We start from the raw sequence: 144,179 nt of genomic DNA, 5'->3' as shown, positions 1-144,179 counted from the left end.
CCCTTTTCTTCTTAGTGCATTCCTCGGTGTACCACGTGGCCTGTCTAACTGGGGTTATTTGTTGGATCTTTGCTCCTATATGCTTATTTTTTAGTTTGACTCTAAGGCACTGCACTACCTGATCGATATTTTCCTCAAACCATTCCAAGTTTTGCCCTCTAGTATTTCCCAGATATAACTCCTGTTGTAAGGTTGCCAGTATTACAATATATTCTTTAGTTAGTCTCCCTGTGACCCGCCTAGGGTCCACTACTTCTTGGGAGATTACTATATCTCGTGCACTTGGAGGCTCACTTGCGACCTCGATCTGCAGATAATTATGGGAGCTTCCTTCCCTTTGACATACGTGGAACCCTTTAATTGATACAAAGTTCCAGGCATTTTAAAAGCATAGTCAATAGGGAAAACCTGTGAACCTATTTTAAAGGTTTTCTTTATTATTATTCTTTATTTCAAGATATTGGGAATAACATTTTAGTGGCTAATGAACTAAAATCCACCTGCTACTGTAAATACCACCCAGTTTTCCTCCTTTAAATTCTCGGAAATTTGACCTGCCAACATTTAATGAAGGGTGAGGTATTTAATGTACTATGGGATGACCCCCATGCACACCGACCAACGCAGGAGTGTGAAGGCTCAGTGTCCTAAATTTCTCCTTTGATAAAGAAGGTAATTGTGTCCTATGTCAGATGGTAACTGTGCAGGTCTTCCTGTGGATAAGGCTGACTGCATCTTCGTCAGGGGTGTAGACTCTCCCACTCTCCACAACTGACAGTAAGAAGATAGCTCTGCAGGCTTTCTAGGCTCAGTCTGGAGGAGGCTAGCAATCACCAAGAGGTTCCACTCCACATCCAGCATGTGCTTTCGGTGTGCAGGCCTTGCAAGTGTTGAGATGTCAAAGAATGAACCCTGCACTCTGTGAGGGTTCCAGTACTTATACTACCTTGAAGAAGGCAAGATGACAGAGCCAAACAAAGAAACACTTTTGAAAGTAAACAATCCAAGAGGAGCTTTCATTCTGTCACTGTAAAAGCAGGTGTGAGAGACCCGGATGTGATGTGTATTAGCTTCAGATGGCATCTGCTCTTTTTGCCAAGTGAGAGGAGCACAACATAAAAATTAAGATGAATGAGTGTTAGCTAGCCAGGGGAATCCAACACTGTGACAATTGAAATTGGCTAAAACTCTCCCCTATATGCCACGAGGTACAACGGCCTTGAGAATGGGGACAGAAAGGCTGTACATGCAGGCTAAGCTATTCAAGGTGGACATCAACAGTTAAACATACAGGACACCGCCATTTTGTTCCGTACACAAACATGCACACTCACAAATACACAAACCATACACCTATTAAATAATGAAGCACATATCCTCCACACATATAACATATATCCTTCATAGATATCTCAGAAAAGATGAAAGGATTCTAGCAATAGGGACTAGACTAAACTTTACCGGGGTCTAAATTGTCACTACCACCACTGCTAGTTGCCTCATGGCCTGAACAACAGGGGCAGTGAGTACCCTCATTGATAATGGTTTGCCTTAGGCAGGCAAGCGATAAGCTTTATGACATGTATGGTGTTGCACACAAAATTAAACGTAATTGAAAGACATGATCACAACATAATTTGGTGTAAGCATTAAATTAACAATGGAACTAATACAAATGTCTTTAAAATACCTTTCACTCAAAAAAGACAGCTTGTATTTCTATTCTCCATAATCACTGACAAAGCCTCAGCCCAATAATAGTGGAGAAGAAGAGAGGCTTAATCCAGCCAAGAGGACCGGTAGCTCTTTGCTGCTGTCCTTGGAAGAAAAAATTACAAAGCAAGACACAAAACACATTCTATTTTGAGTTGGAGCCACCTCAGTAACCCGGTCCTGAAATGGAGAATATGTAGGGCTACGCTCTTTCAAGACTTGTTCATCTTGGTATTGAAAGCAAGAAATAAAACACATCATCACCAGTTTAGAGGGAGGTTGCTTGTCCACAATATCTTCAAAACTTCGGGGGCAAATTTACAAGCCCCTTAGGCTAGATTTGTGCTGCCGTTGAGTCACTTTTGTGACGCAGCGGCGGTGCAAAGCCAGCGCCATGCTGCGGGCTATTTACAACGTGATGCATCTAGGGAGATGCGTCACGTTGTAAACCCTGCGCCACATGTGGGCGTTCCTGCACGGGGGGGGCGTTCTGGCGCAGGAACACCTCCGAAAAGTGGCTGAGTGAAATCTACAAGATTTCACTCAGTCACTTCTACGACCATGCTGCGTCAAAACCCTGCGCCTGCTTGAAGCAGGCATAAGGATTGACGCTGCATGTTAGCCATAGGCGCACCCCGAGCATATAGCACCCAGAAGCACACTCCTGGTTATCTGGTCATGTTAGACTGGGGGACAGTCACAAGTTCATGCCAACTGTGATGGAGTGCAGGCCAGATATAGGGACCAAGTGAGTCCAGCTGAAAGATTTACCTTCTCAAAGTCCACTAAAAAGAGTTCCATTTGCGGTGGTGGCGGCCATGAGGAGCAGGGAAAGCATCACAGATGGTCGTTGATGTGGCACAAAGAGCAGGGCGGGCCACAAGAGCTATCACTGCCGTAGTGCAAAGAGCTGGTCAGACATCACCGACGCCTATTCCTGGAGCTTTGCGTTGGCTGTCACTGTGGGCTGTCGTCGCTGTAGCGCAAAGTGCAGATCTCACATTTCCAATCGTTGCTGGTTGTCGAACAGGGCAGTCCTCAAGCAGCAGTAGGCCCTCTGGTGGTCAAGACAGTCCTCCAGTAGCAGGCTGGTCTTCTGGTAGCAGCAGGGTAGTCCTCTGGGGGCAAAGAAGTCCTTCTTCTGGAATGTCTACAGTCCCAGGAGTGTGGTTGAAGAGTGGCTCTGGACAGTTATTTTTACCTGGTGCCAGTCATTGAAGTGGAGGATTCTTTATATTACTCACCCATCTGTGTCAGGAAGTTCTTACCTTCCCCTGTCAAGGCTGCAAGCAGCCTGGAGTGAAAATGACTATTGTCAGGTTGTTGTGTGTGCTGTAGACAAATCCTTTAAACTGTAAGTGGGGCAGGACACAGCTCTTGTCCAGCCATCCTATCAGGAAGGTCCATCCTGTCCACACCTAAGCCCCTTTTGTGTCACTGTTTGGCAGGAATACAGAAACCCAATTAGCAGAGCCATTCACGGTTATGTGACCAGGACACTGGCAGAAGCCTCAAATGGTTAGGGCAAGAAAATGCCAACTTTTGAAAATGACATTGTAAAATTGTGACCTAAAATCTGACTTTATTGTCAAAGTGGATTTTAAATTGCATTTCATTTGAGTCTATCTGCTCCTAATACAAAGTTATAACATCTTAAATGTAATAAGATAACCCAATGTTAGTCAGTGGGAGAGACAGGCTTGCAGCAGTGAAAAATTACTTTTGGAGTTGTTCTCTGCTAGGACATGTAAAACCGAAGCATATGCATAATACTTTGTAAATGCAATGCTTTCTGCCTTATGAGCCTTTAGAGCCTGCCTTAGGGGTAAGTATTAAAAAGGAAGGTTTAAGCCTGGCAATAGGTGTATTTTGTATGCCAAAATGGCAGTTTAATGCTGCACTACGAGCTGCAGCAGAAGGCCAGAGACAGGATTTAAAAATACTATGGGGCATATTATCAAGAAACAGAGTTAAAATTATCAGTGCTTTAGCGGCAGAAAACTGCCGCTAAAGCGGCGATAATGGGATTGATAATATGCCCTTGAGAATTCCCATAGAAGCCCATGTTTTGGTGACAATATGGGCTTCTATTGGAATTCTCAAGTGCATATTATCAAGCCCATTATCGCCACTTTAGCGGCAGATTTCTGCCGCCAAAGCGGCGATAATTTTAACTCCATGCTTAATAATATGCCCCTATTTTAGTGGGTGGCACAATGAGTGCTGCAGCCCAGTAGAAGTATTACATTAACTGGCCCTGGGTGTATGTAGCACCATTTGCAAGGGACTTACACGTTAATTAAAAGTACTAATTAGGTGTATGCCAATTTTACCACATTTTAATGAGAGAGCACAAGCACTTTACCAATGGTTAGCAGGGAAAAAAGTCCTAATGACAACGAAAACTGTTTCAGCAACAGAACACAAATATCTGGAGGAGACCCCACAAAAAGAGCCAGCTCGAGCCCTGCCCTTCCCTTTGCAAATCCTTCCACCTCAATTTCACCCATAACCCAATCCAGTACCTCTCAATACCTCCCCTTCCCTACTATCATCCTTTTGCCACTGCAATCTTACCCCTCCAACCTCTTCAGTAATCTACTCCTCTTCTTAATTGTTTTCCATTACATTATAGCTGGATTCATTCTTTATCAATCCATGTGCATGCAGTGAATTAGCTTAATTGATCAATTTTAGGAAAATCCATGATTGATACATTTTAGACCTGTCAGCCATAGGGTGGATCTTCCCCGTAAATGTGTGCCTTCCTCCTCCATTATTGCTTATCTCGTTTTTTCTGGCCTTAGTACTCTACATGCTTCATCACTGCTGACGAGTGCTAAAGTGCATATGCTCACTCCTCAAAACATGGTAACATTGGCTTATTCCTAATTGGCATTTATTTTACTTACAAGTACCTCCTAAAGTGGTACAACATGTACCAGGACCTTTAAATGAAATGCTATTACTGGGCCTACAATACTGATTGTGACAACCACTTAAGTAGCCCTTTAAACAAGGCTCATCTCAGGCCTCCTATTGCAGCATGTGTGTGCAGTTTTTAAACAGCCAGTTCGACCTGGCAAAGTAAACCTCTTGTCAGGCCCACACTTTCCTTTTTAATACATATAAGTCACCCCTAGGGTAGGCTTAAACAATCCAAGGGCATGGTGTAATATATTTAAAATGAAGGACATGAAATGTTAATATTGACCTATTCTGGCAGTGAAAAACTCTTAAATTTGTTTTTCACTACTGCATGGCCTATCTCTTCCATAGGATAACATTGGTGTTACCTTATTGCATTTAATACTCTGTAATATTCAAATGGGAGCAGGTAACCAGTTCATGTTTGGTGTCTTTGGAATTGTAATTAAAAATCCGCTCCTAGGGTGAAGTCAGATTTTAAGCTACAATTTTGAAAATTATACTTTCAGAAAGCTGGCATTTTCCTGCCTTTAGTGCTTCTAGTCTGTCTCTCGATTATATGACTGGAAGTAGCTGACAGCTGGGCTTTGTGTATTCCACCTAGATGGCCACACACAATAGAGAGCTAGGTGTGCCTGGGTGGGCCATCACTGGCAGGATGGGAGGGTGGAGCTGGACCCAGCCCTACTTACACTTGACTACCCTGTGCCACTCCTCTGCACAAAGGACTGTATACCCCTGTAATTAGTTTGGAGCCAGGACAGGGAAGGCAGGGTGCCTGGGAACTTCAAATATAAACCTCTTGAAACTTCAATTCAAATGCAGAACTGGCTATAAATACTGGATATCACAAACCGACTCTTCAGTACACTTATGGTCCTGTTGATACTATGCCAGGAAGAAGGACTAGTGTGCTGCTAAATAGACTGCCACTCTGCTGGATTGTTGCTCTGAAGGACTGATGCCCTGCTTTGCTGACCTGCTGCCCTCTTGCCTGGGTGAGAAGGACTTGAGCTGCATCTATTGAAGCCAGGACCCCAAAGTGACTAATGAGCTTTGCCAGCCTTCATGTATCCAGTAGAACAGACGCATCTCCTCTGTTGAGAGGAGCAACCTCAAGCAGAACCAACACATTGCAGCTACTGCATGGATTAGAACAGTCACAAAGACTAGGATTACATTTCAGGTTCTTTGCTCACCGGTCCTAACTGGATTCCTGTAGCCGGCCCACCCTCCATCATGGTCGGCCTGAACTTGTGACTTTGTCCTGATCAGGCGTGACCAGATATCCACAGTTCGCACTTTGTGCTTTTTAAAGCTAGTTTTACTGCAATCTTTAAACTTGTAAATCTCTGGTTCAACTGTTTGGATTTGTGACATTCTGACAGTCTGGCCTTGTTTTATTTACTACACATTACACAACTTCTCTAATCTGGTGTGGGATCTTTTGTGGCGTATGTTCACTGTATTACTGTTTGAAGTGTTGCAAAAATACTTCACACATTGCTGAGGGATGAACACAGGTTTATTTAGGGTTTGCTTGTGATATCACCGTGAGAAGGATTGTGGTTGTTGCTTGAGAAGGGTCAACCCCCCTCAACCAGTCACCCAATTCTCACAGCAAACAGTAGGATTAAATGCCAAATAAAGGAAACAACTAGATGTGTTTGTGAAAGTGAAATACATTGACTGTAAACATGAAATCTTCTTGAGGGAATTTGGCTCCCATTGCCAGCTTCTTTTCTGAACTGGTTTACTACATTTCAGCTAACCTTCCTGCACTGTCCTAGGACGAGAATGCAAATGTAAAAGTTCTACCCACATGCGAAAAAGCATTGCCCAGCATCTTTGTTAACCATAAGCCCTTGAACAAGAGGGTGAGACAATTAATACAAAGTAGGGGATCATTATTATTGTGCAAGACTCTGTAAAACCTAGCACCTAAAGCATTGAGTAGGGTATGGAAAGGGAACAAGTGTATAACTTCGAGCGTTGGCATTAGGATAGCTCCAGTGGGAGCATGATCATTTTGAGAGAGTCTTGAGTCACATTTAGGCTTTAATGGCTAGGCCACTGAACAGATGGAGGCAACAGAGTGACTTAATTTGCCATCCTCTTTGCAGTCTGCCCAACAAACTAATCATTTACTGCTCCTTTTCAATTAAACTGCTCATAAAACCATAGGGGAACAGTTATGGTGAAAAGAAATAATGCGGCCCAGTCACCGTGCCATGGTGCCATGCCAGACAAGTATGCATTCTTTTTTTTGTTTACCAAAGTCAACTCCCAAAGAAGAGGTTTGTTTCTGGATTTATTCGCAGGATTTATGCTAAGTTTTACCTGGCAAGCGCTGTGCAAACAAAATCCTGCAAGGTGTGCAATGTGTGTGCACAACTCATAAAATAAGTTAACACACAGTTGGGCATTTGTGGATACTTCCAGATGATGAATGAGGAGCTAAGACTAAAAATCCAGTTTTGTAGAACCATGATATGCAACCAAGATAAGCTCTCACACTCCAGTCAGGGAAGCTGAGTCTTAATTATTTTCACTAGCCACTTTTATAGGAACTATGGTATCCACAACATTACTAGGGGTACGCTTGCAGTCTGAACAATTAATTGATATGTGTGCAGTAATTCTTGGTGCCTCACTTATTGCAAATAAAAGTTGTGTGATAAGCATTGCTAACAAGCATAAATATAACACCTGCTGAATCTTAAAAAGTCAAAAGTGAATAAGAAATAATGAGCCATGTGAATTTTGCTGTCAAAAACAACATTCACAAGTTATGGCCACTTTTCAAGGCAGTAATTGAAACTGGCATCTATTTATCATGAATGCTAAAGGGTGTTGGAATACATTGAGTACAATAAATATTGTGCCCTTGAACCCTTTGCTAGGCTGACTGTAAGTGGCCCTTAGATAGCAATTTTCATCACAGTGACAAGTTTATGAGTTTTCCTAAGGCGGGACCTGATAAAAGCAGGTCCATACCCACAAATTCCTAAGTGCACAAGTAGTCATAGAGCTTGTACAAGTAGTTTCCAACCATGAAAGGGGTCTGGGTTCTGAAACAAGTAGTTTCCAACTACGAAAGGGATCTGTCAGGGGCATGATTAATGTCAGAAGAGTAATGGGAGGAAATACCTGCAAATTGGTGTTGATATAGAGGAAAATGGGCTGGATGTATTAAGCCAGTTTGCAGGTGCAAACCCTGCAATCCACAAAATTAGAGGATTTGCGACCGCAGCTTGGCTTTTTGATATTTGCAACACAACTTTTTCGATTGGTAAAGGCTTAGAAATGGATACTAAATTGCAGTTTTAAAGGGGAATTTCTTTAAAATTGTGACTCAGTATCAGATGTATCAATGGTTTAAGACTGTAAACCTGGTCACAAACCATTATACATTTACAGACACCTCAAAACAGGTGGTAACTCATTTGGAGCCTAGCTGTAAGTCACTAGTATTTATAAGGGCATGTAGGTTTAAAGGCCCAGTAGCCTTATTGCACTTAAGTGTGCTCTGCTACCTGCTGTCATTTTAAAGGCAGTCCTGCCCTTTTTTTTGGGGGGGGGGGAGTTTTATATAGTGCAACCTCAAACCCAAGGTATCAGAGCTCTTTGCATGAGCACCAGCTGTTTTACAGACAGACACATTAATCCTTTTTTGTTAGCTACGGGAAGATTAAGTGATTTCTCAGAATCACAGAATGTTGAGTGTCCCTGCCGAGACTCAAACCCGGTTTCCCAGCTTTGAGGTTGATCGTTCTAAGCATTAGACCCCATCCTCTCTGCCTTTCCATTAAAACTATATGCAAATTCAACTTTGGAATTAAATGTACTTCCAAATACTCAAACTACCTTTGTAAGACCCCTAAGGTCTCCCCTAAGAGCCCCAGGGTTGGGTGCCTTGTAACTATAAGCAGGGACATTATTAAATACGTTTTATATGCCCTGGTGAAAGTAAAACTGCCAATTTCAATGTTCCCCATTCTATCACTATGGCTCGATAGGCTAACAAGGGAATACTTTAATAAAGTATAACTATTGAAAGAACGGAGCTAAAAATATGCTTCAAAGTATCAAAATGACAGTTAGAATAAATCCCACAACTTGCCACTGTTAGATTTATCATAACTATCACAGAACATAATTTACAGAACTTTCTTTTATGCAAGCCAAAATCCAGCCTTCCAGCAGCCCTGCTCTGATTAGTCAGCCTTTGCCAGGCTGAGACAAGCTGACTTTAATGAGGTGTGAAGTGGCCTGACTGGAGACAAAAGATTTCCTGTGGATGCAGTAGCCAAACTGGTCTTCAAAGAGGAAATGACAGTTTAGGAGAGCACAGGCTCACCCCCACATCCTGCACCCTCAGCCAGACAGGAGCCCCAGTTATTAGATAAGTGAACGGGATGGAATTGGAGTGTCAGGGAATCTTAGGCACACCTGTGGGTTGGGTTGGCCAGATCTAACTCTCCAGGAGAAAGTTTCTACATTTTGGATTTTGGAAGAATAGTGCCTCTGGGACAAGAATATGCCACACTTTGAAAGAAGTGGTCATACAGGAGGTCAGCACCCTACATTCCATTGGTCAGAAGTACCCCCCTGCTTGACATCCAGGAACACTTAGTAAATATTGGAGAGCTGCATGGCAACTCAGATCCCCTGCCTAAAACCAGAAGGAGAAGAAGGACTGCCTTCGGGGAACCCTGATCTGTACTCAACGGATTGCACTTGGTAGAGCTGCACCTGTGCACAATCTGGAACTACAGCCCTAAGGACTTAGCTTGGCTTCACAAGGAGTAAGTATTGGACTCCCTGGCAGCAACAGGTAAACAGAGCTCCCCTGCATCATCTCCACCAAGAATTCCCCAGCCTGGAGTGAGCCCAGTGGACTTTTAAGGAGTTGGCCAAGTACATTGTGGGAAACATAGTCCTGACATCCCAAGGACCATCTCAGAGCTTCTGGACCCTTGAATTTAATTTACGTTGGGGACACTTTGGAATCCCAAAAGGACCTTTTGGAAGGAGATTCACAAGTTTGGAGAAGATTGGAGAATTTTTGTCAAAAGCTCCATAAGGTGACGACCCGTCAATGAGTGTCAAGCCACTGACGTCTTATCGCGACCCGACCTGGATTTCAGGTTCATCCCACTGAAAGCTCTGGAGCTCCAGCCATCAATGAGTCTTCAAGGAGATGACCAGGGCCTTGCACTGAACCGAGACAGCGATGTTGATGCAGATCCGGCCTGACAAAGTTTCTTGCTCGACGACAAAGCAAAACAAAGGTAAAAATTTGACCGACCCCTCCCACTAAGTGGATCCAACCAGGGCTCCATCATGGTCATCCTCAAACTTTGACTTTGTATCGGTCAAGCTCGACCAGATGTCTTAAATTGCTGCTATTTATTAAGCACTGGAAAGTGTTTATTCTTTAAAAAAATCATATCTCATGTTCCCTACATTGGATATTTGTTGTTTTGGTGTCTATTTGTTCATAAAAATACAACCTATTTTTATAAATTGGTGTTGGACTTTTATTGTGTGTTGTAACTTACTTTTTTATTGTATCAGCGGCAACCGGCACAGGTAAGCGCAGTGGGGCAGAGAGCGGCGAGGGTGAAGTCAACAGAGGACCGAATAGGTATTATTTGTTTATTTAAATATACCTATTCCGTCGTCTGACAACTACCCCCTCCCACCCTGCCCTGCCCCCACTCTGCCTCACCGCACTTACCTGTGCCGGCCGCTGCTGTATTGTATTGTTGTTTTTAAATGTTTCACACACCTGTCTCCTAATTTAAGCCTGCCTGCTCGTTGCCAGCTACCAAGGGTTGAGCAAGGGAATAAATTATTGAGACCTCGACTCAACATTTTATTGTGTTTGTGGCATTATTATTAGGGGTAGGTCCCTACTTATCACTACTAATAATCCACTTTCCAACACTTACCTATTGATACCTAGTTTGATTCCCAAATTCAGAATCAATTCCCAAAAAGTCGGCGAACAATTTGTGACCATTTTTAATGACTCGATTCTTAATATATCTGGCACAATGTTATAGGGTGGAAAATAGATTTACCATAGATAAACAAAAAAAGCCAACGAGTACAAATTCATCTGCGACAGAAACTTTGACAAGCAGAGATCCACAGAGCTACATTCCGGTATGCAAATATATTTCTGCATGGAATTATTGCTGGGAATCTCTGACACTTGCAGGTTCTACAAATACTTTTGTGAAGTCCATAAAAGCAGGCAAAAGCCTGCGTGGGTAAACTGTCAGCATCATCCTGGTAAAGGGCTGATGCTTTTGAATTGTGCGATGTTGTACCTGCCGCCTTTCCTACTCATTCCTAAAACATGCTATATTCCACTTACATCACTATATACGTATCAGAAAGCTATCATTTCCAAATGTAGAATACAGTTCACATGCTACCATTTTATCACGTGACATAACTTGGGAAACAGTATATTTTCAAAATTGATTTTTTCATCCATCTGCCTGTTGCAGCCGAATTTAAACATATCTGGAAAAAGAACAATGCAATTTGCATTGGACCACAAACTTTAGGTATGTCTCCCTGCTGCTTCCACCGGCTCTGACTTACCCGTTCAATCTCATATTCATAAACGTGATAAATACGACATGACCTTCCCGTTTAGATGCCGAAACTGTTTTTAAGATGGATTGCTTCTTGAAACAAAAGTGCATGTTTATAGAAGTTAAAAATGGTTTTGATTCTATCGCTGTCTTAGTAATTCAGTAGGAAGGTACTCAGCCAGGAAGATTTAATAGCACTGTCCAGAGCACCAAACCTCATGCCTACAAATGCTGTCTCGGTTTAGCAATTCTCAACTCACCTTGACCTGAAATATATGGGAGTGATAACAGGGAAGTCAACGTAAAGCAGCTTCGCATTCTGCTTAAAAAGAGAGCATTTCAGATACTAGGTGCTGAATTAAAATGCGGCAAATCAGTCATAAACCATTCCAGCCTCAACTTGGTAAAGTATGTAAGATGCATTACAGTAAGCAGACGGCATACTGTAGCATTTGCATTCATTTCATCTTCAAAACGGTTGGGGCAAGTGACATGTATTTCCATACATTTTTTAGCTGAAGTTGCACAATTTGGGACTGACCATGTAGACATATGTCAGCTCAGAACATATCCTTTTACTTATTATCACGAAAAAACAAAACGAATGTTTAGGTAACTTAGGTAAATGAAAGGTTAAACAAGGCACGCTGGAGTTGAATAGGAATGTGAACAGTCATGACACCTGGCAAGAGAAGAAAGGAACGGAGAGAGAGATAGCGGAATGTGAGAGAGAGAAGGTACTAGTTTGAATTAGATTTTTGGGAGTAAAACATATTTCTGCAAGTAGGCAGGTGTGCAGGCATTTTTTGGCTCAATAATTCAACTAAACTGCTCAGAAAGATCGACACAGGTTCTTTGAGGAGGGAGACAGAGTACATTTTTGGGTTCATTGATTGCATTTCATTTTTGACAGAAAACAACATTTTCATCCAGATATATGCTAGCCATGGCCACGATACGTAACATGATTTAAAAGTAGGACATTTTTAAGCACATGTGTTGAAGTGGAATCGCAAGAGAAAATACATTTCAAGTGAGATAGGCACCCCCTACTTTCATAATAAAACTAAAAAGAACACATGTTCGAAAATAAACCTCTTAGCTGCTGAGGTTTGCTGGCTAAGTGCTGAGCTCTTTTTTTGATGAGTGGGGCAGTTCCTGCCTAGGTCTTTGTAACATTTTTTCCACAAAGCTATTCAGGCAAAATTTGCTTACTTTTACCCTTTTTTGTTGGAAAAATGGGGAATATGGCATCAACAAAAGGTTTGATGTGCTGAGATCACCATCTTCCTAGATTCTAGGAACAAACATCGTATTTTTTAACCTGCTTATGTTGGAAACAGGTGTGAAACTCATGGGCGAACCCAGAAACATATGCATTTCTGGTAACTAGACAAAATTCAGAATTCAGTAATGGGTCATTTGTGTAGATTGCTCATGGTTTAAGTAAAAACATAGTAAAAAAGGTAGGAAAAATAGCAAATGGTGACAAGCATTTCATTTGTGAGCTAATGTCTCGATTGCCGATTTACAACAGTACCATTAAGTCCAACAGACTCTTCTAGTTTCTAGGATATTTAGTGTTTATGGTGGTCGAATAAACATGCGGTGCCTGAAGCATGCAACTGACCAGCAGCTTTAAAGATTTTTCCTTGTATAATCAATTATGCAACAATTCATATGGTACACTTTAGTGAATGAAATAAGGGTGTGAAAGAAATCTATGCATTTTTTAAATGAACACAGGACCCTGAGCTTAGCAATAGTAGGTTTTTCTATATCTCTGAATTTAAGGTTATCCTTGCTATCATGCGATTCAGAGAGCAATTTGCAAATGTGATCTTTCTTGCACATTGGCTTACACTTGGAAGACAATACAGAAGACAAATTCAATTCATAATACCAAATGTTCTACTATTCTGATTTCCCTCACTTCTCCTGATAAAAATGCTACCACATTGGTGTGGTGCAGGCCTAGCGCCTGCAACACAAAAGTCCCCACAATGCAATATAAAGACATCATAATTTCCTGTCAAGCACGATGCAGAGGGAAAATTAATTATTCCATTTATTTTCCCTCTGCATCGTACCTTGAAATCCCCCCTCACGCTGCCCCACCGCTGATACCTGAACAGACCACGGCAGGAAATGATGTGTTTTGCAGAATGAAGTTCGATGCTTGCAGTCATCAATGGAAGCCTACCAAATGCAGACATTTTTTTTAAATAGACACCCAAGGAAGTCCAGAGTGGCTTGCCTTGTGTGGATCTCATAACATTTTCTTACCCACAATACCATTCAAAACTAAAAGTTTCATAAGAATACACATTTTCTCACACTTCTGCGATACAAAGTTTTGGACTATGTGGAGGTCCAGTAATTCCCTACTACCTAGCTTCCACACTTATCCCAAATAAAAATAATATTTCACTTGTGTGGGCTGTCCTAGAAGTGCAACAAGAAAGGCCCTAAAATGCAACATGGGCAGATCAACTTTTCCACTCAAAACTAACCCTGTTAATGCTGAATTCCATAAAAGGCTGGTACCTGTCTTGATCCCCTTTCTGAAGCATTTGTTCAATGAGATCTACGCAGCAGGAAATGCAACACCACCCTCATTGTATGAAGTCACCGTGGTAATGATTCTTAAGCCCGATAAAAAACCCAAACTGGGAAACTCCTACAGGCCTATATCCCTCCTCAACTGTGACCATAAAATCTTTCCCTGGAGTTTAGCTAAGAAGCTTTCACGGGTAATTCTAGACTTAATCCATTTAGACCAGAAATGTTTTGTTCCTGAGAGACAGCTGTACAAATAGATGCACCGATAATAGCCACAATTGGTTAATCTCCACATAACAATCGCTACGATTGAGGTGGCTAAAGCCTTTGACAGGGTCAATTGGAAGTAACTGTGGGCGGTATTGTGTCACTTTGGGACTAGCAGTAATATGATTAGTACCAGCAAAACGCTTTAAGGCCCCACAGTTAGGATTTTGAAAAATGGGGAACGCTCCACCCATTTTCTTATATCTAGGGGTATAAGGCAGCGGTGTCCTCCTTCCCTGATTCTTTTTTTTTAAAGTTTAAATGTAGAAATTTATTTATCAGAAAATCAATATAATACAAAGCAGGAAAAAACAGCAAAATCTCGAAAATATAATGCATATGGATAATAATAAAGGTCAAGAAAATATTTAATGGGGGGGAGAGGGATAGAAGGGGAGGAACGGGGGATGAGAGAAACAAGGGAAGGAGAAAACTAATATGACCATAACAATGTCATAATATTCAAAGGATAACAGTACATATTATCAATGTCTGCATGTAGAAAAGACAATGTTATTAAAGCAAATAAATAGTAAAAAAGCATAACAGGGAAATTATCGAAAATATAATCTAAAATAAGTGAAAGACAACAAATGCATCATGGAGGCTTCCGAACTTCATCAGCAGTTTGGACGAGGGAAGTCTTGGGTGAAACAATAGAAGTTAAGTCAGAGGATATAGGGAGCCGTAAAAGATCTCTTTTGATGGCGACAGAAACAGGAGTGACAAAATTGGTATCAAGTCTATGATGAAAGCAAACTGCATTCCACCAAGCCCAATTTTGTTGATTTGGGACCAAATTATTTGCCAAAAACATTTTACAGGAGCGCAGTTAAAAAGCATATGAAATAAATCAGCATTTGTACAAGGGCAGGACCAACAGGAAGGAGTAACACCCGCATTAAAGGAGGATAATTTTGCGGGAGTGTATAAAATACGCTGATACACAAAGAAAAGGGATTGAGAAGTATTAGCAGCTTTGGATGTTTTATGAATTTTGAGCCATAATTTATCCCAAAAAGGGATTGCCCAACAAACCAAAAACTCCCTTTCCCAAGCCAATTCAACCTTTGATTGGTTCCTGTCAGAGGAAGAAGACAAACCTTTATAGATAGATGAGGCAGAGGAAGAACCAGATAATAAGGGGTAAAGCAAGGAACATTTGGAGGACGGGGTGGAAGTCATTGGTAAGGAAAGAAGATATTGGCAGAGCGCAGGATATAAATGATCATCTTGAACTTTACAAGAAGAAGGTAAGGAAAATTGTGTTTGAAGTTCTGAAAAGGACAAAGGAGTATTATTTAATACTAATTGTGAAATCCAAAGCAAACCTTTGTTTCTCCAAACTCTCCAGTAAGGGGAACGATTATTAATACGTAAAAGATTATTATGCCAAATGGGCTGTTGATCCAGTGAAGAAAAAGAAAGAAAAGAGGAGGGTAGCAATGGAGCAAGGATTTTACAAGTGTGAGAGATGACTGGGGTCTGTAGTAGAGAAATATTTTTAGTAAAGGCAAGAGATTCATTAAAATTAAAGGGTGATAAAAAATGTATTTCAATAGTCAACCACACGGGTGGATGTATATGCTGATCCGGAGATAGCCAGCGAGAGGATTGTTTTAATGAAAACGCATGATGATATTGTTTGAAATCAGGAAACTTGAGACCGCCAGAAGATTTGTCCTTCTTTAAAGAGGATAAGGCTATTCGGGGTATTTTATTTTTCCAAAGAAATTTCATTAATAAAGTATCATTTTTTTTAAAATAAAGTCCAGGAATACGTACAGGGATCATAGAAATAATATACAAAATTATGGGAGAGAGCATCATCTTAATGGAATCAAGTCGACCACACCAAGACAGGAAAAGCGGGTGCCAGCGATCGGTGGAGTCAGATATGGTTTTAATTACATGGTCAAAATTAAGTTTAAGTGTTTCTGGAATGTTTGAAGAAAACCACAAGCCTAAATATTTTATCTTAGAAGTTTGCCAAGAAAAACAGGTAGAGATGAAATCCTGTTTAAGGCATAACACGTTCAGGGGAAGTACTTCGCACTTATCGGAATTAAGACGATAGCCAGATAATTGAGAAAAGGAATCAACTTGTTTCAGAAAGGCCGGAATGGATGTAGAAGGATTAGAGCAATATAGGAGAATGTCATCCGCATATACAGATAATTTAACATGGGAAGTACCAAGCTGAAAACCGGTAATTTGAGGATCCTGCCTAATTTTAGTTTAAAAAAGGTTCTAAAGCAATTATAAATAAAAGAGGAGAAAGAGGACATCCTTGACGTACTCCTCTCAGAAGGGGGAAATAATCCGAGACACTACCGTTAACAAAAATAGAAGCTTTAGGACCTGAATACAATAATGAAATAAGAGAAATTAATTTTGGGAGGAACCCTATCCACTTAAGTGCTTGGAACATAAAATCCCAACCAATCCTGTCAAATGCTTTCTCAGCGTCTAACGCAATGGCGGCTATGGGATAAGGGAGAGAGGAGGCTTTACTAAGAATATTAAAAAAGACTCTAGAATTATCAGAGGATAGACGACCTTTTACAAAGCCTGATTGTTCTGATCCGATTAAAAGAGGTAAGATGGGGTCAAAACGAAGAGCAAGAATTATCACAAAACATTTATAATCAAGATTAACTAAGGAGATGGGACGATAATTTTTACAGAAAGAGGGGTCTTTATTGTCTTTGGGAATTAAACAAATCATGGCCTCCTGAAAGGTGCCAGAAGAAGTGCCGTTAGTGATAAAAGAGTTGAAAAGTAATAGAAGGCGAGGAAGAAGTATATTAGCAAAGTGAGCATAAAATTCAATAGTAAAGCCATCAGGACCCGGGGCCTTCCCCCGTTTTAGTACTGAAATTGCATGTGTGATTTCTGACAGAGTGATAATCCCCTCTAAAGAGGAAAAGTCAATATTGTGAGATAAAGGGGGAGGAAGATTCCGAAAATAAGTGGAGAGATTGGCTAACGTCGGTTGTTGTTCAGGAGAGTATAAAGTTTGATAAAAAGAAACAAACTCCTTTAAAATATCGGAATCTTTGAATAAAGAAATGCCAGCATTGTTCTGAATGGACTCTATTTTAGTCCGGTCTCTTCGTATTTTCAAATAATTTGCCAGTAATTTCCCCATTTTATTTTGACCACCATAATAACGAGCACTACTCTTTAAAAGATAGGTAGATGCGGCTTCAGTAGAAGATTTATTAAACTTGAATTTTGCGTCAATAAGTTTTTTTAATGAAGAATCTGAATTTGAATGATAATAAATATATTCAAGTTTTTTAATTTCTGCTACCATTTGAGAAGTTCTGGCCTGAGAGGATTTCCTCTTGTAAGAGACAAAATTTATAATAAAACCTCTGGCAGCCGCTTTAAAGGAATCATAAACTATGACAGGAGAAGAAGTAGGGACAGAATTAAGAGAGAAGAATTCGGAAGCAAAAGAATTGAATTGACTTGTAAAGTTGGGGTCAGACAGTAAAATATTGTTAAAACGCCATCTGCGAGTATGTGGAGTAGAGGGCAACAAATCAAAATTAACGAAAACCGGGGCATGATCCGAAATTAAAATGGAACCAATTTCGGAATGGGAAACTTGTTGGGATAGGGACTTACTGAGAAAATGGTAATCTATGCGAGATTGCGAGTGGTGTGAGGGGGAATAAAAGCTATATTCTTGGGCGTCAGGATTACAAAGTCTCCAAATATCAACCAAGGCCTTGCGTCGTATAGTGGAAGTAAATTGAGAGTGCATTTTGGTGTTGGAAAATCTAACGGAAGAATGTCTTTCCAATATGGGGTCAAAAACTTGGTTGCAATCACCCCCAAAGATAATATAATCATCGTCCAACAAAAGGAGTTTCTCGGAAATATGGGGCCAAAAATTATTGTCAAGTGTGACTGGTGCATAGGTATTAAAAAGGACTAAGGGTATTTGATTAATGAGTAACTTAACTATTATCCAGCGACCTTCCAGATCACATTCTTGATGGATAATTGATAACTGATATTTTTTATGACATAAAATAGACACTCCATTTTTCTTGCCTAGGGCTTGAGAAGAAAAAAACATTACCAACCCAACCTCTCTTCAGTTTAGAAGCCTCAGCGTCAGATAAGTGTGTTTCTTGAATCAAAGCTATATCCGCATTTAATTTAGCCAAATGGGTTAATATACGTTGTCTTTTTATAGGATTATAAATTCCCTTAACGTTCCATGTAACAACTCTAAATTAAAACAGCAAAACTTGATTTGAACATTGGAATGCAGACATTAAAAAAGCTAAAAAAGTTGCTGGAGAATTGTTGAAAATAAGAACAAATATGCACTTGAAGAGCATTAAATCGAAGCATTAACATATGAATACTGAGAAAAGTAACTGTAATATCGAAAAAATAATAGACATTAGAACAACATAAGGGAGAATAAGAAATCCAGGATAGAAATAAGTAAGAGGTTAGAAAAAAGAGGCCATCATCAAAAATAAGCATAAAGAAAAACAAAGAAAAAGAGAAAGGAGAGATAAGAGGGAAGAGAGAATGTGGGAGAAGACAAAAAGAAGGAAAGAAAACAGAGAATAAGAAAACAAAACAGATCAAACAGTACGCGAAAAAGCATACAAATGTCAAAAATACATACCACAAAAGAACCATGAGGATGGGGATGGAGGAACCACATAAGGGAAATGGCGCACCAAACGAGAAACTCCAAGAGGGCGCGACAAAGGAGGCACATCCGCCGGGCAATAGACCACAAGGGCAAACACCAAAACGGGTCACCAAACTGCACCTGATAACAAGAAAAGGAAAAACATTAGGAGGGAAATTCAGAATATCACAACTACAGCAAAAACGAAAAATACATATAAACAAAAATTAAACAAAACATCATGAGACAATTAATTCAAGTTATGATCGGGGAGTGTTCATAGATTCCTCTCTGCAAGAGTTGAGGAATTGCTGAAGGATCGCAGGATCTTCATAGTTTGTTGTTTTGTTTTTATAAGTCACTTTAAAGAGACAAGGTTGAAACAGTCCATAACGCGCATTCAAGGAACGAAGAGCAGGTCTCATGTCCAAAATGTTTTTGTGGTGATCAGCAGTGACTTCAGCATAATCCTGAGCAAAAAAGAGATTAGAGCCATGCCATGTGATTTTCCCTTTTTGTTTGGCAGCTAGGATAACTTTGAGCAAGTCCGTATACTCTAGGAAGTACAAGATGACACCTCTAGGTTTCGTCGAAGTCGAAGAGAAGTTGGCAGAACGAGAAAGCTGACCTAAGCGATGTGCTCATTGAATATTCAAGGGAGGAGAACTCGGGAGACCGAGAAGCGTAGGAAAGAAGGATTGGAAGAAGGGTATAGGATCGGAACCTTCAAGGCCTTCCGCCAGACCATAAATACGTAGGTTGTTCCGTCTATTTCGGTTTTCCAAATTCTCAACCTGTTGTTTAAGAGATTGTATTTCTCTGTGTATTCCTGGCACCTAGTCAGAGATTATTTGCACAGCAGTCATTTTCCCCTCAAGATCCGCAACTTCTTGTTCAGTATGAGACCAGTTATCCTCCAGACGTTGAAGACGAGCATTCGTTTCGGCCATATAAGGTTTAAGTGAACGTATCTCATCAAGGAGGAGTTCCATGGATACGGACGAAGAGGTATTAGTTGGAGACAGAGGATTTGCCTTTACTCGCTTTCCTGATGTGGAAGGTATTTTGGAATTAGATTTAGTATTTGAGCGAGAAGAACTAGGAGAAGAATGTTTTACTCCAATAGAGTCAGTAACTGTGTCGTCCATATTATCCTGCAATACACTAAAAGGGTTGATGTCTTCTGACGGTACACAGTTATCATTAATATGATGAGAATTGCTGCGGTTAGAGCGAGCCATCATTACCACAGTCGTGAGTAAGGAGGATATTAGCAGGCAGGCACAAGATTCCAAAATGGCGTCTCAGAGGTGAGGAGAAAATAGAAATTCAGTCAGTGGGCACCAAGACAAAATCCTTGCTCAAAATTATAATCCTAGAGTTAACAATAAAGCTGGTGAAATTGCAACCCTAGGGCAAACAAAACAGTGAAGAAATAGAGGCTGCGAAGCTAAAATGGAGTCCATTAATGTCTATGCTGAGGAGATATACAAAAAAGTCTCCATAAAACCAAAAAATATTTAATGCCTCAAAACGGTGAAGGAATTGGAATATCTCAGGGAAATATTAAAGATGTATTCTTTATTTAAGCTCCATTTCATTTTAGAGCGAAGTGATAAACGAAAGTAATGCAAACAAGGGACTGCAGGCCCTCAAAATGGCGGCCGCTACTCAATAACGAGCCACGTTTGAAGAAAAAATGCCGAAAGTATGCAGATTAGCTCACCCCGTGCCTCCGCTTCACCAACAGCGTATGGAGGAGCATTTCCGACCCGTTCGTGTGCAGCGTCGTGTCCGGAGAAGCAGCATAAACGCCCGGAGAAGTCCCGTCACTTCACGGGCTCCCAGAGCATCGTAGGAAGGCAGCCATTCCTTACGGCGCCTAAACCACGCCCCCCTCACTGATTCTTTTTGACTTATATATTGAGCCCTGTATTCAACAGATACGTCAGGATCTTTGAAGCTGCAGGGTTATCAACTAACAGAAAATATAATCTTATACACCGCAAACTGAGGATTTTTGGAAACTGTCCGCTTATCTAGTTAACAAGGAAAAGACAGAAGTGATGCTGTGGGATACGAAGGGAAAGGGTTTGCCTCCACAACATCAGGATCATTTCTATGCGACAGTTGGTAACATTTTTTATTAATTGAGTTTTTAATGGCCAGATAATTTATCATCCCTTGGTTCAAGTTTTCAATTGCTAAACCCAACTTTTCCTCTGCTTCCTCCATATAACATTGCCACGGGTTGATTGACCCCCCCCATCCCCGTAGATTGGCTTCAGCATGCTCTTTAAGCTTCCGGATGGGGCTGTTAGTACTTGATAGTAATATTTCGCATGCATTCCCAAACATTCTTTACTTTGTTGCTTCAGTCCGAATTCCAAACGAATTAGGCTGTTGCAAGTGTATTTAGGCAATTTGAAAATGCGTTTTTAGGCCTGGCATTGTGTTTTGTCTAACATTGATTCCATTTTGCCCGGGAATGCCTGCTGTGCATAACCTGCAGTTGCCCTGATTTTGGCCTGTACTACTTTTCTGATAGGAGCTGTTGTTGGACTTTGCATTAGCTCATTTAGTTTGCATAGGGCATAAGTTGTTGACTGTGCTTTAGCCTTCATTTTGTGCAGATGTAGTGTTGCTTTACCCGTTTTACTTAGCCAGCACCCAAGGTAATTGTAGGATTTCGCAGTAGCGATGTTTTCTTTGCCCACATGCCGTTTCAATAGAGCTTTTTGGGGGAAATGTCCAAAAATAACTACTTAAATTTTTTGAGCATTTATTATAAGCTCATTTCTTTCATTGTAATTATTGAGGGCATCTAGGCCCCTTTTTTAGCCCGATTTTTGTGTGGTCCTTTACCACTAAATCGTCTGCATATTGTAATATTTGCAGTTTGTTGGTTCCAATTTTCGGACTTACAAGAGTGGCATTGTGGTGCTTCTTCCCCAGGTCAGTGGTGTATAAGTTAAACAATGTGGGGCAAGTACACATCCCTGTTTTAATCCACAATTTGTCAAGCACTTTTTCATTGTGGTGTTGTCTGCTAACTTCACTTTGATCCAGGTGTTACTGTACAATTAAATAATGGCATTGAGAAGACCTACTGGGATATGCCAGTTACGCAATTTGTCACAAAGCTTGTGTCGAGGCACCCCATCAAAGGCAGCTGAGTAGTCTACGAAGCCGGCAAAGACTGGTTTATTATTTTTGCCGTTTGCTTGCTGACTTAGATACGACATAGCCACAATGTTATCAGTTGTGGAGCAGCCTTTGCGAAATCCAGTCTGGTAGGGGGGGAGGATTTCGTTCTCTTTAATCCATCTATTTAATTCATTCAATAAGGTGCTAGCGTAGGTTTTTCCTTCAATGTCCAAGAGGGCAATTAGTCTATAATTTTTTGGGTCTGTGTTGTCTCCTCTCTTGAAAATTGGATGTAAAAATGAGCCTCGACATGAATCAGGCACCTTTGCTTTCAGTCGACATTCGATAAACATTGGATAACATTTTTCCCCAATATACTGGATTTTATCTAAAGATAGCTCCTGGAAGACCATTGGGCCCGGGTGCCTCGTCTTTTCTTATCTTTTTATTGCTTTTTTGACGGTGATAAAATCTTGTTCTTTTCCCAAGAATTCCACTGAGGCCTCCTCATCTGTATTTGCGCTAGCTAAGGGCCAAACCATCTAAGGCGCAGAGGATAGCTTTGAAGAAAGTAGGGTGAAAGTTAGAGCATGGACTATTGTCTCTCCCGGACTTTATTGTCTACTATTATGCCTTCCGATGCTGGCTGATGAGCTGGATAACTCCTACATGGGTTGCCTTTTTAGTGATATGCTGTAATTTATGGGGCTGCTCAATTTCCTGTTTACATTTTGAGACCCAAAGTTTTTCAAGCCGGTCGGGTTGAAAGGTCTTCTGGCTGCCCTAAGAGTTTGGGAATAAATCAGAAAGGTCTTGAGTATTCATTATTACGCTGACCCCTCACCAATCTGGGACTCCATTGGCACACCTGAGTGGTTAAAGGATAACTTGAGTCACCCCCTGCAAAGGGGCAATTATTACTTGAGGGAATTTCAGGGGAGGTGAGGTCTGATATCCTGGCAGGAGTTTTCTGACATAGCAAATGGTGAAGTGTCTAAATTAAAATATATACAGCTGAAATCCTGGCGGAGAATGCAAAATCCTGCAGGGCAGGAGACCCAGACCTGGTGGCCTTTTTTGCTCAGATGGGGACTTAGAAGCAACTTAAGAAGAAAGTGTCCCAGTGGTACTGGACAATTATCACCACACTGGATGGAAAGGCAGGACATCCCTATAGACATTAGGAAAAAGATCTATCATGGAATATCAATGAACAAATATGGCGAGCATCTGTGTCTTTGCTTTATTCTACTGTGAAGACCATTAAAAAAAAATACTTTGTTTGCTATTCACAGGGCCTACTGGTCACTGGCTAAGCTCGCCAAAAAAGGCCTTGGGCAGCAGGCATGCAAGAAGTGCGGTGAGGCGGAGGTGGGCGATAGGCACAAGTTTGTAAATTACCCTGCGCTAAGTTCCGATTAGTAGAAAGTAAGTAAGGTCCTAGCCATAATTTTTGGTGAGGAAATCAAAGTATGCCACCCCTTGATTATTTGGTTGGGTCAATGACATGAATGCTCAGATACAAAAGGAGCAAGCCTCATTGACATTATTCCTGATTCTACTGCTAAGGAGGGAAATTTGTAAAATGTGGGTTGGCACTGTCCCTCCAACAGTAGAGGAATGGATTAGGTAGGTGAATTACTACTGTGGTCTAACACTAGCTCACACAAAGGCTTCAGTCGATAGAAGATAGAGCCACTTTTTGGGCTGGCAAGTGAAAAGGTGAGTGTACAATGATTACACAAAAGCCTCCTGCTGAGAACAAGGTTGGAGGAGGGCCGAGAAACATTCTGCAAATGGCTAAACCAGGCATGGAAGCTAAGGTAGTATCCCCTCAGAATTGTTTGAGCCAGTGGAAAAATGAGGACAAAAAGAAAAACGAACAGCGGGGAAAAAGCAATCACTGCCACATTAAAGACATCAAATTCAAGACATTAGCAGAACTTTGCTGTTTGCATTTATCAAATGTTAGCAGGTAAATTAAATACAGATTTGAAACAATACTGTCCTTCATCTGTGTATACCTCCTCTATTTTGCATGAAAAGACTAACTATATACCTACTGATTATAATTTACTAACTGGTTATTGTGTGATATTAATTCAACCTTTTGCATACACCAATTACACGTGGGAAATTGCTATTTGCATGGCAGAATAACTTAAATAACTAAAATTTGAACGCATATTAATAGTAGTATATTTGGCAATTAGATATCGCATGATTTATGTTGCTTACGTGATGTTTGCATTCCTGATTGGATCCTAAAGGTAAATATTATCGCTTTAAATGTCGCGGTATGCTAGGATAATACTAATACATAAAGGGATTAGTGAGGATATAACATTAGAATCATCATTTCTTTGTATTAATTATTCTTTTCTGTTTGTTTCGCTTAAGTTGACATTCGGGCCTACCATAAAATGGCGTTGAAAATCGAGTTCAGAAGTGGCCACCGTCTCGTGAGTGCGATGCCTACTGCGCAGACTCGGATGGCTCCTTGAACCTCTTAACGACCTGAGCACCCAATGTCCTCGGTCAAGGATAGGATCTTGGTGGACTGCCAAACTTCAGTCAGTAAGAACTGGTTTTCATGAACAATTGGATCATACAAGCTAATCTAAAACATTGTAACATAAGGAAAAAACACACGATACAGAAGTGAACCAGCAAAATCCATGAGAACTCAATTAAATAAAATCGGACGGTTTCGATCAACCAATCACAGACTTTCTCTGCCTAAAAATGTTTCATGTTATCCCAAAATGTATTATAAAAGAGTAGTAGAATAGGGAGGGGTCTGGCATTCAGCGGTTACTATGACTGCACACCCTCTTTGACCCCACAGGCGACGATAGATGCTTGCATGATTTCTGGTCCTTTGGAGATCTTTGGGACTGTAACGTGCTGAGCAAAGAACTTTCGGACTTTAAGCTTTGGCCTGCTTTATTTGGACAATTTAACGGCTAATTCGGTTATGCAGAGCCAAATGAATTAGAGAAAATCCAGATAGCAAGAATAGGTAAATATTATGACCTGCGAATTGAATGGATTGATCTAGAAATTCTAAAACTTTTGATGAAACAAATGCTAATATTAATTGCAAACAAAATTTAGATAAACAAATATTTGATTAACAGAAATTACGAGTTTGTGGTTTTTCGTTGAAGAGAATAAAGGATTCTGAGTCTTAAGATGTGTTTTAGCTGGTTCTAAATCACCATCAACCAATCCAACTAATTGGTCTGTTGACCAAGCGGGTGGAGTGCCTTGATGTTTGGGATTAGGAATCTATCGGTGGCGAATGTTAATATATATTCTGTAAAATAACTTTTTCTTCCCTATAAGTTATAAGGTACCCACCGACATGTCCAGCGGATTCATCAACCTCCTGTGTGCAGATATGAATGCGTTAGTGTGAATGTTGGTGTTATGGGCCCCACCAATGAATGTTTGTGTGACTGAATAAGTGTGGTAATAGATCTGTGACGCAGGGAGGAATCGTAAACTTGCCCCCCCCCATTCCGCTGGATCATCTGCAACAAAAAAATCCACTTCTTGGAGAAATTATGTTATGGTATGTTAAAAAATGTATACAGCGCGCGAATACCGGACGGTGTCTTGGCGATACTGATTTCTTTTCACAAAAGGAGTACCAAGCAAGAGATGATCCTCATATTCATATGCTGTTGTATGTAAAAGATGCACCTACATTCGGAACAGGCACAGATGAGTCTGTACTTTCTTTCATATAACAGTATATTACATGAAGCATTCCAAAAGATGCCGAGGGAAAAAGCATAAAGCAGCAAGTAGTGTGTTTCCATCAAGATAGAAGTGGAAAGTTCCATCAGCAGAAATAGTTTATCATTTTCTTAACTCCCCATTGAACCGTAATGTTTTTCATACTCTGAAGCCAATTCCTGCTTCCCAGTTCTTTTTGAAAACAAGAAACATTTTAAAACTGTTAGAATAAACTTAAAAACAAGAGTACTTTGTACAAACATTTCAAAAGTACTCCCACAAAATCCTCCCAGGACTGGTGACATACTTTCTGACTGCCCCAGTATTTTTACCTGCACTCACCTTATGGGAATCGTACTTACTGACAAGGGCTTTCTTTGTGATGGGATACCTCAACCTCTTCAACTTCTCTAGGGCCAGTATGGCGTCCCTTCCATCACCAGGAAAATGACTCCAAAGGCCAGCTCCCTAACCCTCCTCAGAGATCCTCTGTACCTCTAGAGCTATTTCATATGCCTGAAACAACCTGTCCATATCACCCCCTCCTTACAGTCAGGCACCAAGTCTCTGGGTATATGAACCTTTTTTTTCTAACAGCTATTTGGCCTTCAAGCTCACCTCTAGACAGTCACTTCATGAGACAACAAGACTTTTTACTCATGCTCAGCTTTTGTCTCCTCTACAGCCACCAGGGCCAGCTGCAGCCTCTGGTCACTCTCAACCTTTCTGTCCTTCAGCACCTCAGAGGTCTGGGTTTGGGATGAGACACTACTTCCTGCATAAAATCCAGTAGTGATCCACTCTCCTCTCTGAATTGCCCAGTCATTTCTCAGAGCCAGTATCCTTATGAGCCCTGATTCTAAGGTCAACTACTATCAGAGTTCTCCTTTCTCAAGAGAGCTGAAGTAGTCCTCTTAAAGTTCTCTTCCTGTGGGGCAGATTACATTCTGCTGATGTCCTCCCAGGCTGTTAGAGCAAACTAGTACTCAAACTTGGATGTACAGGTGAATACATGAGTGTGTATATGGTCTTATGGATGTGGGAGTGAATGTGGCAGTCACTGACTGGTTATATGAGTGATGGGTACATAAATGTAGGATACCCAGCCACAACTGTAGGAATTTTTATTTTATCCTCGTTTTGAATCCCATTTTCAGGTAAGATTGTGGTTTGAGGGCTTCGTAGTCACTGAGGACTGTCCAGCAATGAGCCCTTTTAGCCAGTGTTTCCTTGTCTTCTAAAACAGATACCAGATTTGTTTACTTTGTCACAGTATTTTTCAAGTTCTGGTGGTCTGTGGAGGTTCCCCAAAGATCGGACAGTCCCAGTAATTTTAGGGAGTAAAAAAAGTACTCCCTGGCAGGTGATTTTCCATGGCAAGACCGCTCGAACCAAAGGTGCAAGTTTAGGGATCCTGCCTCAGCGCTTTGGATCTTGTGCCAGCTTTTTATATATGCGCCTCTCCTTTCCACTGATTGTTTTTGGGGCCCAAATTATAAACGTATTTGGGCGGGTGGGACATAGTTTGGAAGATGAAAAATTGCTCTGTAGTTGTTGGCTATTAGTTTGTTCAAGGCTGCAGCATCTCTCCCTTTTAACGATCTGCTCCCATACGCTAGCGCTGGTTGTAGTTTTGCACATATCACCTGTAATAAGGGGTGAAGTGTTAAGTCAGGCAGCATTTTTTTTCAGGGGTTTCATTGCTAGGTAGTTCATGGTGCCCTTTATGCGTAGGGACTCCGGTTGGGGTTTGAATGAGCCTGTGTGGTCCACCAGGATTCCTAGTTATTTGTAGCTGGTTATCTGTTCCAGGCATTGTCCGTATAAGTACCAGTTCATTTTCCCCTTTGGTGATGGTTTGCTACCATGATTTTTGTTTTCCTAAGATTTATTTTTAAGGTGTTGCATTGGGAGAAGCTGTTAGTGGTGTTCAAGAGATGTTGTATGCCGATAGGGTTCTGACTTTTCAACACTAGGTTGTCCGCGTATAACAGAGTAGACAACAAAATGTTACCCAATTTCGGGCGTGTGATGTACTCTTGTCCAGTTCCCCAAGGAGATCAGCTAGGAAGAGGTTAAAGAGTAAGGGGGCTAAGACGCACCCTTGCTTTTGCCCTTAAGAGGTGGGGATTCTCCTTGAGAGGTGCGTTCCTGCACCTAATTTAATCCTAATCCAGGTATCAGTGTGTAGCAATATCAGCTGGTCTAGAAGGGGTTTCGGTAGACCCCAGCTTTCCATTATTTGCCATAGTTTGGCGCGATCTACGTGGTCAAACGCTGCGGTGTAATCTATAAAGCATAGAAATAAGGGATACTTTGCCACTTTGGCTGCATCCATCAACAGGCCTAGCGCCATGATATTAGTAGTATTTCCTTGTCCAAGACATAACCCAGTTTGGTTTATTGGGATAATGGAGTTTTCTGATGCCCAAAATGTTAGGTCTTCCAAGATTGTTCCAGCATAATACTTTGCCTCGATATCGATTAGGGCAATTAATCGATAGTTGTTTGGAGCTGTCCTGTCACCCTGTTTGAAGATGGGGTGGAATATCAATCCTTTCCAGGACTCCAGGATTGTGAGTGCGCTTTTTATGTTCTTGAAAACTGGTACTAATGATTTACTCCAGTATTCCACATCGTGATTATACAGCATTGGAGGAATTCCGTTGGGGCCGTGGGCTCCTGCGAGTCTACCCCTAGCTATTTGTCTCTTGATCTGCATTGCAGTCGATTCATGACACTCTTCATTGTTGAACGGTGATGAATCGGGGCCTGCTACCATTTCTACTCCCGGATGTTTTTGTCTACTTCGACGGTAGTCGTTATGTATTGCTTGTCTGGGGTTTTGAGTCATTTTTCCCCTGTGGTTGGTGCTTCTTGTTTTTTTTTTACAATCCAGGCTTCTTTCTCTGCCTCATCTTCCTTTTGCTCATTCTTGTTGAAGTCTCTGTTATGTTGGAGTTTATCCCTGGGTGGTTTGGTCGTTGGATTCTGTTGATCGTTTGCCCATAGATCATTGTTCTTTAATCTTTTTTTGTCCCATTTGTTTCTTTTTATTAGTGCCGTCAGTTTCTTCAGATTCCTTTGCAGATCTGGGTTTTGAGGGGTCTTACGAAGCCGCCTTAACGTTTGGTTTATTATACGTTTGAGATTCTTTAAATCTGGGCTAGTTGCCACTCTAGTTGGCATGGCCACAGATTTTCCTGATTTCTTTCCTGTCTTAGTGGCATGTTTCTCCCTAAGGGTTGTTATAAAGTTCTCCCATGCTTTCCCAGGTTGGATTGGCATGTCTTTTCCTTGGCAGTGAAGTATTTTTACGGTGGCTGATATTTCCTTAATGCTGTTAGGTTTACACCTTATTTGTTTAAGATCTGCGGTCGCTTCTGTGCCAATTGTTTTGCATGCCTCTAGTAGACATTCTAGTAAATTCTGAATCAAGATTGTGAAAGGAAAGTAAAAGACGATCAAATGCCAAACTGAAGAGACAAAGGTGCTCTGAAAGGAGAAACTTGAAATTACTGAAAAGGAAAAACTAAAAAAGAACCAAGTAGGTGCTTAGATCCTTGGGTTAGACAAAACTAGTTGTGAAGTAGAAGAGGCTAAGTCAAAAGACACTGACCATTTTTCGAAATGGCAAACACAGTAAGTAGAAAATCTAAATGTGTGTTCCTTAGAAGATGGTGCAAAATGTGTTGTTGTTGTACAGGATTACTAATGCTTCTGTGGAGTGCGTTAGCTTTAATGGTTTCATTTAAGGTTACATTAGAAACAATAGAAGGACATAGCGAAACTAAGACTAATGTAGAAAAGATTCAAAAGATTTATCCGACTAAAATAGATAGAAACTATTTACAAAAAGATAGGTCCATAACTGATTTTTCTAACAATGTTTTTTCAAAATTATTATACGAATATGTGAAGACGATGGATGTGAGGGATTGCTACGTCTGCATGCAGTTGCCAGCATCTGTAGCTGAGGGAGTGACATACCATCACCTCCCAGTAACATATGGAAAAACATGTAGTGTATTCGCAAGTTTGTTTTACAAAATAGGGAAATTAGAATACTATTTTTCAGATGTAGATAACATATTTTCACATGTATCTGTAGTTAATAAACTGAATAAAGTAAAACCTGCTAAAGTATTAGGTGAATTCTTCTTAGAAACTAAAGAATTAACATTAGAGTCAATTTTTGGAAATAATTTAACTTGTAGTCTGCAAGGAGAAGAGAAGACTTTCTTAGATATGGTAGAAGAATGGAGATTAAAAATGCAAAAGAAGGTACCCGAGGGAAAAGAAGAAAAGACAGTCTGGGATGTTGAATGAGAAAAACATTTGAAAGGAGAAGCAATTCCAACAATGGCTTTAGATTAGCCTCAGAAAGGGAAGTTGTGTATTAGAAGGAATCAAACTGCATATGATAATTACTTTGTAGGCACACGTGATTGCCATGATACTTATAGAATCATGGGTGGATGGGGATTTAAAGGAGGAAATGATCCGGTTTTTCCTGGATTATATTTTATCGGCGGGAACAAAGCTTATTATCGATTGCCTGATCACTGGTATGGCACATGTTATCTAGGCCTGGTTTTCCCAAAGATATTTCATGTGGGAAGAGGAAAAGATGGTCCACATGAGATAGGTAGACAACTAACACGTTAGAGAAGAGAATGAAGTACTGGGTTTTTCAGAACCAACCCAGCGGTGCCAGGGGACACACCCGAAGACTTCGAGTTCTTCCTGTTTCGGACCACAGAAACACAGAGTCTTCTAGGTGAAGTCAAAGATCGTATTTATTGGCTGCAGACCAATCACAGGTATCCGAGAAGTACAACACGATGTACGTTCTCAGGAGACTGCTCCCGACCAAAAACCAGTCTTTTCTTATATACAAAATATTACGCTCTCGGCAACACCGCCCCTATTTTACAAGTGGTCGTTCACATATTTCCGCTTCAAAGAAAAAGCACAGTCATGATGATAATCCCACATTTCGGCTCGGTCAGCACATAATTATTTACCCAGCGAAGGCTCAGAACCCTCATCAGATATCTGCAGACCCCAATAAAACAGACACCTCCTACTCGTAAAACAAGCCATAAAGTAGGAAACAGAGTCAGGTGTGAAAGGGATTAGTCAGGAGTCGCGTGGGATACACGACTTTATGATGTGTTGGGCCCTGATGCTAATCCCATAAGGCCGCAGTAAAAGGAACCGGCCGGGCAGGACTGACCCCGGGCAGCGGAATCAGTTTGCACAGGTCACAAAGGAGTCACAGAAAGATTGCGTGTCCTTTAGGCCTAGGCATGGCCTCAGTGCGCAGCCTATGTGAGGGCAACCACAAAATGGTTACCCTTTTAAAATGGAACCCGAGGGTTCGACATGTAGTATCGTATACACGGTGAATTCATCGGTGAAACATGACGAAAATACTCACACATACCGCATTAGTCATTTGCGGTTCGCTGATACCAAAATCGGCAGGGTAGGACCATGCTACCAACATGGTTCCGAAATTTACAGTACCACAGACCCTCCTTTTGCCCTTACATAGGCAATAACTATTCTCATACTAATCTGAGTCCAGGTCTATATTCATAAAGTCATGAAGATGTTGCTGTAGCATCATCCTATTGCTTAGTTCGTCCCTTGATACAGGTCTCCTTACACATGATGTAACACAGAGGCTACACACTACAGGAGCACACTGTACACATAGACAGAACAGGAAAAGAATGGCTAAGATTGTCCCAGTGACTATTAGAATCTTCCATCCCCAAGCTGATATCAGTCCCCAGAACCACCCCATCATCGACCAGTCTCCTTTATCCACATGAATGGATTCGGAAATCTTATGCAGTTTGGAGATGGCTTGATAGACTGTCGGAGCGCTATCTGGTATGAAAATACAACAGCTTGATTGGATAACCTTGCATACCCCACCACGGTCTGCAAGTATGACATCTAGAACCATACGGTTCTGCAACGGCATGAGGCGATCCGCTTGGAGCTCAGCTGTCAAGTTACCAAGGGCACCAGCCGTTACATTAACAGTGGTTTCAACTACACGAGTCAGTTGTCTCAGGTTCCTACTATTGACCATTGGTCCCCAAAACGGCAGGAAACCCAGGAAAAAGTCTCCCGCTTCCTGACCAGCAGTATCCTCCTTACTAACAACGCCTCTCACAACTCTGGTCTTGTGATAGTCAGAGGCGGCAGTAAATGTCGGCGGTAGCAAATTTGCAACATAACACGTGCCCGAGAAATCAGGGGGCAACCATGTATATGCTCGATCACTACAAACAAAGTATGTACCCTTGGCAGCCAAAAATGCAGGGGAAAACTGTGATGGGAAAATGTACGTTTCAGCACAGTCACACTTCCCTAACTGAGCTCTTGGATTCTGACCATTACCTTGTAAACAGAACCGACCTATGTGGGGTACGACCCAAATCGGGGATGAACTTTTATGCTGTTTCTCGCCCAGACTAATGCTATACCCCGTCGCGTTCCAACCCACATAGGCTCGCAACTCATCCTTGGGAATAGATGAATATGCATCGATATCTCTGCTCATATCAGCAATTCCTCTCATCAAGGCTTTATTGTTCGTGCTAGGCCTAGTGGAACGCGGTGGTCGCGGGGAGTAGGTCTCAAGCACAAACAGAAACATAGTCTGGAATGCCCATGATGACCCGTTATAGCTAAACGGCAGCACTAGATATGGGATACCCTTATTAGTGGTATGCGGCATCAAACCACACACCCAGCAATTTGTCGTATTCATAACTAGTTGGTGCTGGTGCAGAAGTTGAATAAACGAGTTGTTTACGAACTCAGAACGTCTAGCTTGTTCGTGTTCAGGCAGAGGGTGGAAAGAGTGTGAGGAAACAGTAGGAGGAGGTATGGGCTGTATAGTGTGTGCAAATGGCACTTGAAAAGACAATAATACATAACCTACAGAAAACATCATCATGCTAAATAGGACAAACAGACATAATATTACAAAACGTTTGCTATTCATTACTTTACATAATCTGCTCTTAAAATTTATTTCCTCAGCGGGTCTCTTCAGCTCGAAAAACTCCATCCTCTAATCGTGCTGTTCGCGGCGGATGAGTATCTTCTGCTAAGGAGTACACCTGTCAGTCCAGGGAACGCCCTAGACCAACCAGACCGTTGACCTAACATCTCCGGCTTGTACCCCAAAGTCTTGGCACCGCGACCCTACAGTTGAACCCGGATGGTGGTTCGAAAAAGCAAAAAATAAGAAAGTTTTTCAGATGGAAGAGAGAGCTGCACTCAAAAAATATCAAAGAAAAATAATTTTTATTTGTCCATAGTTCTCGGCCTCAAATTCTAGCGACTTCTTGTAGGTACTGTTTGGTCTTGAAACAAGAGTTCAGGCTCTGTAGTGTCCAATTGAATTGACGGTGGCACAGTTTCTTGCAAGATGTCATCACTTTCCTTCTCAGAAAGCGTTCCTTTTACTCGTGCATCGCTAAACGGCAGGGAACGAGGCACAGTCTCAGTCTCTGAGTCAGCGATCCCTTTCTGGACCCACTGGTCATAAGGCGTAGGCAAAGGGACCCTTTTGCAGTGAACGCCGTGTATCCAGTTCTTTTTCCCTTTTACTCGGACAGCCGATCTCGTGGAAAGAAGGACGAGATGGGGGCCAGTCCAACGGGGCTCATCATTCTTTGTCCTTTTAAAGTTTTTGACCAGCACCCATGATCCAGGATTGATAGGATGTCCTGGAGCTTCAGAGACCTGGGGCAGAGTATCATGCACCTGTTGGTGTAAAACACACAATTTAGCCGTCAATTCATACAAATAATCAAGCAGTACTGGGTGTTCGATCTCACTGAATTTTGTCGGCCTGGGCACTCCCCATATATTGGCCGGGCGGCCAAACACGATTTCGTAGGGACTAAGTCCCACTTGTGAATGCACAGTCATTCTTGTTGATAGGAGTGCTAAGGGCAGAGCGTCAGGCCATTTAAGACCAGCTTGGATCTTGGCTAATTTTAGCTTCAATGTGCCATTATAACACTCTACTAGTCCAGCTGATTGGGGGTGATTTGCAGAGTGGAATTTCTGCTTTATACCTAGTCCCTCACATACATTCCTCATCACTCGTCCCACAAATTCACTCCCATTATCACTCCATACCATTCTTGGCATTCCAAACCTAGGGAAAAATTCTTTGACAAGGGCTTTAGCTGTGGATAAGGCCATATTGTCTTTTAGGGGATATGCTTCTATCCATCTTGAAAAAGTGCAAACAACAACCAGTACATATTTCAAATTGTTGCACCTTTCCATGTGGATGAAATCTAGCTGCAAAACCTCAAACGGATACGTTGGAGGCGCAAAATGACCAGCTGGAGTTGGGGTTCCCCTACCAGGATTGTATTTCAAACATACCATGCAATTTTTGACCACATTCTCTGCACACTTGGGAATTCCAGCATTCTGCCATACTGGAGCTAACAACTTACAAATCCCTTTCACACTGATATGCGCCATTCCATGTGCCATCGTGTCCACTGGAAGCACATATGCATCAGGTAACAACCATCGCCGGTGTTCTGACAGATCAATCCAACCACCATTTTCATCCAATTTACCCTTACTTTCTTTCCACATGCTCAATTCTTTCTTTGTGGCTTCAGCTTGAAGGGACTTCACACTCTCTATCGTGTCTTCACACATTCCAACATCACCCACCCATCTTGCAGGGCCTGCAACATACATTCGATTCGACACATCTTTAGCTGTTTCTTAGTTAAGTGCTGTGTCTTGGTCCTGTTTAATAACGTGTCCACTGCGTGTGGAACCATCACAATCAATGTGTTGTTCATTACTAACCCAGCAGACTGTCGAATAGAAACAGCTGCTGCCGCTGTGGCTCTCAAACAACTTGGCAATGCCTTGGCTACCGGATCCAAAGTCGACGAAAAATACGCGCATGGACGCTGTCTGTCTCCAAAAGACTGTGTCAGCACTGACAACGCACAACCTTCTTTCTCATGAACATACAATGTAAAAGGTTTACTGTAGTCGGGGTACCCAATACAGGAGCCGAACATAATGCCTTACGTAATTCCGAAAAACTTTTCTGACACTCTTCAGACCATGGGACGGGATTTGGTGCATCTTTGCATGTTAATGCTATCAAAGGTTTTGCCAACAAAGAAAAACTCGGGATCCACTGCCTACAGTATGAAGTAATACCCAAGAAAGCACGTACTTCTCTCTGTGTTCTTGGCACGCTTAACCTCTTCAGTGCCCATGACGAGCTGGTCTCGTCATGGGCCGTGGTTGCGCTGTGCCCATGACGAGACCAGCTCGTCATAAACCCCGCCCGCTAATGAAACGCCCGGCACAGGGCGGGGAAAGGGGCGGGCACTGAAGGGGTTAATTGTGCAATGGCCTGAATTCTTTTTGGGGTCAGTTTCCTTCCCTCCTTTGACAAGAGATGACCTAAGTAGGTCACTTCTTGTCGACAATATTGCAGTTTTGAGAGAGACACTTTGTGATGGAAGGCAGACAAATGACGCAACAATGACAATGTAGTTTCTTTACAAATCTCCTCAGTATCCGCGGCGATTAGTAAATCGTCAACATACTGAATAAGGGTAGCACCACTAGGTAAAACAATTGTATCAAGCTGTGCTTTTAAAGCCTGACTGTATATTGATGGACTTTCATAGTAGCCCTGCGGAGCGCGTTTAAAGCGGAAGCTGCGACCTCCTAAACTAAAACCAAAAATATCCCTGCTTTCCTTTGCAATCGGAATGCTAAAGAAAGCATTCTTTAAATCAATCACTGAGAACCAAGCAGCGGAAGCTGGGATCATAGTTAACAAGGCAGTTATGTCGGGAACAACTGGAAACTGTGGCACAACTATCTTATTTACCTCTCTAAGATCGATCACAAATCTGTAAACAGGTGGCTGAGAAGGGTCAGTACGTTTTAAAACAGGCAAAACAAGACTATTGCAAATGTTGCCTCTTGTCTCTTCGATTACATCCTTTTCAATCAAGTCATAGATGATCGCTAACAACGCTTTCTCACCTTCATTAGAGATCCTTTACTGGGGAATGCGTGGCAATTTAACATTGGCTTTCAAAGTGACCACATATGGCGGTATTTCCAAGCGACCCACATCGTTAGGACCAGTAGCCCAAAGGACATCCGGAAGAGACGACAAATCAGCTGGCAGTTTATTCTTCGACAAATACATTGGAGAAACCACTTCCCTACCCAGTGTAAGTTGTACTCCAGAGGGGGAACAATATAATGTCGCATGTAATCTCTTTAACAAATCCAATCCTAACAGATTTTCACCACAACCTGTCATTAGGATAAGGGGTGCTTTCAGCTCACAAGGTCCAACGGAAAGGGGCATAGGACTAGAGATCGGGTTCCCAACCGGGGCGCCAGAAAAACCTACTGAAACATTCATTTCGCCCGACAAAGGCGCGCCAGGGAGTTTTGAGTGCATAATTGAACTCTTTGCAGCACCAGTATCCAATAGAAAAGGCTCTGATACACCCGCTGTAGTCACCTTGACATACGGTCCACTCTGGTCCACTGGCACTGAAACAACTCCCTCTCTCTGTCTATGGCTGTCCTAGTAATCATCACCTTCCGCGTTTCCATCTTCTGCATAATAGTCGTTATTATAGTACTGAGCTGTCCCACCAGTTACATTGGCCTGCTGATCAAAACTGTTCATCGTATCTTGAGGCGGAAGAGGACGCGCGTTCTGGGGAACATTCCCACGCCCTCTACCTCTAGGAGCTTGCGGACCACCTCTACCTCTCGTGCCATAAGCATTATTCGTGCGCTGCAACAATATAGGACAACTATACTTAAAATGACCTTCTTGTTTGCAATACGAACACTAATTGGGACCCACAGGAACACGCGGTTGGGAATACCCGAACCTTTGCGAGTTACTCTGAAACTGTTGGGGTTGTTGATAGTTACTCTGACCTTGCTTATAGTTATCCTGATCTCCACGTGGCGGGTAAGCCTGCTGTAGAAGAACCTTCGTTTTTAATTCTTTTGTTTTCTTGTCTGCTCTATCCTTCTCATCTTTATCCCTATTTTCGTAATACTGTGCAGTAGCCAGTATTTGTGCTGATGAGGAAACAGCCCAAAAACTCTCTGAATCTTTTAATTTCTTACACAACTCGGGAAGTAAATTATGCACAAATTTATCAACAAATAACCGTTGACCACCTTCCGTACTCATGTCTTGACCACTGTGGTCGATAAATGCTTCTTCAAACCTGGTGAAGAAATCAGACACTGTTTCGTCTTTCTTTTGTTTGCATGCGGATAATTTATCCCAATTCACACGCATCGCTGGCATTAAAGTCTTCATGTAGGTAATAATTCTACCAGGGAGTTCTGCCACTAAGGGCTCAGGTTTCGCACCACCAACTTGTCTAGTGTCTGTAGCAATGATATTAGCCCATGTGCCACCTAGTTCTGCAGCATGATCTGCATTACGAATCAACCCCCATAAAGGCTGCGGAACGACATTCCCGAACAACATATCTATGTCAGCTAGGTTCATGACACACGATTCTGCAGTCTGTGATAACTCCTTATACTATCCTGCAGGGTTTTTACGGGGGTCAGGCAATGTCTGCTTCCAAGGAACATGTACCCAAACACGTTGGAAATGAGCTGGCATAGCAGCAATACCGTTAACGGCATCAGCCGCAACCGCGTCCTTCCATACCGGAGGGACTTCTCTCATAGGGTATTGTCTAACCTTTTTATCAGAGGAGTCACGTTCAAGCAGTGACTGAGAAGGACCCTCGATCCTAAAAGACAATAATGTCGCAACTGCTTTCTCAACATCGGGACCCACAATCGTACCCTTTCCAAATTCAAACCGTACATGACACAATTCCTGCGGGCTTAAGTCCAAACCATGATCTTCCAATTCCTCACAGAGGAATCCACACATTTTCTCGAAAACGTATCTCTGTTTTGGTGCTTCCCATTGATGAAAAACATTTACAACAGACTCTACATCATATCTTGAAGGAAAAACAATCCATTTATATGCCATGTGGTCTAATACTTCTTTCTCTTCAGAACCTGGCAGCTGACTACGCAACTGCGTAAGTTGTGAACCAGGGGTCGTACTAGATGACCCAAAGAGAGGCGATATAAAACTAGTGACCGCACTAGCTATTCGTTGTCGTGTAGAAGGAGAAGTTGAGGCGAGAACAGGGGGAAAGACAGAGGGAAGAAAAACGGGTGCAGATACAGGTACAGGGGTCGTATCAGGAAGAGCGCCGAGGGAGGCAGCTGATATACTAGGAAAAGTCGCAGGAAGCACAGAAGAGATAGGCAGCGGAACCGGCGGCCCTTAAGAGGACTGCGCCGTAGGCATAGGAGCCGGCTGAGGAGGAGCTGGCGGCTGCGGGAAAGCTTGCGGCAAATTAACTAGAGGCCGCACATTTAAAGGCTGCGGAGGCGCTGTAGCGCTCTACGCATACGGGGGTGGCGAACTCAGCAAATGTGACATTAGGGGATCTTTCTCCTTTTCTTCTGACGCATCCTGCTGAAGGGGCGGCAAAACTGGGTAACATTTATTAATCACTAGTTGACGTTGCCTGCGCAACTGCTCATTCATTTGTTCTTCCTCATTATCTTTAAACTGTAAGGCTGCTTGCATTATCGACATACCTTTCTCTCTTTTATTTTTCTTCGCTAATTTAATTTCTTTCTGTTTGGCTTCCTTTCGCCATAGGCGGAAAGAATCAAACATCGCCGGCCGGGCTTTCTTTTTAAATAATTTAACTTCTAAGTTATCTAGGATTTCTGTGTCGAAACTACCATTTTGGGGCCATTTTAAAACACCATCCTTCCTGGTGTATCGGATCCATACTTCATTATACGCAATGGGGCCCACACCATGTTTCACATAAAGCTCATACGTTGGAGTTCCAATTGGAGGAACCGGACACGAATCCTCTAATTGGGAGTCCCTATTACAACCCAAACAAAACAAATTTCCAAATATACTAGAACCAGGCATCGTCGCTCACTAGTCTAGTTTCAAACTTCAAAGGATTATCAAATACGATAGTCTCGTGAATACACGAGTCCTTTGGCTTTGGCACTTGCAAGTTCCCAATCAAAGCGATCCCGAAGGGATACCAAACCAAACTAAGGACTGGGAGATGCTCCACTTATACTTAACTGAGGTATCGATGACGTCACCAGAAGACTCGTTAAATCGTTTCGCTCTACCAAATCATCAAGGGTCCAAAACAGGGTGATAGTCAGGGCAGCAGTCCTTTGTAGCCGTTGGTACGCGGAGAACCTCGCAGTAAAGACTTTCGGACCACGTCGACATGCAGGGGTCGATGAAGTGGCGGCCTTTCTCCAGAATTTTCACACGAAGCTCCTCACGAACCTCTGGCTTGGACCGGTACCGCTGAAATCGCCCCGAGTTGGGCGCCAACTGAAGTACTGGGTTTTTCAGAACCAACCCAGCGGTGCCAGGGGACACACCCGAAGACTTCGAGTTCTTCCTGTTTCAGACCACAGAAACACAGAGTCTTCTAGGTGAAGTCAAAGATTGGATTTATTGGCTGCAGACCAATCACAGGTATCTGAGAAGTACAACACGATGTATGTTCTCAGGAGACTGCTCCCGACCAAAAAACAGTCTTTTCTTATATACAAAATATTACGCTCTCGGCAACACCGCCCCTATTTTACAAGTGGTCGTTCACATATTTCCGCTTCAAAGAAAGAGCACAGTCATGATGATAATCCCACATTTCGGCTCGGTCCGCACATAATTATTTACCCAGCGAGGCTCAGAACCCTCATCAGATATCAGCAGACCCCAATAAAACGGACACCTCCTACTCGTAAAACAAGCCATAAAGTAGGAAACAGAGTCAGGTGTGAAAGGGATTAGTCAGGAGTCGTGTGGGATACACGACTTTATGATGTGTTGGGCCCTGATGCTAATCCCATAAGGCCGCAGTAAAAGGAACCGGCCGGGCAGGACTGACCCCGGGCAGCGGAGTCAGTTTGCACAGGTCACAAAGGAGTCACAGAAAGATTGCGTGTCCTTTAGGCCTAGGCATGGCCTCAGTGCGCAGCCTATGTGAGGGCAACCACAAAATGGTTACCCTTTTAAAATGGAACCCGAGGGTTCGACATGTAGTATCGTATACACGGTGAATTCATCGGTGAAACATGACGAAAATACTCACACATACCGCATTAGTCATTTGCGGTTCGCTGATACCAAAATCGGCAGGGTAGGACCATGCTACCAACATGGTTCCGAAATTTACAGTACCACAAGAATCTTGGACAGAAATTGTAGGAGACATTTTTTGAGCGTTGATACCAGCAGTAGGAATATCTCTGAATGCACATAAAAGTAGAAAATTATCAACAGTAGTGGACCGCTTGTCAACAAGCACTGCTGGAGGATTTTTATTGGTAAATACTGAAATGGTTGCCATGCGAGCCATGGTAATGCAGAATCGACTTGTCCTTGTTAATTTTGGCAAAAGAGGGTGGAGTCTGTGGAATGCTGAAAGTTCAACATTGTTGTACTTACATTCCTGACGAAAGTCAAGATTTGAAGACTACAGTAAGAATATAACTGATTTGCATGAGGAGATTGTTCCACTGGAGGCTGAAAGTATTTAGGAAAAGATTGGGAAAAGGTTTTCTATTATTAAAGACTTTTTACTAAAACTAGGTAGTACCTTTATTGGTAAGATATTATTTCCAGTAACATGTGTGAATATTTTAGTATTAATTCTGAGATTAGGATGTCTATGTAGCAAAAGAAGAAAATTACAAAATAACATAAAAAGAGAAACTGTAAAGAAAAGAGAAAAAGAAAGGAAAGAAAGAGAATTTGATGAAATAGAATTAGAAGAATGGAAAGAGAATATGTATAGAAAAACAAGAGAAGAAGAGACAGGTGAAACAGTAATGTGATCTAACAAAATATTAAGAGAACTGAATTCATTTCTATTTACTAAATTTTTCAAAATTTAAAGTTAATGTGGTGATGTTAAAAATCACCAAAGGGGGGATTGATGGAGCAGGTAGAACAACATTTTGAATACCTCTTCTATTTTGCATGAAAAGTCTAACTATATAACCTACTGATTATAATTTACTAACTGGTTATTGTGTGATATTAATTCAACCTTTTGCATACACCAATTACACGTGGGAAATTGCTATTTGCATGGCAGAATAACTTAAATAACTAAAATGCGTAAGCATATTAATAGTAGTATATGTGGTAATTAGATATTGCATGATTTATGTTGCTTACGTGATGTTTGCATTCCTGATTGGATCCTGAAAGTAAATATTATCGCTTTAAATGTCACTATATGCTAGGAAAATACTAATACATAAAGGGACTAGTGAGGATATAACATTAGAATCATCATTTCTTTGTATTAATTATTCTTTTGTGTTTGTTTCGCTTAAGTTGACATTTGGGCCTACCATAAAATGGTGTTGAAAATCGAGTTCAGAAGTGGCCACCGTCTCATGAGTGCGATGCCTACTGCGCAGACTCGGATGGCTCCGTGAACCTCTTAACGACCTGAGCACCCAATGTCCTCGGTCAAGGATAGGATCTTGGTGGACTGCCAAACTTCAGTCAGTAAGAACTGGTTTAAATGAATAATTGGATCATACAAGCTAATCTAAAACATTGTAGCATAAGGAAAAACACACGATACAGAAGTGAACCAGCAAAATCCATGAGAACTCAATTAAATAAAATCAGACGGTTTCGATCAACCAATCACAGACTTTCTCTGCCTAAAAATGTTTCATGTTATCCCAAAATGTATTATAAAAGAGTAGTAGAATAGGGAGGGGTCTGGCATTCAGCGGTTACTATGACTGCACACCCTCTTTGACCCCACAGGCGGCGATAGATGCTTGCACAATTTCTGGTCCTTTGGAGATCTTTGGGACTGTAACGTGCTGAGCAAAGAACTTTCGGACTTTAAGCTTTGGCCTGCTTTATTTGGACAATTTAACGGCTAATTCGGTTATGCAGAGCCAAATGAATTAGAGAAAATCCAGATAGCAAGAATAGGTAAATATTATGACCTGCGATTTGAATGAATTGATCTAGAAATTCTAAAACTTTTGATGAAACAAATGCTAATATTAATTGCAAACAAAATTTAGATAAACAAATATTTGATTAACGGAAATTACGAGTTTGTGGTTTTTTGTCGAAGAGAATAAAGGATTCTGAGTCTTAAAATGTGTTTTAGCTGGTTCTAAATCACCATTAACCAATCCAACTAATTGGTCTGTTGACCAAGTGGGTGGAGTGCCTTGATGTTTGGGATTAGGAATCTTTCGATGGCGAATGTTAATGTATATTCTGTAAAATAACTTTTTCTTCCCTGTAGGTTATAAGGTACCCACCGACATGTCCAGCGGATTCATCAATCTCCTGTGTGCAGATATGAGTGCGTTAGTGTGAATGTTGGTGTTATGGGCCCCACCAATGAATGTTTGTGTGAATGAATAAGTGTGGTAATAGATCTGTGACGCAGGGAGGAATCGTAAACTTGCCCCCCCTTTCTGCTGGATCATCTGCAACAAAAAAATCCACTTCTTGGAGAAATTATGTTATGTTATGTTAAAAAATGTATACAGCGCGCGAATACCGGACGGTGTCCTGGCGATACTGATTTCTTTTCACAAAAGGAGTACCAAGCAAGAGATGATCCTCATATTCATATGCTGTTTTATGTAAAAGATGCACCTACATTCGGAACAGGCACAGATGAGTCTGTACTTTCTTTCATATAACAGTATATTACATGAAGCATTCCAAAAGATGCCGAGGGAAAAAGCATAAAGCAGCAAGTGGTGTGTTTCCATCCAGATAGAAGTGGAAAGTTCAGCAGAAATAGTTTATCATTTTCTTAACTCCCCATTGAACCGTAATGTTTTTCATACTCTGAAGCCAATTCCTGCTTCCCAGTTCTTTTTGAAAACAAGAAACATTTTAAAACTGTTAGAATAAACTTAAAAACAAGAGTACTTTGTACAAACATTTCAAAAGTGCTCCCACAAAATCCTCCCGGGACTGGTGACATACTTTCTGACTGCCCCAGTATTTTTACCTGCACTCACCTTATGGGAATCATACTTACTGACAAGGTCTTTCGTTGTGATGGGATACCTCAACCTCTTCAACTTCTCTAGGGCCAGTATGGCGTCCCTTCCATCACCAGGAAAATGACTCCAAAGGCCAGCTCCCTAACCCTCCTCAGAGATCCTCTGTACCTCTAGAGCTATTTCATATGCCTGAAACAACCTGTCCATATCACCCCCTCCTTACAGTCAGGCACCAAGTCTCTGGGTATGTGAACTTTTTTTTCTCTAACAGCTATTTGGCCTTCAAGCTCACCTCTAGAAAGTCACTTCATGAGACAACAAGACTTTTTACTCATGCTCAGCTTTTGTCTCCTCTACAGCCACCAGGGCCAGCTGCAGCCTCTGGTCACTCTCAACCTTTCTGTCCTTCAGCACCTCAGAGGTCTGGGTTTGGGATGAGACACTACTTCCTGCATAAAATCCAGTAGTGATCCACTCTCCTCTCTGAAACCTTTGCCCAGTCATTTCTCAGAGCCAGTATCCTTATGAGCCCTGATTCTAAGTAGGCCTGGGCGAAGTACTACGCTACGCTCGCGTAGTTTGCGAAGTTCGCGCTACTTCGCACTACGCGAACTGCACGTAGCACAGTGCGAACACGCGTAGCGTAGTGTTGCGTAGTGCTGCGGTCATTTTTTGCTTGCTCGCGGTCCTCAACGTCAAGTTGGCGACCGCGAGCAAGCAAAATGACATCCCGGCGAGACTTTTTCCTTGTTCGCGATCTCGAGCATGGAAAATAAACCTCCCGGCGAGATTCCCAACGCGCGGAAGTCAGGTTTCTCATTGCGAGGGGTCGCGTATGCTCACGACCGCTCGCGATGAGAAACTACCAGTTCGCGTTGAGAAAGCTGCCGCTCGAGTAAAAATCTACTCGAGCAGCAGAAAACTACAGCTCACACTGTGCAAGATGCCATTTTCAATGATTGCACAGTGCCGGTTGCTTGTCCGCACTGTGCAATCATTGAAAACAACATCTTGCACAGTGCAAACATGTTACTACGCAGTTCGCGAAGTGCTACGCGTAGCTCGCGTAGTGCGAACTTCACTTTGCGTAGCTTTGCGAAGTGCTACTTCGCGAACTACGCCCACCCTTAATTCTAAGGTCAACTACTATCAGGGTTCTCCTTTCTCAAGAGAGCTGAAGTAGTCCTCTTAAAGTTCTCTTCCTGTGGAGCAGATTACATTCTGCTGATGTCCTCCCAGGCTTTTAGAGCAAACTAGTACTCAAACTTGGATGTACAGGTGAATACATGAGTGTGTATATGGTCTTATGGATGTGGGAGTGAATGTGGCAGTCACTGACTGGTTATATGAGTGATGGGTACATAAATGCTTTTGTGGGAGTGTAACTGGGTCTGTAAGTGCCTACCTGACTGTATGAGCATGTGCAAACTACATACTACTAAGTTACATATCACAAGAAAGCCCCCACATCTAATTTCAAACACCTTCATTTATACTAAGTAAGTAAGTACGTTTATTATGCATGATTAATTAAAACCGTTGCATACACATAACAATAAAGATTTCATATACGTAATTCAATTGAATAAAACAATGTTAAAAAGCCATCATTATGCATTGTGATAAAATTCACATTTGGGCATTGCGCATTACAACAAGTCTAAAGCGCATGTGCATCAAGGAAAGCTGAGCTAGTGGACGCCTTGCCAAGTTAAGCAGCCTTCATTATATATCCTAATAAAATTCACGTTTTGGCGCTTACGATCTTCGTCAGATCTAAAGTGCCTGTGCGCCAATAAGGTGCAATAGCAAAAGCCCGCCCGACTCTTTTTATTTAAACAATGTCCACTTGCAATGCATGTTTGGGTCTCTTGGTTACTATATCAAAAAATGTTGTGAGCCAGCAGTTTAGCTGTGTTTCGGCTGGATTGAAGTACAGTTTTACAGCCTGCCTACAATTCCTGGTGCTCTTCTGCTTGAATATTGGTCGAAGTAGGGTGCTTCTTATGTATATTCATAGGTTAGGGCAGATGCAGACGATGTGCACAAGATCGTTGTTCCTTCTTTCGCATAGATAACTGGACTGCGGTCCTGGTCTCCTTTCCCTTGGCGGAAGGTGTGGGAGAATCAGTAGGATACCCAGCCACAACTTTAGGAATTTTTATTTTATCCTCGTTTTGAATCCCATTTTCAGGTAGGATTGTGGTTTGAGGGCTTCGTAGTCACTGAGGACTGTCCAGCAATGAGCCCTTTTAGCCAGTGTTTCCTTGTCTTCTAAAACAGATACCATATTTGTTTACTTGGTCACAGTATTTTTCAAGTTCTGGTGGTCTGTGGAGGTTCCCCAAAGATCGGACAGTCCCAGTAATTTTAGGGAGTTAAAAAAGTACTCCCTGGCAGGTGATTTTCCATGGCAAGACTGCTCGAACCAAAGGTGCAAGTTTAGGGATCCTGCCTCAGCGCTTTGGATCTTGTGCCAGCTTTTTATATATGTGCCTCTCCTTTCCACTGATTGTTTTTGGGGCCCAAATTATAAATGTATTTGGGCGGGTGGGACATAGTTTGGAAGATGAAATATTGCTCTGTAGTTGTTGGGTATTAGTCTGTCCAAGGCTGCAGCATCTCTCCCTTTTAACGATTTCCTCCCATACGCTAGCGCTGGTTGTAGTTTTGCACATATCACCTGTAATAAGGGGTGAAGTGTTAAGTCAGGCAGCATTTTTTTTCAGGGGTTTCATTGCTAGGTAGGTCATGGTGCCCTTTATGCGTAGGGACTCCGGTTGGGGTGTGAATGAGCCTGTGTGGTCCAGCAGGATTCCTAGTTATTTGTAGCTGGTTATCTGGTGCAGGCATTGCCCGTATAAGTACCAGTTCATTTTTCCCTTTTGCTACCATGATTTTTGTTTTCTTAAGATTTATTTTTAAGGTGTTGCATTGGGAGAAGCTGTTAGTGGTGTTCAAGAGATGTTGTATGCCGATAGGGTTCTGACTTTTCAACATTAGGTTGTCCGCGTATAACAGAGTAGACAACAAAATGTTACCCAATTTCGGGCGTGTGATGTACTCTTGTCCAGTTCCCCAAGGAGATCAGCTAGGAAGAGGTTAAAGAGTAGGGGTGCTAAGACGCACCCTTGCTTTTGCCCTTAAGAGGTGGTGATTCTCCTTGAGAGGTGCGTTCCTGCACCTAATTTGATCCTAATCCAGGTATCAGTGTGTAGCAATATCAGCTGGTCTAGAAGGGGTTTCGGTAGACCACAGCTTTCCATTATTTGCCATAGTTTGGCGTGATCTACGTGGTCAAACGCTGCGGTGTAATCTATAAAGCATAGAAATAAGGGATACTTTGCCACTTTGGCTGCATCCATCAACAGGCCTAGCGCCATGATATTAGTAGTATTTCCTTGTCCAAGACATAACCCAGTTTGGTTTATTGGGATAATGGAGTTTTCTGATGCCCAAAATGTTAGGTCTTCCAAGATTGTTCCAGCATAATACTTTGCCTCGATATCGATTAGGGCAATTAATCGATAGTTGTTTGGAGCTGTCCTGTCACCCTGTTTGAAGATGTGGTTGAATATCAATCCTTTCCAGGACTCCAGGATTGTGAGTGCGCTTTTTATGTTCTTGAAAACTGGTACTAATTATTTACTCCAGTAATTCACATCGTGATTATACAGCATTGGAGGAATTCCGTTGCGGCCAGGGGCTCCTGCGAGTCTACCCCTAGCTATTTGTCTCTTGATCTGCATTGCAGTTGATTCATGACACTCTTCATTGTTGAACGGTGATGAATCGGGGCCTGCTACCATTTCTACTCCTGGATGTTTATGTCTACTTCGGGGGTAGTCGTTATGTATTGCTTGTCTGGGGTTTTGAGTCATTTTTCCCCTGTGGTTGGTGCTTCTGTTTTTTTTTTTACAATCCAGGGTTCTTTCTCTGCCTCATCTTCCTTTTGCTCATTCTTGTTGAAGAGGCTGAAAAGGTATTCTGCCCAAACAGTCTCTGTTATGTTGGAGTTTATCCCTGGGTGGTTTGGTCGTTGGATTCTGTTGATCGTTTGCCCATAGATCATTGTTCTTTAATCTTTTTTTGTCCCATTTGTTTCTTTTTATTAGTGCCTTCAGTTTCTTCAGATTCCTTTGCAGATCTGGGTTTTGAGGGGTCTTACGAATCCGCCTTAACGTTTGGTTTATTATACGTTTGAGATTCTTTAAATCTTTAAATCTTTAAATCTGGGCTAGTTGCCACTCTAGTTGGCGTGGCCACAGATTTTCCTGATTTCTTTCCTGTCTTAGTGGCATGTTTCTCCCTAAGGGTTGTTATGAAGTTCTCCCATGCTTTACCAGGTTGGATTGGCATGTCTTTTCCTTGGCAGTGAAGTATTTTTACGGTGGCTGATATTTCCTCAATGGTGTTAGGTTTACACCTTATTTGTTTAAGATCTGCGGTCGCTTCTGTGCCAATTGTTCTGCATGCATCTAGTAGACAAACTCTGTTTGTTTTTAATATCATTTTCTGGGGTAGGTGATCACTATGTTCACTGTCGCCTTTTCTGTAGGAATCAATTTTGTTGAACATAGATAAAATTGTAAAGGTAAAGACTAGGGGGGAGGAGGCTTTTGTTAAATAAAATTTAGCAGCCAGCAGGTTGTCCTCCTTGAAGCGTCCACTCAGTTCTCTCATGTTTAGATGTTCGAGTTCTTGGAGCAGGTACTTCGAACATCTTGTTGGTTTCCCAACATTTGCTGGGCACTTATTCGGTATTCCCCACGCGGTGGTTAGGTCATGCACTAGATTATCCTCTGGCCCAGACCCGATAAGGTTTAAATTAAAGTCGCCTGCCAGTATGAAGTGGTCTGCATCCTGCTCTTCCATAACCCTTTTCAGCACTTTTACCAGCTCTTTTACAGCTTTTGATGTTTGTTTTGGGGTGCACATAGATGTTAATTATTATGTTTTATCATCACTGCCTGGATGGCACTTGGAGCTTCAATGTGTGCCTCTATTGATGAAATATCTCTGATTGTAGTTATTGAGGCAAATATCATCAGTTTCCCTGAGCGGTGACCAAAGTCAGATCCCTTTCTTGCTGGAACAAACTGTGACTTGTACCCTTGGAGCTCAAATGCCTTATCCTCCCATGTCCTGGAGTAATATCATTTCAAATGTTTTTAGGTAGTTTAATACCTCGAGGTCCTCTGTCTTGTTAACTAGGCCATTAATGTTCCAAATGCAAATACAGATTTTGCTCCGCTCTGCCTGGGCTGTTGGTAAGCAGGGCATCCCTTGTCAATTGGATCGCTCTATTGTTATTGTTCCCTGTACTTGCATTCAGCTCAGGTCTGTTGACGGTGAGGTTAAGTCTTTATTCCAGAGGCCTGTGTTCAAGTTAGTGGCTTTTGTGTGTATGGAATGCGTCACTGGGGTGCTGCTGCAGGCTCCTTTTACTATTGATGTGGTGGTTTTTGGTCCGTTAGTGGGGACATTTAGAAAGGGCGTTGGGTAGGGTGGTCTTTTAGTGTTTTCCCCCATTGTAAAAATTTGATTTCTTCTTTCATGATTTTATTAACTGTCTCATTAGTGTTCCATTTTGTATTAGTTTCTTCCTGACATTGCAGGTTGTTGATTGGTTGAAACTCAATGGAGGGCAAATCTACTGAACTTAGGTTTTCCAGACTCGTGGTGGAGAGTAGGAGCCTCGAATTCCACAGGAGGTGCCAAAGGATGTTTTTTTCAGCAAAATCCCAAGGAAGCTATCTTCCTATTCCTTCCCTTCCCTTTTTGTTCGCGACGTGCTTTTGGGGGTGAGCGATTATTGTTGGCTGCGCTCTCTTTATTTGTTGTTGTTGCTTTGCTGCCTCCTGGGGAGTGGTGTGAGCTAATCAGCGTGCTCCCCATTTCCTGGTGTCCAGGTATCATTGTGTATGTATGTATGTATGTATGAATGTTCTTATATAGCGCTCGACTTACCCTTGGGCATCTCGGCGCTTGCATTGGGAACCCGTCCTGGTTTTTCCCTGTGAGATAACCCGTACTGGGCATCCCCAAGGTGAAAGCCAGGCATCCCGCCGCAGGGGGGCCGTTGTGGAGATTAAGCAAGCTTGTTGCCCAGAGCTGCATAGTGTGAACTCATGCTTAGAGTGGGCACCGAAGCGAGAATTATCGAGTCCGTGGACAATTGGGCTCCGGAACCTGCCGCGTCGGCAATCGAACCCTGGTCCCGGGTCTGACCTCTGCTTCAGGGTATGCCTCCTCTAACCAGTGAGCTACACTTCTCCACTGTGTCTGTTCTGGGAGGTCCGTCAATCTGGTGATTGTGCGGTATGGCGTTTGTTTTTAAGTCTGATAGTAGGTCTCCTAGCATTGATGGCAACATGAGTAGTTTGTCAATTATTGGGGTGCAGGTGCAGTCAGGATGTGGAGTTTGAGTTCCATGTGCAGCTTCTTGCCCTCGCTTTATTAGACCGTTAAGTTCTGCTAGTTTCCTGTCTATCCCTGAAGTAAATTCTGCTAAAGTTTGAAGAACCTTAAGCTGCAGGTCCAGTTTATGGGATTGATATTGAAACGCCGTGGCTGAGTATTGCATAGTATTTATTATGGTTGTTGTTAGATCTGGGGGTCTCTAGTTGGCAGAGGTAGGTACCACTGTCCAAATAGGGACCCTTACTTCTAGTCAGGGTAAGGGCGATACACTCTTTAGATAACCCCTGCTCACCCCCTTGGTAGCTTGGCACGAGCAGACAAGCTTATCAAAGGCAATGTGTAAAGTATTTGTACCAACACTCACAGTAACACAGTGACAACAACACTAATGGACTCCACACCAGTGTAGATAAATAAATTACTTTTATATAAACTACACAAGACCAAAACGACAAAAATCCAACATACACAGTTCAAGAATATGGTTTCAAAAGAGTTCTGAGCTTAGCGACAAAATAATCCACATTAGCGTCGATTTTAGCCAACAGTACCTGGTGATGCGATAAAAGTTCCTAGCGGTTGAAAAACAAGCAACAGCGTCAGTCCTGAGACCCTGGGGAGGCGATGCGACAATCCCGCTGCACGCAGCAGGCGTGTGCGACGAATCCGGTCTGTATGTGGAGTGAGGCAATACTTGTATGGATTCCAAGGCGTAGCTTCTCCGGTAGAAATTTACTCGCAAAAGCACGATGCAACGATCTTCGATGGCTCTGCGACGATGTTCGCAGTGACGAAATGCGGCCCACTAACGAGCGGTGCGACGATCTCACTCAGCGGCGGCAGGCTCTGCGACGATACTCGCAGTGACGGGAATCTACCCGCTCCGGGGGCGATGCGCTCCAAAGATGAACGCGGCGTTGACGTTGCAGCGGTGACAGGCTCTGCGACGATCTCCGCGGCGACGGAAATGTACTCGCTAAGCCGGCAGTGCGTGAAAAAGTTGCAGATCTTTTACTTCTTTTCTCTTGGTCAGCTTCCCAACAGCAGGCACAACTTCCAGAGGCTCCACAATTGGATCAAGCTCTCTAGGAAGGGCAGAACTCACACAGCAGAGTTCAGGGGGAAGCTGGGGGTGAAGTCCTTTTGTTCCTGGGACTTCTTAACAGGAGGCCAGCTCTACTCAGGCCCTTGGAGATTCCTTCAAGCCAGGGGACACAGCACACAGCAAAGTCCTTCCCCTCTCCTTGGCAGCAAAGCAACTGCAGGTCAGCCTTACAGCAGGTCATTCCTTCTTCTTCAGTCTTCCAGCTTTCTCCTTGGCAGAGGTTCCTTCTTGATTCCAGGATGATCTAATTTCTTGGGATCAGGGTCCCAATATTTCTGAGGGCAGAGGGGCCTTTGCCCAGTCCAAACCAGTTCTGGAGCACTCTGTTTACATGACTCCTTCTTTCCTTTCACAGTGCAGGACATAAACATCAGACGCCCCACAGCAGGTGGAGCCAGCATTGTGGAGGGAAATCACAGCCCTGGAGCACTTTGTTGACATGATTCCTTCTCTCCTTTCACAGTGCAGGGCAGAGACATCAGATGCACCACAGGGGGTGGAGCCAGTACTGTGGGGGGCAGGCACTGTCCTATTCAGGTCCCAGGTGCAACTCCTCCCTCCCATCTAGATGCAGATCTCTCTATTCAGCCCTGTGCTGACTCACCCTGGCTCCGGGAATTCCCCAGCCCCCTGGAAGTCCCCAGCCCCTGTCACTCAAAACTCCAGACAAGGAATACACAGCCTAGCAAAGGTAGGTTCGGGTGGTTGGACAAGAAAATATCTACTTTCTAAAAGTGGTATTTTCAAACACAGAATGTTAAAACCAACTTCACTAAAAGATGTATTTTATCATTCTGAGTTCAGGCATACTAAACCCGAATTTCTACTATGTTCCCTGAGTCAGTTTAGGATTATAAGATGTAATAATAATACTGCCCATTCTGGCCTATGGAGAAATGGTAGCCTTGCAATAGTGAAACATGAAAATGGCTGTAAATCACTATTAGGACATGCCACACACATCAGGGCTTGTCCTACCTTATACTTACAATGCACCCTGCCCTTGGGCCTACCATAGGGGTGACTAATATGCAGAAATGGGAAGGTTTAGGGACTGGTAAGTGGGTGCATTTGCCAGTCAGCATGGCAGTTAGCAACTGCACACAGGCACGGCGGTGGCAGGCCTGAGACACCATTTTAGGGCTACTCATGTGGGTGGCACAATCAGTGCTGCAGGCCCACTAGTAGCATTTGAATCACCAGCCCTGGCACACTCAGTGCACTTTACTAGGGACCTACTGATGAACCAAATCTGCCAATCATGGATAACCAATCATAGTAACAATTTACCTAGGGAACACTTGCACTTTGACACTGATCAGCAGTGGCAAAGTGCCCAAAGCATCTCAACCAGCAAAAACTAAATCCAGCACAGCATCAAAAATACATGAGTTAGAAGCAAAAAGTCAGGGGAAACCACGCCAAATATGCCAGGTCTAACAGTTGTCTATATCGATTCTGCATATTTCTGTCCTGTGGAGTTGCTTCTTTCTGCCTTTAATGCACTTGGGGTTACCGTGATGGAGTGAGTTGAAGTGGGCTTAAAGTTGTATATAGCAACAAGTCCCTCCCATTCCTGTGAGGCAAGGAAGGTAATGTTGCTGGCCGCTGAGTGGAAGTCTTCATAAGGAAGCAGCAGACAGCGCACAGGTGTTGTTTGGTTTAATGGTTCATTTAGAGCTGACAATGCATCAGTTTGTGTGATTGATGTATGTATGGGAGAGCTGTTTTTTGGCTGTGATAATGTGACCCAAGCGTTTTGTTCTGTCCGCTGGCTCTGCTCTGAAGAGAGAGCCTAGGGGTCCTTGGGGCTCCCTTGGTCATAGATTTCCCCTTCTTTTAGAGTATTTGTAGAGTCAGTGCTCAACTGGCTCTTGTTTTCCAATATGGAAGTTTTTTTAACCTTAGGGTTTCTTGTTGGACTGACATTTTTGCTTCTGGGTATCTCCAGGGCGGGCTCTCAATGGGCTCTATACCCTGGTGGATTGTTGTCTTCGCTGTTTGTCCTAGTTTCTGTGTCTTTTTTATTGATGTCCAAGTCTCTGTCCGTGCCCTTAATCCTTTCATAGGGCTTGTCCTTTGTAAGTGAATGTGGTTCAGGTCTGTGGGGTGTGTTGGAAGCTCCCTGGTTGTAGTGGGGTTTGTAACCCCTTAATGTCCTCGTTTTTAGAGTTAATAACTGTTCTAGGGTCTTTCAGAAAGGAGAATTTTGTATAGATTTTTGGCTGAAAGGTACATGGATTTTTCCTTTGAGACGCTCCCTCAATGTTTATGAGCTCTTTTGACTCCTCGCTTTTTGGTGCCAGCTTCAGATGGATAGTAGGTTGGAGATTTTTTATGGGCCCTGGACTGCTGGTTCTGCTGGCATCTATACCGCTGTGGGGGGGAGAAGATGCTAATGTCGCTGTTGTCCCTGTTTGGGGCCCTATAGCTGTAATGCTTTTTTCCCAGTTTTTGTGTCGAATTGAGGGATGTCCTTTTCTTTGGCTTTTCTTTGCTTTTGTTTAGGCTTTGCCTTTGTCGGGGACCTCCTTACTCTGCCTGACCTCCTGTCTTCCTTGTTTCCTGGTTTGTTAGTTTTCCCCTTTGGGGTGTTCTTTGGCTTCCCCTTTGGTCCCCTTTAGTCTCTCCAGGCCTCTGACCATTTGTTTACCACCATTTGGTACACCTGGAGTGTTTGTTGTGTTTTTAATTCCTTGTTTGCCTACTCACTCCTCAAGAGTTGTGCTGGTATCGGTGTGAGTGGGTTCCCAGTCGATTGGTGCCTCCCTTTGGCTGGCAGTTGGCAGATAGTAGATGGCTGATGGCTGATGGCGGATGACAGCTTCTGCCACTGGGTGCTGTGGATTGAACCTCCCCCAGCTGGACACCACCTACCTCATGCGAAAAAGGAAGCACCAATTGGCTGAATGGATGCGACAGGGTAGCGTGGGGACACTCTGAGGTAACTCTACGGTGGTGGCGGTGGTGACTCTCTGTTTCCTCTCCGCCCTTTGTGACAGTAAGGAAGACAGACGAGCAGGGCACTCGGAGTAAAATGCGCAAGTCGCACCCAACCTAGTTCGGTTGCCTCTGCCGGGTTCGATCCGGCACATACTCAGCTGCTGCCTATAATGGCAGCTGCACTCATCGTTGCCTTTGATCATTTTAGCACTGTTCATTGACTATTCACGGACCCGTTTCCCAGCCGCCTGACTGCCTTGCCGCCTTTCCAACTTACCACTGCCTTGCTGCTGCCTGATGGTCCACTGAGGCAAGGAGAGTCGGCATCGGGGCCGGGGCAAGTGTGGAGAGTGGTGGAGAGTGGCAGCATGCTCCTGCACTGCTTGCGGCTTCGCTGGTTTGCACGTCACGTAGCTGCGGGCTCACTGAAAAATATAGTCCAGACAGCAGTCATTTATACTGGTGTAATTCAATTAATATTAATTCAGCAGACAAATACCTCTTTCTCCTTTCCTGATCACTGTATTTTTAGTTAATGTTCCCATCTAAACACTTTTCTCTTTTCTCTTCTAGTATAGTGTCTAGAATCTGCACATTTTCTTTCAGCTTACTTATACTTACAATTCATTTTCTAAATATAATTTTATATACTACAACCTAATTAGCATACCTGTAGAAGCACTTTGGTGTTCTCTCAGTTATATTTTGATGTCTGATAACACCTGTTTTCATTTGAAAATCTCCAGTCAGAATTACTGCAAACCACCTCCTCTTTCAGTAGAAAAACAGCTAAAATTACTACCACTCACCATGTCCTCTTATTTATGCTGCTTTAGTTAACAAATAACAGGCTTTCTATCATCTTTCTCTTGTGTTATACCACTTCTAAATGGTCAGTATTTCTTTAACCCTTTCCAGGTTTCCTGTGAAGAAGCCTGTTAGACCTGGCACCATTGGCGTGGGTCACCCTTCCATTTTTGTCTGTGCCTCAATGTATTTTTGTGCTGGTGTTAGCTGCTCAGGGCCCTGTGACACTGCCATCCAGTGCCACAGGGCAAGTGCTCCCTATGGGAAAATGTATTATGTGAATTGACTTCCATGTTTGGCTTATTTGGTTTACTATCAGTCCCTAGTAGAATGCACCAGGGGTGCCAAGGGCTTGTATATCCAAATGCTGCTAGTGGGTTTGCAGCACTGGTTGTGCCACCCACAGAAGAAGCCTGGTAAAAGGTGTCTAAGGTCTGCCACTGCAGAACCTGCATGCAGTCTGGTACTGTCATGCTGACTGGGCAAGTGCCACCACTTGCCAGTCCCTAAACCTTCCCTTACCTTCATATTAGTCACCCCTATGGTAGGCCCTAGGGCAGGTGCATTGTAAGGATAAGGTAGGACATGCCCTGAGGTGTGTTGCATGTCCTAATAGTGAATTACAGCCATTTTTGTTTTTCACTATTGTAAGGCTATCTGCTCTCCATAGGCCAGAATGGGCTGCTAGATTATAACACTGTATAATCCTAGCAGGCTCAGGAAGCATGGTAGAAATTCATGTTTAGTATGCCTGAACTCAGAATAATAAAATACATCTTTTAGTAAAGGTTATTTTAATATCCTGGGTTTGCAAATGCTACTTTTAGAAAGTTAGCCTTTGCGTGCCTAACCATTTCAGTCCGCCTCTGGAGGGGAGGGCTATCTTCTTTATGTGTAGCTTGAGTGACAGGGCTGGGGAGTTCCAGGAGACAGGCTGGGGTTGCCAGGTGGTGAATAGAGAGATTACACCAGGATGGGTGGGAGGAGTGCACCTTGACTCTGAATAGGGCAGTGCTCTGCCACCACAATACTGGCTCCACCCCTGAGGAGCGTCTGATGTCTCTGCCCTGCCTGCTGAAAGAAGAAGCTAGAGTCCCAACAACAAAGTGCTCCTCACTGAAAAGAACTGGACTGGGATTATGCAAAGGCCCCCCTGGCCTATAAAGACAAAAGAAACTTGGTATAAATGTAGGAGCCCTGCTCCTAAGAAATCAGATCCTGAGTGAACCACGAAGAAACTCTGCCTGACTAGAAGGACCTGGAAGAAGCTGAAGGAGGGGTAACTTTCACTAACCTGGGGGATTGGCCTGCAGTGGGTGCCTTGCTGAGAAAGGAGAGGAAAAGACTGAAAGAGACTTTGCACTTTGTTTTTCAACAATCTCCAAGGGCTTGGAAGAAGAGCTTGCCCCCTGAACTGAGTCCCAGGACCATTGGATTCATCTGCCTTCCAAAATTGAGTTGCCTGGACAATTTGTGCTTGTTTCCCGCTGGATTTGGCCCCAGCACGACTCGTACTCCATCCGCCACGAAGCCGTGTCTTTGCCGCCCGGCACCGTGCGTCTACGCTGATCCAAACGCGTTAGTACGCACGGTATCCCTGCTGGCCGCATCGCACCTAACGTTCCCCGCCGATTCGAGTCGTACAGACCTGGCTGCCGAACCCTGTACGCTGGACCCAAGCTCCATCGTCTCGCAGGTACTGTCCGTACGCTGCTAACGTACTGCACCGTGCCGTACTCAGAGCCGAGAAGCCGCATCACGCTGATCCTCCCCGTACGCTGTACGGCACCGAGAAGTGTCGCCGCCTATCCGCACCGAAGGTACAGCTCGAACACCGAACGCCACGGACTCTGCAAGCTGATCTGGGCCATCCGCACATATCCCTGAAGGTCCCGTACCAACGCCACGTCCCGACGCCGCGACCCGACCAGCATCTGAATACGCTGCCGAACTACGACTCGGACCCTTCAACTTGTCCCGCACTGTCCGTCGCGGACCCCACGAACTTAAGGTACTTTGTTCTGTTCGCACCGCAGCGTGCATGTTACTGACCCCGGAGTCCGCACCGATTGTTTGACTTGTACTTTCCTTGTTTTTAATGCGGACGAGTCGCACACCCAGGTACGAACCATACAAAGCCTGAAAAGAAGCAGAATTGAATAAAAGAAGCCTAATTTTGTATTTTAAGCCTTTTTACAAGAACATTGAACTTTAAAATAATACTGTGGTCATTTTATTCGTTATTCTGGTCTTGTGCTAAGCCTTATATAAAGAGAACTATTTTTGATATAACCTTGACTGGTGTCCATTTGTGGTGTGTCATTCCATTACTGTATGTGTTCACAAATGCTTAACCTATGACGCCCTGAGAATAGTCTTGACTGCTTGCGCCACACTACCTAAAGGGTGAGCAGGGGTTATTTGAAAGGGTGATCCCCTTACTCTGACTTAGAATTGAGAGTCCCTGCTTGTCGCAAGTGCATACCTGTGCCAACTAGAGATTCCCAATTCTAACAAAGCCCAATTTGGTTGTTTTTCCCACAAATCCGTGTATCCTCTGGGACACTCAGCATGTCCCCACATATAACTTCACTGTGGATTTGTGGGTCCACACAGGATCTATCACTCTGTGTGTGAGTGTCTGAGTGGGTCTGTGAGTGGGTCTGTGAGTGGGTCTGTGAGTTGGTCTGTGAGTTGGTATGTGAGTGTGTCTGTGACTTGGGTATGTGAGTGGGTTTGTGAGTGGGTTTGTGGGTGAGTGAGTGAGTGTGAGAGTGGGTGTAGGTGTTAGTGTGGATCTGTGAGTGGGTATGTAAGTTTCTGTGAGGGTCTGTGAGTGGGTGTGTATATGTCTGAGTGGGTGTGTGAATATATATTTATTTAGGTCACAGCAAGTTCTGCTTATCTGTTGCATAGTTACATGGGGGCCATGCTGAGCGCAGTGAGGGCTCTGCAGATCTTGCATCTGAGGGAAAAAATATATTTTTGTGTAACTTCTTACCCAAGATTGCCACTTTTTCTACCTCTGATACGAAAATATGGGATCAGGGAACCTCTACCCTGACCCCTTCATCTATTTCACACACTACTTTCCAGCCCCAGGGACTGTTTCCTGACACATATAATGGTGGGTGCAACTTTTCTCTCTGTTTGCAACTAGTGAATCAAGGCTTTGCTATAGTGCGTGAAGCCGCAGATTCACTGTGGGGGGAGGTCTACGGATAGTCCACGTCCACAGATATCTGCATTTCTTTTTCTTTTAATGTCTCAAAAACTACTGACGGATTTACATCAAATATCAAAAAGGTTGCTTTCTGAACCAAGACCTGCCATTCGGCCACACTTGGTGTAATTCCATCCAGCAGTTAAGGTTGTGGTCATGTCCAAAATCCCTATCAGAAATTACAAGGGGAAAAAGGGTTTTGGGACCCCCTTTTTCTCAGCCCCTGCTTGATGAATCACCCCGTAACTTTCAACACAGCAGCTGAACTGACTGTAGTACGTATTTTGACAATTTAGTAAAGAATTGTCAAAGGGCTGCTGTTGGACATGGTCCTTATTGCAGGGTCATCCCAGAACTTTTTGCCTTCTTCTTATATTTTTTTGACCTGTTGGAGGTGGTTTATGGACTCTGGGCATTTTATTACTGCTGATCAGTGCTAAAGTGCATGTGCTCTCTATGGTAAACTTGGTAAGTTTGGTCTACACCTGTTTGGCATATTTAATGTATCCATCGGTCCCTTGTACAGCGGTATCCCATATACCCAGGGACAGTAAATTAATTTCTACTGTTGGGCTTGCAGCGCTGATTACGCCACCCACCAAAGTAGCCTATCAAACCTGCCTCAGGCCTTTGCCACTGCAGGGCCTGTGCATAATGTGGTTGCCACATCTGTAACTCCCCTTTTACTACATATCAGTCACCCCTAAGGTAGGCCTTAGCTAGCCCCATGGGCAGGGTTCAGTGTAGGTAAAAGGTAGGGCATGTGCCTTAACTGTGTGGCATGTCTTAGTAGTGACAAACAGCCTATTTGGTTTCTCACTGCTGTGAGGCTGCCCTCTGATAGGGATGCATTGGGGATTCTCTGATATGTGCTTCAGTGGGAATTCCCGATCTGAGAGGGGTAGCGTGATTCAGTTTGGTATGTTTGGAATAGTAGCGACAAATCCTGCTTATTGGTGAGAGCGGATTTATTATTACTATTTTAGAAATGCCACTTTGAGAAGTGAGCATTTCTGTCTGCTATATGTCTTTGTGCCTGCCTGATGTATATTGACCATCTGGTTCTGACTGACAGGAGGGGAGGGGATGTGCTTTCACTCCAGCCAGTCCCTGAGGAGGGTTGAGGTGTGTCCTGCCCTGCCTGGGTGACTCAGTACCAGGCTGAATAGACCTTGGCTGATTTAGAGTAGCGGGAGGAGTTGTCCTTTGCACCTAAATAGGCCTGGTCTGCATTTGGAGTGGTGGGAGGAGTTGCACCTGCATCTGAATAGGGCTGGGCCTGCCTTCCACAATGATGACTCCACCCCCCCCTGTGGTGTTTCTGGGGCCAGGGCTTACACTTTGAATGGGGAGTGTTGTGCACTGTTAGTTATATTTGTAAAGTGCCCCAGAACTGGTTAAAACTGGGCTCAGTGCACTGTGCCAGGGCAGAACAAAGACTGTTGGTACTAAAAGTGATCCCATGTCTGGTGAACAAAACTGGAACTTGGGAGAAGACACTGAGTGGGACCAGGACGCACCACCATTGAACTGAACTGCAGAAAGTGCTGACCTGCTGCTTTTTTGGGGCTAGGGGAGGGACTACCACTCTTCCTAAAAGAATCCTTGTGCTGGACTCCCTGGGGACACTTTGCTGGTATACCCCTGTGGTCTCCCATGGCTTTGTGGCTTGCCCTACTGGATTTGTGCCAGTGCGTAGTGAGTGCTGTGTTGTTCACCTCTTGGCCTTTTCCAGCACTGAGCTGTGTGCATCTTCTGTGATACAGCAGGGGGCTCTGCTGATGTGGCCACGTTCTGTGTTTAGCCCGCCTGTAGGAGAGGTAGGAGACTGCCCGCAGGAGCGCTGTAGCAGGGGAAGCGAGTGGTGAGCACCATGTTTCCTGAGAAGGAGAGGGAGGCTGAAAGTGTGCGTGTAGGCGCGCCTTCTTATCAACATAGTGGGCACTCTATCTTTCTGTGCGCCTGCACCAACGGAGACTTTGCTCCCCATTTGTGCCACAATGCCAGAAGCCAGGCAGAGGCAAAGCCTGGTTGTGGGCAGGGCCGCATTCCAAGAAGATGAACAAGACAGCGGGGCTGACTGAGACTTCGCTCCGTGTCCTTCCCCCTTTTTGTCTTCAACCGGAAGCCAGGCAGAGGCTGGGCCTGGTGGTGGCCGGGGTTCCCTCAGGGGGGAGGAGAGCCCCATGTGTTGCCAGAGCAGGGAGAGGTGGGAAACCATTGGCCATAGGTCTCGACGAAGAGACCAAGGAGACCGGAGAGGCCGGAGGAGGCTCCAGTGAGTAGGGCCTGTGAGGAGGCATGTTTACATTCCACATGGTTGCGGGCAGCTGCATTCTCATCTATAGCACCAGGGGCATTCTCCATTGAAGGAGACAAGGTGAGTTGCACCCCTGCGCCCTTACTTGCAGGGTTGAGCACAAGAGCAGGGTTAGACCTCGACAGAGGCCCCTAATTGGAAGTGAGCTGCATTCCCTGTGGTAGGCGGGCAGGTAGCCCAGGAGCCTACGCAGGGGCATGATGCATTTATAATGTGTGCACGCTACTAGTCTTTACTGTAGTACACTGTGGATAATATGTATCCCATGGCCCTGCTTATGATTTATGTGTCATACTGTGCAGTTTACGCCTAAGAGGGCCATGATGTGCTTATGGTATTCCATGATGTGTGCACAGTTGCAAGTGTTTACTATGGTGCACTGCTGATGATGTATTATGCCTAGTGCTTCACGCTAAATGCGATCCTACCAGTAGTTACTGATGACCCTAATTGTAATGATTATGACAGTGGCTCGATTGGCCACTGTACATGTGAGGCCCAGCCCGTGACACCCCATCCTGCAGAGCGACACATGGAATGGTCTGACGGCACGCCGTAGGCGGTCCACGGATCCCCACATGGAACCATACGGTGCTAAACCCTGTTTGATCTAGGGGTTTCCCCCACTTTGCCATGACTAATGACAAATCTCTAGCTCCTCCAAATAAGAAAATCACCGAAGACAAATATACTACTACAAATACTGGGGTGGCTAGAGGATCAGATGGTGCAGGGTCCACCCAGGACAATGCCACCTTGCTCGCTGCCATCATGCAGTTGCACGACATGCTGGACACTAAGATTGGTGCAGTTGGGGCGGAGGTATTGTTTCTTCAACAAGATCTCAGGAAGGTGGTGTACCACATCACTGAGATGGAAACCAGAGTCTCAACAGTAGAAGACACTGTTACGACATTCCAACAGCAAGTAAACCAATTGACCGTGGTGACCCAGGAATTGGCTGCACAGTTGGAAGATGCTGAGAGCTGCCCCTGCATTTTGTTGGGTTCCTGGAAGGCTGCTTTCCCCTTGCTTTGTTGTGGAGCGTGCCCACAGGGCCCTCATGAAGAAGGCCTCCCCCTGGAGCAAGGTTCTGTTCCGTGATAGTAAAACTCTTGAACTACAACAATAGAGATGCTATCCTCAAATTGGATAAGGGCAGCAAAGCCAAGCTCACATACAAGTCTGGGACATCATGATATTCCCTGACTATACTAAAATAGTTCAGTAGCAGTGTAACCTCCAGGAACTTGATTTTCAATACATGCTTCTCTACCCTGCTTGGATGGGAGTCATCTACAAGTCGCAGTCTCTTTTCTTCGACACACCTGAGGTGATTTTTGCATGAACTGATGAGTCTGTGCATCTTAGGCTGCATACACCACCACCACCACTGGAATCTGATTTCTCCTAGGGAAACAGGTGGACCCGCCCTAAGAAATCTACATCGAAACGTCGCACAGATCGCACTCCAACTGACGTTCTCAGATGAAGGGTGTAGACTCCTGACTGGGTGATCGAGTTGCCAAGGGGGGGGTGCTAACTAGCCCCGTTTACTGCATCCTGCGACAATCTGTTCGGCCCACACTCATGAGGTTCACAGGCCAGTGGGGGCCCCAATGAGTTATACCAGAAGTTCTAAAGACCTATGGTAGAGGGAGTTGAGAGTTTGGGGAACCATTGGTGTGGGACACTCTGGGTCCCCGTTGGGGCTCCTGAGGTACTCCTGCCACAACAGATACTTCATGTTCATAGCGGCATTAGGGTGATGGGAGGGGGTTGGGAGGTCAGAATTCGGATGTTACATGTTTTATACTGTTATGGCACAGACACATGGGTACCGCTACTCTCAAACACACCATCTACAAATGGCATCCCCGGACTGTAGATGACTGCCAATATCTCTAGGGATGCTACTGCAAGAAACCCACTTGATGAAAACAAGGGCCATATACTCTTCTGACAGGATCAATATATGGGGAACCACTGATGTTAGACAGTTTCTTCACCCCCCCCCCCCGGCCAAGCCTTTGTTGACAAGATCTTACACCTCTGGGGGAACTGCCAGATAGTCTGTCAGTGATTGGGGGTGACTGGAATGGCATTATTGTGCCATAGGACAGACGGCACATGGAAGGACCCTGCCACAGTGTGGAGGCTCCAAAGATAGATTCTCTGGTGGCTTCCCTGGGGTGGATAGACACATAGAGAGCCTATCACCCTTCAGAATTGGGATATACATTCTTCTTGGTGGTCCATGAGTCCTTCTCTTGACTGGACAACTTATTTCATCCTTGTCCTCAGATACATAGGACCACGGCAGTGCCTATCCTACCACGAGGGCTGTCGGATCACTCTCCAGTATCACTTCAGCTGGATATAGGGCTCCGAAGATCTTCTTTCCGGTGGTGCATGTCGCCTAGGCAACTACGTTATTCATCTTACAAATCCACGTTACAGGAAGGCATTACAGACTGTCTGGCATCCAACATAGGCACTGTCCCCTCCGGTGTACTCCTGTGGGAAGCCTTAAAGTCCACACTGTGGGGAATAGATATCAGTTTCTGCACGGGAGAGTGACAATGCCTTGACACGCAGGTAGTGGAGTTGGAAACCTGAAAATGGACCATCAAGGCTGAGATCAGAGATGGGGCTGGAGCTCGGGCTAGAAATAATCTGGTTCTCTCCCAACAACAACTACATCAACTGCTCATGAACGAGGCTTGGAACGTGTAGCAGGCCACCCAGTGTAGGATATTTCAGTGGAGGACAAATCGAGTAAGATGCTGCACCGTTTGTGTCAAATCACACTTCAGCACGCAGGCAACATACTGACTCACAAGAGATTCTCCAGGCTTTCGCTGCATATTATTCAGAGCCATATGCTAGGTGAGAAGTCCTGTCCAGTAATCAAATCCAAGAATTTCTGAATTACAGTCCGCCGTAAACGATCACAGATGAGACCCAAGCACAACTTGACACGTCAATTACTGAGGAGGAACTTGTGAATGCACTGTCAGGCCTATGCTCTGGTCGAGTCCCAGGACCCAGTGGGTTTCCGTGTGAATTCCTGAAATTATACAAGTCCCAAATAGGAGTGCACTTGCTAAAGGCAATGCAGGAGGCCTTTAAATTGCATATCCTCCACCAGATTGGCAACATGCGGAAATCGTGGTGTCCCATAAACCAGGGTGTCCCCTTGAAGACCCCTCTTCTTACAGACCTATTTCATTGTTGAAAATAGAAGCCAAGCTGTTGGGTAAGATCCTCGTGGACCATCTCCTTCCACACATATCCAATCTTGTCTACCCTGACCAGGCAGGTTTCATGCAAAACACAGATCACATGCCATAACATCAGACTGGTATAACGCCCTAGCAAAAGTGTCAGAACTTGGCCACCCCACGGCCATCCTATTAGCGGACATAGATAAAGCCTTTGTTTTACTCAGACGGTACTACCTGCTGCTTGTCTTACAAGCCCTCAACTTTGGCCCACGGTTTCTGGTGTATATCCGTCGACACTGCACGGACCTTTCTGCCTCTGTGCGAGTGGCAGGGCTCGGTCGAACCATTTCTCAATTCTCAGAGGAACTAGGCAGGGGTGCCCCCTTCCTCCTCTATTATTTGCGCTTGCTATCTAGCCTATGGCTACATGGGTATAGTGGGACCCCCTGGTGTGTGAGTTTGAATGGTCCACTGGGCCGTCAGACAGGATCACACTGTACGCAGATGACGTGCTCTTCTTCCTTACAGATCCAGGGTTCACAAGCCCACGGATTCTGCAGATTCTCTGAGTATTCAGGGAGACCTCTGGCTTAAGCACAAACCTGTCAAAGTCAGTGCTGTTTCCCATTTGTGGGGATCAGGGCCGTGGAACCCAGCCCACTCATTTGATCTGTGCCATGGATGGGTTTCAGTATCTTGCTATCTACATTTCCCCTAACCCGGCCGTTTCTTGGACGTACAAATGAAACCCCCTACCGCTGGGCATCCAAGAGGAGACAAAGACATGGTCTTCCTTGTTTCTGTCCCTGCTTAAATAATCTCACATTTTTAAAATGGTTGTGTTACCACAGCTATTAGGTCAGTTAAAGAATTTCCCCTATGATATTCCACAATCATGGTTTAAGCAGATCAACGCAGTTCTTAATCTTTTTCTGTGGAGTGTTGGCACAGTTAAAGTTGCCCTCCGGACTTGCATAAGTCCACCTGCTGTGGAGGTATAGATGTGGTGGATGTTTATGCCTACTACTCTGCCTCACACATGCTCAATATTAACAAATGGTGGTATAGCACACAAACAGACCCAGCATATTCAGTGGAGAGACAAGAGATGAACAACCAGCTACTGACTTTCTTTATAGTCACATAGGAGTAGCTCACCTTCCACCAGCACCTAGAGTGGCCCTCTGGCTATGGCTACAGAGAGTTTGCCAGCTAGTTTGGCAGGGAAGGTTGACTCAGACAACCTCATTATGGCATGGAACCTTCGCCTGACAGGTAGCTGTACTTCCAGGGTTTTGAGCATGGGACCTTACAGGTATATCCATGCTGGGAGACATTATGAAAGGGACGGTGCTCAAATCATTCCAACAGCTACAGGATTAGTATCACCTTCATCGTAGTCAATTTTATAAATATTTACAACTCAGACACTCCCTGACACCATATATTAAGGACCTGACAGAGATACCAGAGTTGAACCCACTGGAGGGGTGACTGTTATTGGGTAACTTGGGCGCACACAAAATTAGGCAGGTATACCAAACCTTGACTACACATAGTCACACAACTCTAGACGCATTGCGAGTGACTTTTTGCAAGGAGATGTCGAGGGTCTGGATGACGATGACTGGACAGAGGCACGGGCAAGTCCCCGAGGTGCGGCCATCGCATCATGCCAACGCCTAATTCAATGTAAATATTTGCATCAAGCATACTTCACTAGGTTTTGCCTATGGCGTTAGGAGGTAATATCTTCCCCTGCATGTCTCCGTTGTGGTGGGGAAGAGGGGACCTTCTTGCATATGGTGTGGAGTTGTTCTGTGCTTCTGCCCTTTTGGCGGGGGTGACCTCTTTCGCCCCCCACCAGACAACAGGTGTTGTCCTTGCAGATCCCCCTTGGACCTCAGCTTGTTCTCCTACACAGTACGGAGACGATAGGCGGTAACAGACATAAACAGCACCTCTTATTCCTGGGCTGACCCTGGCCAAGCGAGACATTGCCCAACATTGGAGGGAGGTTTCCACACCCTCTCTGGGTGGATGGAAACGAGCTATATACAAATTTATGGGATTGGAACTAGCAGTATTTCAGGAACGTGGCTGCCCCCAGTAACACAGCAAAATATGGAAACGGTGGGCGGAGTACAGGAGTATTGCTTTGCTCCCCACACAGTCCTCTGAATCCCAGGAACTACAGTCACACAGCCATAGATACAAAAATAGCGTGTAGCTCTTTCTATCTTAATGCTGTTGATCACTATTTTGGAGGGTTTGGGGTGGAGTACTCTGTGCCAGGGGTTTTGAAGTTTCATAATATTGGCTGGGGTCCTTGAGGAAATCACTTATGTAAGGGTCGTCTCGATGGTTAAACCATGGACCAGTGTTCGACAAAGATACGAGTCGGTAACAGGGATTCAAGAAGGAAGGAAACTAATCATTGGATATCCCCCATCCCCCTGATTAGATGGACTTTGGTAGAACTGCGTGGGTGACACCAATCGTCCACGTTGGTGGTGAGGGCAGGACTTCCGTCAAGATCAAACTCGATGCTAGCGGTAACTAGCAGTCACAGCAGACTCTGTCTTTTGTCTTACACCAAGACACTCTGATTCTTCTACGTTTTTAGCACCCTGAAGAAGGTGCGACCTCTTTGCTACACTGAGGAGACCACCTTAAACAGAAAAGCTATATAATACGCTCTGTGTAGTGATGATACATATTGTCACTCAGAACTGTACTTCCCCGGCATACTGAATCATCCCTATTGTGATACAACAGCTTTACTGTTAGTAATATCTGCTTGCTTTCGATATCAGTGAAAGATACTGAGACCATTCCAGCTTTACATAAGAAGATCTCTTATCCTGGGTTAAGCTTCAATTATTGTACTAGGATGGTCCCCCAAATGTTGTCTATTTCTCTGTGTTGTTTTGGGAATGTGTTAACTGTTTGTGGTATGAATGTGGTATGCCTGGAAGTGTGAGATCAGATATAACGAGTCTTGGTGTTTGCTATCTTAATTAATTTATTCATTCTTTGAATTGTATTGATCATCCTGATGCGATCATAATATGTTTAGTGTTGATTGTTTTGATATGAATAAAAATAAGAATGCAATATCTGTTCATGTTTTGTGATCTATTTGAATGTATATTACTTGACTGAAATACTGTATTTGCATCAGCCATATACCCAGTGCACCTAGCATGCTGTGACTCGATAGAGCACTTTTTAGAGACAATTTTTTCTGTCATTCGAAGCAGTTTGCAGACAGGATTTTTCTTTTCTTCTATTGCTTGACCTCTCAGCAGCATTTGATACGGCATCCACTAGATGTTGGTTGACCATCTCTCAAATATTGGGAACAAAGAAATTGTGATAACCCTACTCACCTCCTTTCTTGCAGGTAGAGAGCAAACAGTGTCCTCTATAGACTTTAAATCAGAGTCCTTTTCACTGCCTTGTGCTATCCCCCAAGGATCCTCTTTGAGCCCAACACTGTTTAATGTGTATGTAATATCATTGCCCAGCCTCATTACTTCCTTTGGCTTCTCTCTTACTTCCTGTGCTAATTACACTCACACCGTGGGCTCTATAACCTGTGACAATGAGAATAGCCCCTATAAACCGGGGTTGATAAGGTTATAACACTTAATGTTCATAGGTTTAGAAAGAATGAAATATAGCGAGACCTTGGTTGGATATTTCAATCGATATTTAGTAAGTCATATCAATGAGTAATCTTCCATTTAAATCCAAATGTTAATCATTGCGGAGATTAGCCCAATGCATTTCGGTCCCGAACGGACCTTCGTCAGGGGACATATCTATAAAGTATAACAAAACGCAAGAGTCAGGAAGTCAATAGGCAAGAAAAATAGCTTTCATTACATTGAGGCGATGAAGTGTTCCAAAGTGTGTCGCTTAATGGTGTTGGTCAAGCATGCACAGTGGGAAATGACAGCACGTCTGTGAATCAAAAACTGTGAGATGTGGTGAATCCGTAAATATAAAGCTATACAAGGCTAAAACTAAATGTAAACGGGTACAATAATAAATCGTGGAGGATAAAAAAGTGACTCTCAAGGAAATCGTGATCGTGAGTTTAGTTCGTGGTCAGTGTAAATGAAATTCTAAAAAACAAGAAAAGAAAATCGAGTGCAAACGAGTTGTGCCGATTCGAGTATACTAAAAGAACGTAATGGTGCTCGAGCGCGAACTGTACCAGTGTGCTGTTAAGTTAAAAATAACGTGATTTAAAAATCAAATATATTACAACTAAGACGAAAAAGTAAGGAAAACTTACGAAACGCGATGCGCTTTCATGGTGCTCCGACTGTCTCGTAGTTGACATTAACATGAACGCAGAAACGCGCTTCTGAAGTGATTTTAGTGACGTGCTTGATGAATAGAGAAAGAGGACTGTTTAAGAACGAATAAGTGCGGGCGCCATGTTGAAATGGCAAAGATGACAGAAATAAGTGACCAGGACAGTGTGCTAGAAGTAATGATGAGTATTGCTAAATAAGCAACGATAGGTAAAAAATGAAAGTGGAATAGTGGAGAAGGACGTGGAAAAGAATAAGTAGATACATGAATGAAGAGATAGGGGTCAAAACAAGGTCTGAACTAATGTAATGACATAAGAGGCTGGGGCGATCACAAGTAACACAAAAATTCCATGCGATTATTGAGTCCGTTCGGCTTCATTGAGTTCAACAGTTTGATCCAATGATTTTCCCTTCGGAAAAGCAGATTGTGAATGTCTCTTCCTTCTTTGAATTCCACGGTTTCAAGTACCATGAATTTCAGCTGACTGATGTTGTGATGGAATTCAGTAAAGTGTGCGGCTATAGTGGATTTGGTGTTGTTGGTACGGATGTTGCTCTTGTGTTCTAGAATCCTAGTCTTCACTTTTCTTTCAGTTTTGCCAACATATACAAATCCACAGGGACATTTGAGAAGATAAATAACGTTCATGGTGTTGCATGTAGCGTTCACTTTGAGATTGATTTTGTAACCCTTCATAGGATGGTTAATGAAGGGACCGGTAATCACGTTGTTGCAGTTGCTGCAGTTGTAGCAGGGTCTGGTTCCTTTGTAAGTGGTACATGAGGATGTATCAGTGGGTTTAGTGAGGATTTCTTTGAGATTTTTGCCTCTTCTGAATGCAAAAATTGGTTTGTCCTTGAATTTCCCTCTAAAATCCGGTTCTATGGACAGTATTGGCCAGTGTCTTAGGATTAATCTTTTGTAATAGTTACTCATGGTTGAAAATTTTGATACCACAACTGCTCATCGGCTTGTTGGTTTATCTGATTTTGTCAAAAGTTGATTCCTGGAGGTTGTCGAACAACGTTGTACGGCTTGTGTGAGAATTTGTTGTGGATATCCTCTTTGGGAAAAGTTATTGAGCATCTTTTCCATTTCTTGGGTGCAAGTGTCGGCCTGAGAGACAATCCGTTTTACACGTAGTAATTGAGAATATGGTAGGTGGTTTTTGAGTGCAGGTTGATGAAAGCTGTTGAAGTGTAACAGGTTGTTACAATCAGTTTTTTTGCGGTGTATAGTGGTTTCCAGCTTGTTGTGAATCCGTCAAGAAAAGTAGCAGAATCCTCTTGCATTTCAAAGGTGAATTGAATTCTTTCATCAATTGTGTTCAAAGTGTTGAGTGCTGACATGAGTTCAGAATGTGCTCCTTTCCAAATGAGGAAGATATCATCGATATATCTGAGGAAAATAGTAACGTGATTTTGCCATGTGTTGTTGTTCAGTATATTCTCAGTTTCAAATTTTTCCATGAAGATATTGGCATATGCCGGAGCGGCACAATTGCCCATCGATGTACCTGTGAGCTGTAAGAACCATTGATCTTGCCATTTGAAATAGCTATGATACAAGGTGAAGTATAATAGTTCTAGGAGAATCAATTGTAGTTGAGGATCTAGGTTTGAATTAACAAGCGTGTGTTCGATGGCAGAAATGCCTACATCATGTGGAATGGAAGTGTACAAAGATGTCACATCGACAGTGCATAACCAGTATTCGTTGTTGTCCTCCAAGGTAATGGTGTTGATTTTGTTAATAAAATCTGTAGTGTCTCTGACATAGCTACTCATGTTTAATACAAAAGGTTGTAGATATCTATCCAACAGTTTTCCGATGGGTTCGTGTAAACTACCTCTGGTGGAAACAATAGGTCGAAAAGGAGGTTTTTCAATGTTCTTATGTATCTTTGGTAGCATGTATAAGGAAGGTGACCGGGGATGGCTTTTCAACAAAAAATTGTATGCCTTCTCTTGGATCACGCCATCATTGAGAGCTTTCAGTAGAATTTCTTGAAGAATAGATGTGAATTCTTCTGTAGGATTCTGGGTCAGCTTCATGTAAGTGTCAGTATTAGATACATGGTTATGTACTTGTTGTGTGAAGAACTCCGTATCCATGATAACTAGTGCCCCTCCCTTGTCGGCATTCTGGCATGTTATGTTGGAGTTGTTGGCTAGTTTTAGGAGGATGTTGTGCTCTTTAACCGAAAGGTTTCGGTGTTTGGATTTCTTGGTGAAAGGTAGCAATTGTAAGTCCTTTTTTACCAATGTCTCAAAGGTGTCCAAGCTTTTGTGGCTCACAGGGGCCATATACGTGCTGGGTGATTTGAGACCTTTTAGGAAATCACTTTTCTGAGTTTCATCAATTTGAGTGACATTTTCAAAGAAATTTTGAAGACGTAGGTTGCGCATCAGTTTAAAAAAACTGATTTCCAATTCTAGAGAGTTGGTGTGGCAGGTGGGTACAAAAGATGCACCTTTTTGTAGAGTTTTATGTTCCATGGAGTTCAATGAGTAAGAGGAGATGTTGATAACTAGGTTGTTGTCATCTAGAGTTTCCTGCCCCCTTTCTGACGTTTGCTGGTAGCCGGGATGGTCTTCGGTTCGAGTGATTCCTTGTCTTTTTCTTTTGCTCCTCCTGGGTCGTCTTTGTCCCCGGTGTCCTCTAAAAAAGAAGCCGAAGTGCTAGGGGTTGGTGCATCCAGGTGAGTTGTTGATGGAGGCGGTCGCATGGGTGGTTGGTTAGATGACCTAGTTCTGGTTTCACTTCCAGATGAAGAGGTGTCGGTATCAGTTTTATCAGATGGGCGGTTCTGTCTTCGTCTTGCGTATACTTCGGCCCATGTGTAAACCTCTCCCAATTTGTAGTCGATTGTATCGCGTTTGTATTTGCGAATTTTCCTCTCATTGATTTCCACAGAATATTTGTCGAGTTGTGTGTTTATGTCTTCCAACATTTTGGTGAAATCGTTGGGATCCATCATATTGGTGAGTTCAGATTTGATTGTTGAGATATCCTTAGAGAGATCTTCCAACACCTTCGAAAGTTCTTCAATGATTAACAAGATAAGATCGAGGGAGCACTTGTTAAGAATGGCATACCATTTTTCTACAAATTTGGGGCTGTGTCTGCAGAGAAGAGGTTTCAAAGCAATCCGTAATCCTCGGGGAATTCTCTGTGCACGATGGTATTTGATGAGGGTGGATGCGTGTAGTCTTTGGTTAATTTCTCGCCTTGATAGGTATAGTAGTTGTCGGATGTTACTGTCTTTATTTTTGATGTTCAATGAAGGTGTGATTTCTTCCTGAATCAATGCGTAAATTTTAGAAACGTCATCTTCAACGAAGGCAAAGGTGTCTGCACGTAATTCTGTCATGTTTGAAATGTCATCGAAAGCCATGTTTAAAGGTGGATGGTGTGCCGCTTATCAAGAACAGAGAAGGAGACGATGAAGGCAAGATATGGATAAGCGCACAACAGGAATTGTAACAGTTTGTAAAGTTGTGGCGTGCTGCTGGGGTATCACTCTCTGATCCAGAGTGTCGAAGCTAATGAACCAAATAAAGCGTATCCTAGAATTAGGAGACGTCCCCCTGTGCACAACTCCAAGCCCCTATAAACCGGGGTTGATAAGGTTATAACACTTAATGTTCATAGGTTTAGAAAGAATGAAATACAGCGAGACCTTGGTTGGATATTTCAATCGATATTTAGTAAGTCATATCAATGAGTAATCTTCCATTTAAATCCAAATTTTAATCATTGCGGAGATTAGCCCAATGCATTTCGGTCCCGAACGGACCTTCGTCAGGGGACATATCTATAAAGTATAACAAAACGCAAGAGTCAGGAAGTCAATAGGCAAGAAAAATAGCTTTCATTACATTGAGGCGATGAAGTGTTCCAAAGTGTGTCGCTTAATGGTGTTGGTCAAGCATGCACAGTGGGAAATGACAGCACGTCTGTGAATCAAAAACTGTGAGATGTGGTGAATCCGTAAATATAAAGCTATACAAGGCTAAAACTAAATGTAAACGGGTACAATAATAAATCGTGGAGGATAAAAAAGTGACTCTCAAGGAAATCGTGATCGTGAGTTTAGTTGGTGGTCAGTGTAAATGAAATTCTAAAAAACAAGAAAAGAAAATCGAGTGCAAACGAGTTGTGCCTATTCGAGTATACTAAAAGAACGTAATGGTGCTCGAGCGAGAACTGTACCAGTGTGCTGTTAAGTTAAAAATAACGTGATTTAAAAATCAAATATATTACAACTAAGACGAAAAAGTAAGGAAAACTTACGAAACGCGATGCGCTTTCATGGTGCTCCGACTGTCTCGTGGTTGACATTAACATGAACGCAGAAACGTGCTTCTGAAGTGATTTTAGTAACGTGCTTGATGAATAGAGAAAGAGGACTGTTTAAGAAGGAATAAGTGCGGGCGCCATGTTGAAATGGCAAAGATGACAGAAATAAGTGACCAGGACAGTGTGCTAGAAGTAATGATGAGTATTGCTAAATAAGCAATGATAGGTAAAAAATGAGTTCAACAGTTTGATCCAATGATTTTCCCTTCGGAAAAGCAGATTGTGAATGTCTCTTCCTTCTTTGAATTCCACGGTTTCATTAACCATCCTATGAAGGGTTACAAAATCAATCTCAAAGTGAACGCTACATGCAACACCATGAACGTTATTTATCTTCTCAAATGTCCCTGTGGATTTGTATATGTTGGCAAAACTGAAAGAAAAGTGAAGACTAGGATTCTAGAACACAAGAGCAACATCCGTACCAACAACACCAAATCCACTATAGCCGCACACTTTACTGAATTCCATCACAACATCAGTCAGCTGAAATTCATGGTACTTGAAACCGTGGAATTCAAAGAAGGAAGAGACATTCACAATCTGCTTTTCCGAAGGGAAAATCATTGGATCAAACTGTTGAACTCAATGAAGCCGAACGGACTCAATGATCGCATGGAATTTTTGTGTTACTTGTGATCGCCCCAGCCTCTTATGTCATTACATTAGTTCAGACCTTGTTGTGACCCCTATCTCTTCATTCATGTATCTACTTATTCTTTTCCACGTCCTTCTCCACTATTCCACTTTCATTTTTTACCTATCGTTGCTTATTTAGCAATACTCATCATTACTTCTAGCACACTGTCCTGGTCACTTATTTCTGTCATCTTTGCCATTTCAACATGGCGCCCGCACTTATTCGTTCTTAAACAGTCCTCTTTCTCTATTCATCAAGCACGTTACTAAAATCACTTCAGAAGCGCGTTTCTGCGTTCATGTTAATGTCAACCACGAGACAGTCGGAGCACCATGAAAGCGCATCGCGTTTCGTAAGTTTTCCTTACTTTTTCGTCTTAGTTGTAATATATTTGATTTTTAAATCACGTTATTTTTAACTTAACAGCGCACTGGTACAGTTCGCGCTCGAGCACCATTACGTTCTTTTAGTATACTCGAATCGGCACAACTCGTTTGCACTCGATTTTCTTTTCTTGTTTTTTATAATTTCATTTACACTGACCACGAACTAAACTCACGATCACGATTTCCTTGAGAGTCACTTTTTTATCCTCCACGATTTATTATTGTACCCGTTTACATTTAGTTTTAGCCTTGTATAGCTTTATATTTACGGATTCACCACATCTCACAGTTTTTGATTCACAGACGTGCTGTCATTTCCCACTGTGCATGCTTGACCAACACCATTAAGCGACACACTTTGGAACACTTCATCGCCTCAATGTAATGAAAGCTATTTTTCTTGCCTATTGACTTCCTGACTCTTGCGTTTTGTTATACTTTATAGATATGTCCCCTGACGAAGGTCCGTTCGGGACCGAAATGCATTGGGCTAATCTCCGCAATGATTAACATTTGGATTTAAATGGAAGATTACTCATTGATATGACTTACTAAATATCGATTGAAATATCCAACCAAGGTCTCGCTGTATTTCATTCTTTCTAAACCTATGAACATTAAGTGTTATAACCTTATCAACCCCGGTTTATAGGGGCTTGGAGCTGTGCACAGGGGGACGTCTCCTAATTCTAGGATACGCTTTATTTGGTTCATTAGCTTCGACACTCTGGATCAGAGAGTGATACCCCAGCAGCACGCCACAACTTACAAACTGTTACAATTCCTGTTGTGCGCTTATCCATATCTTGCCTACAATGAGAATAGCAACATCAGCTTTAACAATATTATGCTGGCAGTTTGCAATTGCATGAGCATGAACTGCCTCAAACTATACTTGGAAAAAAACAGAGGTCATCTTGTTTGGCAGAAAAACCACCTTCTGGTCACCGACCTGGTGGCCCTAAGAGTTAGGTATTCTGCCTACTCAAAGCAGGAAACAGAAAACTCACATACGGGGAAAAACAAATGTTGTCATCTTCTCTTCTTTTTACATCATTGGAACAGTAAAGAAAATTCCCTGAGACACTACAAAAAACTGTTGTGACAGCTTCAGTCTTGTCCAAACTTGACTACTGCAAACGTCTTATCTTGAACATGCAGCAGCAACACTTAAATAGACTGCAGGTTGGTTAAAACACAACAGCAGACTCATTTTTAAGGCCATGTGCATTACCCACAGAGCACTCCACAACAGAGATCCAGAATACCTCTGGAGAGGACTCAAATGGTAACTTCTAGTCACACAGCTGTAATCCCTTTATGGCAAAACGTTGCATGTTCACAAATTCAGACTTTCCTCTTGGGGCTGAAGAAGCTTTTTGGTCTATGCCTCGAAAACATGGAACACTCTTCCTTTAAATATTAAATCTATATCTAAGACTCTGAAAATCTGGCTTTTAACAACCGAGACTAACTGTCTCCTTTCCCCTTAAACTGTGAAAATCATTGCTGTTGGAAGCAGTGCTAAGTCACCTCCGGTATACGTGTGCTCCAGAAATGTTTTTAACATACATAACCTAGTTGACAATTGCTTCTACTAAGTTTTCTGCATCTGTGTGCATGATTTAGGTCCTGGAACTCCTAAAACCAACCTAACGCAAAGGATGTGTTGATGTTTTAGAATAAGGTGTGGCTTATACAGATAATGTGTTTTTATTAGTGACATCTGATACTGCATTTTCTTTTCTTTTCTTTCTTCTTTCTCGTTGCTGTAAGCTCTAGACACTTGGTTGGCTAAAAGCTTCTTTTTCCATCTCAGTCCAAGCGCCAGGATACCCGTAGGGTAACAGCCGCGCTATATAAGAACGCGATACGATACGATACGATACTGCTGAGTTGTGATACTTAAACGACTGTAGTGCTTTGCAGCTGATGGTGAAGAAAGCACTTAATTTATTCATTGTCATGGATGCTGCAGTCTTTCATTTTAAAATTAAGATATGTTTTGATGAGCCAATTTTTTTAAATAGAGACCTCCAACCCTCAATTAGATGGCCTATGCTTGTACTGCAGATCTAGTGGGAGAGACATACTTTTTGGTGGAAATGCTTTCTGGCTGCCCCCTTTTATTTGTGAGACACAGGGCTGATTGTCCAAATGACAACATCTTCTTTCTCGTCTTCTTCTATCAGTTTGGCGTCATCTGGCTCAGCAACAGTTCCCACATGTATGTTTTTCATGTTTGCAAATGGGTCCACGGGACCATGATGTCTGCCTGGCTTCCTATTATGCACTGATTTGTGGCAAGTTGAGTAGCACGCACTGTGCTTATTATTCAAACCCTGTAGGATGGCCGAAACCAGAGAGTAGAACTTCATTCTAAAGCCGAACTCAAAACTTGTGATAGAGCCAAGCTAGGTTTGTTTTTGCTTAGGGCAGGCAGTATGTGAAGGGGATTGTTCACGAAGGTGAAGACAGACAATAGGGGCACTGGATCACTCTAAAGAGAGGGAATGTTCACTTCCTCAGTGACACACTTGACATGAAGAATGATTATTTCATCTTCCTCACTGCCACCTGTGCTTTCAGGAACCTTCCTTGTGCCTTGTCGCCATGACAGATCTGTAGCGTCCATTCCATGTCACCTTCATGTGAATAGGGGCTTGGAGATGATGGTGACATTTTCTCTTTCAGGAGAAGTGATGACATAGCAGACACATCATTCTGCTGTGCATCATGAGCAACATCCTGTTGTGCGTACTTGCGCGCTCGGACTTCAGTTTTACGATTTGTATGTAAATGATCGTTTATGTGAAGAAACTCCATGTTGAGACCGCGAGTCGGACTGCTACTCAAGTCAGCGTTATTCAGTTTCTAGATATGGGATACTGAAGTTACGTATTAATCTACATATAATATTCTTCACATAAACGATCATTTACATATTTGCATTGATATTTATTCACCGCTAAGTCCTTATTATTGCCCAGGACGGATGATTTACTGGCGTTGAGAATTTATGCTGATCTTATTTCTTCGACTGCCCTGAGGAAGTCGTGGGTACTCTCGGTCGACGAAACACGTGTTGGTCGGACCAACGAATGAGAGAATAAAGAGAAGATATTCACATATGCTCTACCTATTGTCATTATACTGTATATTGTGATTTTCACATTGTGATGGATATAACTAGTTGTGCTCGGATGTTGATTCATCAATGACTGGTACTGTCAATGTTTCAGCATTCAAACCTAACTGATTTATTTTCTGAATTATCTGTTCTTTTGTCTTATTTAATACATCCCTTTCCTTTTCCTGTGATGCTCTGATAACTGTTGGATCATATAGAACATGCGGAACCAATGGAGTTCCCATCATAAGGGCACTTGGAGTTGAATCTCTAGCATTTTCATGATAAGGCGGAGGTCTTTTGACTAAAATATCTTCCAACAACTCATCATCAGATTCATCACATCCTATCCCTGTCACACCTATGTGTTCTGTTTTTTCCTTACATATGTTCCCTTCTTGATCCTCAGCCATTAATATAAACCTTCCGCTACTACAACCCTTCTCCATCTTTTCATTTGATCTCCACGAGTGTGGTCTCGGAGAAAGGCTCTATTTCCTGTGGAGTCCCGCAAGGGTCCACACTCTTACCCCTTCTCTTTAATATCTACCTCAGTCCACTAATCAAGGCCCTGTCGGCTATGGAGTGTCAGATCTTCAATTATGCAGATGACACCCAAATCATCCTCCATATTGAGAACTCCCCTCAAGCACAATCCCGGGCAAAAGAGATCCTACATTTTACGGTCAACTGGATAACGGCCAACTCACTTAAAATCAACCCTGACAAAACTGAAGTCCTTCCCATGTCGGATGACCACAACCCCTGGAACTCCCTGTACTAGCCCCAGGAGTTGGGCGATGCCCCAGTCCCGATCCCGGTGGTTAAAAGCCTGGGAATCAAAGTGGATGACAAACTCACCCTTGCCAACCAAGTCACCACGGTATTTGGCACCTGTGTGGGCCTTCTCCGGCTACTCAGGAGGCTCTCCTCCATTCTCTCATTCTCCACCATGAGAACTATTGTGTCTGCCATCATCTTGGCTCGTCTTGACTATGTCAACTCCCTGTATATTGGACTTCCTGACTCCTTAGTGAGAAAACTCCAGATAGCTATGAATGACGCTGCCAGGCTCATTTTTAAACTACCGAGACACACGCGAGCCTCGGCTCTTCTTCAACGCCTTCACTGGCTGCCCGTAAAACAAAGGGCTAAGTTTAAGGGCCTGTGTATCGCCCATAAAGCCATTTATGGCCAAGCCCCCACATACATCAAACAAAGACTCACAAAATACGTGCCAGGGCGCTTACTTAGGTCCTCCACAGGGAGTCTCCTATATTGCCCAAGCTTCAACTATGTCTCCAAAGGAGGGAGGGCCTTCTCCTCCCTCCTCCCCACTCTTTGGAACAAGCTACCTAGCCAACTCCGCGCGGAAAACCGCCTTCTCCCCTTCAGAAAGCAATTAAAAACCATCTTGTTCATAGAAGCCTGGGCCTAATCGTCACTGTACTGCCTGGACTCAACGCTACTCTTCTTATAGCGCTTAGAGACCTTTTTGGTATTAAGCGCTCAACAAATCCAAATTAACATAACATAACAAATGGTATCTTGGTAAAAATCCTCTATTAGTTCTTCTGCCTCCCCTGTATTTCTCTTGTTCAAATGCCTCAACTTCCCATTTTTCCAAAGCCTCATACTGTGTTAACCTAGGATTTGGTTCTAATGAATTCATCCTGTTTCTCAAATTATGAAGAATGCTTACATTAAATGTACCATGTTCTGGGAAAAGCGAAAACACCATCATATTTTGCATACTCCACCCAATTTTTCAGTCATACACACGTATGATATCCACTTTCCATCATCATGTAGGAAGCTGGCGTATTAGGAGGTGGCAAAAGAATTCCCTCCCTAGTTACTATGCGCTTGTCCTTCCTAAAGAAATTCTTGATTTTATTAAGCAACTTCATTCTCTTGTTCTTGTGACTTATCTAATTCACTTAATAAAATTCTAAAACTCTTCTGGGTTTTCACAAATCCTGTTTGCTAACACTCGTCCTATACCAGCGCGACTCACACCAACAGTCCAATCAGGTCTCACTACGTTTCTTTTTCCACTACCAATATTAGCATGGCTCTTGTCTGCTAACCAATAAAGACTTACAACACACTAACTCATCTGACCAATGCCAGCATGGCTCTTTGTGACGTCAGTATTGCTCCTACTACTGACCCTCCCTTTACAATCTGGACTTTTCACACGCCCGCTGTTTCAACCAATACCAGCGCGGCTCTCGGTAACGTCAGTATGAATCTTGCTACTGACCCTCCCTTCACAAGGTAATTCGACAATGTATTTTCTTAACTATTCTTTGAAATTTCTGTTAGTAACAATGTAAAAACACCACTATTGTGTCTGTTCCGCTAAACCAAAGATGGTTTATTCACTCAGTTCAAAGAGAAAATTCTTCCTTTCACTATGAGTAAAAACTACTGTTTACCCTTCACTTATGCTCGAGGAGGACCTGTTACTCCTCTAGGGATTCTCCTCCTTTGGGTAAGGCCAAAGCTTCACAGGCGGGCCCTTTGCTGTCATTCACACTCTACTCTTATACGATATAGTCCCTAATATAACACCTACAGCCCTGCATAGCTTTTAGGTATTATGACAACAGACGAGTAACCTTCTGCAGTGTGATTTCCTTACCACACTCTTCTAAATTCCTTTCCTGGGATTCCCAGGTATCTGTGTACCTGTACTTCCAGACAACATAGAACGTGACACTAACTCTTAGGTGCCGATTCCGATCCTGTAAAACCCGGGTAATGAATGGTCGTACGGAGCGTATTCTCCATACGACTCGTACCCGGGAAATCCACCTTACAAACCAGCAAGTACGATTCGTACAGAAATACCATTTCCGTACGAATCGTACAAAACACCGTACGGCTAAAAAATACCTACTATTCTGATCCTGGACAGCGCGTACGCGACGTCCGCACGTAGTCAGGCAGCATTTTACAGATCAGCAAGTACGATTCGTACCTACAGCACTACGCACGGCTATTTTTTTACGGGAGCCAAAAAGTGCCGGAAAAGCTAAGTACGCTGCAAAGCACAACAAAAAGGGGGCCCGGTACACGACGTACACGCCATCAACCACATCGTACGTGTCGTCATGTATGGTGCGTACCCTAACATTGCATATCTACGGTGTGTATGTCCGCACCATACCCCCACCCGCGTATGTCCACACCGTACCCCCATCTGCGTATGTCTGCACCGAACCCCAGGCGTACCCCAATCCTCGTGTATGTCCGCACTGTACCCCCACCTGCGTATGTCCACACCGTACCCCAGGCGTACCCCAATCCTCACGTATGTATGGTCCGTACATACGCGAGGATTGGGGTACGCCTGGGGTACGCAGCGGACATACGCGGGTGGGGGAGGCTGGGGGGGCCGTACGACTCGTACCCTGGGCACAAGTGTACCCGGGGTAGGGGTCGTACAAAGTTCGCTCCGTACGGGACGTTTGCCATACGCTTGTGTTTTCGGAAGGGCGTTACAGATCGTACTTGCGTGCTCGGACTTCAGTTTTACGATTTGTATGTAAAACTGCCCGGGTACGTCTCGTAGACTTTTCCCAAAGCGATTTGTATGTATTCTTCACATACGAATCGTACTTCACCGGTTGTACGGGACTCGTACGGTTCGTATGTAAAAATATACGGATACAAGTCGTACGGTAATTTCTTTTAACAGATCGGAATCGGCACCTTGCTGTTAAACATATAGTTAATATTCAGAAATAATTATTCAATCATCAATAATCACCAAACTAATCAATAATAACTATCGCTCTGCTACCAGAAAAATGGATCCAGCCGAAAGCCAGGGACGAAACACCTCACAAACAAATGGAAATAATTCAATGGGACCATGTACACATTCAAGTTTCCTGGCTGTTCCGCTGGGGGTCACGTTTTATAATTCACTTTGATGTTGATTAGTTAACTCACTGGAGATTTAGTTTTACTCCTGATAAAATGTTATTCAATGTCTAACTAATCTTCACAAATCAACACACTTTCTTTGGTTGATGGACCATTAGTTGAGTAGTTGATGGTGATATGAACAAATTAACTAACTGAACTTATACAATAACATCCTGGAGGTGGTGCTCCCCAGGGCTGCGGGTCGGTCCGTACGGCCACCCGCAACAATTGCAATTAAAGCCCCAGGGATTTGGAGGCCCTGGGGCTATTGGGGGAACTGCGTGCCCCCCACATAATTTTCTAGTAAAGCTTCGGGGAGGTGGTGGTTCCTGGGGCTGGTGGGTCCAAGAGGACCACCCATTTATAAAACTATAAGCTGCCGGGAGGGTGCGGTCCCTGGGGCAGCGGGGGAGGCCGTACAGCCCTTCCCTGAATTTTTTTTTAATGAAGCCCCAGGGGGTGGTGATCCCATGGAAATTATAAAGCCGCAGGAAGGGGGCCTGTGAGCCCTCCTCTGTATAATACCCTGGGAGCTGGCTCACCCATGGCTTGATAATGAAAAAAGCAAAGGAGCCCACGCTTCATTTTGTGATTTTCAACAGGATCCGTGAATCCCACCAAAAATGTTTTTAAAAAAATGCTTTCTTTGGTGCTGTGGGATTCCAGTGGGACCCTCCCCCCCAAGTGGGCTAGGGGGTCAGGGTGTTTCTACCCGTCCCCCATTTCTTTTTCCATTTTGTGTGGGACTCAGTTCAACCGAATCCCAAGATGGCTGCCAAAACGTCACGGTTGAAGTGTTGGGAGTCAATCAAATTTTAATAGGGTTTCAGTGGGATTTTGAGCTCCTAGACATTTATATCTTTTAAACATAAATATCGCTGAAACTACTCAACGGATTTACTCCATCATCTAGCATTCTGCCAAGTTTGGTGTAATTCCGTTCAGTGGTTTGGGATGTAGTCGTGTTAAAAAAATAAGAAAATACCCATAGACATAACAGAGGGAAAACACGTTTTGGGACTGCCCTTATATCTTTGCCCCCACTTGACGGATTGTAGTGAAGATCGTTATCTACATATGTACAATGCTAAGTTAGCATAACCGCGTTCGATGTTAGAAAGCCATCTTGCCGCTTTTGCTGCTTTTGCACACAACACTGTAGTCACATGTTATTAAATTGAGAAATGCTTACTCGACTTTGCTTCACATGAGAACTGTCTGTTGTTAACATCCCAAACAGTGAGCAGCGACCTTGGTCTGTACACAGTGTAAAAGAAACAGTCTGGGTCACTAGACGGTGCATGTTGTTGAGTTCAGGTTGATCGGCCCACTAGTTTAGCCATAACACGCACGCAGCTGCAAATACCTGGAAGTCGAGTGCTTTTAATATTGAAGTGTTACATGTTTTCATTACATTCGGAAGAAGAGCGTTCCTAGGAGCAGAGCATAGCTGATCCTGTGATGTGAACTCTCTGAGCTGATCTTTACGGTATGGGGTTCCCCATTCAAGCCTAGAGACCTTTTATTAGTCTAATAATACTATTAGTGTGTTAGAGAAAGGAAGGTGGCCTAGAGCCACTGTCATTTTAATATGATTACTCCTTTCCTTTTCTATGGTATTGTAACTATGCAGATGGGTTTGATTTTAATCGTTTGTCTGCTAATGTTAGCCAAACTGCTGCATCTTAGGACACGAGGTTTATAAAATAAACTCTTTAAACTTTTTCCGTGTCTCTGTTTATTCTGTTGTGGACTGGTACGAGAATAATTACGAAAAGGTATTTCTGATTCCCACCATTCCTGAGAAATACACTAAGTCGCTTGTTCTGGGTTGTCTATACATTGGGACCGCCGAGCTAATCCTCGGATAACGAATGGGACACTGATGCTGGCCGGATAAGGGGTTCTGGGTTCTGAGGTGAGTTTTTGGTACACCGCAATTCACTGAGGGCCTGGGTTCCTGCGCATAGTTCTGTGCATAAGCAGAATCCCTGCAACATGGCGCACCTAACGTTTGGTCTATTGATTTGAGACGCCTTAGTAGTGCTTGTATTAGTCCACAACACCCTCACTCTGGTTTCCGGATAACGGGAGTGACGGTTTAACCTAGCTGTGTTTTGACTATATAGGTTCTTTCAAGCTTGATCATTAAAAAGGTTATTTAATCTGAACCCTAGTGCTACTGATATACTGTAGATTTATTGTTAGTGTCCTAATGGCGGTCGATATTCCGGCTCATAGCCGGGCACCCCTGAAACGTCATCTGGCGCAGTATGGGGTGCCGGACGATGGTATGGCTGTGATTTTTGTGGTAAGTGCCGATGCGTTGTTTCCGTTTGAGTTGTTCTACTCTTGGGTTACTTTGCCGGCGGTGAGTGAAGACGATGATACGTTCCACACTTATACTGCCACGCAGCTACCAGCCAACTATACGCCATATAGGACTCAGGAAATTCCTATTTCTGCCTGGCAGCATAGCATTTGGTTTAATGGCGCACTTCCCCATGCGGTTATACCGGCGAGAATGAGCCCTTTGTCGATTGCAGGGGCCACATGGCCGGTACTAGCCGGATATACGCCTCATCCCCGCTATCTACAGGTAACGGTGGCTGAGTTGCGTGTGCTTCACACTGCCCTTATTACAGTACATAGGGCTTTAGTGCAGTACGTGTCACACAACGTGCAGGTGGTCGCTACTGCTGTTGCGGGACAACCGACGGACCACCACGCGGTGGTTATTAGTCCTTTTATGGTTAATTCGGTTGTAGGCAAGCAACCCCTGTTAGACCTGACATCCTTGGCGTGGGTTTTTCCCCTATGTTTTGCCTCTGCTACATAGATTTTTGATGCTGTGCTAGATTTCGTTTTGCTGGTTTAGATGCTTTGGACACTCTGCCACTGCTAATCAGTGCCAGAGTGTAAGTGCTCCCTGTGTAAAATATTGTATTGATTGGATATACCTGATTGGCATATCTGTATCACCATGAAGTCCCTAGTAAAGTGTACTGTGTGTGCCAGGGCTGGTGATGGCAGATGCTACTAGTGGGTCTGCAGCGCTGATTGTGCCACCCACCTGTGTAGCTCTAAAACTGTGTCTCAGGCCTGCCGCCGCAGGCCTGCCTGCAGTCCCCGGACTGCCATGTCCTCCTGGCCAGTGTCCACACTGGCCGGGCCTAACCCTTCCCTTTTCGTGCACGTCAGTCATCCCTATGGAAGGCCCAAGGTACCCCCCGGGCAGGGTGCAGTGTATGTAGAAGGTAGAGCATGTACTAGTGCAGGTAACATGTTCTGGTAGTGAACCCCGGCCATTTTATGTGTTCACTACTGCAAGGTTATCTTGTTCCATAGGCTAACATGGGGGAGGCGGGTGCCAATGGCTATCCGCCTATCTTCCCATAGGAACAAGATAAGACATGAGTGTTTGATATCCCTGAGCTCAGCATTTAATAACACATCTTTTAGGAGAGGTTGTTTTTAAATCCTGAGTTGGAGAATAGTACTTTTTAGAGAGTAGCTGTTCTCGTGTCTGACCTTTCTGTGTGCCTGGGCGCGCTTGTGGATTGACTGTCTGGTTTGAGAGTGACAGGGGCTGGGGATCCCCCGGGAGGTTGGCTGAGTCAGCCCTCTGCTGAATGGCGACATTTGCAAGGAGAGTGGAGGGAGGAGATAGCACCTGGTATTGAATAGGGCTGTGCCTGCCTGCCACTCTACTGGCTCCACCTCCTGCTGGGCGGCTGACGACTCTGCCCCTCGCTCTGAAAAGAATGTAGAGGCCAGGAAAACAAAGTGCTCCAGCAACACCCAGAACTGGATCAGACCGGGCTCAGGACCAACTTGCACAAAGACTTCAAAGACTTTTAGGGGTATAAGTACAAGACCCCTGACAACAGATTTTCAGATTCGACCATCGAGAGGAACCTCTGCTGAAAGACGGACCGCTGAAGAACTAAAGGAAGATTGCCGTGCTGTGTGCTCTAAAGGCTGACCTGTTCTGCTGTACAACTGAAGCTGAGGAGAAGAAGGGGTCTTGCTGTGTGCTGACCCTATCCACTTGACCAAACAAGTCTTTGCTGTGTGCTGTGTCTTCAACTGAATCTCCAAGGGCCTGAGAAGAGCTGGCCTCCTGTTTCGCAACCCAGGGATAGAAAGGTTGCCACGAACTCAAGACTCTGCTGTGTCCCACCTGCGCTGCTGTGTGCCGCAGGGACCGTGGACTGTTCTACCAAGCTTCTCAACATCTGCCTGTGAGGTGGGCTGGCTGCTCTCTGTCTTGCCGGAGAGTGCCGCACCGAGCCGGGCCTGACACCGGTTGCCGCATCAAGAAGATCGACGTGCTCATCGACATGTGCCTTGCCGCGACCCGGAGGCCTGAAGCAGATCGAGAGTCGTATTTCCCTGCCCTACGAGGCCGCGCTGTGAGTGGCTGACTCCAGTGACGTCGACATCGTCACTGGGGGCTCGTCGAGGGAGTTGTGGAATCCTTGCACCAAACAGCCCGAGGAGCGCTTGTACAACGAGCGCAGCGACACCGCCGGAGCAACGTAGTTGCCTAAACATCGAGAGCCTACAAATTGATTCATTCTCAGTGAGTATCGAATCACTCAAGAGACTAGAGACTATCGTCTGACGATCCCAACCAACCAAGAAAGCGAATATTGTGTAAACCTGTGATGCTTGATTTCAACTGCGGAAACTAGATAAAGATATATTATTTTTGATATAACTCACCTGTGTGGTCTAAGTTTGTGGTGTGCGGAGGGGGGATCATTGTGGTGTCTACGTGCAAATACCTTACACATTGCCTTGGGGATAAGCCTGTCTGCTCGAGCCAAGCTACCTAGAGGGTGAGCAGGGGTTATCTACCGTGTGTGTCCTTGTACCCTGACTAGAAGCAAGGGCCCCTATTTGGTCTAAGGTGAATACCTCTGCCAACTAGAGACCCCCAGATCTAACAACCCAAAAATAGGGATGATTTCCCTTATTGGCTTGCTGAAAAATGTGACCAGTTGGAAGCGGTTTATCCGCATACGACTCCTGTGGAAAATCACAGGATCCTTACCATCACTTTGCCGAAAGACTTAGTCCCAGATATGGCCGATTGTGAGAACTGGGGTAAGGTATTTGCAGCGACATACTCGAAGTGCTTTGGCACTCCGTCTCTGTCGGAACTGCCCTCCGTTATAAAACGTGTTCAGGAGAATCATGGTGCGGAGGCTGCTGTTGAATTGGGAATGCGGCTAGTCGGTGTGTTCGATGTGGTTGCTACCATGATACTGGGCAACCTCAAAGGAGATGCTATGCAATTCCAAGTGTTTAATAAATTAGACGCAGTGAACGAAGACGACAAGCCAAGGGAATTCGCGAAAATGATCGCAAACGCCTATAAACAAGTTGGTCGTAGCGCCTTAGGTGTTAAACCAACTGTGAAGAATCCTGATTTAATACAGCAGACAAAGGCAAACTCGTCTGCTAAGGACGAACGCCCTAATTTCCCAAAACAAAGTTGGTGGGCGAAAAAACAGGAGAATCAGCAACAGAAACAGGGGTCTCGTGCTGCCTCACCAGTACAGTCAGGTAGTGAACGCACTTATGATCTGCGCGATCATGCTACTATTAAGTCACCTGATCGATTTCAGGTTTCTGAACAACGTTCTCCTCGTTCTTCACAGGAAACATCGGCTTCACAGTCCGGTGGCGGAGGTGGTGGCAAAAGTCGGGGTGCACCGCAAGCACGTGAGCAATCCCCACAGACTGACGGCAAAGGCAAGCAGGAAGAATCTGCACGTCAAAGACCCTGTTTCAGAAGAAGAAAGTTGCTGCACTGACAGCGAGGTATGCCTCAGATGGTACGGATGCAGCTTCAGAACCTGACATGGGCGCTAACGCTGCTAGACAGCGCGGCGGAAGTTACAGTAGTGCGACAAGCACTGCGTCCATATCTGGTGGTGACAGCAACTGATATATTCGTGAATATTGAAACTGCTGACACTCGGGTATCTCCCCCTGATAGACTATATAACATAGTCATTCCCATTGAAGGTGACATGCAACGTACAATTCAAGGTTTTTTTGGGGATAATCTGACCACTACCTATGACATTCTATTGGCGGAGGCAGATTGGCCCCCGGCTTTCGTTTTAGATGCTCCTAGAGGGGAGGAGGTAATCCTCCCGTCCTTTGCGCACACAGTGCCTAAGGTCCTAGCTAAAAAGTACGCCGAGGAATGGGCTCAGGTGCAAGCGCCTGCGTTATATCGAAATCAGGTTGGCTGGGATAAAATGTCTCCCGGCCATGAGATTCCGTTGCGGACTACGCCCCAACCTCAACCCCAATACCCCATGCGTCGCGAAGCTAGACCTCACGTCGCGTCGATCCTTGAACAATTGGAATATCAAGGAGTTATCGAAACATATGTGTCACCTATGAATAAACCCTTGTTCACTGTGATGAAGCCTGACGGGTCGTACTGCCTAGTTTTGGATTACCGGCACTTAAACTCTCATTGCCGGACCTGTGCAGTACAGAACACCCACAGTTCGGCTCTCGTCGACAGTCTCGTGAGAAAAAGGTTTAAAACCACACTTGACATTTCCAATGGCTTTCACAGCCATAACCTGTCCTCTCTTAGTAGTCAGTGGACGGCATTCACCTCTGGTGACAAACAAAAACAATTCAAAAGATTACCAATGAGCTATAAGAACAGCCTGGGAGTCTTTGCCGCTCGGGTGGTCTCCCTCTTAGAGGGTGTAGACCCGGATGCATGCTCGTATGTGGATGACATTTATCTCACAGATGACGAGTTGGACCCGCATCTCTGTCGCGTTGATCGCATTATTGTTTTGTTTGCAGAGCGTATCAAGCCGCTTTATGCCTTGGTACAACCTACTTTTTCCAAATCTTGTTGGCTGCCAGAGCATTCAGCTATATTGCAGTTATTGGAAGCTGATCTTCTTGCTTCTAAGTACTTACTGACACGTGATAACCACACTAACCTGGTAATAAGAATAGTGCCCGGCGCAGTTGGTTTCACATACTTAACGTTCAATGAGGGCGACACCGTCCCCATTGCTTACAAATCTCACTTGTACACTTCAGCTGAACTGCGTTTTTCCGCTGTCGAGAAAGTTCTGACGGCGGTGCAGATGGCGATTCTGAAAGAAGGAGCGCTGTCGCAGGGAAAACGCATGTTGGTGGTAACACCCTATCCTGCCCTTGAGGCGGTGACAAAAGCAAGTGTACCGAATTCGAAAGCTTTGCATCCAAGGTGGATACAATGGGCTACTTCCTTGACCTCGCCGGACGTCACTTTTATCTTTGACGCGGCACTTCAGACTCAGGAGTTTTTGCAGTATGAATTTGTTCATCCGGCTCCTCTGTCCTTGCGCCCGCTCGAGGATTACCATTGTGTCATTTACACTGACGGTTCTGCGCAACCCGCAACTGGATCAAAGCACGCCTATTCAGCGGCTTGCGCAATTGTAGTCGGTACTTTCGTAAATGGTGAATTCCATTCCGATGTCGTGCATACGCAGTCATTGGGTGATTGTACCGCACAGTTGGCGGAGCTTTGTGCTCTGGTGCTAGCGCTCGAGTTTGCTGATCCCCGAGTCACTACCCTTATAGTGAGTGACTCCTTTTATTGTGTTCAATCTTACAACGACAATCTACATTTTTGGTCTCAGAATGACTACCATGATTCCAAAGGTAGCACGATTAAGCATAAACTGCTTTGGGTTCGAGTGGCAGATCTTAAAGAACGTCTGCCTCTCGTGAATGTAATTCACACTCTTGGTCACCAACGAGTTGGTGTCCATGCTGTCGGCAACAGCCTAGCTGATGACGCAGCAAAAACAGCAGTGGCGACATATTTAGTAGCAGCAGTTACAAGATCCAAAAGTAAGATCGATGATGACATCTTGGCAGCTATTGCTGCTACAGAGCAGGGAACAAAGCCACCAAGAGGTTTCCCAGCTCGTTACCATTATCGCTTAAGTCCTGATAAAGTCCCATTAGTGAGGATTAATGACGTTGGTGACAGATTGATTCCCAACGCGGACTGCAGACCTTCTTTGATATTAGCGGCTCACGAGGGCATGGCGTCAGCGCATGCCGGCGTTGCAGCTACTGTATCTCTGCTACAACAACGTTACTGGTGGTGCGGTTTGTATAAACAAGCCAGAGCTTCTGTTCTTAAATGTGACATTTGCCAGCAGATTAAACCTTCAACTGCGGCGCGCCCACCACAAACTCAGTTGTACATATCTAATAAACAAATGGGTTGTGGTTATTTAGATCATTGCGGTCCTTTTACCTCTGATACTGCGTACAAATACATCTTGGTTGCAGTTGATTCGTGCACACGTTTTCTGTGGGTGTGGCCTCAAAGGAGTGCTGATTCTTGCACTGTCATAAAAGATTTGCGTGTCTTTGTTGGGAGTTTTGCATGTGGTACTGTTATAACCTGTTGTGTTGTGTGCATCTTCCTTATTACTATTCTGTCCCTTGCTGCTCAGCCATGTGTGATGTCACTTAGAATGTTGGGTGTGAGGGACTGGTGGAGTTGGCAGTTGGAAGAGATGGGCTGAGCAGCAGGGAGGCTGCTCCTGGTGGGGCTCTACAAGAGATCTAATGAGCTCTTATATGAACTTATCTGAGGCTTTACTAGAGATCTTACCATCATATTTGATCCTGTAACCTGCCTAATAAATATACAACCTGTTCTACGTTACCTGGCTACCTGATTGATGCTTCATTATTACACTGGCGACGATTGGAAAAGAATCTACATGTGTGCTACTTCTATGGATTAAGGACTTTGAATTTAATGGATTTACAAGTGAAAAGGAACTTCATGTGAGCTTTCAAGCTGGATGCTGATAGGAACTGTACTGAAACTGTGAGTAAAGTGGAATTACAAGCTGCGTATTTGCTGAAGGAAACTGTACTCTAGCTAAAGATGTGTGGAAAGTGATTGAAACTGGAACTTAAGAGAGATTACAAGTGAACTTTTGGAAGCTGACACTCAAGAGCCCCACCAGTGACCACTCCATCGGTCGCCCTAATGGGAGTGTCAGTTCTTTTTGAAACTTTCTGTACAAGACTTTCTTGTTCTCTCCATGTTAAAGTGAACCTACATGTTGTGGAGGGACGGTTGTGAATACCTTGTGAAAAGCAGATTTGGAAATTGCTGCCATCCAGGAAGCATTGCCTGCTTTGCCCCAGCTTTCTGTTTTGGGAGAGGAAATGACCCTCCTGTTTTGAAGTAAATACTTCAGTTGGGAAATGTTTCCTACGTGACTCTCTAGAGGAAGCAGTGTTGTTGTGGAGTTACACGAGATTGGTGCAGTGAGATGCTGAGATGCTGTGAACGTGAGCCTCGACGCTCCTGAGGTAAAGGAGCGAAGCGGTCTAAAAGAAATTGGCACCAAAAACGAACTTTAGTGCAGGTCTGACTTCCCTGCAAAGCACAATGCTTGTGGCACGTTTGTATTCTGTGAGGCACTGACTGACTAGAAAAGAAGAAATTTACTGTAAGACTTTGTCTTTGTCCGTTCAACAACTGCCGTCTTGAAGTTTAAAACACTCAAGCGCGAGTTACAATCAGCGCGCGTAGTCTTACCTGATGCTGATTGTCTTGCGATCCTCTCCGATGCTTCAGGCTGCTCGCGTTGTGTGACTGCTTCTGGACGCGTGCATGCATGGGCGTGCTGTGAGCCATCCAGCCCAGCGTCATTAGCGTGCCGCCATCTTTGGTTTACTTACATTGTACAGTTGGTTCTTCCTTGCGCGTGAGATCGTCGTGGGATCATCGCGCAATCTTCTGTGGCCAACCATGGTGTTCCTTGCAAATTCACTTCGTCGTGGGGCTGAAGAGGTTATCTGCCGTTGGAATTGCTGAACTGTATTTTTGTGACTTTATGCTCATTGCTCTTTGTCTTGATCGTCTATTGAGGTACTGTGTCGGAGATATACTCACTTCTGACGTTGTACGAAGTTGCTGGTGGTACATAGTGCACAGTTGAGGTGCGGTTCTTGACACTGTTTGGGTTGAACTTGCTGCACACCAGTGTTTTGGAGGGTGACGGTTGCATGTAAAAGTTTTTTTTTATGTCAAGACTTCGTTATTTTTATTCCTGCAATATTGTTTTGTGGGGGTGTGAGTGAGTGCCTCTATCCTGTGGGGTTGGTGTGTGTCTCTGTTCTTGTTCAAGGGTGTTGTGTCATGTTAGTGGCTGGTGAGTACCCATTGTTTTGGTAGGGTTGTGGGGCTGTGTGGAGCGATGTGTTCAATTTTGAGACGTTTTGGGGGCTAATTGCCCAGTTCTGTATCATAGGGGGTTGTTCCCCTATTTCTGAGTTTAAGGGAGGTGTTTTTTCCCCTATAGGGTGACTTGGTTCCCCTATTTCTGTGATTTGTATCATAGGGAGGTTTATTTTCCCTATTTCTGAGTTTGAGGGAGGTGTTTTCCCCTATAGGGTGACGTTGTTCCCCTATTTCTGTGATTTGTATCATAGGGAGGTTTATTTTCCCTATTTCTGAGTTTAAGGGAGGTGTTTTTCCCCTATAGGGTGACGTTGTTCCCCTATTTCTGTGATTTGTATCATAGGGAGGTTTATTTTCCCTATTTCTGAGTTTAAGGGAGGTGTTTTTCCCCTATAGGGTGACGTTGTTCCCCTATTTCTGTAATTTGTATCATAGGGAGGTTTATTTTCCCTATTTCTGAGTTTAAGGGAGGTGTTTTTTCCCCTATAGGGTGACGTTGTTCCCCTATTTCTGTGATTTGTACCATAGGGAGGTTTATTTTCCCTATTTCTGAGTTTAAGGGAGGTGTTTTTCCCCTATAGGGTGACGTTGTTCCCCTATTTCTGTGATTTGTATCATAGGGAGGTTTATTTTCCCTATTTCTGAGTTTAAGGGAGGTGTTTTTCCCCTATAGGGTGACGTTGTTCCCCTATTTCTGTGTTGCGTTATGGTGTATCATGGGGAGGTTTATTTTCCCTATTTCCGAGTTTATGGGAGGTGTTTTCCCCTATGGGGTGGTGTGTTTACCCCATTGCTGTACGTTTGTTGGTGGTGTTTACCATCTAATTATTTTCCCTAGGGAGGGGGATGGGGTTCATTGTTGATTTTCTTGCAAGTATTTTCTGATTTGTTGTATGTTTACATGCATAATGAATTTTCTGTTTATGTATGCGATGGTATTTTGGTGATATCTTGATTTTATGCATGTGTATCTTTATGCTTTGTTTTCGTAAGGAAGGGAGATGTGTTATAACCTGTTGTGTTGTGTGCATCTTCCTTATTACTATTCTGTCCCTTGCTGCTCAGCCATGTGTGATGTCACTTAGAATGTTGGGTGTGAGGGACTGGTGGAGTTGTCAGTTGGAAGAGATGGGCTGAGCAGCAGGGAGGCTGCTCCTGGTGGGGCTCTACAAGAGATCTAATGAGCTCTTATATGAACTTATCTGAGGCTTTACTAGAGATCTTACCATCATATTTGATCCTGTAACCTGCCTAATAAATATACAACCTGTTCTACGTTACCTGGATACCTGATTGATGCTTCATTATTACAGGTACCTTTCATTCTGATCAGGGCCCGGCGTTCGCCTCTAAGGCGTACAAAGAGGCCATGAGAAATTTGGGGGTCCAAGTCAAATTTTCGTCTCCATACCGGCCTGAGGGTAATAGTGTAGTGTAGCGAATGAACCGTGACTTAAAGCAATCTTTGACAGCCAGAGTTTTGGGTACTGGCCGGAACTGGCTAGCCCACTTGTATGACGTGCAACGTGCACTTAATAACCTCCCTAGAAGGTCTCTGGGTGGGCAGACCCCATACATGATGCTCTTTGGTGTTCGAATGTTTGTTCCAGACCTTGATGGTCTAGACATGGGAGCGTCAGCCGCACCCTTTGACGTAGATGAACACTGTGCTGTATTGCAGAATCTACAAGAAGCCAGAAACAGCCTAGCGAAGGAACACGTACCCTCCTCATCTGAAGCTGAACTCCAGATTCCGGAAGTCGGCTGGCTACCTCGAGTTGGTGATCTGGTCTGTGAGAAGGTGGAGAACAAGAAGGAGTTCGGCCCCTCTTTTCGTGCACCGGTTCCAGTGCTTGGAGTGCAGGGTACTAGAACGGTCATTTTACCTCCACTTCCTGGTCGAAAGGATAAAAGGTACATTTCGATCGACAATGTCAAACTACAGCGAGTGGCCGATTCTTCTTAGTATTACTCCGGCGGTTTCCTGCCCTTCGATGCTGAGAAATTCTGTTGTGGCCCGAGCTTCTGACACAGTGCCTGATGTTGCCATCGAGATGCGTGCCGTTACTGGTCCCTTGTTGCCACAAACACCTAGTGGGTTGTTTGAAGAAGTTGAGTATGCTTATCCTGCGGATCTTACCTTGCCTGTTTTACAATCCACCACAGTTGCCCACTCACAAGACTCTTTTGATTCTCGTTCAATGACTTCCATGGCCCCGTCCAAGGTTTCAATTTTTGTGGCTTGGTTCAAAAGACATTTTTTAATACCCCCTTGGACTTACATTTGGCTGGTGCTCATATGTGTTTGACTACGATTCGACTAATTAATGGAACTTTGGCCCCCCACTCCTACACATTATGAAGAGGGACCAGACTTTTGTGAACATTACTGCCTGGCCTGTACGTGATGGGATCGCTTGGGATGCCGTAAAATTTCAAATTCATGGCCCCACTGAAGTAATTAATGTGCCAAATGTATTTCCTGTTTATATGGGTGATTCACTCAGATGATTGGGATGTTCAGGCCATAGAAGCACTGTTTTCTGATTTGAAATATTATGCTGCATTTGATGCTGAGGATTTGTATTTAGATACTGCTAATTATGATGAGCAATTTTGTTATCAACATTATGGCACGCATTTCCTACACAAAGCAAATACGTTTAGAAATTTTGTAAATTATACACAATGGGAACACTGCTCAGCCCCTGGCAAGGGCATCTCTGTCACGTTCGTGGAAAAGTTCACTTATTTTTCTGATTTTAGTGTGTCCAATACGGCCTCCTTTTATTTTAAAGTTGCGCCTGAGCCTGCTTCTAAAGTTAGACTGATACACACCAATTTGTTGTATTCCAAGTCCTTTATAGACGAGTTGGCAATTGGCGGGTATGATCTGTGGAAAGCTACAGTCGATCTTAAATCGGTTTGGGGCTCCAAACGATGACAAGTACAGGGAACAGAAGCTTTGCATCGTGCCTGTCTTATCCCGAATCACATGTTATTTTTAAATTCATCCATTTTTCAGACAACCTGTTTTGGATTGGCTACTTCTAAAAAATTAAATTCTCCCTCCGTTCCGGGTCTGGGTGCATATCCCAATTGGGGTAATCATACGGATCAATCACTTGCTATGTTGCAGACACAGGTTTCCAACACGCCCTTCAATATTTCTGAATTGAATCCGGAAGGGTGGTTGGTGTGGCAAACGAGTTCGGACTCCTGTCAACATCGGTTTCTGGATTTAGAGCAGGGGTATACACAAGTTTGTGTAGACCCCCGTTTTGAATCTTCTCACACTGTAACTACCTACTCAGTAGGGAAGTTATGCCAGTCTTGGCTGCAACATTCCACTTTAGTGTCTGTTAAACTTCATTTAGCACGTTTAAATGACAAAATAGATTTGAATGATTTTGTTAAGGGTCCTGCTGTTGGCAGACCCAAATGGTGGGTGTATGCTGTTTATAACGAAGTTTGGAAGTTATCACAAGTTGAGGCTGCGTCCAGATTACGTGCTATTGATCAAGCCAATATGGAAAAAGTGTTGGCTGTAATAGATAATAGTATTAACACCCTCTCTTCTAGAATTTATACCTTAGATAATATTGTATCGTCTGTGGTAGACATTATGCAGGATGATTTGTCTGTATTGTATCATGGTCAAAACCAATTGCGCTCTATTATGCAGTTTGCGTGGACGTTGCAAACTTTAAAGGCAGGGAAGGTCCCTTGGGATTACATACCTGTGTGGCTTGTACATGGGTTGATCACGTTACCGTTCCCCCTGTTTAAGTTTAGTTCGTGCATGAAACATTATGCTCTAGGCAGATATGAACAACTCGGTACTGCCTTCCTGCATGAAGTTTGGTCACTCCCATTCACATACAGATGTGTGAGAGACGGCAAGGAGGTTTACTTGAAAGGTGAAGAGTGCACTACCACTCTGGATCATTCTGTTGTGTGTCGGCACATTCAATTGCATGGTGCATGTAATGTGCACGCCCATAATTTAGCTTGCGTCCTGAAAGGGATCCCTGTGCCAGTTATAACACCGTCTTTTATGCTGCTTGCTAACGGTAGTTATTTACTGTTAAATAATGAAGCTTGCTTTGGGATGTTAGTGGGAATTCCCTACATAGTGACCGTATCACAGCGAGTAGTTTGCTGTAATAACGTCCTTTTCCCACCCCCACATGGCCGGCTCGATGTATCCATCTGGCCTTCCATTCCAACCTTGAAAGCAGAGTTCAACAAGATGAGCAGAATAAGAGCTCTATTGTCTCAAAAAGAAGTCGCGTTGACTTCATCCCGGGAAACATTTGTCCTTCACGTAGCAAACACCCGCACTGAGGTGCAAGCGCTTTTAAATACTGATCTCCCACTTCATTTTGGGACCCTGATTCAGACTATCTTTAATGCCTCGTCAACAAGTGGCATGGCTCATTTTTTTAAACTTGTGGGCTCCGGCCTCGTGACCTCTTTTCAAACTATTTTTGGTGTGATCCCGGCCTTTTTTCATTCTATTTTTTCCAGCGTCTTCGGAGGTCTCCCTTTACTTCTCGCCCTCATAGCTGGAATACTGTTGTTGATCTGCGCCCTGCGCTATGGATGCACAACTTACGTCACACGACAACATGTCCAGGCTGCTCCATCTTCGTAACTGGATGCTTGAATACTATAGCACTTTACCACTGGCAACTCTAAGCATAGCCTATGGATTGTCCTTCCGGTTCCCCTACTTTACTTGTGTGAAGCCCGTCTTTCATTGCCTAGATTGTCCGTTCCAATAGGCTCTGGATCTGTGTCTGTCGAACTCGGTGTCTCCTGTCCCGGATTATGATCGGCTAATGAGCCCCTTAGTGGCTCATGAGTTTGACTGTTCTGGCGTCGGGATTATGGCCTGTGGAGCAGCACATGGAGTCCTTGGGAATTGGGACATCGGAAAGGCTGCGATTGACTTCTTAGCAAGAAGTTATCTTGAAGAACACGCCAGTTGTCCTCGTCTGGTGCTGGAGGCTCCGGTGGTTGAGGAGCATGTATGTTCCTTCCCGGTCCTGATCTGGATGGCAGATAATTTTGCGGAACGTTCGAATGATTTCCTCTTGGAAGCTGTTACAACTTATTGTGACTATACATTGATGGATTGACTTCTGTACTTTCAGTTCGTCCTACGTCCTTCAATGATTTTTTTATCCTCTACATGTTTTTTTAACTCCGTTTTAAGTTTTTTCTTTGTTTTTATTTTTTTCTCTCTTCGAACTTTTTCACTTACCTTATATGGACTTATGGTTCATGCCCTTGGTTCCGTTCTTTCAAACTTGAACTCTGCATTCTTGCAAGTGCTCCCCTACTGGTTAGTTGTCCGATCAAGGGGGGGTGTAGTGATGATCATTATCTACATATTTACAATGCTAAGTTAGCATAACCGCGCTGGATGTTAGAAAGCCATCTTGCCGCTTTTGCTGCTTTTGCACACGACACTGTAGTCACATGTTATTAAATTGAGAAATGCTTACTCGACTTTGCTTCAAATGAGAACTGTCTGTTGTTAACATCCCAAACAGTGAGCAGCGACCTTGGTCTGTACACAGTGTAAAAGAAACAGTCTGGGTCGCTAGATGGTGCATGTTGTTGAGTTCAGTTTGATCGGCCCACTAGTTTAGCCATAACACGCACGCAGCTGCAAATACCTGGAAGTCGAGTGCTTTTAATATTGCAGTGTTACATGTTTTCATTACATTCGGAAGAAGAGCGTTCCTAGGAGCAGAGCATAGCTGATCCTGTGATGTGAACTCTCTGAGCTGATCTTTACAGTATGGGGTTCACCATTCAAGCCTAGAGACCTATTATTAGTCTAATAATACTATTAGCGTGTTAGAGAAAGGAATGTGGCCTAGAGCCACTGTCATTTTAATATGATTCCTCCTTTCATTTTCTATGCTGATGGTTTTGATTTTAATCGTTTATCTGCTGATGTTAGCCAAACTGCTGCATCTTAGGACACGAGGTTTATAAAATAAACTCTTTAAACTTTTTCCGTGTCTCTGTTTATTCTGTTGTGGACTGGTACGAGAATAATTACGAAAAGGTATTTCTGATTCCCACCATTCCTGAGAAATATACTAAGTCGCTTGTTCTGGGTTGTCTATACATTGGGACCGCCGAGCTAAACCTCGGATAACGAATGGGACACTGATGTCTGGGTTCTGAGGTGAGTTTTTGGTACACCACAATTCACTGAGGGCCTGGGTTCCTGCGCATAGTTCTGCGCATAAGCATAATCCCTGCAACAGGATCACACCAAAACATTCAACAAACTTAACCAAAAAGGGGAATTTTGGGGGAAATTTGGTGAAGATTCATCAAGCATCACCAAAGTTATTGGCAAAAAAAATACTTTTCCTATGGAAACTTTGGTCCTAACTATAACTACCTACTGGTGCTTGCCAGTGGGATATATATATATATATATATATATATATAAATGTATATATATATATATATTATCTACTGGCGGTCGCCAGTAGATAGTTGTAGTTAGGACCCTCTTACCATAGGAAATCCGCAACATTCTATTTTGAATAACTTTGGCGCCGGTCGACGAATCCTCGCGAAATTGCTGAACAGAATTTAATGAAATTTGGCAGAGAGGTAGTCCTCAGGTCAAGGAAGTGCCTTTTGTAGGTTTGGTGTAAATCTGTTCAGTAGATTCTGAGAAAATAGCCTTTAAATCAATATATATATCTGAGCCAGCTTACGGTGCGCTTACGGTGCGCTTACCGTACGCGTACGGTGACGTGCGCGAGCGCGATTCTGATTGGCTCTTAGATCTTAGTAAACATTCGAATCGGTCGAAACCAGGAAGCGACGGCCGCCATTTTGTGTGTTTCACTCAGGAAAAAAAGGGTGATAACTTTTAAAGGGGGCAAGGAATAGAGTTACAGACCCCATAACATTTAAAAGGGGGTCAAAGAAGGACAGAAAAGTACAAAAAAAACATTTATTAATTTTAAAAAAAATCGCGGGGTACGCGTACGGTAAGCTCACCGTACGCGTACGGTAAAAAAAAAAAAAAAAAAAAAAGAAATGAAATGCAGATTTAAGTGTTTAGATATTAGGGGGCTCTAAAAAGAGCCGTTGTGTTTATGAAGTGATTTTTTATTGGTACCTACAAGTAAGTACCGATGCAGAGTCTAAGGTTCAAGAGGAAGACTCTGTTCCCTTCATCATTGAAGTGCACACCATCTCCTCTATAAATGTCTTGCATGTCGTAACGCAAGTTGTTGTGGTAAATGGAACCCATACCATAGTCTCGGAGGAAAGCAGAAACAGATTTGTTGACGTGCTTTCTTGCTTTGTCAATCTGTGGACAGAAATGATTGGACCAGTTCCATTTTTGCCTTTGGCATATGTTAGAAAACACAAAGGCAGTTTTAGGGAAAAGTGAAAACAGTTGTGCAAAGGTCTCCTTCATAAGCATTTCCAGACCTACCCCAGTCAAAGTGCCTAGGTCATTGCCACCACAGTGCACTATTATGAGGTCAGGGTGTTGGATTTGCATGAAGGATTTCACCAATGGCATCAATTGGTGCCACTTTAACCCTCTCTGACCAATCCATTTAATGTCTACATTTGGCAAAGCAAGGTCTCTCACCATACCTGTTTTCTCTGCATACTTTTCACTCCAGAAGACATAGCTGTGCCCTACAATCCACACTGTGAACATCTTCAAAGGAGAACTGGATGCACTCAGGAGGTGTAATTCAGTAGAATGGTAAAAAGAAATGAAAGACAGTTTGGAAATGGAGGCATACATATATATTATTTTTTTTTAAACTGATTGGCTGTTTCATACCATTCTAGAATAAAAACTAGGCGGTATGTGTAAATTTATAGAAGCATGTTTTGTATTGGTACAGAAAAATGTGTTACCAAAGAACAGTACTATGGATTTGCTGTTAGGTTTGAAAAGTCAAGCACTCCTGCTCTTTGGAAATGAAACATTGTTTGGTGAACTTCTGACCTAACTCTGCACAGCAGTGTTTCAAGAGCTGTTGCTATGGTAGCAGGCAGAAGTCAAGTTGGGGGAAGGGTACTAGGCAGAAGTCAAGTTGGGGGAAGGGTACTTTTGGAAAAGGGTTGGTTTTCAACCAATAGAAATGTGTGATTACATTTGAAAAAAAGGGGGAAGCACTGAGATTTGAAACTTACATGTATATGTGTGGAAAAAGAGAGGGAAAGTTTGCCATTATCTGGTTCTGCTGAGAGGAGAGAGGTGTAAAGAACAGAGATCCTGGCTCTGATAATCTGCTGTTTGAGTGCCACATTTCTTTCACAACTAACTAATTTTATAGGTGAGTTTAGAGTTTGAGAGGGGATGTATATGGTAAATTAAGAAATTAATAATAGAATTGGAATTCCTTTTGTTGAAGTTGTGTTTATCATTTTCTGTTTTGGGAGAAATTTAAATGTGAGGAACATGTAAAATAATATGGACTATGTTTTCACGATAAATTAAGGTGTACTGGTATAAATAAGGAATACTTTAAGGGTTTGAGGTTGCACTCAGTAATGCAAATACATTCAGCATCAGTAAGGCTGGTTGCCCTTGCTGGAGTGTAGTCAGTCACCCAGGCTACACATGTTGTTGGTCTCAGAAAGCTGTTTGGTATTGCTCTGGTGATTTTACATTTGCATTAGATGGAAAGGGGGAGGTATTTTTTTCTGCAGAAGCAGACTCTTAGCACACAGTCAGCTGCATATCCTGTGGAATAATGCATAGTATTCACAACCGAGTGGGGTTTGAGGTTTCAGTCAGTAATGCAAATACATTCAGCATCACTAAGGCTGGTTGCCCTTGCTGGAGTGTAGTCAGTCACCCAGGTTACACATGTGGCTGGTCTGAAAATGTTGTTTGGACATGTGCCTTTTTAAGAATCTGAAAAGTGGATTCATAATGTGTCAGACTGTAAAAGTACTTATCACTTGCCAAAAAAAAGAGTAGTAAGTGTGCTTTGAAATTGGCAAAGAAATTTCGTTTTTTGACTAATATGAAAACATGACTCTGTGTGCAAATAGGAATTACAGGCAGAGATTTATTGCGTATTGCTCTGGTGATTTTACATTTTTATTAGTAGGAAAGGGGGAGCTATTTTTTTATGCAGAAGCAGACTCTTAGCACACAGCCAGCTGCTTATCCTGTGGAATCATGCACAGTATTCACAACCGAGTGGGGTTTGAGGTTGCAGTCAGTAATGCAAATACATTCAGCATCACTAAGGCTGGTTGCTCTTGCTGGAGTGTACTCAGTCACCCAGGTTACACATGTTGCTGGTCTGAAAATGTTGTTTGGACATGTGCTTTTTTAAGAATCTGAAAAGTGGATTTAAAATGTGTCAGACTGTAAAAGTATTTATCACTTGCCTAAAAAAAGAGTAGTAAATGTGGTTTCAAATTGGCAAAGAAATTACGTTTTCAGACTAATATGAAAACATGACTCTGTGTGCAAATAGGAATTATAGGCAGAGATTTATTGCGTATTGCTCTGCTGATTTTACATTTGCATTAGATGTAAAGGGGGAGCATTTTTTTTATGCAGAAGCAGACTCTTAGCACACACCCAGCTGCTTATCCTGTGGAATCATGCACAGTATTCACAACCGAGTGGGGTTTGAGGTTGCACTTAGTAATGCAAATACATTCAGCATCACTAAGGCTGGTTGCCCTTGCTGGAGTGTAGTCAGTCACCCAGGTTACACATGTTGCTGGTCTGAAAAAGCAGTTTGGACATGTGCTTTTTTAAGAATCTGAAAAGTGGATTTAAAATGTGTCAGACTGTAAAAGTATTTATCACTTGCCAAAAAAAGAGTAGTAAGTGTGCTTTCAAATTGGCAAATAAATTTCGTTTTCAGCCTAATATCAAACCATGACTCTGTGTGCAAAGAGGAATTATAGACAGAGATTTATTGCGTATTACTCTGGTAATTTTACATTTGCATTAGTAGGAAAGGGCCAGCTATTTTTCTGCAGAAGCAGACTCTTAGCACACACCCAGCTGCTTATCCTGTAGAATCATGCATAGTATTCACAACCGAGTGGGGTTTGAGGTTGCAGTCAGTAATGCAAATACATTCAGCATCACTAAGGCTGGTTGCCCTTGCTAGAGTGTAGTCATTCACGCAGGTTACACATACATTCAGCATCACTAAGGCTGGTTGCCCTTGCTGGAGTGTAGTCATTCACCCAGGTTACACATGTTCCTGGTCTCAAAATACAATTTATAGTGAAATGCAATATATTCTGAAAACAGCAAAAAAAAGGCAAAAAATTTTTTGGGGAAAATATGTAAATATGTGTACTGTATTATAAAATGTTTTATTAAATATTAATACTTTTTTCTTTTTTTTCAGATTGAGATAGAAAATTTTCGAAAACTTGAACCATTTTTAAAGCAATAAAAATAAAATTTTAATTAATAAATAATTTTTTGAGTGGGTATGGTAAGTCAAAAATTTCATGGTCCCTTTTTTCCACTTCTCCACAATCACATTTTCAGTTTATCATTGTAGTCTCTCAAGGACCTTGTAATGTGATAATTGATTTTTTTTAAAAAAAAAAAATCACGCGTACCGTACGCGTACGGTAAAAAAAAATAAAAAAAAGTTTAAAAAAATATATAAAAAAAAGTTGAAAGGTAAGGTTGGCTCTGAAAAGAGCCGTTGTGTTCATGCAGGGACAGAGGAAAGAAAGAATGGGAATATTAGTCGGTACGACAAATGTGCTGATCTATTAAATTGTTCACTAGGGCAACACTGGTCTCCCTATGACAAATTAGATCATGACAAGTGGCGCACCGAATTAAAACCCTCGCAAACCGATGGTTGGTTTCCAGAGGACGAGAAAAAGGAGATGCTCCCCCCACAGATGAAGGGCTCAGCTGACCTGCCGAAGATGGACTCGGCCTTGCAGATGATGGACCAGGCTGAGCTGCTGTGGATGTGCTTGGTTGACATACTGAAGGGTTACCTTCAGTATGTCGAGCATGTGTCCTACCGTGTACATCTTGAAGGTGTCTCAACATGGTGTGATTCCCGAAGGAATACTTCTTGTTGGGATTCCCTCTTGAAAGTACACGGCCACAAAGCTTACAAGTCACTAAGGGTGCATTTACCTTTTTCTTGCCCTCTGGAAAAGAAAAATACTCCCATATGAAAGAGCTCTTTTGTTTCCTCCTTCTCTGCCTCAAGGTAGTGCTGCTAGCCTCACTCTCAGAAGAGTTCTGCTGTTCTGCCATCGTATCACAAAGACAACTCAGCTCCTTCTCCTAAGGGATCACAAGCAGAAATGAGGGGAATGGGTGTGGTGTAGGAGAGTTCTAGAACTGAAAGTAGTTTCAACCAATCAAAAGTTGTGTTTCTTGATCACATGACCCACCGTGCGCCACTCTATCACGCCACTCTATCACAAGGATGATGTCATCAGTGATGTCATCAGTGATGTCATTTGAGATGTCATCAGTGATGTCATGAGTGATGTCAGTGACCATGTCATGAGTGATGTAATATGTGACGTCATCAGTAGTGCATTGCGGGCGCGCGAGTTATAGTTAGCTGAACTAACTATAACGGGGGAATTTCATTGGTTTTTTACGAGTGAAATGTCCAGCTAACTATAACATGTGTGAAACCTTTGGTTTTTTCATTGAATATATATATATATACATATATTATCTACTGGCGGTCGCCAGTAGATAGTTATAGTTAGGACCGTGTTTCCATAGGAATTCCGCAACATTCTATTTTGAATAACTTTGGCGCCGATTGACGAATCCTCGCGAAATTCTCAAAATAGGTGGGGCGCTCGACTCCGCTCCTTCCCTGAAAGTCTCGGGGGGATTCGTCAAGCGGGGGTTGAGAAAAGGGGGGGTCCCAAAACGCGTTTTCCCCATGCATTTTTCCATAGGACCTTTAGTCCGAGCTACAGCCCGAACGGCTGAACAGAATTACTTGAAATTTGGCAGAGAGGTAGCCCTCAGGTCAGGGATGTGCCTTTTGAAGGTCTCGTGTGAATCTGTTCAGTATTTCCTGAGAAAATAGCATTTAAATCAATATATATATCTATAGGCGCGCTCCGAGCGCGATTCTGATTGGTTGTTAGATCTTAGTAAACATTCGAATCGGTCGAAACCAGGAAGTGTCGGCCGCCATTTTGTCTCTCGGAGTCTGAGGGGGTGAAAAACAAAGGTGGATAACGTGTAAAGGGGGCAGGCTGGTCAGTTCCTGACCCCCTAGCCTTGGTCAGGGGGTCCCAGAAGGACCCCCAAGGGCAAAAATGTATTTTACATTTTTTATGAAAAATCGTGCGCACGGTACGCACACGGTGAAAAACCTTAAAAAAATAAATAAATACATAACTTAGCATTTAAAAAACCGTACAAATTTACTGAAAAAACCATAGGTTTCACACACGTTATAGTTAGGAATTAGCATTTAAAAAACCTTGCAAATTCACTTAAAAAACCATAGGTTTCACACATGTTATAGTTGGCTGGGCATTTCCCTCATAAAAAACCAATGAAATTCCCCCGTTATAGTTAGTGCAGGCAACTATAACTCATGCGACCGCAATCCACTGCTGATGACGTCAGATATTACATCACTGATGACATATGTGTCTTTCTGAAAAAAAAAAGGAAATATATGTAAGCTAAAGATGAATGGAAGAAGGCATGGGTAAATAAGTGTCTAAATACAGTGATGTAATATCTGACGTCATCAGCAGCGGATTGCGGTCGCGTGAGTTATAGTTGCCTGCACTAACTATAACGGGGGAATTTCATTGGTTTTTTATGTGGGAAATGCCCAGCTAACTATAACATGTGTGATACCTATGGTTTTTTAAGTGAATATATATATATATATATATATATATATGGGTCTTTGAAGAATCTGTGGGTGTATAAGTGTCTGAAAGGTTGATTTAGTAGGTACGTAACTGTCTGAATAAGTGAGTGATTAAACGTGTCTTACTGAATGCATAGGTTAGTGACTAAACTGTAAAAATGTCTGTATCAGTTTGTCAGTTGGTATGTAAGCGGTTGCATGGGTTGGTGAGTAGCTAAATGAGTGTCTATATGAGATATTGATTGGTTGTCTGACTATCTGTATGGCTGCCTGACTGTGTGAGTGGGTGGGGGATGTGTGACTGTGCATAGATGTGTGAGTTGATGAGTCACTGAATGTATGGGTTTAAGAGTGCATCTGTGATGGTCTGTATGGGTGGGTGAGTGTGTGTGTATGGGTGTGTTGGTGAGTGAATGGTTGTCTAAGTAGTACATGTCTAACTACATATGTGAAAATCAGTATATGTGAGTGTTGGATTATATAAATGACTATATGTGAGAGTGAGGGATTGTGAGAGTGGCTGTATGGATGAGTGTGTGCTTGTATTAGTGATTGTATAAGAGCATAAGTATGTGTTAGTACCTATATGAGTAAGTAAGGTGGTGTGTGTATAACTGTATAGGTGAGTAAATGGGAGTGTGATTAATACTTTGCATGACTGACTCTGTGTGTGAGTAACTCTATGGCTGATTGGTGGTGTGTGAGTGTATATATAGGTGTATGAGTGCATATGATAGACCTGTACTGATGAGTGACTGAAAGTATGACTGACTGTATTGGTGAGTGAGTGGATGTGTGTGTAGACCTAAGAATCAGTGAGTGGCCATGTAGTTATTGGTGTTGGAGTGTCTACAGTTTTGAGAATGGCAGTATGTAATTCAGCGTGGGTGTATCAAAGGTTATATTAGGGTGTGAGAAGATGCATCAGAGAGTCCCGTCTTCCTGCACTTTTCTTCGTCTTTGAGGAATTCTGATGCTTCTTTCTACATTTCTTTTTCTTCTTTCTGTGTGTTTTTTCTTCTTTCTTCACATGTCCTACCTCTGTAGGCATAGTTAGAAAATAGATTTTAAAAAACCTTTGAAATTAACTGAAAAAACCAGAGGTTTCAGGCACGTTATAGTTACAATTTAGCATTTAAAAAACCTTTGAAATTCACTGAAAAAACCATAGGTTTCAGACATGTTATAGTTAGGAATTAGCATTTAAAAAACCTTAGAAATTCACTGAAAAAACCATAGGTTTCAGGGCTGTTATAGTTAGCTGGACATTTCACTTGGACAAAACCAGTGAAATTCCCCCGTTATAGTTAGTTCAGCTAACTATAACTCGCGCGCCCACAATGCACTGCTGAAGACGTCACATATTACATCACTCATGACATGGTCAGTGACATCACTCATGGCATCACTAATGACATCTTAAATGACATCACTAATGACATCATCCTTGTGATAGAGTGGTAGACCTCCTCTCACCCTAATATAACCTTTGACACACACACTCAAAAATAGTAACTAACATTTTCAAAACTATGGACATACCAATACAACTTACAACACACCTATCCAGTAATTCAAATATCTACACACACATCCACTCATTCACCAACAGTCCTATACAGTCACTCATACATGTACTCACTCATCATATGTACTCATACACCTATGCATCCTGTTACACACTGACACTCATCCATAGAGTTACTCACACACAGTCACACATGCAAACAAAGTATCAAACATCCATTAAATTGCATATACAGGTATACACACACCACCACACTTACTGCTACAGAAACTTACACATACTTACTCTCTTAAGCAATCACTTATAGAAACTCATACTAATTTATACAGGAACTTTTCCAATCTCACTCTCACATATACTCACTTATATACACCAATACTCACATATACTAGTTACTCATAAAGACACTATTGAGACAGTCATTCACTCACTAACATACCCATACACACACTCATCCACACATACAGTCCTGCACACATGCTGTCTTCAACACATACAAACAGTGAGTCACTCATTCATCCATCTATGCACTAAGCAATACCCCCACCGAACCATACACACACTCAGACACTCGTACTGATACTCAAAAAAAACAACTAATAACCCATATAGACACTCATGTAGCTACTTACCAACCCATGCAGCCACTTATATACAAAGTGAGAGACTGATACAGATATTTACATATTTAAACATTACTCACTAAGCCATGTATTCACTAAGATACAATTAATCAGTCAGTAATACAATCAATTTTTCAAAATTAAAATCATTCATTTAGACACTTATATACCCATTTATTCTTCCATCGACCTTGAGATATACATATTTGAAACATATTTAATTTTCAGAAAAAGACACATTCACTGTGATGTCACTGACCATGTAATGAGTGATGTTATATGTGACGTCATCAGCAGTGCATTGCGGTGGCACGAGTTATAGTTCGCTGAACTAACTATAAAGTCCGAATTTCACTGGTTTTGTACGAGTGAAATGTCCAACTAACTATAACATCCCTGAAACCTGTGTTTTTTTCAGTGAATATATATATATATATATATATATATATATGTATATATATATTATCTACTGGCGGTCGCGCGCACGGTGAAAAACCTGAAAAAAATAAATATTAATAAATACATAACTTAGCATTTAAAAAACTGTACAAATTCACTTAAAAAACCATAGGTTTCACACACGTTATAGTTAGGAATTAGCATTTAAAAAACCTTGCAAATTCACTTAAAAAACCATAGGTTTCACACATGTTATAGTTAGCTGGACATTTTCCTCGTAAAAAAACAATGAAATTCCCCCGTTATAGTTAGTGCAGGCAACTATAACTCACGCGACCGCAATCCTCTGCTGATGACGTCAGATATTACATCACTGATTACATATGTGTCTTTCTGAAAAATAAATATTTGTAATATATGTATAGCTAAAGATTAATGGAAGAAGACAGACTTAAGACAGACTTAAGACAGACTTAAGTTAGGATTTTGTCTTAAGTTTGTCTTAAGTCTGTCTTAAGTCTGTCTTAAGTCTGTCTTAAGTTTGTCTTAAGTTTGTCTTAAGTCTGTCTTAAGTCTGTCTTAAGACAAAATCCTAAACTTACTACTTTTGGTATTCACAGAAGTTAGGATTTTGTCTTAAGTTAGTTCTGTGAATCGGCCCCCAAGTATCTGGTCCTTTGGACCAGATACATTGATGATATTTTTTTAATTTGGGATGGTCCCCAGAATACTCTGGACGAATTCCTCCTGGCTATCTCCAACAATGAACTGAACTTAAGGTTCACAAGCACCACCAGCAACAGTAGATTAGACTTTCTTGATGTGAGTGTAGAGGTACGGAATTGCACTATTGAGACTAGTTTCCACAGGAAAGAAACAGTCGGGAATAGCATCCTCCATCCCAAAAGCCATCATCCACCTAAACTGAAGAACAGTATCCCCTATGGGGAACTCCTTAGAGCCAGGCGTAACTGCAGCACACAGGAAGCGTACACACGAGAAGAAGATATTATGGTAGACAGGTTCCTACCGAGAGGGTACACTCGCAAAGTAGTGGATGATGCCAGAAGGAAGGTACATGGAGTAAGGAGAGAAACCCTACTAAAACCTAGACCTAGGAAGGACACTCAACCAGTGATCAGATTGATCACTACCTATAAATCAGATTGTGCCAAGGTCCAGACAGTCATTAGGAGACACTGGCACTTAGGTAAACTGGACCTGGTTATTGGTAAATTGGTTACCCCAAGCGCCAATATTACATACCGTAGAAGCAACTCGCTGAGGGACATGTTGGTCCACAGCCTTATGGAACCCAGTTAGAAACACAGCAGCACCTGGTTGAGGGAACTCCCAGGATTCCACAAGTGTGGAAAAGGCAAGGCATGAACCAATAGTGCCAATGTTAAGATAGTACTCCTACCCAATAGCAATCAATACAAAATACGACCCTTCACTAATTGCAACACGGAATTTGCGGTATATGTTTTGCTGTGTGTGTGCGCAGCTTGAGGTATGTGGGTAGCACGATCTGTTCAGTCAAGAAACGTGTGCTAGAGCACTTGAAAACCATAAGAAACAATGACACAACTTATCCTATGGCTCGACATTGCAACACTGTGCATGGCTCAACCAAAACTGAGAACCTAAAAATCTCATATTTTGGCATTGACAGGATTCCTGTGAAGAGTTGGGGTGGAGACAGGGAACGTGCACTCAGAAGACTTGAGTCGAAATACATAATCAGTCTCAACACCAAGTACCCGGGAGGTTTTAACCAGGACGAGGAGCTTCACGTTCATTTGGGATAATGCCATCTCCCCTCTACTCCCCCCAGGTAGACTGGGCACTACTGCATCTCAAACTGTTTGTTTGCTTTTTCTCCTTCCTTGGTGATATATCCACCATGATGTGAATCCTTCCTCCTATCTCTACATTTTCCTCTCTGACTCGTGTATCCCTCTCACTCACTGCCACCGCATCCCTTGGTCACTTGACCAAGTTATTGTTTTCTTTAGGGTGACTTTCGGTTTGGGCGATGGAAGGGACAATGTAGAGAATTCTTTCACGTGCACTTGCAATTCCCTTCTTACTATATATTTTTTCTCAATTTTTCACCGTGTATATACATTAATATATGTTGATATATTTTTCTGTTAGGGTAAGGCACCCTTTTATCTAATTTGCTACAAAATCATTCTTACTTTCTTTTAAAAGTTTTTTGACTTGTATAGTCTTTTTTCTTTGTGACTGATAAGTTGGCATTTTTCTGTTAATGTCCAAAGTCTTTTTCCCATGTTTATTTTTCCCTCCACTGTGTCTCACTGTATTCTATTAATACAATGCCACAATGTTTGATCCCCAGCTTTGACAAAGACCTCCTGGTCGAAACGCGCCAGCTACCTGAATAAAATCCTTTGGACTTACTTGGAGTGCAGGCACGTTTATTTGCGGCGCGGCTGCGTTGGCAAGGATATTCAAGCATTTTTTTTGTTTAAATATCTTTATTGGTATTTTTGGATTTTATCATGACTGGCATCATGGTTTTATATAGCATTTTCAATTGTCCATCACGAAGTTATTGTTCCCATGTGACTATGGTCTGGTATGGCCTATCGCCCCCTTCTCCCCCCCATAGTGACAAAAAACCAATATAACCTTTTGTTTGGAATAGGGGGTCGTTGACCCCCGATCGGATTTATTAACAAACACACAAGATTATATATATATACAATAACGCAGAAATGCCAAGACAGGATTCGGTACATTCGTTTCATTCCTAGCTTTAACAAAACTCTAATACATAAATGTTCCTATCCTAGTCTAAACACAATGGTGATCACATTTCTGCGTATTCCCTCGGGCCTACGGCAAGGTCAAACGCTGGCCCCTCCCCCTTTAACCCAGATTGTCCCACGCACCCCAACCGGAGTGCGCATGCGCAGGGGGCCCAGCTGACCCGGAAGTACTTACCCCCAGGCAACCCCCATATGTTCAAGACTTACTCCATAAAGGGGCCATGCAGACAGCGCAGCTTACTTACGCCCGCGTGCGGGGTGGCCAACCAGCCAATGGAAAGCGTAACCCCCCCTTTGTCCCCGCACCGTTCCAACCAACCGGTTGTAACTGCCCCTGGAGTCTGGTGAGAGCCACATGTCCCTCCCCTCTGGGCGCCCCACTTCATAAGGTGCCCCAAAAGATTAGTCAATTTAGCCTGTCCAACCTATGACCTTAACGCACAGGCCTGCATAGTAGACCGACTATCAGGCCCCCCAACACCCAAGGCCATACTTACCAGTGAGCTCCCGCGAGCCAAAATGTTGCCCAAGAATATCTCCTTGCCCAAATGCAACAGGTGCACCCCATCTTAAACATAGCATGAGTCCCTTCTAATGCACCCATGGGCAATTACCTGCAATCTGGGGGTCCTAAACAGCTTGTCTATCTTATTATTAATCCTCTGGGCAGAGTGATTGAGTGCCTTCACCGATACCCCTCCCCGCCACTGAAGCCTTGGTATCATGTGTGACCACACAATGACCGAACCAGGGCAGCGCCTGGCCAGCCATGCTGCCTCTGACAGCACCGTTTCCAATAGGACCCTCCTATTCAGGTGCACCAAGTCGTTACCCCCCAGATGTGAGATTATAGCATCGAGAGGAGTGTCCAAAGAAGTGAGCATGTGACCTATCCGTTCCCTGAACCTGTCAAAATGCAGCCCCCCATGTCCAAAAAAGGAGACCCTAACACCTAACTGCTGTGCGAGCGCAGCCCCATTACCTGCCCTGAAAAAGCTCCCTAACCGAGAAACATATGAATGACCAAAAACACACACTTGACGTTCCAATTTTTCATCCGGGGAAACCGCTGTTGTCTTGCCTGTGTCCCGCTGTCGGTGAGGCGTCGCTGTCTCTCTTCCTGCGTGGCAGGCCGAGGGAACTGGCGGTAGAACAAGAAAAATACACCATCAGTACTATTGTCGCCAAAAGTCATAACATATCAACTCGCACATAGCGCCTGAAACAATTGGAGGCCCACCACCCAATCCTCCGCACATCCTCTTCCCCAAGACCCCATGCGACCGCCTCGGTGGCGGCACCTATCCTGAAGGAATGTGTCCCAAAACTACTGGGGTCCAGCCCCGCCTTGCCTATTGCCTTATCTAAGACTCGTTTAAATTGGAACTTAGTCAGTGGATCCCCCCCACATGCATTAATAATGGCCCCACCCTATCACTCGGTCTGTACGGCAGGAAAGCCTCCATATGAAAAACCGGGCAGCAGGGGTTGCCCGGTGCCCGTCTGAGAAACACCACCTGCCCCCTCCCTTCCTGATCTGTCTTTGATCGCCGAATTGTAACCTGCAACGCCCCGTTATGGAAGTGTATGTCACCGAGCTGCGACCGCCACTCTATCACAAGGATGATGTCATCAGTGATGTCATGAGTGATGTCACTGACCATGTCATGAGTGATGTAATATGTGACGTCATCAGCAGTGGATTGCGGTCGCGTGAGTTATAGTTATCTGAACTAACTATAACGGGGGAATTTCAATGGTTTTTTCCGAGTGAAATGTCCAGCTAACTATAACATGTGTGAAACCTATGTTTTTTTAAGTGAATATATATATATATATATTTTCTTTTTGTCAGCAAAGTGATCCTTCACTTCCACGCGCTCAGTTACGGGTGCTCGGCATTGGGGCTGGATCCTGGCCCAATATTTTCAATTTTAGAGCAAGAGACGCGGCACTCAAGACTTGCCTTTTTATCTTTCAATATAGTATTTATTTACCACTCAGACCAACTTTTCAGCCTACTCTCGGCTTTGTTCACGGTAAGTGAGTCATCATTTGTTTCTACTTTTTATCCCATCTTTGTCTCAATGTGGCATTATGGGAGTTGTAGTATATATTGGTGATTATAAATAATAAACAATAGCGACAATAACTATTACATATTTAAATCTTTGCCACATATTTCCAGAATGTTAAACATATTGTTTTTTTAGCATAATGGATATTTTATGCGTAATATTATCCATTTAACGATTATATGGTATAGTACCAGTGTTACTTGCGCCTATCTTTTTGCTTTTTTATATGCACTTAATGTAATTTTACAATTAATTGATATAGTATCAACGTTAAAGTAGAGCGGAGGTTTTTTAAGTGCATACATCAACCTTGTTAAGAACATGATTCTTTTCTACATACATGCATTATCATTGGGTGAAGTACCCTTATCAATGCTTTTTAAATCATGCGATCCAGCAATTTGATTTCAATGCAGAATGTCAGTATGGATCACTAATGAACAGTTTCTCTCCTTATTCCAGGTGTACGTAAAGTTCTTCATCAAAGTTCATCCCTCTCAGGTTTTTTGTTTTTAGTCTAATAATCAGCCGAGATTCAATTTGCCTCAGTTTTTTCATCCTGTTTCCACCCCGTTCTTCTTGGGGTATCATCCGTATCCCATAGTAATTCATGGCTCTCAAATCGCTGTTTTGACAGGACGCCATGTGCTTCGCTGTTGCATATGACATGTCCTTATTCTTTACGGCTCTCATATGCTCTAGCATCCGTTTTTTCAGCATGCACACTGTACTTCCGACGTATTGCATTCCACATTTGCACTCGATAACATATACCACATGAGTTGATGTGCAGAGGATTTTTTTTTCAATTTTGATGGTTTGCCCACTCGGATCGTTGATGATATATTTGTTTTTGCCAATTTTACAGGCTTTGCAGACACTGCATTTTTTAAACCCCTTTTGTTGATTGCTCAGCCAATTCTCCACTTCAGGCATTTTAAAATGACTTGATACGAGTGTATCTTTGAGGCAATTTACTTTTGTGTAAGTTATCATCGGTCTTTCTCCCAACATCTTTCCAATGTCTGGATCCCCAGAGATTAGATGACAATATTTCTTCATTTTAGTTGCTAATAGGCCACTTTCATTGTTGTTATGAAGCGAGGAGGACCGTGTTCTTTTTCCTGTTTGGTGTCTTTAGGTGTCAACGTTTCCATTCTTGTTTTATTGTCAATTCTTTTTTTACTTTTCTGAAGAGTTCTTTCATTATACCCTCTTGTCCTCAATCTGGTCATCGAATCTTGAATCTTTTCTTCCGCATCTATGTGTTTCGAACAGTTGCGTTTCATCCGAGTAAACTCCCCATATGGAATACTGGCCAGTAATGTTTTTGGATGAAAGCTTGTCCCATGTAGTATGCTATTTGTGGACGTTTTTTACGGAATAGAGTAGAATAAATTTGATTATTCTCGATGTAGACCTTAATGTCCAGGAAGTCTATTTCTTTCTTACTTGTACTGGATGTGAATTCTAGGCCGATGTTGTTCTTACAAAGCTTAGATTAGTATTGATTGAAATCCTGTAATGTGCCATTCCAAACCAGGAACAGGTCGTCTATGTAGCGTACCCATAATATTATTTTTTCTACATTTTCTTGATTCGCTACATCCCAGGCTATGGTTTTTTCCCACCAGCCCATGGTTATATTCGCGTAGTCCGGTGAAAAAGAAATTCCCATGGCTGTACCACATCGTTGTTTAAAAAGTTGTTGGTTAAAAAGAAAAATATTGTTTGTCAAGCACATCTCAATCATATATAGAAGCATCCTAGTATGTTGTAACTCACTGATATTTCTTTGTTTTAGAAAATATCCACATGCTTCAAGTCCTACTTCATGTCTGATTGAAGTATACAGGGATACTACATCTATTGTTATCATCAGATATTCCTCATTCCAAGTGATTCCATTGAGAATTCGTAGAAAGTCACCAGTGTCTTCGATGTATGAGCTCATGTTTTTCGCTATGGGCGCCAGAAATTGATCTACATATTGTGAGACATTCTCATATAATGAGTCGCATGACGAGACTATTGGTCTCCCAGGTGGATTAATTAGAGTCTTATGGATTTTGGGTAGGAAATATATCGTAGGTGTTACAGGGAAATCTTTTGAGAGAAATTTCAGCTCATCTTCATTCAAAAGGCCTTTCTTGTGCCAATCTTGTAGATAACCATCCAATTCCATTACCATTTAGTTCATGGGGTTGCTCTCTATTATACAATAATTGTTGACATTATTTAGTTGTCGCAGGGCTTCATCAACGTAGTCTTTGGTATCCATAATAACAATATTACCCCCTTTGTCAGCGGGTTTAATTATTATGTTTTTGTCATCCATTAACGATCTTATGGCATTTCTTTCTTTTGTTGTTAGATTTTCCCTTTTATTAGTGTTACGCAATTTTTGCATTTTCTCTAGTTCCTCAACAATGGCATCAGAAAATAGATCAAATTTATTTCCAGGTGACAGAGTAGGACAATATTTGGATTTTATTTTTAATCCACTGTTCACTCTTTTATCAGTGTTTAGATTGAGTTGATCCATCAGTTGTGTCTCAGTTATTTCTTCACCATTTTGGTTGTACATTAGATCAAACATATTTTGAAGATCAGGAATTTCTTCAATCATCCATTCCGATTCATTGATTGTGCCTTGTGTTGTTGCTTCGGCTGGTTTCATGTTAGATTTGCTTGCATGTATTTTAGCTAGCTTTAATTTGCGTACGTATTTATATAAATCAATTTTGACCTGAGTTGGATTGAAATGTTTCTCTGGACAAAATGAAAGTCCCTTGTTGAGTAAAGATGTTTCTTCTTTTGTTAAAATATGATGTGATAAGTTAACAATTAAATTTTCTATTTGCGGTTTCTTAGAGGATAGTATCTTTTTTCTTTTGGCTCTTCTGGTTTTTCTTGGTTTTGCACATTGCTCCGAATTCCTCTTCCTCGTGTTTGATTTGATGTTTTTCCGCAACCCCTCCCTCTGGCTAATGTTTTGTCCAGGTTCATGAGTCGCATTTCCTCTAAAAAAATCTGATGGTACACTTTCTCCGGGACCACTTATCATTTCTCCTTCACTTATGTCAGATTCGCTTGTGCTGCCAGGTGTTCCTGTTATCTGTTGAGTAGGGGAATTTTTCTTCAGAGTATCAGAATGTTTCGCAAAGGTTAGTACTCTTCCATGTGCATAATCTAGTTCATCCCTTTTGTATTTCCTTTGTTTCCGTTCTTCAATCTCTGTCTCATACTTTTCTAATCTGCCATCCATTTCTTTGCGCAATTTTCCTGTGTCTTCTTTATTTGTTTGCTGTTTGATTAGATCTTCGATTTCCTCTATTTTCTGGGTTAGCTCTATTACATCCAATTTAGCATGTGTGATTAATATACGCATCATGTTCAGTGAACACTGTAGATTATTTTCCACCCATTCATCTATTAATTCTTTTTTGGTGTCTGGATGTGTAGGCATTGTAAATATTCTTAAGCCCCTGGGAATGCGTTTAACCTCTATGTAGTTTTCAAGCGCAATGATTTCCCAACTTTTATTAACTTCTTTTCTGTATAATTTTTCTGCTTGATTAAATAATTGCTTCAACGTGTCTGGTGTTTTATTACTCGCAGTACTTCTGTTTTCTGTATCACTTTGTGTTCCTCCGGTTCCTTTAAACATAATTTCTGCTTTTGTTGCGCGTTTGGCTGCTCACGCTTCCATTACGCTAATATCTCTGCTAAAGTCGTTTATAGCATTCACTGGCAAATGTTTTTCACTTTTGAGCATATATATATATATATATTAAAAAAAGGGGGTTGACTTCCACAAAATCAGGAATAAGGCGGCACAACCATCTGTGCTTTCTGGTACTTTTTATTAAGCTGTAAACAACAACTTGTCGCATATTCCGTATTACATGAAGTATACTTCATTATCCAAAACGGTGTACACTCTGGCGAAAGTCTAACTTCTTTCATATTTTGCAGGCTTTGCAGTTTCTACAAGTAAAATATCCCTGTATTCCTGTTGCTTTAATAGTTGATGGCTCTACTGCCCTACATAGGGAGTCTTTTAAGGATCTAGCTCTCCTAAAGGTGATTTGTGGGGAGATCTCGACACTTTTCGCTACGTCGGGGTCTGTATGTAAGACTGGGCAGAATTTACTTAAGCTAAAGGCTTGTCTGTTATAGGTGGTAATAAATCTGATTTTTTCTTCTTTTTCTTTAGAATTCACTTTCTCTTTCTCAATTAGAAGTGACGCTCATGTAATACGGAATATGCGGTCTATGCCCTTTTCTGTCCCTGTAGGAAAGCCTACATAGGCATCACTATACACAAAGCTAAGAAAAGCATTCTTGAACGTGTGCGTGCTATAAAAAACAGTATCCGATAGCACAATATTTTCAGAGTCATCCCAGTCAGTACACCAATCTGTTAAGCTTTTCTGTACTAGATACGATTAAACTCAATGAAAGGGGAGGCAACAGAGTGCAAAATTTACGTCGTCTTGAGTCAAAACTGATTGTACAATATAGAATATTAGCCCCGATAGGGCATAATTGTGATGAGGAGCTTTCTGTACATTAGGTTAAATCAATTTCTCTGCCTATGTATACTGTACAGCAATCTGTCCATGAAGGTTTTGAGCATACAGAAGTATTCTCGGTTTTAGATGGGGGTTTAGTTTTTTATTGCCACTATAAATGCAAAATAGTAGGAATGAAGAAAAAAATCGTAAAATGTATAAATTTTATAGAATGTTTTCTAAATTTCTGCCTCAGAAAGCTGCTTGTTAATTCATTTTTATGTCACCGTTGGTGTTGGTTTTGGAAGAATTCACTTTTATATATTTTTAAGAAAACATTGTCTTACAGACGGTGCCGTCATTACTGTATCAGAAGAAACGTTAAAGAGTGAAAGTTTCTGTGGCCTCAGTGGGAGTCCTTTTGAGCTTGAGACCTCATTATTGAGTTATTGAGACTATCTGTGCATTTATTTTGGTTAAGAAATGTGCTGCTTCAAGGCCAGCACATGAATTAGAATGCCCACTTGGGCAATGATCTGTAGATTTGTGAGCATGTTTATATGGACCATCACTATAGTGCTCAGCTGAGTTTTTACGGTTAGAACGCCACTTGGGCAATGATATGTTGATTTGTTAGTATGTATTTCCATCGTCAAAAACATAATAATTTTAAAAACGGTCAATGATTTTGTCCCATACATGTGAATTATTATTGTGTACAGATGGGGCGTTTACATTTATTCATAGTTTAGCTGTTGACATTATGAGCCATATGTAGGTAGCTAAATACCGGTCGGTAACGGCCGAAAATCGGTAATTTCCCCGTTACCGACCGGTATTTAGCCCCTTCTAATGTAGGAGGCAGGTTTTAAGGATTTGGTAATTTACCGATTCCTTATTTTAAGGAATCGGTAAAATACCGAAATCCTTAAAAACTATGTAGGAGGCACTCAAGTGAGTGCATTTTTGCATTCAGGATTCGTTATTTACCACCAACTACAAGAACCACGCCGTCATGAGTCACGGGTGAGCTGTGCTCATGATGGCGTGGTTCCGTCATGACTCCACCCACTGCGCTAATCGCCCACACAGGCAGGGAATTAGCGCCGCGTGGGAGGAGCGGCCGCCAACGGCCGCAGTATGACGGAACCACTCCGTCATGATCACAGCGCACCCGTGGCTCATGAAGGAGTGGTTCCGTCATGAGCGGGGAAGGGGTTAAAAAAGCAACAATCTGCTTTTTTCAAGGTGCCATGTGGCAGAGATACATGCCCTTAGGGCATGTATGTGCGCCACATGTGCACACATGCACGATTCAGGGGTGCAACAGGGTGTCAATGTGACACCCTGCCACCCTTGAATATGCTCCCCCTATTACCGATTCGGTATTTACCGAATCGGTAATAGTGAATGGCTTCCCATTCATTCCTATGGGCCTCCAGGCCCATAGGAATGAATGGGAAGGTGATTCCTTATTACCGAATCGGTATTACCGATTCGGTATTTTTTACCGAATTTTTAGCTACATATGAAATACCGATTCCTAAATACTGAATCGGTAAAATTCGGTATTTAGGAATCGGTATTTCATATTTACCTACATCGAGCCCTTAGTCTTTCTTTTCACTTTACCAACGCATGTCGGAAATGGGGTCTTTAAATGAATGAGAATTGGTGGTGATATACACACTATCGTTTGGGCCAAAATAAATGTAATATACATGTTTCATTTCTGATCAGGAAAGCGGCTTCAATATCTGTAATATTATTGTTTGTTTGAACTAGTCTGTCTTCACACTTTATGAACTATTGAGTCACGTGTTTATTTCAAGAAACAAAAGTACACTGACGGCACTCGTGATCAAGGGACAAGGTCCCGAAACGCGTCAAGCTGCCAAAAACTTGCTAAAATAAATTACTGCTTGAGAAGCGATTTGAAGTCCGTGGTTGCTGTTTTTCCTTTGGATTCCTTTGGATTGGGACAGTGATTGTCGTGAGATATATATATATATATATATATATATTCACTGAAAAAAACATAGGTTTCAGGCACGTTATAGTTAGGAATTAGCATTTAAAAAAACCTTAGAAATTCACTGAAAAAACCATAGGTTTCAGGGGCGTTATAGTTAGCTGGACTTTTCACTCATACAAAACCATTGAAATTCCCCAGTTATAGTTAGTTCAGCTAACTATAACCTGCGCGCCCGCAATGCACTGCTGATGACGTCACATATTACATCATCAGTGATGTCATGAGTGATGTCACTGACCATGTCATGATTGATGTAATATGTGATGTCATCAGCAGTGCATTGCGGGGGCGCGAGTTATAGTTAGCTGAACTAACTATAACGGGGGAATTTCAATGGTTTTGTACGAGTGAAAAGTCCAGCTATCTACAACGTCCCTGAAACCTATGTTTTTTTCAGTGAATTTCTAAGGTTTTTTAAATGCTAATTCCTAACTATAACGTGCCTGAAACCTATGGTTTTTTCAGTGAATTTCAAAGGTTTTTTTAAATGCTAATTTCTAACTATGCCGACAGAGATAGGACATGTGAAGAAAGAAGAAAAAATGCACAGAAAGAAAAAAAAAATGCAGAAAGACACAACAGAAGTCCTCAAAGACGAAGAAAAGTGCAGGAAGAAGGATAACGTGCAGAATGAGCAAACAGAAGAGCAGAAAGCAGTCTTGTTGCAAAATCATCCTGTACCCTCAACTTTTTCAGACGGATACTGGTGGTAACTGAGTCTGACTAACCAATCCTAGAGCCAGTGCTATGTTAAAAGACACTCAGAATACAGTGAAAACACCTACATACACTAGGGAACACTATGCATTGGGGTCCCCCTGTAATTAGCATGACCTCCTCTGTAACCCCCTAGTATATAATAGGGCAGGGGATTAAAACTACCTCTTAAAACGCGCCACAGGGTGTGTTTGCACACGTCACCTCAGGCCCTGTCCCCTCCCTTCCCCACTGTGTAAACACGCCCTGTGGCCGTTTTAAGTTGGGAGATTAAGTCCCCTTGAATCCTGAGGGTCCATAGGGTCCAACTAGACCACTAGGTACCTCCAGTAAGCACCACAGAGCTGCGTTGCAAAGAGATGTAAAAAGGGGCACGGCCTAGACCACCTCTCTGCAACACAGCACAGTGGCGCTTACTGGAAGCACCTGGTGGGCTAATTGGCCCCCAGGATCCCTCAGGATTGAAGGGGAATTATTTCCCCAACTTAAAACGCGCCACAGGGCTTGTTTGCACACGTTAACTCAGGCCCCTTTCCCTCCCTTCACCACTGTGTAAACACGCCCTGTGGCCGTTTTTAGTTGGGAGATTAAGTTCATTTGAGTCCTGAGGGTCCCTAGGGTCCAACTAGCCCACTATGTACCTCCAGTAAGTGCCACAGTGCTGCGTTGCAGACAGGTGTAAAAAGTGGCATGGCCTGGACCACCTCTCTGCAACGCAGCTCAGTGGTGCTTACTGGAAGCAACTGGTGGGCTAGTTAGCCCCCAGGGGCCCTCAGGATTGAAGGGGAATTATTTCCCCACCTTAAAACGTGCCATAGGGCGTGTTTGCACACGTTACCTCAGGCCCCATCCCCTCCCTTCCCCACTGTGTAAACACACCCTGTGGGTGTAATTTAAGTTGGGGGATTAAGTCCCCTTGAATCCTGAGGGTCCCTAGGGGCAAAATAGCCCACTAGGTACGTCCAGTAAGCGCCATTGCAGCGATGTGTAAAAAGGGGCACGGCCTGCACCACCTCTCTGCAATGCAGAGCAGTGGCGCTTACTGGAAGCACCTGGTGGGCTAGTTGGCCCCCAGGGTCCCTCAGGATTGAAAGGGAATTATTTCCCCAACTTAAACGCGCCCTGTGGCCATTCTAAGTTGAGAGATTAAGTCCCCTTGAATCCTAAGGGTCCCTAGGGTCAAATTAGCCCACTAGGCACCTCCAGTAAGCGCCACAGAGCTGCGTTGCATAGAGGTTTAAAAAGGGGCATGGCCTCAGAACACCTGCCTGCAACGCAGCTCCCTGGCGCATACTGGAGATACCTGTTGGGCTAGTTGACCCTCAGGGACCCTCAGTATTAAAGGGGAATTAATTCCCCAACATACATCTGGCCAGGGGGCGTGTTTGCAGAGTGCTGCAAAGAGGGGGCGTGGCCTCCGGCACGATGCCGGTCTTTTATTTATTTGATATTTTTAAGAAAGAGGGCTGTGTGGCCCCCCTTCTTTTTCTAATTTATTGGAGTGGGGACCCTATCCCCCAGGACCTGCACCCTAATTTTTTTGGTTGAAAAAAATAAATTTGGAAGGGGGCCACGTGGCCCCCCTCCCAAGGCCTTAATCGGCCCTGGGGACCCCAACCCAAAGGTCATGGCCTTTTTTTTTTTATTCTTTAGGAGGGGGACTGCGTTGCCCCCTCCTCAGGCCACTTATGGCCCCGTGGACCCCATTCCCCGGGGTCGGCCTTTGTTTTTTATTATTTAAAAAAAATATATATTTATAGAAACACCTAGGACATGCTGGACAAACCATATGTACCTATCACCATGATGATTTGCGTGATATTCATTAAAAGGTGACTATGCATATAATGAATCCACGTGGAATGTATTTACACCGCTAGTAAAGCTCTGACGTGTCTGACGCCCTACCGTTCCTAATCTTGGCGCCCCCGCCAGTGGGTACTCTCCAAGTAGACACCCTTGTCGTTTATTTATACAAACATGGGTAGCTATTGACGGGCACATTTAATACACACGCACACCAAGCCATTCAAAGGGGATTCGCCAAAAATTCGACCAAACTATGAAAGAAACCCTCCTCACGGTTAATAAAACACACATCCACCGCCGGATGTGTAATACTTTTTATTTTACTCTCTGGAAAGGAGACAAATCTCACTTGAGAGTCACAGCGTGCTCCTGGCTGAGCCCAATGCTGTGTTACACCCACCAGTGCCCGCCGAGTGCCACACACCTCTGTGTTGTATTCCACCAGCTAGTGCGTATTCTATGACTCTCTCTAGCCCATGTGCACTGTAACACCACCCCGTGAATATGTCATTCCACACTTGCCTTCGCACGGGTTATATTGCCCCATCTAACATGCCTTCCACGATGCCTATGTAATAACGCACAGCGCTATGCCATACATATTACAATCTGGGGTGCATATCTTTGTCAAAGTGCATATGCAATGTTACACTCCCCAGCACATATTTTATATTACAATTTTAGAGACTAGTTAGGTTACACAACACTGCCCTGTGCATATTACCCTCCAAGGCACATATCGCATAGCACGCGCTAGTGGCTGTGCTATCTTGCGCTCTCCAATGAATTTGTCATTGCGCACAATGTATTGCATAATATATTTCACGCCCGGTTCATCTTATATCACACTTTTTGGTGCAGAGTTTATACCATATACTATATCTAGTTTTCATTTTCAATCGTGCTCTCAGGACTATGTTCTATATAACACTGCGTCCACCTAACCTTTTCACAGGCATTACATTTTGCGATGGGGGTGGAGGGTCAGGGGGTGTTTCTGCCAAGTGAGCCCGGAGTCACAGTCACAAACGTCCTCTTCTTCCTGAATAAAAGTGAGATTATGCTGCATACTTCTTCATATTTTAAGTAGTTCGCACAGACACACCTTTTATAAACAATAAAGTTCCTAATACCCACCTTCTCTGAACAGTTAGCTTGCTGCCCCATCCACCTCCTCCCTATCCTCTGTTGTCTGAATCCATGGACTAGCCTCCTCCCTCCTGCCATGCATGGTCTGATGTGCTGCCACTGCCCTCCATTTAGCATGATGTACCAGTCCACTCCTCCTGCCCTCCATTGCCCAATTCTATGGCCCATCATTGACCTCCTGCTTAAACTCTGTGCTTAGCTTGCTGCCCCTATTCTCCTTCCCCCTGCCCTCCGATGTCTTTGTGCATGCCCCTGCTCCATCCTTTTTGCCCACCATGTTCCATGGACCTGCCACTCCTATCTACTCTGAGTGTTCTGTTGAGCTGCCACTCCCCTCCCACCTGCCTAGCATTGTCAGATGACTGTAACCTGTCCCTGCCACCTCCACCCTGCCTGTCCACATGCCATTCCCCTATCCCCTTCCTCCTGTCCTCCATGGTCCATTTTACTGCCACACACTTCTGCCCTCCCTTGTCTGTTGTGCTGCAACTGCTCCTCCTGCCTGCCCCGCGCGGTCGGTTGTGAGGCCCCTTCTCCTGAACTCTCTTATCTGTGCCCAGGTCCTGACCCTCCCTTCTAACCTCCATGGTACTTTGTGCATGCCCCTGCACCCTCCTTCTTGCCCATCATAGCCATTGTGCTGCCACTAACCCTCCAGCTTGTCATGCATGGTCTTCTGTGCTGCCATGGCCCCTCCCACCTTCCCTGTGTGGTCAGCTAGCTGCCCCTGGCCCCCTCCCACTTTCCCTCCATGGTCTGTGTGTATGCCATCATAGTCTCATTGTTGCTCTCCATGGTGTGTCTTGTTTCTAGTGCCCATCCTGCCTGACCTCCATGGTCATCTTGCTGCTCCTGCCCTGCCCCGTTGCCCCCAGCCCTCTGTTTCCATGTGCAGATCCCTATTCCCTCCCTCCTGGCTTATTTGTTCCATTGTAATGCCCCTGAACCGTCCCTCCTGCCTTTATGGTCTATTATGCTGCAGCTTTCTCTCCTGTCTGTCCATTATGGTCAGCTAGCTACCATTGCCTCTTTCCCCTCTGTTCTCTGTTGTCCATGTGCATGGTCCTGTCCCCTCCCTATTGCTTTCTATTGATTGTTGTGCTGCACTCCCGCATGCCCTGTGTGATGTGTTGTGCTGCTGCAAACCCTGATGCCTGCCATGTAGGGTCAGTTTGGTGCACCTCTCCATGTCCCTCCTGTCCTCTGTTTTCCGAGTCCATGTCCCTACCCCAATTCCTCCTGCCTACTATGATCCAATGTACCATACTTGCGAACATTTTGAACTTGATAAGAGGGAGATTTTGAAAAAAAACTGGGATATTGATTTTCCCCTTTAAGTTACATTGAAAAAGAGGAGACTGTAGACAGGAGACAGATCAAATAAAGCCCATTTGAGCTTGAAAACATTGGACGTTTCCTGGCTGAAACGGGTCTGTTGGCATGTATGGTTGTAATGCCACTGCCTCTTCCTTCTGCCCACAATGGTCTATTATATTTCCACAGCCTCTCTTGCCAGTCCTGTATTGTTGGTTTGTTGCCCTTGCCCCGCTTTCCACTGCCCTCCATAGTCTGTTGTGCTGCCACTGCCCTTCCTGCCTGCCCAGTGTGGTCAAATTGTTGCCTCTGCACTCTCCTACCTGCCTTCAATTTTCAGAGTCCGTGCCCCTGGCCTCTGCCTCTCAACAGGATCCCAATGAACAACTACATTGCTAACATTCTATATTTATTACAAAACTGTGGAACGCCTAACGTCATCTTGATGTAATCAAACTGTAATACCTAGAGCAATTCCTTTAGAAATTACATATATGAGAGGGTCTTATTTGCATCACAATTATGGTTAGTGTTCTAAAAAACTAAAATGAGGAAATATTTTCTGAGTTTTCAAATAGCGACAAAGAACTCTTAAATTATTTGTAATCTTTATGTTTTTTTAATCAGTTGGCCACTTGATTAAATGTTGCACCTAGGGGAGAGGGTGTGGTGTTTCTTCCAGAGCTACAGACTTTGCAACTGGGGAACCAGGTTTTTAGTTTCTGCTTCAGCTCAACATTCTGTGATTCTGGTCAAATCACTTAATCTCCCCATGTCTACAACCAAAATGAATTTGATGTTGTGAGATGTAACCAATGCTCATGTAAAGCACTCCAATACCTGACAAGTCTGCATTATATACAACTTCAAATACACAAAAAATAAGTGTTTTGCACACTTCTGTCATTGGGCTACATGTGGGCTACATCTGGGTGATATTTGTGCTGCATTTGGGATCTTTTGTCTCTGGTGGCCATGTTGGCAGATTTATTTGTTATGAAGTTTCCTAATTTCCTCATTTACTACAGTCTCCTCAGTAGGAAATACTTTCAGTTTTTTACTTTGATTCCATCAAGAAGGCATTCAGATGTGTCACACATTTGCCATAAATTCTGAATGTTAGCACTCTAGTTGCTCATTAGATCACTGTAGTAAACCTACTGCTCACCATGGAAGTCTGCTGCTGGTATTCAAAGTGCATGTTTCAGTCTGCATGTCAGAATTTTTTTATGAAATAGAAGAGGATTTGAGAAGTCAAAATGTACCCTAATTTTTCATTCTGCAGCACTAATCCTAATTTCTATGGCAAAATGAACCCCCTCATTTTGTTACCACTTTATTCCAATGAAGATGGCTTCAGGTGTGCAATACGTTTGTCATAAGAAGGACTGTTAGCGCTCTAGTTGTTCTTTAGAACACTCTGGGAAGCTGCAGTAGAACACAAAGGAATCAACTGACAGTCTCTGCCCTTCTTGGATGTACATGTTTTACTGAGAATGTCAGACTTCATTCTCACATGACTGAGAAAGATAATGTGAATTTACAGAAAATATGCTCTCAGTTTAGCGTATAGATCACCTTCCAAACCTCTGTGGGAAAAGCATGAGAAAATAGTTTTCTCTCAAACATGATTCATGATATCACAGCAGAAAATCACCTTAGAACACACCACAATTCCTAAAATGAGTATGGTACCATCAACAAATGATTTATAATGTAACTAAAGTCTTAAAACCTTCTATTAACTGCAATGCTTTTTAATGAGGTGCTATCATGTATATTGGTCCCAAGATGGTATCCAGGAATTCCGCTACTGTCGCTTCTGACAACGGATACGGACCACAGTTTCGTGCAGAAAATATGTTTTATTCAGAATCACCTTGCCGCCATGACGCGTTTTAGCCCGAACATGGGCCTTGATCACATGACACGGTAACGTTACACTTCATTGGTTTATATGGTATTAACAACAAGCAAGCTGATTGGCATACATTAAATCAACTGACATGAATGACAGACTGCTAGCAAATAGTTGGTAGTTCCGTATTCGTTCCAGGTTAATACTCCGTGTAAAATACAACGAGTAAAATACAGGTAATTTGACAGGAAAAATTTAAAAACCTTAAAACCATTTAAAATGTATATTAAAAGGAAATTTTGGTATAAATACCATGATCTGGGTTTTTTGGAACAAGTTGCTAATCTGAATGGAACTAATGCATGTTAGTTTGTTGCCTTATGCTTGACTATATCTGTAAACCTCAGAAAGGAATGTATTAAAGTGCATAGTGCCTGGGGGATACACAGAATGGAAGTATATAAACACCCTTTGACAACGATGGCAGTGTTGATGTCAAATAGGACATTAGTTCTGTGTAATTGCGAGTATTATTAGTCATACCCCATTTCCCCTGATTGGTGCATAATTTCTTAGTGCAAGATGTATTACCACATTCAACTGCATAAATGCATCTCAGTAAAATACATTGCGAACTAACACCATGAAAAGAACATAGATAGGTGAATGAATAGACATAGTTGTGTTTGAAAGAAAATCATCACTGGAGCCCCAGTGATACCGTTTATACATGACATTCTAACCTGTCTGATATAAACAAAACTTCATTGCATACGTGTTGTAATTTATATTAAAAATTGGTGTGGTCAGCTCATATTGGAATGTTAGATAGCAGTACAACCTTTCAGAAGGTACTATGGGCTGTATCAGTCACAAATGTGCAAATACGCAAGTCAAAGATAATATCTGTAAAGACAGCCTAATGATACATTTTGGTCATGCTGATTGAGTTGAAAGATCTCGGATACACAACAGATGAGTATGGTCATACTCTCTGTAAGATAAAAGTTGTGGTAATATATGTATGAAAGTGAGTATCCCAGTTAGTCAAATATTAATGTTAATATATGTGGGTAACCATAAGTATTGTTGGACTATTCCGTAATAGTAGAACGTGATACTCCAATTAGAAAAGAAAACCGTCTGAGGTTTTGTTGAGAGTTGTAGGGATTTGAGTTTTGTCATCTTTCTTCTAGGTCACTCAGTGGTTAAATATATGAATAAATAAATAAATATATAAATATCATATTTCACAATGTACAAATGTATGAATGTCCTAATATAATCTATAATAGATATTATTCTGTTTGTACATTATGTTCTATAATACATAAATAAATAAATAAATACATCTGTGAGTGAATGAATATAAAAACCCTAAACACTTACATTAATAGTCCAATAAATACTTATAAAATCCTTTAAAAAAATTTTTTTAAAAGGTTTCGTTGATTAAAAGGGTCTAACAGAATAAATTTATCACTTTTTTGCATATTACGTAGATAGTTGAGTAGTGACTCAAGTTATCTGTGGGTTTTTTATCTTGTGCAGAGTTATCATAGGCATGTGTAAAGATCTTCCGTTGCATTGAGGCCTGATGGGTGTTTGGTATTCAGTTCCAGGATATATTTAGTTTCAAGCTGGCGTAATCTATGCTCCCTGTCACCCCCTCTTCTGCTGGCTGGGATTGAGTCTATCACAAAATATCTTAAATCACTGCTCCGGGAGCCATGGTTGGATTTAAAGTTCGGGCTACAGGATATGTCTCGTCTTGATTGGTGATTGCCCTTAAGTGCTGTAGTATGCGTTTATGTACTTGATCACCTTCCAAACCTCTGTGGGAAAAGCATGAGAAAATAGTTTTCTCTCAAACATGATTCATGATATCCCAGCAGAAGGCTTTTTCACATGGTAAAATCACCTTAGAACACACCACAATTCCTAAAATGAGTATGGTACCATCAACAAATGATTTATAATGTAACTAAAGTCTTAAAACCTTCTATTAACTACAATGCTTTTTAATAAGGTGCTATCATGTATATTGGTCCCAAGATGGCTGCCAACACTTTGTGGAAATATGGATTTTCCTGGTCAGTTATGTCCCCTATCTTGGACCCCAACGGTTCCATGTGTATATCACAAGTACATATATGTCCCCCCAGTTCCAGTTATGAAGACGCAAATACATGTGCGTCCACCGTCAACATGTCCTTTGACAGATCCGCCATGAATAGGCCGGATATCCCATTCCTAAATATGAAAGGCCATCGGCTTTATATGGTTCACTTATGCCACTTTTCAGTCCAGGCAAGTAGGCCCTGATTCTGTCATCAAACTCTTCTTGCCTTCTGCCTCTAAAAAGCTCCAGCCCGAGCCTGCATCTGTGACCATGAACTTTGTCTCATTCTCTGCGCGGCTCACGAAGCCTGACATCAGCTTACTCTCTGCCAAGAACTGTATTTCACCTTCGAATTATCTGCTTCCCCCTCAGCCGACACATTCCTGCCTAGTAGTTTAAGTAAACATTCTTCCAGTTACCAAGCAAAAAGGCCCATCTTCTCTGTCCTCATGCAAGTAATTCATAGCCCTGTTACCATGGAATATTCCTACCCCCTCGCATTTAGTGTAGACACCTAGACGCTTGTACACGCACGCACAGTCAGTATAGAATAGATTCTGTCCGAGAGTCCTTCTTTTATGGATAACATAGTTCTTTAAACATAGGATGTTAGATATGATTTGGGATTAGGTTGACTTGACCCCCCAGACTTCTTGTCTCCACATATAGAGCTAAATGTCAAGTCCCCGTCACCCCCTAGTTACACGTCAATTACACGTCATACTGCTGCGCGCGCATCTATGCCAAGTATTATCTTATAGATCCACCTATGTATTACATCATAACCAATCATGTTCCTTTTTACTCATTATTACACCCATTTTCGGTTACGCGGACCACACGTCAATTTCCTTATCAATTGTTACGCCTACTGTATTCACTTCATTATAATGTATGTACTATAAAAGTTACTTCTTGTCAATAAAGTATGTACTTCACTTCCTGAACCCCCGTGGTGATGGAACTTGAGCATCCGATTATAATCGACCACCGGAATAAAGTCCATTCCGAAACTCTAATATCACGGATTCTGCCTCTCATTTTACTGAGCTATTTTATAATGTTTCTGTATCAAATTCAGTCCCGGTAAAGGAGAAATATTTACCACATGATGGCGCCCGAACAGGGACACTTTCTCATCTCACGCGCCGGCGGTGCGTTGCAGGCCCGGTCTCCTGCCACAGCTGGACGGACAATAACGCGTACCAGCAGGATTTCCTGTATCTCCCTCCGGTCAAGCGGGGGCGACTGAGACTGCGATCAACACCCAGACGAGGCGGTGAGAAGTGCGAAGTATCCCGACCAGAGCCTAGCTGAGAGAGCAAGATCCGAGGTATACAGAGACCCACCAGTCCGAAGTCAAGCCCAGTGTCCGACGAGTCGAGTCGAGTCGAGTCCAGTCCGGTTCAAGTTCAAGTTACTGAGGCCTTCCGTTTCCGAAGCTACCCGGTGAGTACCATTGCTGGGGAGGCATTTCTGACGTGCACATAGGTTGTGCCGGTCAAGACGGGTTTGGGTACACAAATCCGGTCTGCACTGTTTTAGCAGTGTATCTGTACTGTTTAGCAGTATATCAAGTATTCCGAAGTATTCCGAAGTATCTAGTTATTGTCTAGTTATTGTCGAGAATTAAGCTTGGTGATTAGTTATGCAGACGATCATCATTGTTGTTTCAGTTAAAGGTTTAATGTTAAATGTTTAAAGTGTTTAAGTATATCGTGGTATGAATGACTGTTCATTATCGTGTTTATTGTATTAAGTCTGTTCAAATTCAAGTATCAGGTCAAAATCAAGTATAAGGTCAGTTCTCAATATGCCGCTCTTTTCGAAATTAAGACAGATCACTACCAGAAAAGGGGTTCTCGAAGAAGCCGTCCCTATTCCTCCTAGGGACACTCCAGGGCACTTTATGTATCACAAACATGGCTTAGACGCTATATTATTTCTTGATTTATGGGTAGACTATACCAAGGGATTACCAGAAAGTCAGAGGTGGCCCACAGCGGGGACCTGGGATGCAGAGTGCATCATGAAAGTCGAGGAAGAGTTATGGAAAAGGAAAGTCAGACAGTCACAGAAAGACGCCGTTGAATTATGGCGTAAAGAATCACATAGACGAACAGAAAAAGCACGTAGACAGGAGGAGAAGAGTAAAGAGAATTCCAATAAAGTTCGAGAGAATCTATTAATTGAGGAAGGTATCCGAGTGAAATCAGAGCAAGTAGACAGACAAAGAAATGCCCTTATGAATGGTATGTATCCCCTTCTGGCCGAAGGATTACCTAAGGCTACTCCAGAGACACCAAAAGACTTGCCAACCCCATTGTTCCCAATAAAGTTACATCCTAAGGGGCATCCTAGAACCGCAGAAGATGTTTTTCTTTCCTCATATTTAGATGACGCAGCTCCCGAGTATGCTAATTCCGCCCCACATAGACCGCATACCAGGGAGGTTCAACGCCAAGATCCAGTACCCGTATCCCTGCAGCAACAAATCGAGTCACAAGTTCCGGCAAGCACATCTGTTTCTGTATCCGCTCCTACAGCTACTTCTATGGCTGTGTCCACACCTGCAGTTGCTGTGTCACGTTCGACGAATCCTTTTACACCCGACGCCCCAGATGGGGCCGCGGGAGGAGCTACCAATGTCTTTTCTACGCCACCCAGAATAAATAAACTTACTTTTCAAGAGTCAGCGCATTCACGTACACCCAAACTCCTTAGTGCCCGTGCGCTTAAGGAACTTCTTATAGATTGTAGATATGACCCGGTGCCTGGAAAGGAGGACGAAATGACCCTAGCATCATTGCGTATCAGACGAGCCGCAGTGTATTTAGCGAAGTTACCAGGAATGACTGCGCATCTAGATAATATATATCATTTTGTCCAAACAGGGCGAGATCCAGAATGTATTTACAGAGCTATGGAATACCAGAAAGTAGAGATACAGGGGGAACTGTTACGTTTCCTCATAAACTGTGTGATCAGAAATCAAGACCGACCGGGGGTAGACCAGGAAGCCATGAAAATTCTTACAAGATGGAGCCAGAATATATCAGAAGGGAGACATGATAAACAAAATTGTATAATAGCCATGTGCCGAAAGATCCGTAAAGAAATAGAACGCCTACACGAAGAGCGATTAGAGGTAGACGAGTTCGAACAAAACGAGGAAGAAGGGTCAGGACTGCCCACAGGGCAGTCGGACACCATAGCCTATGTAGGTAGAGGAAGATCTTGTAATAGGAGTAAGACTAGATATCACACTGACTCAATACATCCGATATGTCCAGATAATAACAGGAATTTTCAAATACCTATAATTAACATAAGGTCTAACGAGCATTCGTTCCAAACCGCCGACAAACTACTCCGAGAACGAAGGGGTTATCATTTTCTCGATTCTATGGATGAACAAGATTTAGCAAGGGCAGCTGTTCATTGGGTGGACAGTCCCGGAAAATATAGTGATGATACAGTAGTACGCACATTTTTGAATCTTACCCCAGATGAACAAAGGTTAGCTGGGATTTATATGATTCAACAACTCATTATACTATATCGGAGTCAGCATTCGGACCCTGGTCCCCTACCTGACATATTGACTGAATTGCTTATGAATAAATGGAGAGGTCCAGGTACTGAATTAATTAAAGAAATTCTAGAATCAAGAAAGCAGTATATTCTTTTTATATGTTCAGAACATGTTCCATTGTCCGTCAAGGAAAGAACTACGTATCACATAGATAGACAGAATCCCTTACGAGAAGTGCACCCAATAAAGGGTGAGGACAATGAGTTTAAACGCGTATTTGTATATACGCCTATATCGAAAATAGAATTGTTACAAATGAAGAAAGTGGTACCCAGTCATGACAAAGACCCAGCGGGTTTTCACCGAGAAATCAAAGACATGTTACTCATGGGAGAGTATACCTACCCCGACATTATGACAATATTAAAGGTGTTGATGCCTGCTGGCATTTATGAGAAACTCAAGGAAAAAGAGTGGGAGGTAGGTGATCAAAAGATAGAATGGTCAGCATTAGAAGCAGAAGAAAGGGCCCGAGGTCCAGGTGCAGGGCTTGGGGACAAAACTAAGGCATTACCAGGACTACTAGTACAGGTACTGCCGCGTTTATTAACTACGAAAAAGGAAGATTGGGGTACAATCTCAGCCTGTAAGCAGAAGCAAGATGAAGACACTAGCGATTACTATGCCCGATTCGAGAAATGTTTTGGTATAAATAGTGGCATAAAAGCAAGTAGCGAATCATACCCGCATCTGTTTGTAACAAAATTAGTAGAAAATGCTCTGCCCCCAGTAAAGAATAGAGTATTAAAATTCGAGAGTACCTGGCAAGGTAACACTCCATCACAAATGTTACAAATGTTACAGTACCATCACAATAGAATTAGAGAGGAACAAGAACATGAACACAGACGCATGAAAGACACGAAGATGAAAATGCTAGTTTCCCAGACAGTTCCAGCTGAAGGACATAAAAAGGGTATGACACATTCCGATTCAGCAGGACCTGTAAAGGGGACATGCAATTATTGTAAAAAGCCAGGCCATTACGTACACGATTGTCCAGTTTTAAAACATAATATCGCCATAGGTAAAACACAAGAAAGATCACGGCCACTAAGACAAGATCAGAATGAACAAGGAGTTATGCAGCATGCCCAGGCCATGCCAGCCGCACAACAGCCGATACAGTTTGTGCCAGCTGCACCCCCATTGCCTGTTGCTGCCACACAAACAACAACACGACAAATGTATCAGACCGCACAGTATGAATATCCCGAGTATCAGCGTTACGCATGAACGAGCCTAGAGAGGGAAGTTGACTTACCCCTTATCGAGATTCCTGTAGATCAAGAAGGACCTTATGTACATAGTAAATTATTAGGTCAAGATAGAAAATTTTTACTCGATACAGGGGCAAGTCGAACAACTATAAAACGTAGTGAAGTTCCAGGGGCACCCCTCTCAGGCTCACAGAATATTTCCCTTGGTTTTTCAGGAAAACCTATTGTTAATGAAGTGTCACAACCTCTGCCACTTACGATAGGACCTTTGACCCGAACTACATATTTATTGCTTACTAAATCATGTCCAGAAAATCTATTAGGAATAAAAACGTTAAAAGCTCTAGGAGCTATAATATGTTGTTCTCCGGAAGGAGTAAGATTGTTTTTACGTGATTTTAAAGGTCACTATGTATCTAGAGACATGGATCCCCGACTGCAGACTTTACCTACACGTCTATGGGCACAAGGCCCTACTGATGTTGGTTGCATGAATATTACACCATATCGAGTCACACTAAAGGCAGGAGTGGTGCTACCACGAATGCGACAATACAAGTTACCACCAGATGCTGTAGTGGCTTTACTACAAATCATTGACGAACTCATTGCCCAAGGAGTAGTTGTGGAAACAGACTCCAATATATGTAATTCACCGATAATACCGATTCTTAAACGAACAGATCCTACAGCGCCGCCAGTATATTGATTGGTTATTGATCTGCGCGAGTTAAACAAATGCATTGTGCCACAATTTCCTGTGGTCCCAGATATCTCGTCATTATTGACAGCTATTGATTCCGAAGCAACATTCTTTACTGTAATTGATCTCAAAAACGCCTTTTTCAGCGTCCCAATAGATCCGGAAAGCCAATATTTGTTCGGATTTAGTTTAAATGGACGTAGCTTTAAATTCACACGCGCACCTCAAGGATTTACAGAAAGCCCCAGCATCTATAGCCAAGCACTGAAACGAGAACTTGACAGTATCCACATGCCAGTTAACACTGCCTTGCTTCAATATGTCGATGATCTGCTGATCACCGCAAGAAGCGAACCTGAATGTGAGAAAGCATCACTGACAGTTTTACAATTTCTAGCCGAAAAAGGGCACAAGGTGTCCCCTTCTAAGCTGCAATTCTGTGTCCAGCAAGTTGTTTATCTTGGACACTCGCTGGACAAGGAGGGAAGGCAGCTTACACCCGACCGCATTCAGTTGATAGCTAACATGCCAATACCCAAGACACAAAAGGAGGTGCGGGCTTTCATAGGCCTCACTTCATACTGTAGACAGTGGATCCCGCAGTATGCATTTCTAGCAAAACCACTCATTCAGTTGACAACACAGGAGGCAGCCACATCGACTGTTCTCCCTTGGACTCAGGAACACACACAAGCTTTTGAAAACCTAAAGAAAGCTTTATGTCAAGCACCCGTTTTAGCAACGCCATGTTACAGAAAACAGTTTACACTTTTTGTTACAGAGCGCGAAGGTACTGCCTTGTCAGTACTCACACAGGAACAAGCAGGAGCACACAAACCATGTGCGTATTTTTCTAGTACATTAGATCCCGTAGCTCAGGCTTTGCCTGCATGCCTAAAATCAGTAGCAGCAACAGCTTTAGCAATCAGACAAAGCGATGCCATAGTGTTAGGACATCCATTGACAGTTCAAGTACCCCACGCAGTAGAGGTTCTTGTAAATAGAACACAAACACAACACTTGACCGTAGCACGACTTACAGGGTATGAACTTACATTGTTTCAGCCACATATAGAAATAAGACGCTGTAACACATTGAATCCTGCCACACTTTTGCCAGTAACCGGAACAGACCCACTAGCCCATGACTGTATTGAAGTTATTACTGTAACGACAAAACCCAGACAAGACTTGACCGATGTTCCATTGTCAGATCCAGACTTGACATTTTATGTCGATGGTTCATGCATGAGAACAAGTACAGGAGAGTTAGTAGCCGCTTATGCAGTCACAACAGATACTGAAGTCATTGAAACTAATCGTATAAATACTTTGTCAGCTCAAGCCGCAGAGCTCATCGCTCTGACACAAGCCTGTATTCAAGCCACGAATAAAAAAGTCAACATATACACTGATTCACGTTATGCATTCGGAGTTGTACATGACTTCGGCGTGCTGTGGCGAGAGAGAGGTTATTTAACTTCCCACGGTGCCCACATTCAGCACGGACCCCTCATTCACGCATTATTAGATGCAATACATCTACCCACTGAAATATCAATTATGAAATGTAAGGCCCATACGAAGGTTACTGATATCATTTCCCAAGGCAATGATCTAGCCGACAGAACAGCTAAACTGACTGCTCAAACTCAGACCCCCGACATGACAAAGACAATAGTCCCGACACCGACACATTGTATGACCGTTAAAGATCCTACTCTTGACGTAATTGACATACAGACACATGCTACACCAGACGAAATAAAGAAATGGACCGAGTTAGGAGGGATCCAAACGGACCAAGGATGGATGATGAAGGAAAGGTCTGTATGGTTCCTTCCTGATTCAATGGTCCAAGTCGTAATTAACACTATACATAGTCCGGCACATCTAGGAGAAAAAGCTATGCTAGACAGCATTCAACACATTTGGTTCAATAAACATTTACGAGCAGCAGCAAAACAAAAGGTCCGTACCTGTATGATCTGTTGCCAGTTCAACCCAGGAAAAAGTGTTCCCGTAGAACAGGGTGGATTTCATCCTCCTGATCACCCTTTTGAAGTCCTACAGATGGATTATATCCAGATGGAACGATGTAGAGGATTCAAATATGTTCTCGTAGTTGTCTGCGCTCTGTCCCGTTGGACAGAGGCGTACCCGGTTTCAGATTACACTGCCCCGACTACTGCCAAACAGTTGGTTCGAGAATTCTTCCCACGATACGGTTTACCACGTGTTGTCTACTCAGATAACGGCCAGCCATTCTCATCCGAATTAATGAAACACGTTTCACTTCTGCTAGGATATCAGTGGAAATTCCACTGTGTCCGACATCCCGAGGCAGCAGGTCTCGTAGAAAGACATAATCAGACACTGAAAATCAGACTGTCCAAAATATGCAGAGAGAAAGGGGTCGACTGGATAGTAGCATTACCAGTTGCACTTTTTTACATGAGAATGGTAGCACACTCTAGAACAGGGCTATCCCCGTATGAGGTGATCTTCGGTAGACCACCGAATATGTGGGGGACGCCTATACCACGCAAAATAACTGATATTGACTGTAATATGCTGACAGATTACTTGGCTTCCTTGATGTCTGCACTACAATCTTCTCGTTCACAGGTAGCTGCAGCCTTTCCCGACAACACTGAGGTGAAACCCCATGACGTTGTTCCGGGTAATCTTGTCTTTGTGAGGAATTTCGACCGAAAGACTCAGCTGGAGCCCAGGTGGAAAGCACCCAAATTGGTCCTGTTGACCACAAGAACAGCCGTGAAGATTGAGGGCCGCAAGGGCTGGATTCATTCAAGCCACATCAAGAAATTTCATGGACTATCTTCGGATATAGACACTGTGCCCTGAACTCCCTCACAGACTGATACAAAACTCCCTTTTGTTGAACAGAACAAATCTGAAAATTACAAACTAAAGCTTAGGCCCACCAAGTCGAGCAATTTGATTGTTTAAGTCCTCTCCAAGGTGAAGCGGTTGAATTGTCTCTGACATGTATCCCTTGGACCTGAGTAGAGAAAATACCCGAAAAATGTTGAAACGACAGGCGTATTGTAAATCACTGCGTAGCCACTGCATAGTGACATTATTAATTTTGTTTTTATTGAGTCTTTTAATAATTATTACAAGTATGTTGTTGCACATATATTACCCTATTTCTAGACATGTTTATAATGTTGCTGCTGAACATTCTTTTAGTGACTTACCTCCGCATGAATTGTTTTATAGACTTGCGCTGCGCAATAACACTTTCATTAGTATGTTACATCATTCCCATCAGACTAGTAATGCCACCAATTGTTGGGTGTGTGGCCGACTCCCTCCCTATCAGAATTATGAAGGAGTCCTGCCTTTCTTTCCACATCCATTTACACATAATGGCTCCTGTGGAGCATGGTTTAGTTTAATCAATTCCATAGACTCAGACACAGCAGTTTACCAAGATCATTGGATATGGGGAAACCTGAACCTAGTTTTACTCAAAGTCTGCTACCCTGACAAGGAGGGTCGCCCCAAAAGAACAGGAACTGATCTAGAAAATGAAGTGTATGGATTAGGTAATTTTACACCTAATCTCATGATTCTAAATGTCGTATCCGAAGTTGAGCTAGTCTTACCCACCATGTCAGTATTCCCAGCAAAAGGTGAGTTGTGTGTAAGAAAGGTTGGTTCCATACATATGGGCCATAGTAAATGCACTACTATAGTAGAATTCAGTGATCAAGGAAAATCTTCATTCAGAGCTTCTCGCCACTCCTACTTTATATGTGGTCAGACTGCATATATGCGTCTACCTCTAGATTGGGATGGTACCTGCTACATAGCATTCCTTTTGCCACCTGTTTTCCTAGCTCCTCCTGATTATTACAGAAATATTCATTTAGTACACAACAGAGAACGGAGAGATCTCCCCATTGTCGATTACACTGAGACGGCATGGGATAAGTATGTAGATTTTAATAAAGGCATCTTTCCCTATATAGGTACTGTTACTAACAGTAAGCTGATACGTAGATTAACTAGAACCCTTGAAGCAGTAGTGAATGAGACTATTTCCGCCTTAGGCAATTTAACGGAAGAGCAGTCTGCTATGCGGATTGTTGTGCTTCAAAATCGTCTTGTCCTTGACGTCATCCTGGCTGATAGGGGCGGAGCTTGTAGGGTCATCGGATCAAGCTGCTGCGTATTCATACCAGAAAATTCGCCATCTGTATATAAAGCCATCACTCGCCTTCATAAGATTGTAAGCCAGATACACCAGAACCCAGGCACTTGGACTTGGTCCAGTTGGTTTTGGAATGCGGTATCAGCCTGGGGATGGAGAGTTTTATCCTTCCTAGGTATTGGCCTTCTCATACTATTCAGTTGCTGTCTATGTCTACAATGTGGACCAGCGATTTGTGGTCTGTGTGCCACATCGTGTATCCCACATCAAGATTTTCATTCAAGATCCCGGAAGAAGAAAGAAGAACAAATGATGCTATATGAACAGATCAATGGATTGATGAAGATTGATATCTCTTGAAGGGCAAGTAGGGGACAAGGAGGGAATGTGGAAATATGGATTTTCCTGGTCAGTTATGTCCCCTATCTTGGACCCCAACGGTTCCATGTGTATATCACAAGTACATATATGTCCCCCCAGTTCCAGTTATGAAGACGCAAATACATGTGCGTCCACCGTCAACATGTCCTTTGACAGATCCGCCATGAATAGGCCGGATATCCCATTCCTAAATATGAAAGGCCATCGGCTTTATATGGTTCACTTATGCCACTTTTCAGTCCAGGCAAGTAGGCCCTGATTCTGTCATCAAACTCTTCTTGCCTTCTGCCTCTAAAAAGCTCCAGCCCGAGCCTGCATCTGTGACCATGAACTTTGTCTCATTCTCTGCGCGGCTCACGAAGCCTGACATCAGCTTACTCTCTGCCAAGAACTGTATTTCACCTTCGAATTATCTGCTTCCCCCTCAGCCGACACATTCCTGCCTAGTAGTTTAAGTAAACATTCTTCCAGTTACCAAGCAAAAAGGCCCATCTTCTCTGTCCTCATGCAAGTAATTCATAGCCCTGTTACCATGGAATATTCCTACCCCCTCGCATTTAGTGTAGACACCTAGACGCTTGTACACGCACGCACAGTCAGTATAGAATAGATTCTGTCCGAGAGTCCTTCTTTTATGGATAACATAGTTCTTTAAACATAGGATGTTAGATATGATTTGGGATTAGGTTGACTTGACCCCCCAGACTTCTTGTCTCCACATATAGAGCTAAATGTCAAGTCCCCGTCACCCCCTAGTTACACGTCAATTACACGTCATACTGCTGCGCGCGCATCTATGCCAAGTATTATCTTATAGATCCACCTATGTATTACATCATAACCAATCATGTTCCTTTTTACTCATTATTACACCCATTTTCGGTTACGCGGACCACATGTCAATTTCCTTATCAATTGTTACGCCTACTGTATTCACTTCATTATAATGTATGTACTATAAAAGTTACTTCTTGTCAATAAAGTATGTACTTCACTTCCTGAACCCCCGTGGTGATGGAACTTGAAGCATCCGATTATAATCGACCACCGGAATAAAGTCCATTCCGAAACTCTAATATCACGGATTCTGCCTCTCATTTTACTGAGCTATTTTATAATGTTTCTGTATCAAATTCAGTCCCGGTAAAGGAGAAATATTTACCACAACTTCTTGGATGAAGTACTGACAGCCAATCAGATCTCACGATGAGATGTGTGGTTAGGCTCCGCCCAGATATATCTATCTTTTTAACTCTAATTTTCTCAGGAAGTACTGAACGGATTTACACTATTTAAGCAAAAGGAACGAGTCTGAACTGAGGACTACCTCTTTGCCAAATTTGGTGTAATTCCGTTCAGCAGTTCACGAATCACCGTGAAATATTCAGGATAGGAGCGAACCGGAGCTGGCCAAAAGTTTGGAAAATTTCGCGAAGATTCATCAATCGGCACCAACGTTATTCCAAATAGAATGTTGCAGATTTCCTATGGAAAATAGGTCCTAACTATAACTACCTACTGGCGACTGCCAGTAGGTATATATATATATATATATATATATATATATATATATATATATATATATATATATTCAGTGAAAAAACCATAGGTTTCACACACGTTGTAGTTAGCTGGACATTTCACTCGTAAAAAACCAATGAAATTCCCCCGTTATAGTTAGTTAAGCTAACTATAACTCGCGCACCCGCAATCCACTGCTGATGACGTCACATATTACATCACTCATGACATGGTCAGTGACATCACTCATGACATCACTGATGACATCTCAAATGACATCACTGATGACATCATCCAGTGAATGTGTATTTTTCTGAAAACTAAATATGTTTTATATATGTATATCTCACGGACGATGGAAGAATAAATGGGTATATAAGTGTCTAAATGAATGATTTGTTTTTGAAAAATTGATTGTATAACTGACTGATTAAGTGTATCTTAGTGAATATATGGCTTACTGAGTAATGTTTAAATATGTAATTATCTGTATCAGTCTCTCACTTTGTGTATAAGTGGCTGCATGGGTTGGTGAGTAGCTACATGGGTGTTTATATAGGATATTAGTTGTTTTTTTGAGTATCAGTCTGAGTGTCTGCATGGTTCGGTGGGGGGTATTACGTAGTGCATAGGTGCATGAATGAGTGACTCACTGGTTGTATGTGTTGAAGACAGCATGTGTGCAGGACTGTATGGGTGGATGAGTGTGTGTATGGGTGTGTTAGTGAGTGAATGGCTGTCTCAATAGTGTCTTTATGAGTAACTACATATGTTTTAAACTAGTATATGTGACTATTGGTGTATATAAGTGAGTATATGTGAGAGTGAGAGATTGAAAGAGTTCCTGTATGAATAAGTATGTGTTTCTATAAGTGATTGTTTAAAAGACTAAGTATGTGTAAGTTTCCGTAGAAGTAAGTGTGGTGGTGTGTGTATAACTGTATATGCAAATAAATCTATGTTTGATTCTTTATTTTCATGAGTGAGTATGTGTGTCAGTAACTCTGTGGATGAGTGGCATTGTGTAGCAGGATGTATAGGTGTATGAGTACATATGATGAGTGAGTACATGTATGAGTGACTGTACAGGACTTTTCGTGAATGTGTGGATGTGTATGTGGATCTTAGAATTACTGAAGAGGTTGTTGTAACTGGTATTGGTATGTCCATTTTTTTGAAAATTTTAGTCTCTATTTTTGAATGTGTGTTTCAAAGGTTATATTAGGGTGAGAGGAGGTCTGCCACTCTGTCACAAGGATGATGTCATCAGTGATGTCATTTGAGATGTCATCAGTGATGTCATGAGTGATGTCACTGACCATTTCATGAGTGATGTAATATGTGACGTCATCAGCAGTGGATTGCGGGTGCGCGAGTTATAGTTAGCTTAACTAACTATAACGGGGGAATTTCATTGGTTTTTTACGAGTGAAATGTCCAGCTAACTATAACGTGTGTGAAACCTATGGTTTTTTCACTGAAATTGCAAGGTTTTTTAAATGCTAATTCCTAACTATAACGTGTGTGAAACCCATGGTTTTTTCACTGAATTTGCAAGGTTTTTTAAATGCTAATTCCTAACTATAACGTGTGTGAAACCCATGGTTTTTTCACTGAATTTGCAAGGTTTTTTAAATGCTAATTCCTAACTATAACGTGTGTGAAACCCATGGTTTTTTCAGTGAATTTGTATGGTTTTTTAAATGCTAATTCTTACATATAACGTGTGTGAAACCCATGGTTTTATCAGTGATTTTGTATGGTTTTTTAAATACAAATTCTTATATTAAACGTGTGATTTTTTTTTTATTTGCAAGGTTTTTTACATTTTATTTTTTTTTACTTTATATTCTCTTTAAACACTATGCTTAAATTTTAAAAATTCTGCAATATATTATTTTTTCTCATTTTTTTTACCAAACAGGTAAGATATATTAGTATAACATAGTGATTCTTTTTTCCAATTTATTTATTTATTTATTTTCGTGCGCGTACGGTAAGCTTACGGTAAGCGTACGTTTTGCGTAATGTACGTAATATTTCTACTCTTTTTGCGTATGGTTACGCAATTCACGTAGACGTGCGTACTGCGTACCCGGCGCGTAAGCGCATACGTTACACGCGCACGTTACGCGGAAGTGTTGGGGCGTGCCTGTTATGCGCATGCGCGCATGCGCGTGTCTTTTATACGCGCATGCGTACTTTTACCGTAAGCGCTCCGTAAGCGCTCCGTAAGCGCTCCGTGAGCGTAACGTACGCGCACGGTCGGTCATGTGATCAAGAAACAAAACTTTTGATTGGTTTAAAGTACTTTCAGTTCTAGAACTCTCCTACACCACACCCATTCCCCTCATTTCTGCTTGTGATCCCTTAGGAGAAGGAGCTGAGTTGTCTTTGGGATACGATGGCAGACCAGCACTCCTCTTCTGAGAGTGAGGCTAGCAGCACCACCATCAGGCAGAGAAGGAGGAAACAGAAGAGCTCTTTTATATGGGAGTATTTTACGTTTCCTGAGGGCAAGAAAAAAGTAAATGCTGCTTTAGTGACTTGCAAGCTTTGCCAGCGTGTACTTTCTAGAGGTAATCCTAACAAGAAGTATTCCTTCGGGAATCACACTATGTTAAGACACCTTGAGGATGTACACCCTAGGACACATGCTCGACATACTGGAGGAAACCCTTCAGTAAGTCGACCAAGCACATCCACAGCAGCTCAGCCGAGTCCATCTTCGGCAGCTCAGCTGAGCCCTTCATCTGTGGGGGGAGATTCACCTTTTTCTGGTCCTCTGGAAACTAACCATCGATTTGCGAGGGTTACAATGCGGTGCTCAAATTGCCATGGTCTAATTGTTCGTGGGGAGACCTGTGTTCCCCTAATTAACAACAGAATAGACCAGCACATTTGTCCTACCAGCTAATATTCCCATTCTCCCTTTCCTCTGTCCCTGCATGAACACAACGGCTCTTTTAAGAGCCAACCTTACTTCTCAACTTTTTTTAATTTTTTCTTAAAAACTTTTTTTTTTTTTTACCGTACGCGTATTATTTTTTTTTTTTTAAAAACACTAAAAAACATTTACCACATTACAAGGTCCTTGAGGGATTAATAACGAAATACAGAAAATCTGTTTGAGGAGAAGTGGAAAAAAGGGACCATCAAATTTCTGACTTACTCGGTTGTGAATACTATGCATGATTCTACAGGGTAAGCAGCTGGGTGTGTGCAAAGAGTCTGCTTCCGCAGAAAAATAGCTGCCCCTTTCCTACTAGTGCAAATCTAAAATTACCAGAGTAATACGTAATAAATCTCTGACAACAATTCCTCTTTGCACACAGAGTCATCTTCCGATTCTATGCAGAAAAATAGTATTCCTCATTTATACCAGTACACCTTAATTGATGGTGAAAACATAGTCCATAATATTTTACATGTTCCTTACATTTAAATTTCTCCCAAAACACAAAATGATAAACACAACTTCAACAAAAGGAATTCCAATTCTATTATTCATTTCTTAATTTACCACATACATCCCCTCTCAAACTCATAACTCACCTTTAAAATTAGTTAGTTGTGAAAGAAATGTGGCACTCAAACAGCAGATTATCAGAGCCAGGATCTCTGTTCTGTACACCTCTCTCCTCTCAGCAGAACCAGATAATGGCAAAGTTTCCCTCTCTTTTTCCACACATATACATGTTAATTTCAAATCTCAGTGCTTCCCCCTTTTTTTCAAATGTAATCACACATTTCTATTGGTTGAAAACCAACCCTTTTCCAAAAGTACCCTTCCCCCAACTTGACTTCTGCCTAGTACCCTTCCCTCAACTTGACTTCTGCCTGCTACCATAGCAACAGCTCATGGAACACTGCTGTGTGGAGTCAGGTCAGAAGCTCACCACACAATGTTTCATTTCCAAAGAGCAAGAGTGCTTGACTTTTCTAACCTAACAGCAAATCCATAGTAATGTTCTTTGGTAACACATTTTTCTGTACCAATACAAAACATGCTTCTATAAATTGACACATACAGCCTAGTTTTTAGTGTAGAATTGTATGAAACAGCCAATGAGTTCTTTTTATTTTAAAAAAATATGTATGCCTCCATTTCCAAACTGTATTTCATTTCTTTTTCCCATTCTACTGAAATACACCTCCTGAGTGCATCCAGATCTCCTTTGAAGATGTTCACAGTGTGGATTGTAGGGCACAGCTATGTCTTCTGGAGTGAAAAGTATGCAGAGAAAACAGGTATGGTGAGAGACCTTGCTTTGCCAAATGTAGACATTAAATGGATTGGTTAGAGAGGGTTAAAGTGGCACCAATTGATGCCATTGGTGAAATCCTTCATGCAAATCCAACACCCTGACCTCATAATAGTGCACTGTTGTGGCAATGACCTAGGCACTTTGACTGGGGTAGGTCTGGAAATGCTTATGAAGGAGACCTTTGCACAACTGTTTTCACTTTTCCCTAAAACTGCCTTTGCGTATTCTAACATATGCCAAAGGCAAAAATGGAACTGGTCCAATCATTTTTGTCCGCAGATTGACAAAGCAAGAAAGCACGTCAACAAATCTGTTTCTGCTTTCCTCCGAGACTATGGTATGGGTTCCATTTACCACAACAACTTGCGTTACAACATGCAAGACATTTATAGAGGAGATGGTGTACACTTCACCGATGAAGGGAACAGAGTCTTCCTCTTGAACCTTAGACTGTGCATCGGTACTTACTTGTAGGTACCACTAAAAAATCACTTCATAAACACAACGGCTCTTTTTAGAGCCCCCTAATATCTAAACACTTAAATCTGAATTTTGTTTCTTTTTTTATTTTTTTTTCTACCGTACGCGTATGGTAAGCTTACCGTACGCGTACTCCGCGATTTTTTTTTAAAATTAATAAATGTTTTTTTCGTACTTTTGTGTCCTTCTTTGACCCCCTTTCAAATGTTAGGGGGCTGTAACTCTCTTCCTTGCCCCCTTTTCACGTTATCTCCCTTTTTTTTCTGTGTGAAACACACGAAATGGCGGCCGACACTTCCTGATTTCGTCCGATTCGAATGTTTACAGTCATGTGACAACCAATCAGATTTGAGTTCGCGCACGGCACCGTACGCGTACGGTAAGCTTACGGTAAGCGCACGGAGCACGCTTACAGATATATATTGATTTAAATGCTATTTTCTCAGGAACTACTGAACAGATTTACACCAGACCTACAAAAGGCACATCCTTGACCTGCGGACTACCTCTCTGCCAAATTACAAGTAATTCTGTTCAGCCGTTCGGGCTGTAGCTGTGTCTAAAGGTCCTATGGAAAAATGCATGGGGAAAACGCGTTTTGGGACCCCCCTTTTTTCTCAGCCCCCGCTTGACGAATCACCCCGAGACTTTCAGGGTAGGAGCGGAGCGGAGCGCCCCATTAGTTTTGAAAATTTCGCGAGGATTTGTCAACCGGCGCCAAAGTTATTCCAAATAGAATTTTGAGATTTCCTATGGAAACATGGTCCTAACTATAACTATCTACTGGCGACCGCCAGTAGATAATATATATATATATATATATATATATATATATATATATATATACATATATATATATATCGAGGAATTTCGCCACAACCACTCCTGCAATCCAGCAATCTCAGAGATCGCAGGAATAGACGAAGACTGACCCAACTTGCGAGTGAGTAATATGATCTTTTTATTTAACTCACAGCAGTGCCTGCATGACGCGTTTCAGCCTTCCAGAGGCCTTGATCACATGACGCCGAGGCTTAGCAGAGTTGTATTTAAAGTGCTAAAGTGCAAATGAAAAGTGTAACACGATTGGCTAACGCGAGCATAGCATAATAGACATGGAAGAAATATAGTATGTCAACAGACAATGCTGTTCCACAATCGGTGAGTAACAACATCAAAATATAAGCACCTATAACATTTAGTTCCAATATCCTTAAGGGCACGGAAAACACATATGGTAAGTGAAATCCAATTCAAAGGTAAAACTAAAGGAGAACAGTTTAAAAATCATTTACATTAGAATTAAAATGAACTCCTATATGTGCAAGGTTTGGACAAAATTGTGCAAAGTTAGCAATTTGTGCAAATAATACTCAAGTGGGTAAAGTCCAGAAGATATTGATAATCAATAAACATACAATCAAATAATCTATCCAAAATATTTGATAACAAGCCTATGTCAATATGCCAATCTCAGTGCGATATAATGTGCAAAGTGCAAAAAGTGGTACAATAAAATTGTATTAAAAAATATAAATTCTGATTAATAACTGATTTTGGAGGCTGATCATTTCTTAAAACAGTAAAAAACGCTGGAAATCTTATGATGTCATGGTTTAAAGACAGGTATAAAAATCTTCCCTAGAATTTAGACCCTTCGGTGTATGTATCGAGTTTCAAGTGCACGTAACAAGGACTCTCGGTTACCTTCCCGTCTCAAAGGGAGCACTGTATCAATGACAAAGAATTTGAGCAATTCACTTCTATTGTCATGTCGTTCCTTGAAATGACGTGCAACTGGGTATGAAGAATCACTACCATTAATTGCCCGGATGTGCTGGAGTATCCGCTTGTGGACCTGCAGTTTAGTACTGCCGAAATATTGCAGGCCACACGGACACTCCAGCACATACACTGCAAAGTCTGTCTTACAGGTAAGCAGTTTGGTAATGGGTCGGGGGGTGTCACAAAATGGAATAAGAAATTCCGTTTTGTTAGACCCATGTCTGCAAGCTTTGCAGCTAGAACATTTTTTAAAACCCTTGCT

The sequence above is a fragment of the Triturus cristatus genome, chromosome 9 (genome assembly GCF_964204655.1).
Source record: "Triturus cristatus chromosome 9, aTriCri1.1, whole genome shotgun sequence".
Taxonomy (NCBI): Eukaryota; Metazoa; Chordata; class Amphibia; order Caudata; family Salamandridae; genus Triturus; species Triturus cristatus.
The sequence above is the reverse complement of the archived record's forward strand: the minus strand, read 5'-3'. Positions refer to the sequence as shown.